This window comes from Paralichthys olivaceus, chromosome 3 (assembly GCF_024713975.1).
Source record: "Paralichthys olivaceus isolate ysfri-2021 chromosome 3, ASM2471397v2, whole genome shotgun sequence".
Classification (NCBI taxonomy): Eukaryota; Metazoa; Chordata; class Actinopteri; order Pleuronectiformes; family Paralichthyidae; genus Paralichthys; species Paralichthys olivaceus.
This window is the reverse complement of record NC_091095.1, coordinates 5,032,169-5,156,166: the sequence shown is the minus strand read 5'-3', so window position 1 is coordinate 5,156,166 and position 123,998 is coordinate 5,032,169. Positions and strand designations below refer to the sequence as shown.

Sequence of the window (123,998 nt, the reverse complement as noted above, 5' to 3'; positions counted from 1 at the left end):
TTTAAAAAACTTGCTAACCAATGACTTGCTCATATTGGAAGGTGATTTGGTGAGTTCAGGTCAAACAGGACAAAGCAGTTACACAATGTTGTATGACCACAAAGAGATAAGTTGCTCTAACAACTGATTCATCTCAATAACTCGCGGCTGATGATAAAAGAAGAACACAGACGACCGGCAGGCTTTGTTGCTTCGAACTGTCAACGTGAGACAAGACAGACAAACGGGAACAAGTGAATCACTTCCTGAAAACATCTTAAAGGGGATCAGTCTCCGAGGTGACAATGGTTACAACATTGCTGGTCTACTCGTGTTGAAGTGTAGCAGTGACGTTTGTTTATTCTAAACGAACACTGAGTTTAATCCACCAAAGGCATCTGGGGCATTCTGCCTTGATCCGTCCGAGAGGGTGATTTACAGTAAAGTTTTCTGGCACAACTTCTACTTCCAAGGTGCACGTAGAGGGGAAAGAGTCTGAAGAGGTCAAACTCCACTTGCATTATGATGAACAGAAACAATGATTTCTGCTTGAAGGCCTGATGAAAGTAAGACCCAACACTTTACACTTCCAGGGTTACAGGAGGTTTCATCCCTAAATGACAAATTCAAGCTTGCTCTACAAGTCACCTGCCCTTAGTGTGTCATTGAACCTGTGCATCCTGATAAGGCTCCATTATAGTTGACCAAGAAGAACTTGTAGTATAACAAAATAATTGTCAGGTTTTATAATGGCTTGATGAGCTCAACACTGAAAAGCTCATAGAACAGTGGAGTTTTCCTAGATGTCACATAACAGTATGAAAAACAGATGGCCTCATTTAGAAGCACTTCTCACAGCTTGGAACAGCGAGATAAGCGAAATATCAGCTGATCAAAATGCAAAATATGCCTGCAAAATTGTAGACATGGTTTCAGTTGAAAAGTGTTTGATTTGGGAAAATGTTTTCCATCCATTTTCAAGGTTCTGCTGTATAATTTATTCTCAGTGTGCTTTATGTCAAACGGTCTGAAAATGGATGACATCAGGCTCTGGAAACATGATTTTGTGCTTCAGTACCTGCCTCTCCTGATGAAGAGTTCTGCCGACATGTGCCTGTTTCTGGATTAGGCTGCCACAGCAGAGCTGTGTTCTGAAAGTGGCCTCATAAAAACCAGCTCTGCACGCAGCACAATTGAGCCCTGCCCACAAAATCAAGACTAATTAAGTGCAAACTAACTAAAGACATTTCAAAGGGCAATTTAGTTAAATGGGAGGCATTATTTCCAATGGCTGTGTCTAAAAACAGCTGAGCAGTACTTTTAAGAGCAAACAGTAACACACACACAGCTTTTGTGTGGTCACATCAAGTTACTTTATTGAGATAGACAATTAAGAAAACTGCTCAAATTAAATGGGTGGTAATTAAACCCAGGGAACACTGTGACAAAACAGGGAGCAGATTTGAAGGCACCAGAAGTTACTACCTGGCACTTTCATCCACTTCATTCCAACAGTTTCTAAACAATGATTTAGTCTGCTTCAAATGATGTCACATAAAAAGGTCATTGGGTGTTGAACCCTTAACTCCAGATTCAGCAAGTGGTCAATATTACCACAATGGTCCCTGAAGGATGAAGTACACAACAACAATAGTGTGGATGACGAGAGTAACGGAGCCCAGTTGTGGCCTGGCTGGAAGACACTGCACACTGTTGCTTTTTATTTCAGGGAATAATATGACATTGTGAAGAAATAAAAGCTTTTTCACTTCTTGCACATCGCTGAGAAAATACCTTTGAGCAGAGCCAGACCAACCGCCTCCTGGCTGCACCTTCATATTCTCCGAAATATGAAATTAACATTCTAATCTTTACAAAAACAGATTTAGCATATTTCCCAGAGTGAATGGTGCGAGCAAAAATATAAGCTTTTAACCAGACTATGTTTATTCAGCAAACTGTTAGAACACCAAGCTCTTTATTATATGAGCATAGACCATAATGTATAGCAACATGACTTCAAACATTAAAATGAACTATACTCACAGGGGTAGTAAATGAGTTAGGGTCTCTGCGTCCTCCCGCTCTGAGGGGATGCACAGTCAGATGTGAGATCATGGCCCCTGACGGCAGAGGGGTGGAAAATGCGTCATCGCAGTCATCACAGTGCAGACATCAAAGCCGGCCTGTCCGTAGGGGTTAACATCCAAAAGAGGTTAGCAGAGGTTATAAAAACACATCTATAAACGCAGGCCCCACCAACGGGCCTTACTGTCAGTTAGTACTGGCACCTTGTTGTCGTAATGAACCAACGTCAAGTCAGAAGACGACACACAGAGGCACCACGTGCGTAAGAACATTCACACAGGGAGAAACGCCAGAGGTGTCAGAAAAACAAACGCGTCAACGTCAGCTTTCATTAGCTGATGGAAAAATTAGACTAATGCTCTCACTGAAGCTCGATGGAGAGGAGACATTTGCTGAGACTCAGAGGTGATTGTGAAACAGCGTGCGGCTGGTTTCCCTTAAATTAAAACAGTCAACAAAAGGACACGTTACCTCATTTGTGTTACATTCAAAGACATAGTTTAGAGTGTAATGTGCAGAGAGTCCTTTTTAAATTGTTCACAGTCTAGTGACAGACAAAACAATCTCAACTCAAGGCTTAGAGGCCTCGACAAACAAGGGAACGTTTTGACCAATTGTTGGTTTGTGAAGTTCACACACACAAAACAACAACTTGACTTGTGTGATGAAGATGGTCAACATCTGTTTGAGGTAAAGAACAAGCTTCGCAAAGATATTCCAAAAAAAAAAAAGTCTTTATTTAAGAAATGATGTTTCCAGACAAGGTTAAACCTGACTTATAAACAGCAACATAGAAATGATTCTCTTTATACACAACAATACACTTGGTAAAAATACTGAAACCACAGATGATTGACTTTCTGTCAGATACGTCTGTGTCCGCAATCATTTCATCGTGAACATCTGGGTATTAGAATTCCAGTCCACAGCTGTCGGGAGCTTTAACTGGGTATGAGCAGGCCCTGACTATTTCACTGTCTCCTCCGTGTTCTTGCTGCCCTCAGCGCTTCCTGTCTGTGGCCGTTGAAATATCATCAGTGGAACCAGTAATAGCCTCATTTAAGCACTGATCCCTGCTGCTATCACTGTATTTATCCACAAGCTCATCTGTAATAACCTGCATGTCACCAGTGGAGCTTTTGGCATCACCAACGCTATTATCACGCAAGTTGTTTTCTTCAGCATGATCTTCCACCTCTTCCTCGTCTTCGCTAGCGTCTGTAATCTCCCCCTCTTCTACCTCCTGCTCCCTTGATTCTCTCTTTGCCCTTTTCTCCTGTGGAGGTTCAGTTTCAGGGCTGGTCTCTCGGGCTCCCACACAGCCGTGGGTTCCTTGTGTTGTGCGAGACCCGAGCGGGGATGGTGAAACTGTGGTCACATCCTCCTTCTTGTGATCCACCTCTTCCCTCTTTGTTTCAAAACTACTCCGGGCTGACGCAGGCTCAGCTGAAACAATATGAACCCATTTTATGCATGATTAAACAAGACTATTGCAACAGTATAATTCTGACATGTTTAAACTAATACACAAGTGATCAGAGTGATCGTGAAAATGCTGAGGTGCAGTCGGGCGGGGGGTCATGCTTGAGCAGAAACGGTGAGAAAGCGAGGATCAGTGCAGTAAGTTTGGGAGTTATGACGCCATGTTTTGGCTTCCAGGATGAGGCAGCGTGCCAAGCAATTAGTTATGTAATAAAGTTGGGTGGACATGTGTGAAAGAAAGAGTGCAGAATAAATGACAATAAACAGTAATTGTGAATTATCGTCAATTACTTCCCCAAAAAGATGTCCCCACAGTCTGGTGAATCATAAAATGCATGAAATGATGTGCGTTAAAATTTACTTTGAACCTGAGAGACGTTGGCCAACACATTTCAGCCTGTGTCTAACTGAGGCAATGTTATGAAAGATTAATGCAATTCAACTTTTAATATATGTGCTGTAACATGAGAGAATTAAAAGGATGGCTGTTACTTACATAATGTAAAGGGCCCACGTTACGTTGACCATATAAATTTGAGGTACGTTCACACACAGTTTGAGTTACGGATTCTGCGTTCTCAACAGGCCGTAAATAAAAACGCACCTGCTTTAGTCAGAGAGAAATATTATTGGTGTGAACATTTGACAGCATGAGAATCAATTACAATCTGAGATTTAGTTGTGTAAAAACATTCTTCTGTCACAATATTAACAGTGAGCACCATGTTTTGATTTTCTATTTCTTTTTGAAAAGCAGTAAAAATCCTATTTAATAGAAAAACCGCGTGAAGCAATTTGTTTCGCTCAGCCACTTCTTGCTCCGGCGACGGAGCCATCTGTATTCAGACCGGCTAAAAACAACATAGTTTGGTCTCCGCTAACAAAAATTACATGTTTATCTGCATATGGAGTAGAAAAGTGAAATCCTATCACAAGACAAATGTGGGGATGTATTCTAATGCCAGATGTGAACTGAATAACTCACAGCTGTCCACTTGTGATCAGGTCACTTGAGATGTATGTTAATACCAAGTGTGAACAGGGCCTCTCAGTGAGATGTCTCAATTTGGGATACTCCTTATTGGTCACGCCAGTCGTCACACTTGTTGTTTCAACATGTGTTTCCTTGTTTCAGAAGCTGACACATTTTCATCTGAATAACAAGGTCAACAGACTCCAGTTTGTTGGAGTAGACTTTCTATAAAATAAATGCTGTGAAAGAAGCCTCAGAGTGATTGTTCTCATTTCTGTTGATGAGGATAACCTTCTAACTAAAACCCACCAAGGGCAGCTACATTTGAAAGTGTGTACATTAAAAGATCATTCAACAATCTGACCCAAACAACAGCAGGGTACAGATGTTAACACAAAGCTGCTGGATTCAACGGTGTCCAGCTTCATGTAGTTCAGACCAGAACGCTGACCGACTGCATGCTTCCTGTACGGAGCATGTAAGAACATCAACATGACTTTATCCTCACTGAAAGTGCTGCAGCCGCAGTGTGACTGCTTGTTATCACTTCCTGCCCGGCTTCCCAGGCTTTGGCATGTGCAACTATCAGGATGTGTCTATGGTTAACATTGTAGCAAAACAGTGCTGCACCAAGGCCTTATCACTGAAAACACACATACACTCAGACTAAAATTACCTTATTCGTCATGTAGCCCGTCTGGGCCTGACAGAGTAATGATACTGGGTTACTGTGGTCTATTCCGACCACACTAACCCGACTCAGAGAGACACTGTTTTGCCACACTGTGCAGATCTGAGTAGACAGAAATTGCTGAAATCTTCTTCATGATATAAACACTGGAAGAGACTGACAAACAGGTGAGGCAAAAGAAGGCTGACCTCCTGTTTTCTCCTTCCTCTGTCATCTGTCACAACTCATGAGGTCACTGTTCAACAGTAAGCCATGTTTAATCCTCCTTTTGGCCATGGTCACCGCTGAGGTTAACATGGTGTGCATGATGCTGTGCAGAGCACACTCATTTCCGTTGGGGTAGCGTGTTACCATAGTGAAAAATACGGGAACAAGGAGTCTTAAAGTCTCAGCTGGAAAACCCAGGACATGATACAATTCTGCTGGAATCGTGGGAGTGGAGATGGGTTGGTTTGAGGCTACGTAGAATTTTGACTCATGTCGTACATCCACACTTTTGTTTTGTGACAGAAAGATGGTATTAATATAGTGATGATAAATTATATTATGTAAGTAAAGAAAGAGCGGGTTAGTGGGGATGCAGGAAATGTGTATATTCTTTTGTATATTTATGATTAGATAATTGTTTTACCTGGTCCTTTTAGAGGATACTCCTTCCAATGTTCTCTGAGTACAACATGCAGCACAGGATATTCAATCAGTGTTTTGTAACTCAGGTTGTCCCTCAGGCTCTTCTGAATGTCCAACTCGTGGTACCTATTCCGGATAAAATTGAGGCACACACACAAGACAAAGAGGAGATTACAAGACAACGCAATTACATGATGCTGAAGGTAAATTATGTGACATTAGACCCCTTTGAGGTAATTTCAAGTTTTTAGGTGCTAGGCAGCAGCAAAGACAGAGCAAAACATGGCCCAAACTCTTTCTCCAGCAACGGCAGTTTTTCATTTCCAGCTGCCTATGGCGTGTTGATTGGGTGAACATCTTTTGAGGATTCATACTGATTTGAGTCACTGCTTGGCAAAGTGAAGACCCTGGTTGTTGTTCGTCTCAAAAGATGAAAATTGGCTTTACAGAGATTCAGAAGCGTCACTCTCAAGTAAATGAAGCCGCTGTCTCAGCTCATCCTTTAGCTCTTTGTGTGAGATGACATCAGTCTAGTCTTGTCTCTAAATAGCCCTGGCATGCATTAGCAATGGTCATAAATCACTGCATAGTTAACGAGATGTTTTTGGGAGACATAAATTGCCTCAACTGATTCATAACCATCCAGCTCAGACTGTCATCACCAAACAGCAGGGCACCATATATTTGGGGTGTATCTATTAACTGGCACCAACCTTCCCAGATGTCAAGCCTCTGCCAGACTGACGATTACTGAGCCATTGTTTCTACTGCTAAAAGCACAGGCAGACTGAAAACCACGCGGGTGGACACACACTCCCCGAGGGAATCAAAGCCCTCTGCTATAATGTGAAAGTTACAAGTCTTTACTGGATGGACAGTTTCCAAGAGAGCCCTTCCTCCTGGGAGAGTTTGTCTTAGGTGGGCTAAAGATTGATTTCATATGATCCCACAAATAAACGGCAGGATGTGTTTTGGCACTTCCTTCTGGACAGTATAAAGGAAAGAAGTAAGAGTCTCAAGCCACAGGAAATGTCTTGCCACAGTACAATGAATGGCTGCATGGTATTTCAGACAGATCTCCACATCAGAAAAGTATAAATAGCCTCTGTGAAGCTGGACGCAAAAATATGGTGGAAGGATAATCTGTGAAACCAGCCTGTGGAGCTGATAATGCAGCAGGAAGAAGCACGATATCTAGGACTGCATCTATCTGCATCCATTTGCAATGTGGTTGTAAATGAGGTTTCTATCAAATTAGTCTTTAAGAAATGGGATGTTGATGGATGTTTTTTATTTATTTCTGTGAGCGTGCAAGCTAAAACAAAACACAAAGATGAAGACCGTGGCTGTACGCGGTGTCGACGGGATCATTAGAGCTCGGATCATTTCTAGAAACACGACTGGATGGCTCAGCCACGAACACGCACACATCTGGTCTCTATATAGTGTCCTGGTGAATGAATAGAACAGAGACTGGTGTTCTCTTCAGGGAGGTTTTTTTTTCGCTCCATGGCTGTGTCAGAAGATGATGGACAGTAATGAACTAGTCCCCACTTGTGGCCATTGGATCCGTGGCATTATCCCCCATATTTGACAGCTTAGCAGATCTTGGCCACTCTATGACAGCGTGCTTTTCATTCTGCCTTCAAGGGAGGCAAATTCAGAACATATATATATATATAGACTCTTTTTTGCAAATAACCTGGCCCATGATTGCGACATAACATTTGCGGCTGACTGCAATGGAGAATAAGTATAACCACAAATTTATACAGCAGATATAGTACTGAACTGTAACCGTGACACTGACGAATTAGGCAATATTAACTGCTGCTATATATGCCCTGCTATTTTAGTAACAATACCCAGTACAAGTCCACCATGGCAGGAGACCGGGGGAAGCATCTGCTGTACAGAAACAAACTTGAACATGGCTCCAGGCAAAGCTGAGGGAGAGCGGATCGACGGGCTCAGGAGGACTAAGACGAGGGCTGGCCACAAATGTGGGAGAGAGAACAAACTGCTTGTGCAGGACAGAAACTTCACAGTAGTTAAAAGAGTAGACTGAGGTTTGCTTCTCTGGCTGCTAATGTAAAACCAGCATCTCTTCTTCAGGTCAACACTGCAGTGAGGGGGGGTTAAGGGACGGCGAGATGGCATCTTCTGGATCTCTGGGCTGGAGTGAAAAAAAATAAACATAGAAAATAACACAAACAAACATCCAGAAGGGTATGAATGCTTCTCTTCAGACACAGTCCGTCTTCTTTCCAGTAAGAGGATGTTGACCGGTCACCCGTCAATGTTTAATTTAGCACAAGAGCTCCTTTATTTGACTTGGTTGATATTCCTGTAGACCTTCGACAGGAAATAATGCAATCATAACCTTTGTGTTATACTTGGCAAATGGCAACCTAGTAGACACGACTGGTGCCATAATTAATTCTGTTAGGCTCGTTGTCAAAGCTAATAACTTGTTTTCATGTTGACATTACCCATGATCCCTGGCTTCCGGAACCACATAAGCTGCTGCTGTAACAAATACACCAAACTGTTGACAATTCTTCATATTTTAAATGTTTCCTGGCTGAAAACCGGAGATAAACACCAGATTTGAATGACTTCTAAGTCTTTTTAACTGAGCTACAGTCCTGGTATTAGTCTTTAGGGCCTGATTCTGGCCATCTAAGCTGCTACACAGGAGATCGTAGCTGCTCACCAGAGTTACATAAAGCAAGAGCAGCTGTTTTGGGTGAAGAGTGGTAATGGTGGCTCCATTCGTACCATATCAAGTCAGTGTATCATCAAACTAAGGCCCAATTTGTGGCTGCAATGCTTTGACCTGGTTTGGGACCTTCAAATTTGGATGTGACCTCAGTTTGGAGGGGTCTCTCTTCTTATGAGAGCTGCACTTTGGCAATGGCCGTATTATGAAACTCTACCAGTTCATGTAAGGTGATTCTCATTAGCACAAGCATCCTAATTTTGCCACTTCGATTCATCCACCGTCAGTACAGTGTTGACAATTAACACTCACTAATAACAGAATGGCAAACACGACAGTTCCTCATTGTGCAAATCCAGTTTCAAGGCTACGACAGGAAACTGAGGTCAGACAGAGAAAAGATAAAGAGCGAGATTTACACCAGTGAATTACTCACTACCACAGGCATGATAAGACACAGTCGAGACATTCTTTTATCATCTGAATTCATCATGACTGTGATTTTTCCAGGTAAGAAGCTGTTAGGAGGAACACATTAAATCTTTCTCTCATGACGGGTGACGCTGTTAAGTTAAGAGCGAGTGTTATGAATCACATCTTTCAAAATTCAAAGAAAGCGGCTCACCTGAAATGAACCGTTCCTGATACCAGCAACCTTACTTTCACTAAGTGAACACAAAACGGGTAAAGCTGCCGTAGCGTAGGGATTAAATAACAGTGCATTACACAAAGCCTGAAGTCATTGAAGACAACAAACTACTTTTGTAATCAACATATTTATGGTCCTATTTTAAAGCAACAAAATATTGAAAAATAAATGTTCTGATTGTCTACGAACAAATATGTGACAATATTTATATTTTGTTATTACCTCCAGTTGGATTATGCTTTCACCCATGTCCATTTGTTTGTCGTCACTAGGATTAAGCAGGAACTACTCAATGGATTTCCAGGAAACATTGGATAAAGGATTATTAATTTTTACTTTCCTTAACGTCACTCAACAATGTGCTGATGATGATGAGTGTGTGCGTGTTTAAGTCTTCATGTGGTTTTGTGCTCTACTCTGTGCCAACCTAGTTTTTTTAACAAACTGCGGACCTGATCTGTGAACAGAGCAAACGCCTGCATCACTTCATACTCTTTCTCTCTCTTTCTATCTGTTTATTCAGTTGATCTGCTGACAGTTTTTTTAGGTTTTCGCCGTGATGTACAGTTACAGCGTTTTCCCATTAAAGCTTTAAGGCAAATTCCAACTACTGCATGTTTGCCATTCTGAAGGGAGACCCAGACAATTTTCAGGTAGGATGACATCACTTGTGTTCACTGTATAGATGAGCTGATGTGGGTTTGCAAAAAAAAAAAAAAAAAAAAAAAAGATTTGTGAGTTAAATTCCTATTTAATATTATTATGAAATCCTTGGCTTCGTCCTATGAGGCATCTGCTAAAATCATCAAAAACATGTGCACAGTTGTGAGCTATTACACACACACAGGCATGCATATAGCATATACCTGTGGCTACGACCGGTGAGGGAAGGGAATCTATACATCGAAAAAAAGGCTTCTGGCTTTCACAGTCTCTTTCTTTGGCTCACGCTGATATAACACTGCAGAGGGGTACATCTGTGACTTGTTTGTGGTGTGTGAGTGCAATCAAGTCTTCATATATAATCATGGAGGAGAAACTAAGGAAAGATGGAAAAGGTTATTAATCACACATTTTAATTACACCTATATGGAGTAAGTATTCATTAAAGTGTCTACTGGACACTGTCAGCCAAGTAGATCTTTTCTTATTGTTTTGAACGAGAGTGGTCAAAGACCTAACTGTGAATGCTTCAAACCATCCAAGAGGCCAAACGTGGTACTGAATGAGACCTTTGAACATAAAACCAATTTACATTGAGTTGTATTATTATATTATTATTATATTATTTATTTGTGATATGCAGTGTTCAGTGTAATGTCATTACAGTAAAGCTGCCATTGTTAAGGTGTGTGGTATGAGTAATAATGAAAGATTTAAAAGCATTTAAACTTTCATTTAATTCATAAAAAGGTTAGAGGTGACAGTTCATACTTAATCTTGGCTCGCACTGGCCTGTCACATCTCTACTCATCTCTCAGTAATTCCTCTCTATATGCTGCCATACGGTATATCTCATCTTGATAGAAAGTGTGTGCGGCCGAGGCCACTGGGCAAATGAAGAAGGAGCATGTGTGTCCACGAGGATGAAGGATTGGAGGTTTCATGATGTTTCATTCTAGCCAGGGGGGTAATGATTATTAACACCGGGGATCATCATTCACTCCATAACTAAGTGGAAATGGAGAACAGCCAAAGCATTTGACAGTAGGCGAGGCAAATGGGTGCTACTAATACCATGTTCATGAAACCCTAATAAAACCCACGAGGGTGGGGAGAGAGGAAACACAGGACAGGGAGATGTAGATCCTATATAAAAAAATAAAAATAATAATAATAAAAAAAAGTTTGGAACAATGTTGAAAGCCCCTTCAGGCCTTGCTCCTGAAAGTCTGTGTAGCTTCACAGGGATTAAGTGAATTTCTTTATACATTGTGAAGAAACCAGTCAAGACTGGCAGGTCTGATCAAACAGTCCGAGCCAAACATGGACAAGATGCCTGAGGAATAACAAGAGTTGCAACACAAGGTTTTAAAAACATTGCATCATGCATTTGAGGACTACTCTGGAGCATATTTACTCTGTTTTCTTGAGTGAGCATATTTTTAAAAACATATTTATTGTAAAGTGTGTCGATTCCCATCCTCTGTATTAGACCCACTGCCTTAAGATGTGCAGAAACTCATGAGTGATTTCTTGCTTCTCTTTACTGCTGCACTAAATAAAGGCATATATACGATAAAAAGATGGTATTTGCAAACCACGGCCATTCTGCAAAAACCCTGATCAGTCATGATTGAGTTTTTCATATTGTAATATATTCCTTATTTCAATGCACATATACCATATGATGATAGATGATTGGTTAATCTAAATAAAAACATTGTGTCTCTAATGTTATTGGCTGAAAATGCGAAAGCATTACTACATTATATGACGTCATATATACATATGATGATTCACTCCTTCAATATGATCAGAAATTATTTTTCAATCTACACAAGTCGTGTCTATAGTCCTATAGGATGCAGAGATAACTTAAAAAATGGATTTCTGAGTTATGCCCAACGTTAGTTCCTGATTTCTTGATCGTGATTTCTATATGATTGGGAATAATTGATTTCTGATTAAAATAAGCTTCAGATTGTAGGAGGAGAAGGAGATATCTTGGAAATGACAATTGAAGAGGCCTTTCTTCCTTTAACTGGATTAAACCCTGAACAGCAAGGATTCACCTTCTTCAACCCTTTTAGCTCATGATATCAGTTTTAACTCATTCAACTCAGTTCATTTCAAGTCAACCAAGAATATTTCACATTTTTGAACATGTGAAATAACACAGGAAACAAATCTCACCTCACAGAGTTGGCCTTCCTCCCCTCTGCCTTCATGAAGACCTTCACGTCACTGGACGGGGCGTGCACGTACACCTTCAACCTGGATGAGAAATTCACATCAACACAGGACATTAGAGACTCACATCATCTGAAATAGACAAGAAAAAAAGATATGGGTACATTAACTGTGCAGTTTTTCTAATGGCCACGGTAAAGGTCAAAACACAAAGAGCCCATTGAGCATAACAGAGACCTAAATGTACACTTGTCTGGCACGTTGACTGAAACGCAGTATGCATGGGCTCTGAAGTATCTTGTGTAAGGGACACTCCCGCATTGCTACTGGCAGCCACAGCCCCCGAGCCTCGGAGATTTAACCTCCGCTCACGTGAGTCCAGGCTGTGTCTAAATGGCTGACTCAGGGCCGAGTCAGGTGTCTCTCCAGAGATCTAAACCCGTCTACAATATGCTTTACAGTAGTTTTACATTAGACCATTTACTGCACTGTTATCAGCACAAAGCTTAGGTCAGAAGAGTCAGATCGCTGCTCTGTGAGAGGGTCAGATTTTAAAATACTGAGCGTTTCCGAAAACCAAAGAGCCTGCCTTGTTTGAAGACTGAAGGTCATGTAGGAGAGAAACACGAGCCCGGGAAATGAAAAAGAAAATGAAGCACGAGCAAAATTAAAAAGATAAATGTGGGGAAAGAGGATCGCGGGAATCAGACGGAACACGAGGAGGAACCAAACTGATCCTGCGTGAGTGAAACTGGATGGAGGTGGTTGATATGAAAGTTCAGGATGTTAAACTGCATCAGAATAACTGATTCACTGACTGAGTTTTCTTCTCTGCTGCTCTGAAATAAAATAAACCTATTTTATTCAGTTTGGCTCAATGAGAACATTAACATTCGAGTGAGGTGGCACAGATCAGTGTTAAATGTTAAATTCATCATGTACCCTCACGTTGTCTGTTGTAAGAAGGAGAAAAGTCTTCAAAATAAAATAATCGTATCCGTTCCTTTGTTTACACCCAGACTGATTTGTACTGAGTCTGGAACTGACGCATGATCCCTGAACACACTGCTGCCAAACTCAATTACAGGGGTTCTGGTCTGGCGTGACTTGATTCAGGTCATCAAAACCAAGGCTGCAGTAAAACAGCTGATATTTTTAGATGAAGAATGGTGTGGCCAGAAAGTAAATCTCAAACTTTACAGCCACTGCAGTTCTGTGCTTTTTAACGAGTTCTCTTCCTAATTAATCTTTTACTCAACCAAATGTTGAAAAATAGAGAAAAATCATAAGTCACATTAACATTAAGACACTCAACCATGATAGATGATGACCTTATGATAAAGTAAGACGAACATTAGTCTCATTTGAAGCTGGGACTGGAGAAGAAGTCTAATTCTCACTGGGAGAACAACTGAAATGATCGATTGATTGATAAAATATCTGCCAATTAAAGCAACTATACAGCGTCAAAATAACCTTGATGGATCACTGACTTGGAATATGGAGAATGTTTCCTCTCTCATTCACCATCCTCACCCTGAAGGTCTGTACTGGCTCTTTGTGAGTTTTGAGTGGGTATGATCTCCTGTGAGAAGTGCGGAGCTGACGGATTGTCGCAACTCCAAATGTTAGAATCAGGCTAAGAAGAATTAGAAGTTAAAAACATATTTATTTATCTCCAATATTCAGCGAGAAAACTTTTAAAGCATCAAGGTTTCTAAACAGAGTTTTGTGTTTTTGTTGCAGCTGCGGCTTCTGGTTCAGGAAGCCGGGGATCATGGGTAAAATCCCATGATATCCGCTCAGTTGTGTGTCAGTTCAGTGAGGGGACTACGCAGTCAGAGCTGACTGTTTCTAAATGAAAACCACCTCATCGCTCAGACATGAACCCCAACAGAATGAATCACCACTGGGCATCAGAGGGCGCTGTTGCTCAGTAAAAGTTACATAATGTTGTTTTAACTTTCTAATAATCGACTTATTGATCGACTGTTTTTAACAGCTGCTTCATATCTACAGCAGCGATGCTCAGGCTGCATCTGGACAAATCCGTTTTAAGCAATACACAAAGCTCATAATCTGTGTGATGTAATTACACATGAATGTAACTGCGTCACACTGGTGCTGAAATCGCTGGTTGTGTTTATTATTACCGTTCGCTGCTAAAAGTGCAGATATCACTGAAGCTACGTTTCATCAGCAATTACCATGAGAAATTCAATTAGCTTGGTTTTCTCCACTTTTTTCCCAGTTGTTATGATCGAGAGAATCCACAAACTAAACACAGCTTCACAGCGGTTAACAACAGTGAAACTGCTCATTTGAACTTTTCAAGAGAAAAAAAAACAAGCTGTCATTATCCTTGAACTTAAAGGTCTTCCAAACCGCATATCAAACCAGTGTTGATTTCTGGGCCTGTTATTACATTGTTAAGTTTTCTGTTTCTATTCATGAGTCCAATGACTGAAGCAAAACAACCAAGTGGTTGAATTTCTACCACCGAAAGCAACTCATTGATCCTCAGGTTTCTGGCTCTCCTCCACGATTCAGGAGGAACTCTGGTCAGTGGCAATAAATCGAACGAAAAACCCACAGTAGCACGGCTAAATATATTTCAGTCAATACCTCTGGCATACTGCTAAGGATTCAGAGTTTTCAATTAAAGCTCAAGAGGGCAGAACGACCTGTAGCTGCTACTCCAGCAAACAACGAGAAGAAAAATAAGACATGGAACTTAACAGTGAAGGGGACAAAGCTCACTTTTGGCGTGTCACAGGGTCTGACTCTGTAGGATGGATATAAGGCGTCAAGATCTGCTTCAAGGTTTGACTGTCGGACACCCTACAACGAAAGAGATTGTTGAGAAAAAAGCAAATGTGAGAGAACATCAAGTTCAAACAATATCATGATTGTCACTTTAATGATATTGACCTCTTGATGTTTGAAAGGGCCGTTGATACTCACCATTCGTGCTTTAACAGGAATTCTGATGAATATCTTATTCACTATTATTATTACTTGACTCACCTCCTCTGACTGAACTCTGTGCTGCCCTGAGGAAAGATGAGCTTCAGATGCCACATGAACAGTTTCTCCCTGAATGAGACAAACACAAACTAACTTTCAGGTTCTGCTTTTTTTTAACATGTAAAAAAAAAAAAAAAAAAACAGTAGTGTTTGATGTGCGTTTTTCAACAGATGAGGTCACCAGTGCTCTCACAGTATCCCCAACACAAATGCCCTTGTTTAAATTCTAAGCATTAAATGGATTCAGTCTTAATCTCTCCAAGACAATACGCCTGGCTGCTTCCAAGATCTTGTCCATCTGTGTGACTCTGTGTGTGTGCAAGTGAATAAATGAGAGTTGCCATGGAGACCATGACACACACACACACACACACACACACACACACACACACACACACACACACACACACACACACACACACACACACACACACACACACACACACACACACACACACACACACAGGGACAGCAGCTGGTGGATATCACAGAATGATCTCTTCTTCTGGGGTAATGCTTTGGGGCAGTAACTATTAAACGTGGTTGGGTTTTCTGGGTTGCTGGGCGTGCTCTACAACCAAACATTTATTCCCCAAACAGCTGCTGCTGCTGCTGCGCTCATATTTACTACTGTCACCATGATTCAGAAATAGCCAGCAAAATCTAATATCTCAAACAGTGTGGAAGATATAAGACAACGTGATTCCAGCTTTTTTAATCTAAATAAATTACCAATAAATTGCTGATTACAGTAACTCGATGTGATTTAAACAGTTTTGAATGTTGCAGATGACAGATGTTCTTTTAACAGATATATATAAGACAAGACCGTCCAGACGAGAACACATGAATGACAAAGATGCCAGGCCAGTAGGAGGCCATTACGTCAACATCAACGATTGTGTCATATACCACAGAAAAACACTGTGAGCATGCTCAGTGAGCTTTTTATAACTGGTTGTTGTTGTTGCTTCTGGTGCATTACTCAACGCAATAGTGGGCATGCACAAAGTAAGCTGTAATGTCATTGTTTACGAAAGGCTTTGTTGTACTTGTACACATGGATACACAGAGAGCAGAGATTTAAAAAATCTGCAAATTGGAAGACAGTTTTCGTGACTTAGAATGTGGTTTGTGTGGATAAGAGGCGCAGAAGTATCTGAGTTTAAAGACAGGTATGACTTTGTAGATAAACACAGAAATGTACAATCGTTTCCCCAATGAAACAGAATATAAGCTACTGGCACGGCATCAAAAACTCGTCCAGAACATTATACCTCACATACGGAGCGCTGAACATAACTACAAGGACTTGTGTTGACAGAGACCACAGAATTTGCCACATATAGGGTGGAGCAGATTCATCAACCACTTCTCCATCAGAGAAGGAGGACTGAGGCCTTGATGGATCTGAGGAATGAAGATGAAACATACCCTCAGAAAAACGCAAAGTTTAATTGTAAAGTACATGCGAGGGACCTTGTTATTAGGGCTTTCGTACTCACCAAGAGAGATTTAGAGCAGTTGGAGGTTTCTTTTGATATGTTTAATATAAAACTTTTGTGTCCTTGGAATCAAACATTAAACAAGATTTCAAATAATTCTGGGGGGTAGAAAATACTTCCTTTTAAAGTAACACAGATACAGATTATTAGGTGCATGTAAAAATGTTGTAGTGGAGGACTGTGGATCTTCATAATAAGCAAGTAAATCAACAAAGTCATTAGGATTCATGCCCTGAGGACCATTGTTGTGCATACTGAATGTCCTGCCAATCTCCTGGTCTCTGTTTTACTCTGGGCCAAAGTGTTGATAAAGCAGGCTGACAAATCATGATGTAAAACTACATCCAGGCTCCGATGCAGCCATTTAAAAGCTGCATTTTAATGTGAGAATAAATGCATCCCTAATTTGGCCTAAGATAAAATATGTATTTTACATTGAATGGTATACCCATGTTCACAAATGGATGCAGGACAATAACCACAGAATTCTTTTCTAAAAGAGTTTTTCAATATTTATCACAAAATCCCCTTTTGTTTGGGCCAATTTTTGTGTTAAGGTAAAGCTACAGTGAAATAAGCAAATAATGAGCAAAACAAAGGAGAAGCATATTGTCAGAAACTCCATAATCAGCTACATGTGTATTTTGATAGTTCTGATGCTTGTTTTGTGGATCCAGGTGGCAGCAATATGTTGTTCTTTCTTGAAACAGAACCAGGATGGGTCAAAGAAGAAAGAAATATGTGCAGAACAGGCAGGAGACCCAATGAAAGGTAGTTATGAGTTATAAGAAGAAGACAAGAGGCTGGGAGGGGATTCCCTACGTAATTGTAGGAGGTACCCATCACCTCTAACCCCTTAGTCACAGGAATTTATGTGTTCGCTCAGTTCTGGCATTCATCGTTGGTTCACTTGTGCACGTGCACTTCTTAGGTGCATGTGTGTGTGTTTGCAGGTACAAATAAATGAGGGTGGAGCACCAGGTGTGATGCCATTATTCTGTCATTACAACGAATGGAAACTATGTCTTTCATGGAAAACAGGCTTGCCCAAATATGCATGCAATAATTTCAGGCAAGGCCACAGTGCATACCTGGGATAAGAGCCATCATTCATTGTCAGGAAAAACGAGGAGAAAGCAGGATAGAAAAGTCCAAACAGAAGCACTGAGGGTACAGGGGGTACAATTGCTATGAAAACCAGAACCTCCTTATAACTAACAGAATGCACTTCCTGGCCCCTCAGCAGTTATTGCTCAAGGGCCATGAGCAAAGCATTAAAACTCAAAGAGAGAAAAGTGGCAAACAGTAAAAAGGCGGTTGTGTGGTACAATTCTATCCTAAGTACAGGAAACAATTGGTCCAGAAAACATGCTCGTTTGAAAAAGATTATGCACTTGAATCACACAAAGATTATGCTGAAAGGTTGAAATTCCTGCCAAAAGAAATTTCCTGCCTTACATGTCCTGCATTTAAGGGCATTTTTCTTTCAAGAGGGATTATTCATCGAATAGCTTGTTGGGCCACATTAACTAAGCCTGACTGAATAAAATAGGATTTGTTAATGGACAGAATAGAGTGGGGAAAAATGGATGGTACAAATGATTAACTACTCTAGGGATTAAATCCTGATTCCTTCAAATCTCTAGGTTCATGATCTATTCAATGGGTGTCAATCACCAACTGTGTGTTTTGTGTTTGAATACACATGAGGAAGAATAGTCCCAGAGTCTAGATTATCTGAGGGGTGCCAGGACGATTTAATATCAGCCCTAGAAGCGAAATTGTGAGATCCGGATATAATATTCTGCCTATTTTGTCTCATTTGTAAATTACTACTAAAATTAACATAGGGGATGATTGCAGCAGTCATCCCTTGTTGCTTTCCAAGTGGCTGCCTATTTTTTTAAATGACAGAACAATAGCACTGTGTTTCCCTCAATGGGTTATGCAATAAAAATGGCTAAAAATCAATACACTAGACTTCTGAATACTTGAAACGTTAAAGGCAAGTTTACAGAGAACCAGAGGGACCTGGACCAAGAAGAAACCCATTACATTTGGTGAGGATGCAGACAGAAGGGGCAGGTCTTTAACAATGTGATAACATTTTTTGGGGGGGGCAATGTCTTGATGAATAATGCATGGATCTTGATGACTTCAGATATCAATGAGTGCATGAACGTCGGTGCGAGACTTTAAGTTGGGCCTTAGCGGAGGTGTGGCATACTAGTTATATTTGAACTGAGTCTTGGGACTGATTTCACAATGCAACCAAGCAACTGTGATGATCCCGAGCACACTTCTATCTTTCACATTAAAAAAAATTTTTAAATGCAGAGGATGTCGTCATTCCTGGCAACGACCAACTTGAAGAGCTTTATATATACACAAAGTCTGGTGTTTAGGCTGAAAGTGGACAAATTGTGACATTTTGTTTAAATACATCATACATATCTTACAAAAAGAACTAAGAATATATATGTGCATATATAACAAAGTGTAAGAATCAGATTTTGTCCCCAAAAACAATCAGTGGTTGAGTATTAATAATAAAAACGTGTTTACACTTTCCACTCCATTCTGGCCATATGCCAATCTCGTTTTCCACAGTTAAGCTTCTTGTGGTCCAACAAGCTGTTTGATGAATAATCCCTTTTGGAGGAAAACTGCCCATTAACAAAGGCCATTTTAGGTAGCAGACGGCTTATTGCATGGATTTAAGTTTAAATCTGTGAAATGTTTTGAACAGGCATGTTTTCAGGTTTGTTTTTCTGTTAGCCTACTTCATTGGCAATATGTGTAAGCAAGAAAGAAAAGTCAAGCTCTTTCATTTTCATCATCACAAAACGTAATTTTCCATGTGTCCAATAAAAGTGCATGACCATGAATGCCTTCGAGGCGAAACTGTTAAAATTGTATTTAATAGATTAATTGCTTTGAGTCAACAGAGGCATACAAAACACTCAAGATTATTGGGCGAGGGATTGGACAGCAGCTCTTTTGCTTTGCTTTACAACAGGTATAAAACTTTCCCTTTCAATGACATGGTCGGATGAACTAGTTTAAGCCCATTTGCTGCAGTGATCCATGTAGGAGACTAAGAAATAAAGCAGACTCTGAGCAGGATGGATGAATTTATTAACAAGAACACACTCTGTTGGTTAAGTGATTAGAGTTGCTTATGTCATCAACACTGAAGAGTAGAAAGCCTTATTGGTGGTTTGGCAGTGAGAGTAGAAATCCATCTGGCTGGATTAAAGGCTGGACAGATCCAGCACAAATGGCGCAATATATATGAAACCATGTGTCATCAGAGGCAGATGCCAGCATTGGAGTGGCAAATTGGTGTCAAATAACAGGACTTTGGGGCCTCATAACTGAGATACAACAAATAAACTAAATATCCAGAGCTGTGGTTGAATCCAAGGAAGGGAGGGGAGACAAGAATTACAGGCAGCTGTGTCCTTTACGCTCTGGCTTGAATCTTAATTTTCTTAGTCATGGCCTACTTTCGCTGAAGAGTAAAAAACACAATGGTGCCAACACATATTGGGTCAAAGTACTTGTGTGAATGTAAAAGAAAACTGAACGCAGCGATGATGGACCAGGTTTAACATGTTAGCTGTGATATTTTAAAAAGTTAAATGATAAACTTTTTTTATTTATTAGATATAATAGGTTTATTAGATTTAGTCCTCTGTTGACCATGAATGACTTTAACAAATTTCAAGGTAATTCAATAGCTGCTGATATTTTGTATCCAACCCTGGGGCTGAAGAATCAGTGTGGATTAAAAGCTGAGGGAATGTCATTCAATTTGAACTACAAATTAGAAAAAAACCTAATTATTAAAATTAAGTCAACCAAACGAGACACAGGGCAAATTCATTATTTCTCTAGCTCATGCAGCACATTCACATCTCTGGTTAATTTACAGTTTGGAATGTCACTTCCAGCCAGAGAGCGGCGTGTAGCCCACAGTTATGTGGCCAATTGTGATGACAGCGTTTGCAACGCTGATGAAACTGCTGCCTGCCATTCTGATGGGAGTTCTTCCTCCGATGGCAGCCGGCGTAGACTCTGTTCTGCATCAGCAGTGGTTAATCAAGCCAATGGCGGCCAGAAGGCTGTCTGTTGGAGTCTAAAACAACGTTTGACGAAAGCTGCTGCTGCTGATTGTTTCATTTGAACGGAATTTTAGAGCACTTGAGCATGCAAAGTGATGAATAGTCATCCTTCAGCCATGAAATCTGACGTGAAATATGGCTCTGTCTGATTTAATTCACTACTGCATTCATTTATCATGTGCAATATTGCATTCCACACTCAGGTTACGGCAAACTTGTGATGAATGTTGCTACGACATTACAGCATTTTCCAAATTGTATTAATTGAGGCTTAATGGAGGGACTGAGATTATGCCCATTATCTACTGTTCCAGTATTGCAACCTTTAGCTGAGGCATGTTGCTCCAGGTCATTTCTTTTTTTGAATGTTTTCCTTCCCTGTATTTTTGCTTTAGGTTGTAGAGAAATGCAGCGAAGGGCTTGAACCCAGACTGCTGCTGTAACCACACACTCGACCAGGTGAGTACCAGGGTGCCTCAAATGCATTTCCACTGATTATAGCTTTACATCATCTGCAAACAGTATTATCAACGAACAGCAGTTGAGAGTTCAGTCTTATCCAGTGCCTGTGAATATCTGGAAACAAATAACTTCAACTGAGAGAACTGAGTTGATTGAGTTTGATTCCAGATATTGCGACATACTCACATACATGGCACAGATCCCCACCAGCTCGTACTACAATTTATTCGAGGTTATTTTAGACGAACGTTTAGTTATTGTGCACAGTAACAACCTCTGTAATATATTGTCCAGGCCACTCAAGTCCTCTATGGGAAAAATATCCTGCCATGCCAGGCTGAGGCTGTAGAAAACATAGTTCCACCCTAGCACAACTTCTTCCCCATGTTCTGCCAAATGCCAGCTGTTATATACTTACCCTCCAAGGGCTGGACCGAGAGGCAACCTGTAATTTTTCGTCAAACTCTTTACTGTTCGTACCTTGTTTTTGAAATTAGTCACCGGCAAGAGGTGGAAAGAAAGTCGCAGCATGGCCGTTATTTTGCGTACAAACATTTAATCAACGAGACGCACGCTAACTAAGTCACGCTCCGTGCCCGTACGCTCACACTCAACATACACATGCACACACACACACACACACACACACACACACCACCGCCAGGCATGAAAGTGTTCACGTCAGCTGTCTGCCAGTAACGATCCTTCTCTGGCATTGCGAGTGCGTAGCATGAATATGTCGCTAACCAGCTGCAGTCACACTGCTCACACATCTGCTTCTTATATTATGTACTCGTTACATTCTGAAGCACATTCTCTTTCGGTTCCTCACATTTTATTGTATACCTTTCATCCCATCCCTTGTGTCCATTTGCTGATCTGGTACACAGTTGCGGTTAGTTGAATAATCCTCTCTCACACTGAGACATGGTGAGACTAACCAGACTAAACAAAGACATAAGACTGCGCAGCTGGAGCATAATTCCTCCTAGGATACTGTCATGGCAGAAAAAGCATAAAGACTCTTCTTGTGTCTTTTGCTGGAGCAGTTTAGCTCATTTCCCAGAGGCTCAACCTTTATGAAATATCTTCAACCTTAAGAGACATTCTGGTCTCTTCCTACAAAAACTATCTGTCACCATCTGACAAGTGTTAAGTCGGGAATGAGGGGCGTGTGTGCTTGGAGGGTGGGCAGAGTCTGCTACTATAACCTGACATAATGTTCCCTCATCCTGAGATGTGACGTGCACGTTTAAGTCACTGCCTGTACACACCAGAGAGAGACGTGACAAAGTGGTGGACTCTAAGGATGGAAAAGAGGGTGGTGAAAGGGAAAGTAATGACATGAAATGAGCCTGAGGGAATAACAAAGAATTAGTTTAGTGGCAATCCTGATTGGCACCCAATGTTGTCCCCATGGCATTTTAAACTTGTAAAATTTTAATATGCAGTTCAATAACCATTTTCCTCCCCCTTCTTCTCCTTCTCTATTCTTCCACAGGGGGATTAGAGTGGCACGGCTCGGGCCTCAAAAGAAATGGGAAAATGAGTGGCAGGAGTTTGTCCAAGGAGGAAGAAAAGGTGCCAAACATGAAGAGACCACCAGTGGAATTCAGCAACATTGGGAAAAACGCCCATGTGAAAGAATTACTCACTACTTCAGAGTCTCAAGGAAGCAATGAGCCTTATCCTTTAAATTACTGCAAGACGCCAGTGTTGACTAAACTGAAATCAACTCCCATACATCATTAAAGCAACAATAGGGACGAGTTAAATAACAACAGCATCTCCATGGTTTGTTCATTTGTGACTGACATTTTAATCTAGATGATAATTTAGTGATGAAAATGTCTTCTTTCATTACTTGGTGTCTTTTTTCTCCCATTTCTGATTACTTATCATCCTGATTATCTGTGGAGATAAGACTAATCAGTTACACGTTCACCATCTAATAGATTAATCAGAAACTGGTTTTTCACATGGACTCTTGGTCTGCTGAAATGAAAGGATAGTGAGTGTTATGATGTTTAAATACGTTTTAAGGTTATTAAAATGTAATAAGTGATGATCCCCATTTAAAAAAATCTATCATATAATGACAAAAAGGCCAAAGGCATTATTAAAATATGCCAATTACTGATAAAATACTATGTGGGCAGCTGAGGAGGCGGAGCAGGTCGTGCTCTGACTAGGTTGAAGCCCAAATTGCTGGCAGCCTGTGAAAGGTGTGTTAGGATCACATTTACAGTTCAGCACGTAGTAAATACTCAGACACTGATGATATCTGACAAGCTGGCTACAGCTCAGCAGCTGGAGACGACCCCCTCCTGTGCCCAGCTCAGTCAGTTATAGACTGGTGAGACCTCCACTGCCTCAGGTAACTTTATTTTACACTGACATGAGTAGAAGTCCGTGTTTCATCATCATGCCTGGAGATAACCTGAGGAGAGGCAGCACTGATGCTGTGAGGCTTAACAAGAGTGCCATCCTGTGGTTAAGTTAAACATCACTAATGAAGCTCGCTCTGCTGCAGACGACACAGGACTTAACCTCATCAGAAAACCATGAAATGTTGCCTTGGTGACCGAGCACATCAGCACTCTGACATTGTTTGAGTCAAACACTGACTTTGTTCTTGACGGAGAGTTACTTGGTGGAAAGTTTGGGGCCTGGAAAGAACCTGCTTTGGAGCAGTTGTGGACGAACAGACAGATCCAGGTTTTTTATCACTTTCTAGAAAAGCGTGTGTTGGATTTGTTTGACCTTGGCAGAGGTATGAACTCTACTAAACGCCATCCCAGTTATTACCTCCACCAAGGAGATTGTGTTTTTATGATAGTTAGCAGCATTGCAAAAACACTACAGGACAGACGAACCATGAAACTTGGTGGATGGATGCAGCTTTGTCAAACACTTCCACTATCCAATTTGAAGTAGACATACAGTCTTTGTAATGTGCATCTGAGCTACTTACTTTGAAAGGAAGACGGTGGAGTTCTCTCTGCTCTTGGTGAAGGTGATGGGGAGGAACCTCAGAGTGATGTTCATCTTTCGGCCACAGGCTGCCAGCCTCTTTGCCTGGATGACAGAAATTAAAGACAGTGTTCATTAGCACATCTTTAATTTGGGCTGACAAACAACAAACAGTTTGAATGTGTATATTAGAGCTTTAGAAAACGAATAGCCACTATTCTATAGCAAACACAGATCATTTATTAAATACATTCATGTTGTAGAAAGATGCGCTGATATGGCCTGAAAACAGCAGATTCACAAACACAACAGCCACTTGATCGTTAATTAAGATTTCACAGCAGCACCAGACAATAATGTGCTTTATTAAAGATGCTGCTGATGAGATCAGCCTTATCCAGTGACACAGGTCGTAGAACAAAGGGCCTGTTCTCATCCTTGGAACCGAGTTTTTTGGGACCACAGACTGTGTGACATTTCAGTTCAATGGAAAAGTCAGTGGGGGAGACATCTTGTCTGAGAACAAATTGATCTAAATACCACACATCTGTTCTGCATCCATTAATCCAGCTGGGCAAGTTTCATTAACAATCAAACTGAGGATGACCTGAACTTCTCTTTACCGCTCTCATCTAAATCTGAAAGGACAAGTCTTTCCTGTCTGGCACTCCTGCTGCTTCTTCATGACTTCAGATTGACGGGTAGACAGAGACAGTAAAACAGATTTATTAAAAGTCAGGGCCGTACGAAGGGCCAATAACAGATTGCTGTGCTTGGAGTGATCTGGAATAAAATCAAATCTCTCGTCCTCCTGTGCCAAGCCTTTACTTTGCTGCAAATAAGCCTCATTATTTTGATTGATTTGTGACCCAAGGAACAGTCGCTGCCTCGAAGTGGATTTACCGACTCACAGTCGCTCGCCTCCGCCAACCAGTCGAGCAGCAGTTTACATCCACGTCGGCCCATAAACTACATATAGTAAAGACTCTGAAGGAGATGAATACAAAAGTATTGAGTGTATTTTGCCATAATGAGTGTATGAATCTTTTCGTGAGTTTTGGCTAAACGTATGTTTTGATGATGTCACAATGACCTTCGCCTGTGACAATCAAGTTTGAAGAAGCTTCCTAAAGACATCCCAGAGGTGAAAAACATTTTATACATTCAGTGACCTTGAGCTTTGACTGAAGGCCGAACACTAGAGGGAGAAGAGCAACGTAGATACCAATATTAGGTAGTAAAAACTTTCCGATACCGATTTATCAGTTGCTATAAATAAGACGATTAAAGATAAAAATAAGAAGAATTTCCCTCGAAGCGTCAATGAAATATCACATCACATGAACCCAGGAAAAAACACTTAGAGAAATCACCAAACAGGTTCAACTTGACCTTTTAAAACCAGAAGGTTGATTCTTGACTCCAAGTCACTCGAGGTGTTGAGATTTCACATTATGACAGAAACATGTTCCTAATGGACACAGCAGCTTTGACCTTCAACCACCAAAATCGAATCAGTTCCTCTTTGAGTTCAAGTGAATGTTTGAGCCAAAGTTGAAGGAAATTCCTCAAAGCAACCTTGAAATATCCCATTCCACACAAGGCTAGAAGGAGCTGTTCAGTGAGATCACAAAACATATTGACATTGACCTTTTAAAACCAAACGTTCATCTTGGGTCCAAGTGAAAGTTCCTGAGGGAAAATTTGAAGGGATTCCCTTGAGGTGTTCCAAAGATTTTGCGTATTCAAGGTTTCTGAGGTTCTAATCTAATCTAATCATTCCACCTCTGAGGCCAAGTGGATGTTTGTACCAAATTTGGAGAAATTCCCTCACAGCGATCCTGAGACATCGCTCTAATATGAGTGGAACGGACAGACTGGCAGAGACGCTGAATGTTACATAAAAGTGTCTGTGGTTTGGCGTAAGAGCAGCAGGAATGACATAACTACAGACACACAAACTGCAGAGGACTTTAGAAGAAATGTTAAATATCATAGTTGTGTTTCTGTCCAATTACTTTTGAAGGATTCAACATCTCATGCACACATCTTTTTCGAGTCAACAATGGCGTGAATCCCTGAGGTCGGCTTCCAAAATAATTTCCACATTCACTCACTCAGTAAAAACTTTGTGCGGGCGGAAAAATAATTTTATTTCTATCAGGAATATCTTTCACTGGCAAGATCCTGAACTCAGAAACAGACATTGGCTGCAAGTGCATCACCTCTATTGCATCAAAATAAAATCCAATACTAATACTTATACAATCAAATAAACAAATTAAATGCAGCTAAACAATGTTTGTTTGTATCAAATGTCACGTGGTAAACTGACAAAGCCCTTAATCTACCGTGCACCGTTTAATTTGAGCATCTAGATTCTGCATGTGTACATTTCTTTTCAAGGCAGCGTCCGGCGCTTTGTACGATGACGCTAATGACTAAATGTCAGAAATATTCAGAAATGTGATGAACACAGACAGTGATCTTTAGATCTTTGAAGAGTGCGTTTAGAGTTGGATCAGTCTGTTCTGGCTCCAGGGGAAAACTGTTCAATTTGTCAAATCCTCAACATCGTGTTTTACACTTTAAATCTCTTAAGTTTGACCCTGCATTAACTTTTTACCTTAAGCTGCTGACATTCACTCAGGAGATCAGTCTCGGCTGAAGTGAGTAGATATGAAAATTGTATAAAGTTTACATGAGAACAACAGTGACAGGAAAGCAGAGAGGAAATCTGTTATTAACAACACAATTCACTCTGCTTTTCACATTTAAATCTAATAAAACTAAGAAAAACATACCGCATGATGTCTGAATACATCTGTTTTATATTTGATTAAGTTTCTGTTCTGTTGTTCGAGGACGTACTTTAAAAGTGGTGCGAGGAGCCCGGATGAGCCGGTCCCTGGTGGTACCATCAGCAAATCTCCCTGTGTCCTCCAGAAACCTGTAGTCTGCAGTAAAGGACAAACGGTAAAAATACAAAAGTAAGAGAAAAAATATATTTCTTATAGCAACACTCATGAAAATACCCTAAAATTAACTGTGTATGTTCAAAATCTCCCAACTTGTAATTAAAAATCGAAATTCAACAGTGTCTGCCCAAAGGGGTTTAGATAAATACTGCTAACATTATTCTAAGTATTTTCAGTTTTTCATTATGTGAAGGAGTGAGGGAGGTGCTGACCACTCAGAAGAGCCATTTCATCAAACTGTGACAGGGACACGAAGGCCGCTTTGTCTCTGACTCCGCTGCATCCAGACTTTTCCTTGTGTTTCTTCACACACAACAAGCTGGAAAATAAACAGAAACAAAATCAGAGTCAGACACCACTCCCTATTTACTATCTAGTGTTCTACTTTTATTCGAGGATCCATTAATTCTTTCTAACTTACTGTTACATCGTGAGACAGAATAATTCATGGGTATGATGATAAAAGCAGATTGAGTGGACTTATATCTATTTGGTGCAGCTTGACTGACTCTAAGTGGGCCTTGGCAGAGGAGGTATGTGTACTGAGTGACATTCTGGTTGAAATTGTAGCTGAATAATCTCCTGTCTATCAACTGTCTCAGTCCTGCATATCATACTTCACACATTTCCCCATGGTGTGACGAATAAAGGAATATCTTATCTAATCTTATAAAAATAAAAGGAGCCATTACGCTGCATGAGTAAATTTACTTTTGAGACTTTAATAACATACATTTAGCTAATACCTGTATTTACGTATATTTTGAAAGCAAGACATTTACTTGTAATATAGTATTATCAGAGTTGTATTACTACTTTTGATTAGATAAAGAACCTGAATACTTCATCCAAGACTGCTCACACACATTTTTGACTGAAACTGTTTTAAATTAAATCATCATCATTAGAAAAAAAAAACAATGTAACACAAGCATGGAAAGACACTTGGATGGAGACAGGTATTTGGCCGGGGTCTGACAGAGACTGTATCCAGAGACCGTGTGGAAGGAGCGAGGAGCACTCCTCACCTTTTCTGCTTATTCTACTGACACTGTCCATCGCATACGGTCAAGTACACACACAAAAGATTCCTTGAAAGACTTCATGCACCCAGCACCGTCTTTGTCTTGTCTTACATTACATAACTTTAAATCTTACGGGGAGATTTCGGGTGAACAGCCAAGGGAGAACATTTTTAGCCGAATCAAAGCTTGGGCTTTCAACAAGACGGATGGCAAAGTCTTTCCTTGTTTTTCTTCGGTATCAAGTTTTTTCTTTTCCTTTCCAACAGTGTCGTCCTGCGATGCACCACACTGAGCTCTCTGATAACAGTGCAAGGGTTCATAGAACATTTAGGTTTTCATGCACATTTCAGAAAGGACAGGACTCGTGGAATTGAAGCATTAATCTTTAGTCTCCAAACTAAAGGATCAAATCATACAACTCTTTAATTTTGCCGCTTCCTCGTAGCAATATAAAATATACACATTATGTGGGTACATGTGCCAGATAGACAGTGATTATTAAACAGTTTGCAGTTAAATACTTGTAGTATAACTTGTATAAACGAGAAATATTCTCACCTGCAGGAATGTGTAAGACAGGCAGGACATCTGTACTTTGCCTCCTCAGATCGACAAACCACACAACTGTTGGAAACACAACATGTCAATGTTACAGACACACACAGAGCCGCTTTACAGTCAAACAGAGAAGAACTGCAGAAACGTAAACTGTTAGAAGGCTGCCCGACTTCTCTGGAAGCTCAGGAAATGCTTCCTCTCTTGTCTTTAGGTAGAGTTTGTTTGTTAGCATAGTTATGCAGAAACTACAGGACATATCACCGGTAAACTTGGTGGACGGATGTGGCTCAGAGAAGAACCCTTTAAATGTCGGTGCTGATCCAGGAATCAAACTATTTTCTACATTTTGATCTTGATGAAGAAAGAGAGCTCTCCTTCATTTTATAAATGCCTCACAATAATAGTTTTGAGGTTTTAATTTACTTTGTTTTAATCTCTATGAATAATTGATGAATATAATCTATGTTTAAATGAACAGCCTCCTTCCTGAGGAGCTGTGGTTCCTCCAACACTATGGGCCACTTGTTCTCTGTGTAATAAATGAGACTCTCAGTAACGAATAAAATGTCTTCTCTTAATTCTTCTTCATTTCTTACTTTAGAGCTTTTCCATTCAAGACAAGTGAAAAGGGTCAGGAGAGGACTTTTTTATTTACCTCTGTTGACATTTGATTGAACCAAACAATGTATTTGGATTATAGTCCATCATGTTAGAGGTTGAGGATTATAACACGAGTTATTTATAGCATGCTAACATTCAGTGTGAAAACTACATGTGGAAGTGAGCCTGTGATGAACCAGCTGTGGAGCACATGCAGCTGTGGGTTAGCTCTGTTAGCCGTTAGCTCCTGACTCTGTCAAACCACTCACTCAGACAGAGACATCTTCCTCTTCGTCCCTCTCTGCTCTTCCTCCTCCCCGCTGTGTTCCGCTCGGGGCTCGGCCGGTGACACGGCTCCTGTGGTCGGTGAAGGTAGAGAGCACATCCCGCTGGAGCCGCAGAACCACGTTGGACTCGGAAACATCAAAACAAACCCAACACTTCCGCACCGGCTGCATGTGGAAACCACTTCCGGTTTGGGAACCGGATCGGTGGCGACTCCTAGTGTGTGAGCGGAGGAACTGCAACAAGTTGTAGTTCCAGTGATGAAGATGCAGATGTTCTCATCTTTTCAATCTTTTATAATTGTTGCAAAGATTCATTCAGACTCAATACATCAACAATTTATTCATTCATTTATTATTATTTATCCTTGTTTTTTGTTTTTTTTGATGATTTATTCAATTCAGGTTTATTTGTATAACGCCAAATCATAATGGACATTATCTCAGGGCACTTTACATAGAACGTCAAGACTTTGAATATTATGTTGGAACCTGACAGTTCCCGCCTGACTCAATGTGGGGGGGGGGGGCGGCCATCTGCCTCGACCGGTTGGGGTGAGTGGAGAAAAATGGGGAAGAGAGAAAAGGTGGGTGGAAAAGAGGAGAGAGAGAAGAGAGCAAGATAGGGGGGAGGGGGAGGAGAGGGGCAAGCGGAGAGAGGAGAGAGAGACAGGAACAGTTGTGTAACCATCAGGTTTTAGCTCTGACAGACTAGTTATTATCATGAAAACAATAAGAGTGAAACTTGTGGATGTAAAGATGATGTTAACGATAGCAGCAACAACTCATATAATAATAATAGTTGTTGTTTTTATCTTTATATTCATCATAATTTACACATACATATATATTTGCGTTGTCATATTCTCTTTGCTGTGATGAAGTTTCTATTATTGTCCATGTTTTTTTAAAACAAAAAGAGGAGGACGGATAAGATGTCTGTTTGAAAAGTAAGAGACTCACTTTGTGCACTGATGCATCAGTAATGTCACATATAACATGTCGATCACAGGAGACATTTTGTGTGTACTTTTACTGCTGATAGGGTGAGAGTACTCTGATTACTTCTTCCACCACTGAACTTTGTATTTGTGAGTAAGTGTAGAAATGGTCACATTCCATGAGTGTTCACATACTGGGCCAATAAAGCTTATTCTCATTCTGTGAGTGGAAATGAGAAACCCTCTAGATCTTGATCAAGGTCTCCTGAATGATGACAGTGAAGAAGCAGCTCAATGTTTATTTTTCCTCCTCCCAGATTCATGTTGAGGACACCACTAGTCTGAAGGTTTCTCAGGAGGAAATAGTAATATGTCACAATACAAACTCTGTTTCTATTAAAGCTGACATTCAAGTGTTATCTCATTTCAAGTTAACTGCACAGACCAGTTTGTGGATAAAATGTTTCATTTAATTGTTTGACAACTTATTTATTATTTACACATCAGCAACCGACGGAATCCGCCACAGACTTTATATAATTACACTTTGTTCAAGGTAATATAAGTTAAGGATATGAAATCTTGTTCTTGTTCTTGTTGTTCTTCTCAAATGTATGTGTGTGTGTACGTGTGTGTGTGTGTGTGTTTTCTGACTCTGGCTTATTGTAGCTGCCAGTCCACTGAGCTGACACTGAACCAACTGTAAATAACAGGCTGATGAACATAAAGTCACAGGTGCTAACACACAAACACACCTTAAGAACATAAATACTTCTTCAGACTGAGTTGTGGTTGACCAAGTATTTCTCTGAGTATAATTTACTGTGATACAGTGATGTGAGCAAAAAAAAAGGATATAAATAAACATACAGTATGCTGTCAATATATACACAGGAAATGCAAAAACTCTCTGATGACGAATTGTTTGTTGCAGCACCAATGGTAAGTTTCCCCTGAACAACCTGCCACATAGAAGGAAAAGCTACAAAAATATGTAGTGTATAAAAAAAAAAAAAAACTGGTTCATAAATTAGAAATGACCAAATCAACATAGGTTCTTATACAATTCAACACATCTTGATGTAACCGGTACATACAACACAAAAGGCAAAAATGACTAACTTGACATTAGCGACTATTCTAGAAAAACAAATGAGCAGGTAGAGGTAGAGCGCCATCCGTCAAGATGAGCAGGTGCGACTGAAAAAAATATATCATGAAAACAACAAGCCTTTGATTGGAAAAATGAACTATTTAAAAGTCACACGTCATCATCCACATGCTATTGCACTCATATAAACCTTTAGTTAGACAGTGCTCCTATGTCGAGGCCTGGCACGCTCCTTCGGGTTCGGCCCCTGTGTATGATGGTCTGTGAGTTTTGGGGTTCGGAGGCCCTGCCCTGTGATCAGGGACTAATGTGGGTCCATGTAAAGCCAACCTAATCACCATCTGACTGCAAATCAAAACAAACAAAACCTATGTTACACATGTATTTGATAAATATTGTTATACACGGTTCTCCTCTGTCCTTCTTGGCCTGGATGTTCCACAGAGATCGAGTTCCTGCAGTTCTGCCTTCAACTGGACGCACAGAGCGTTTGTTACTCTCACAAAGTCCCATCAACGCTCTCAGAGGAAGGTGACCGACTCCCGTGGACGCTCGCTCAGGCTTGGTGTTCAAGCTTCAGCCCTTTTCAAACAGCCTTGTACTGAAGTAGTTTGATGTGAGTAGGTTAGAGGACGGGGATGCTGGTGTCAGAGGAAGCAGACTGGACCGATTTCTAGATGCTGCTGACTGTCGGGCGTTGATGTGGGTGTGAGTTCCTGTACGTCTACGATCGGGAGCTGACGACTGTCCTGAGTGTGGAAGAAAAAACGTGACTGGTGCCAGCTCCCGTCTTGGATCTGAAAGAGAAAAGAATGGAAGCCGAGTCACGTGTTTTATAGTCCAATTTTCCAATAATGCAACTGTGTTAAACAATAACACTATCACTTACTACTACTTCAAGTACTCGAGGGATAAAAGTGTTAATATTGTTGTAAACTGCCATAAGGACACAAGGACCTGCTTCGGTAAAAGCCTTGTACCTGCAGCCACAGCAGCTCTCCATCTTTACTGTCCGTCAATTTGTCCTGCAGTGTTTTAATTTATTGTCTCTGTCTCTGGATGTGAATGTAAATGAACAGTGTTTTGAAACTGAGGGAAAAAACCTTTGCAGCAATGTTCTTCACAAGCAGGTTTGCAACTTCCTATAAAGACAATCGCACCAGTCGATATAAGACAGCACGTACTTGCCGAAACCACTATATCTTTGATAGATCAACGTAGGCCGATAACATATTGTTTGAATCAGGCTCTAAATAAATGAACTTTTACTTCCTTCAACATAAAAACAGCTGTACAGTGAAACTGTCTGCAAACCACCTCAGTCCAAATCTCTTTACAGCCTGATTTCCATAAACATAATCAAAACAAAGGGGACATTCCGGGATTTGAGAGCACACACTTGAATCCTGTGGGCCAAAGGAACACTCCCTTGTCCTTCCTGTTACCTTGCACTCGTCTTGTAGCACATGTGGTTGAAGTAGTGTGTCTTTCTCGAACGTCTGTTTGTTCCAGCCACGGAACCGAAGTGTGGTGTTTTCTTTGTGATCGGGGCCGGTGGAGGTGAAGCCGTCCGCGGGGACGTTGGGTGGATCGTTCAGGCAGTGGAGCGTGATGCTGTGTCTGGCCTCGGTGCTTAACAGGTGAAGAAACTTCATTTGGACTTTGCCTACACCAAACGCCATCTGTGGAGGAAAGAGCATTCGTTTTATCAGTCCGTCATTTAAGTTGTCATGTGTTAAAGACTTGGAGAAATGACACAACACAGAGGATTAAAACCTTTGGGATCCAACTGAGGGTTGGATTTCAAATTCATACACCAATGCTTTACTTCAAGAAGGTCAGAGCTCAGTCCAGTTGTTACCTTATTAGAGGCCAGTGGATGGACACAGGTCTGTCCTCCTGCAGTGAAGTTACAGAAGACCTTGAAGGCATCAGTGGTGCAGCCCAGATTGGGATCAACCCAGAACCAACCTGAAAGTCCCCATTCAGACAGAAAGATAAGAACAAGGAGAAAAAGATGAGTGATTTAATACACGTCTAAATCATGCACTGAAAATCCAGCCGTCCCAATCGTCAGTTCAGTGAAGAACTACTTAGTCGAGTCTCTCACCATCTTTGACTTTGTGTTGACAGTCCAGCAGATCTTTGCAGACGCGAGCCGGGTTCTCCCTCGTGCCCAGAGGCTTTTTGATGCTCTCGATCACACTGCTCAGATAATGAAGGGTCTTCAGGATCTCCGTGTTCTGGTCGAGCAGGTTCACCTCCGTGTTCTGGAAACTCTGGTTCAACATGGTGAAAATGGTAAATGCTCTGTATTTATAGAGAGCGTTTCTATTCCCGATGACCCATTCACACAGCAGCTTCTTTCACTTTTTATGAGAAAGGGCAATTTGGGGCTCTGACTCTTGCCCAAGGACAATTCAGCATGTGCACTAGGGAAGACTGGGATGGAACCACCGACCTTCTGGTTAAAGGACGACTGCTCTAACCCGTGTCATGAGAGAGACACAACTGTCTAGATTCTTGAGTTCCTTCATGACAGATACACCAGCAAAGGGGTGTTTAATTGAATTCAAGGGAGACTCAAGCATCAATCTGCCAATTTAATAACCATCCATCCAACAATCCACCCATGCAGCCGATACAGTTCAGTGCCGACAGAGTGTCTCACCTCTGTCCTGAGGGCAGCATGAGAGTCGGATCGACCGTAGAACACCGAGTCGTCATATATCTGCCTCTGTGGAGTGAAAGTCAGCACATCAAGTTGATGTTCAGTTTCCTGTTCATTATTAAACTGAGAGATTTTAATCCACGAGCTTGTTGATAGTTTACAGAAATGGCGGCAGTTTCAACACACGTCTAGTTTGGAGAGAAAACTTGAGCCGAATCAGGATACCCTTTAATAACAGAGGGACACAGTAAAATAAGTCTTCCGTCAATAAACTGTCACATTCCTGACTCCAGCGGGGGGGAAGGATAAGACATTCCACTCAACATAAACACTGAAGTTATCACATAATGTGTGTAAACAAGACGAGGCATCTGATATACAGAGGAGTCCATAAGTCTGAGACCGATGTCCCGTCGGGTCCTGGACTTCTGGACCCCTTCATGGATTTTCTTCTGGGTTCTTGGAATTGTTTGAACAGGAAAACGTCATTCGGACAGAAAAAAATAGACTTTATCCAGAAGTTATGACGGATTAGAGATGTGAGGATGATGGCTGGATGATTTGTTGGCTCGCGCATAGTTTAGCAAATAAGCAGCAAAGATTCTCGCACTGGCTCTCGCACATGATCCTGGTTTTGCTCTGCGGTCGGAGAAACCGATCTTGACAGGGGAAGATCTTGGGTTACAGGAAGAGATGGAACAGAAACTCTACATGAAGACAGTCTTCTCTTCTGTGAGATATGGTGTTAAATAATCATCAGAAACACGTTTTAACGAGATATTATGTCATAGTGAAGTTGACCTTTGACTGGTTGGGTTCAAATATCATGACTTCATTTCATCAAATTAGAAATTCGTCTAAAAATTGATTGTAATTGGCTCATTCACTCTCTTCCTGAGATATTGCATTCATGAGAAAGGGACGGACAAACGAAGGACAGAAAAACGTACAACCCCGAAAAACAGCTGTAATTGGGCAATTTTCACTGAAACTTTATATCCCAATATTTTGTCTTTTACGTCGGAACCTCAAAGCAAAACTCCTGCTCCTTCTTCCAGGTCATCTTGACTGTGTCTGTGTCTGAAGCACTTACTGTTGGACCGGGAGCTCCAGGGGGTCCCTGAGGAGGGGAAAAAGAAAAAGACCCAGTGAAAAATGATCCCATTGTGGTTGAGTTCCCTGTCTAGTGTATAGAGTCTGTGTCGGTGGCTCTGTGAAGCTACAGTATTGGGAGATGTATGAGGACCCAAGTCAAGTTAGACAGAAAGAAAGCCTTAGTATTTTGTTACATCAGATATATACATTATATATATATATATATATATATATATATACCAGTAATCCACAATTGTCCCTGAAAATCTATCTGGATTGAACTAAAGTGAAATCAAGCTCATCCATGAAACTTCACAAATAGAAATATCACATAACTTTATCATTGCAGCTTATAATCATAGTATTAAACTGAACTGTGATGCTGGCGTTAACACTTACTCTGGGTCCTGGACTTCCTTGGGGTCCCTGAGGCCCCTGAAAGTGTGAGACGGAAAGAAAATATTCATTAAAATGGCTAAAAGTAAGCAGAAACTACATTTCCTGTGAGTAAGCTAATATTCCATTCTTTATTAAATAATTCATTAACATTATGTTTACATCGTTACCTTTCTCTTTACGTGTGGAACATTAGTGGGACTGTGTGTCGTACTGTATGTGGTCGTCTGCTGCCCCCTCTGGCTGACTGAGGACCTTATACTGCTCTGTAGCAGCTACTGTACGAGGGGCAGCTGGACTTTATTAAGTCTGTTTGTGGGGTTTCAGGTAGCTCATGTCAATACACACATATTTGACATCAGTGTTGGAGGAAGAGGCTCGAAGAAGGGCTCATTGTGTTTGTGTGGTTGTGTTAATTACAGAGGGATTCAGGCTGAACTCCGAGTGAGTCCACTGTTTATATTACAGAATGGATATAGACGTGAATCAGTGGATTTCACTGTGGTTTGCCACGCTAACATTTTGACAAGGCATTTCCTTTGCAGCGTTTACATAAGAGTGTCTGCAGCGAACTGTGGGAGACACCGAGTAACAACCACAACTCAGCGATGAGCTGCCACCTCAAAACTACCACTGTACATAAAGTACAAGTATCTCTAAACACAGGCTTGTTGTGTCAAGGCTGTGACAGTGAGGAAGTATTGTCACCATGATACTATCACATATCAGCAAATATGAGCATGTATTCATATGTACTGTAAATCATTATAGTTTGAATCAGGCTTTACCATTTCACCGTAGTTTCCTTTTGGACCCCGTGGCCCCTGTGGAAAAGACGAATGACAAAAAGAAGTAATATAAAGTATATTATAATACCAGTGAGAATTTTCTGAGTGTTATCTCATAAAAACACACACACAGACACACACACAGACACACACACACACACACACACAGGGAAACGTACAGGTTTCCCCATTGGGCCGATCATTCCTTCAGGGCCAACAGGTCCAGAGAAGCCCTGAAAGAAACAGTAAGATTGAGACTGACTAGTTTTTCATTTATATTTTTTGTGATACGATATATTTGCATATTATATTTGTCATGTACCCACATGTTCTATCTTTATTTAACTTACCAGAGTTCCCATTGGGCCTTTAGGTCCAGGGAATCCTCGAAATCCCAAATCACCGTTCGGTCCCTGTTTGAATTAAAATATGTTCATTAAATAAAACAAAACACTCTCATCTTTAATTGTGTTATAAATGTTCTGCACATGTTTCCTGAGGTTCTTCAACGGTTGTTTTGCTCTTCAGTGCCTCACCTTTGGTCCTGGAAATCCCTGTAAACCAACCATCCCCAGGTCTCCAGATTCTCCCTGCAGGCAGAGGAAAAACACATTCACGTCACAGCAACAGAGGAGCCTCATCTCCTGTTTTTTTACAGCAACACTGGGACATCATGCATTTGACAAACACCACAAAGAACATACAAGTGTTTTTATGTGTGATTTTCGCATCATATCTGGTACAGTGACGATCTACACACAGAAGAGAGGCAGTGAAATTTCCATGTCTATTTCAAAAGAACTGGGACACACACAAACATCTTTACGTCTGGATCTAAAGTATCCTCAAACCACATTCACACATCCTCTTGGACACACACACTGAGGGGTTGGGTGTCTGCACCCTGCTCCGTGTCTGTCTGCCGTCCAGGGTGGCAGACGCTGTGTTTGTACAGCCAGTCAATCACATCCTCTAGACAGCTCCACTTTCAGCCCCGAGACTTTGGCCGAGAAACTCTATTCATTGAATAGCGTAAGAGGATCTGACCAGAGGGCCTGAGTGTGCTCTCTGCTTCGTGAGCATCAGTGGCGATAGCTGGAGGAGGGCGGGGAGAGCTGGGGGTCTGTTGTTTCTTTTCTCCTCTTCTGAGGAGTTACATAAGTGAAGTGGAGCACCTCTCTTTCAGGTCTCTGGAGGGAGAGGACTTTATATAACTTACCAGGCACAATGTTTCCATTCCTGGTCTCGCCCACATAATTTGTTACTGCACTCAGGGTGGAAAAGTGTCAGACACACACATTTTCAAACCCACCACAGATTGGCAACCGAATCTCCTGATGCTATATTTAGGGGGGTATTACAGCAAAAAGAACAAAACCCCCTCATGATTAGAAATTTCTAGGGGATGGTGTCAATTTAAAGCCACATTATGCAACAATTTCACCTTGAAATAAAAATATTTTAGATGATACACTGACTTAACAGAGAGAACGGAGCTCGTTGTTTCTCAGTCTGTTGTTTCTACACACGCATGTTCTTGCAGTACGCAGCGTGATGAGCGGGAACAACCTCTCCTGTGAAATGTTGAACTTGATGATAGTCAGCTTTTTTTAAATTAAACTTTAAATTAAATGAAGGTGAAACATTTCTGAGTATTAACAATAACAAGTTTTCAAATTTGATCAAAAATGTCCACAGGACTGAATCTTACTTTAAGATATTTTATTTGATGGAGTTTGCTTTAAATCCCAAATGTATTTATACACTTACTTGTTGTCCTTTGGGTCCAAGGTCACCTTTCCTGCCCTGGTCCCCAGTACTCCCCTCCATGCCTTTGAGTCCTGATGCCCCCCTGTCCCCCGGCAGACCAAGCTCCCCCTGAACCAACAAAGGTCATTCAAGGTCATTCAAAACAGTAGCCTGATTTTTTATAATTCAAATACATTAGATCAACATTTACCTTCTGACCAGGTGGTCCTCTTTCTCCAGGAAGTCCAGGAAGTCCGACATCTCCTCTGGGACCTGGACGAGCAGCAGGTCCCTCGAGTCCCAACAAACCTCTCTGACCCTGCATGTACACCAGAGTGGGTGTCAATAAAGGTTTGTCAATGTCGAAAGTCTAATCAAGTGTATGGATGCGTTTTAAATATCAAGGGCAACCATCGGCAGACATTTAAGGACATTTTATCCTTGAGTCTTCATGTATCTACAGCCACTAGGTTGAACTTTATCTTTGGGTAACCAGGACCTGGACGACTGAAAATCAATCCTGTAACATTAAAATATACTTTAGAATGAAAAGTATAAAAACATTTCAGAGATAATAAACTCCAACATGGACGTAGCTTCTCTAACAGTGATCGAACAGGTTGAAGCAAACTGTTCTTAGTGAAAACTGTTGGTCAAACAGACTGTGAGTAGTTAATATGGGACAACATGCTAAATCAGTGGTTATGTCCCTTAATGTAAGAAAAACAAAACATTGATCTTAAAGTGTTTTTGGAAAGCTGAACTTTTATTAGAAAACTAAACTTCTTGAAGATGAATGTGTGTATATACATTATATATATATATATATATATATATATATATATATATATTATATGCAGGGTCTTGCGATGTAAAACTTGCTGTAGAGTCATGGCTGCAAACCACAGTGTTCACATCTGCTGGCCTCTCCCTGTAATAACATTTCTTGACAGCATGCCCCTGAAGTGTACCCATAAAACTGACTGCCTGTCACCGAGTTGCTCTCGAACACCGCAGACCACAGCGGTTTCCTGCTCCATCAGCGGTGTGGTGAGGCGGAGGCGAGCGACTGATATTAGAATAACAGATTGAGCGGGTCGTCGCCTCGCATACGGCTTCTGTTCCTCCATCGCCGCGAGGAGAGCCGGTAAGTCAGGAGGATTATACTGCTGGAGGTTTACTGGGGAGATCCCCCAAACCTGCAGGTGCTGAAAAGCTCTTGAGGAGAAAGTAAATGCCACTGTGACTTTAATAAGAGACCTGATATTGATCCATCAAAACCTCCACGTGCACAGAAAGCAGCACAGAAGCCCCCAAAATATTCCAAGATTATAAATATTCATTGTTTCAGATTGTTTCCTGTGTTTTGTGGCTTTGTGCATGAAATTATCAAATGTAGATGAGTCTTCTTGTAAATGAATACTGCCTCCAACAATTGTTTGAATTTCAATCCTGGTGAATCTTTGTTTTCAGGACCTCTGCTGCATGTCCTCCCAGTTCTTTAGTTTTGCAAACAAGTCCACTTTCACTGTCTGAATGCATCCAGCAGGCAATGTGAGCAGGAATAAATAAAAGAATATCGGACACTTACGGGAATAATGACTAACAAGGACAATGAGAAGTTTGATGGGAATTGGTTTGACTCTGCAGGAAGCCTTATTCCGGTATCTTTGCCAAAGTGGAGGTACGACTGAAAATGTAGTTTCCAGTTGAGCCAGGCTTTATTAACATATCACAAAAAACACAGAGGCAGACTGTTGGCTCAAGAAAACTCCATCTCCACAAACATTTCACAAATAATATGGATAAAATGTAATGTAATAATTTTTGAATTTACCGTCCGTCTATTTTTCAAATTATACGTATTTTGTGTGATTTAAGAGCCACAGAGTTTTGCTTGAAAGAAAATCTCTCCACTTCAGTCCAAGTGAAAAACACCATTGGCCAAAATTAGACTCACTTGACCTTTACACAGTCATATTATGTAAATGAAAGCCAGACAGAAGGGACTTGGCTTTCGGGCATGAAATCTCAATCCTCTCTGGCTGCACATTTATTTGAATAAACCGACTGTGTCACAACCAGAGGAAGCCAATCAAATCAAACAAGACATCTAATGATTAGTCTATCACAGCCACATGTCTCTGTCTTCTCTTAAAGATATTTCTGGTATTTATCTTTTGCCCAGAGAGAGAGAGAGAGAGAGAGAAAGAGAAGATGACAAGCTACAGACTTGGCCAGATTCAAACCTCGGCCGCTGTGGTGAGGTCTCATCCTCGGCGATGAAGCGCTTTTCACCGCTGCTGTTTATACAACTGATCGTCTTCAGCTGATAAAGCTGAACTCACTCCACCATTACACTTGATGATAAATGATAAATTAGGCGCCACAGTTATTGATTGTAGAATGAATCTAGTCCGTCCATCACAGGTCTCTGATCGAGACTTAATCACGGAGCAAAGCGAATGTCGTCTAAAAGGTTCAGTTATAAAATCATCTGGCTGTGACGTTACATTTATGGTGCAAGGGACTTGTGACGTGGTATAAAACTGGGCTCAGATGAACCCCTGCATCCCAACATCTTCAGATATGAATTTCTGTCTGTGTGGTTATGTTGTCCATTACCTGGCGTCCTCGATTTCCTGGCAGTCCTGGGAAACCGCTCAGTCCTGGGGGACCGTCGGGCCCCGGGTATCCGATCATTCCCACGAGTCCAGGGGAACCACTCGGCCCCTGGAAAAGGACAATGCCACTCGGAGTCAGTGTCAGGCTGAAGGACGTGTACAGATGAAGAGCATACAACTGTTCTTACTAGATATCAACACCTCATGACATTTCCATACCTAGACACCAACTGAACAGTAAGAGTGGCTGATGTTTGGCTTATTCTTGTACCTGTTACCTTCAACATTGTTTGCGTGAAGATGTCCTGGGATGGAGCCAAATTCTGGGCCTGAGTTATAGTTTTAAGTGCGGCGCCCTGCTGAGGTTTCTCTTTGAGCGTTTAGCGTTAGATGATGTGATACTCACTTCAATGCCAGGAGCTCCAGTCAGCCCTCTTGCTCCTTTTTTCCCCGCTGCGCCCTGGATAAACACAGAAGAGCGAAACATACGCGGGCATTTACACAAACACACAAGGTAACGTATCTCAGTCGAGGAGCAGAGAGTTTAAAGCTCGTTACACATGAGCCTTATGAAGACGTTTTTTTTATAGTTTCTACGGTCCAGACACTCAAGAAAATATACACAGGTTAAAGTGAAATATGTGGAATAACAGTAACATAATCTACTGTGTTCAGTATATGCCACATCAGGAGATTCTAAAAATACATAGATAACTCAGTTTATCCGTTGTATACTTTTACATTTAATGTTTTCTCCCCAGGCCCTGACACAATAAGCTACAGTTCTGCAGATATCCTTCATACAATGCTTCACTAAAGCCGTTAATTTGAAACAGGACGAGTGAAGATCCATAAGATTCCAGTGTTTCTTGGCAGACTGTTCGGTTGCTGACATTTCTCGACTGTTCGGTTTGTATGTTGCATGTGAAGGTTTTGCTCAAACTGACTTTAAGCTCACGCCAGGATGAATAAATTAACAGAAATATTCCCATATCGTCTGAAACCCTTCTATAGCATTCTTGTTATATAATCACAGTTGCATATACAAGCTGTTTCACATGTGGTGGAAAGTCTGTGGTATCTGGAAACCTGTGAACACTTTTTAAAAAAAAGTTACAACGTGCAACTTGATGAAGGAGGCTCAACGCTGTTTCACAGGGGAAATGGAAGTTATGCAATCAGACGGCCTCCGACAAGGCTTGAGCACTCAAAACAACACGACTGCTATAAAAGCAAAAGCTGTCAGGAAAGTTTGTTTTGCCAAAAGACGTCTGCTTTGACGCCAGCAGCTCAAATTTTAGGATCCAGGCCATAAAAGAACAAAAGCAAAGACTCTTTAATAAACATCAATGGGAAAATGGATAAACGTAGAGGAGTGGAATCATGGCCACGAAGACATCAAACCTGTATTTCTGCAGTTGCTTTCTAGACTTCACGCTATTTCCTTCAAAGCCTGTTTCCTGGAGCTGTCTTCAAGAAAGTTACAGAGTTGTTCCAAGTGACAGGATTTTTAATTTCTCTTCACCGTTTAGATGAAATCCTGGTCCAAGTTTAAGTTTTTAAACAAGGCATCTAATGAGAGCTCCTGGAAACAGTGAAACACTTTTAGGAACAGGGAAAACTTTGAAGAGGCTCAAGAGTTTAAGCAGAAAAGAATGTTTCTTAAGTTAACGAAGAATAACTATCTCCACTATCATTTTTTGAAATCAACCAACCACACCTTTTAAGAGAATGTGTCTTACAAAGCAATGAGGTCAACCACATCCAATCAGTAAGATAAAAGTTCTCCCAGCTACAAGATTCCAGTCAGGATCATTCTGACGTTATCGTTTGTGAAAATGTCTGCTGATGTCTGATGCAACTAAAAGTATTTGTAATAAAATCTGGTGAGAATTGTCTGTGGTTAGAGTATTTAACAGAAGGATTTATCTTTATCCACAGTGTCAGAGCTCAACCATCCCAACCTTGTGGCTGAACGACGCAGCAGTAATATATAAAAGAACTTATTTTCTTAATAAGTAAAATCCTTAATTGGAACAAAAAGAGCAGCCTGGTGGTGGAGGCTGTTTTTATTTGCGGCGATGACACAACGTTTCTTAAACTCAGTACACGAGTGACAGGATCTACCCTTTACCCTCTAGTTTCCCTTTTAAGGTGATTTCCAGGGACTTACCTCATGTCCTGTCTCTCCCTTTGGACCGGGTTCTCCAGGAACGCCTGGTGATCCCTTAAAGCAAGAGGAGAAAATACAAACACACACAAAGTCACACAGAAAACAATAACCCAGAGATGCTACCTGAATCAGACTCTGTTTTAATCGTACATTTTTTTAAATACATCACAGCTATTATAACAGTTACTGGCTTACCGGTGGCCCCGGTGGTCCAACTGCCCCACGAGATCCAATCGTACCAATATGGCCCTGAAACATAATTTAAATATATAGTCAAGGACATTAGGAGCATTTCACTCGTATTGCAACTTAAAAATAGATGTGTGCAAATTGTAAAATGTATTCAGGAACATACGGTGCCAATAACACACATTATGAAATTCCAGATCAACAAAAAGTTGATAAATATTTTCCCAACGCTGTCAAAAATCACTCGATATCAAGTGAACCTCTGGCTGAACCTGTGTCTGGATGGACGGATCAGTGAGTTTTGGAACTACTTCACATCATGAAGGTGTTCATACCCTTCATTCATTTCAGTGGAAATCAGCGAATGAGACGGTGAAACCTAATTTGGCTTCAGCGGGAGGTGACTGAGTTCAGACTCTGAGATTGGACGGATACGCAGGTTCACTTTGCTCCAATGACAATAATCATTAGGTAATAAATGTAGAAAAGCTTCAGCTGCAGCTTCTCGCTTCATCCTGTTCTCTGAGTCGCTGTTGTTAAAATAACACACGCTGCCGGCGGTTCGTCACATCACCTGTCGCAGATTAAATTTAGCCGCTGTCAGTTTGTGTGACTGTGCACGAAGCTGTCAGTGCACGTCAAAGTTAGTTTATGGGAGAAAAACCAACACTCTTGCAAATCCACTGTTAACCATGAGTGAACTGTTTCGTCGATCCCAAAGCAATCCAACAGAGTGAGATATCTTTTTTACTGTCGGCGGTGGCCTCTCCCCACTTTCACTCATATCGTGTTCATAAGTAATTCTTATAAACTTTATACTTTTGAACCACAATCTTCAGTTTTCAGATCAAGAAGTTAATATAAAAAAGGTGTGTGAGATTATTTCTGTTATTTTAAGATGTCAGATACACAGGCTGTTCAATTAATATTCAAATATCAGATATGACTCAGTATTAAAGGACTCTGACCACGATCAGGGCTAAAAACTTTATCAGTACACACCTAAACAGAGTTAGAAGTGTGTGTGTGTGTGTGTGTGTGTGTGTGTGTGTGTGTGTGTGTGTGTGTGTGTGTGTGGGTGGATGAGAGTGATTTTAAGTAAAGAATCTCGAGCCCGTCAGGCATGAAGTGACAAAACCAGCAGATTTCAGCTGCCTCATTGCTGGGAATGTTTCTAGCCCTCTCCACCGTGTGTGGTCTGTCCTTATCTGAACAGAGCCGCGTTTCAGTCGAGCACGAGAAGAGTGCGAACAACAATCAAACAGACAAAGCGCCCTGAGTCGTGACTGTGTGGTGTGTCATGATGTTAATCAAATGGTTTTTGTCTACCTGATACCCTTCATCGCCAGGCTCTCCGCGCTCTCCTCGTTCTCCCGGGGCGCCCTGCGTAGACACAAATGCACACATATGAACGCACTCACTGTACACGCATGCCGTAACGTACACCCACAGAGTTTGGATTGAGCCGGGAAGCTACTTAGGAGTTAGAGTCACGTCTCGGGCGAACACACATGAAACATATAGACGTGACCTATGAGTCTGGATCTCTCCTGGGATAAAGTGAAAAGGCGTAATTTCACCTTGAACTTTACTTTTCAGCCAATCTTGGTCAGCGGCCGCGATAAGACACAGACGGCCATTGTGTTGCTCCTGCTGGGTACTGTGCCAACTTGATAATCCAATACTGTGCATATGGAAGGTTGCTTTCTAGACCTGTGTGGACATGCAGCAACTGTGATTGTTCCTGCTGCGTAGGCCTGTGTCAGTGTCCGGTGCTGGGAAATGAGTCAACGTGGATAAAAGTCATGGTATTGTTGTGAGCTCTCCAAAGCTGTTAAGCCTCTTTGATATGTCCTGATCCTCTTTTGATATTAGTCAAGGAATCAATTTGTTTTCTCAGGCGCTCTTGAACGGGCAGAATCCTGGAGGTAACGTGAGGTGAATAAAAGGCCTCGGTGGCACCGCAGAAATGTTTTGTATAAATTGCTATAAATCGCTTTCAGACGTGCAGTGAAGTCCAAGACATTTTTCCTGAATCAGTCACTCCTGTCATTTGCTGGAACTTTTCCTGCCAGCCTTCTTGTAAAATGTCTGGAAAACTTCAAGTGAGACCATGTGAGATTACAGCAGAACAACGTCAGGAAAATTCACAGTGAGCGAGCGAGCGGGCGCGTTGATGACGTTCCTAAAACGTGAAGGGTGAAAAACTGGAGGGACATCTCGGGATGAATAAGAGGAGATGACAGTTTCAAGAGTTCATATCTGAAATCAGCTCAATAGAGCCTGTTCTAGTCACAAAACATTCACGACGGTGTTATGAGGACACATCTATTTCAGGTCAGTTTAAAAAGTAAAGTTTTACCAAAACATGTTAAATATTTTCTCGGCCTGCAATGACCAGAAAGCATAAAAGCCACACAGTTTGATAATAAGTTTCTATATGGATTACTGCGCCGATCAAAAAGACTGAACCTGGCAAATTTGTCAGGATTAACTTTTGCTACAAATGTCAACCCGGTATTTACAGCTTGGATTTAAACAGAGCAGAACTTGTTAGGGAGCAGAAAGGAGAGTTTGAAGGAAAGCAAGACCTACTGGTTCACCTAAGGGCCCTGGCGGTCCTGGAATCGTATTGTCCTCGCCTGGGTAACCCTGGAATGTAGCAAACAAACACACCATCACACGCGCACACATGCAGACAAGATTTTGCAACCAGGTGGCACAAAGACGCCCTTAGCGTTAACACACCAAATCAAAGCACTGATAGTAATTACATTTTAAACGGTTGATCAGGTATCGTTTTACCTTTTCACCTTTAGGCCCTGGTGGTCCACTGGGCCCGGGCTTGCCAGGGTGACCCTACAAAGAGAAAGCTTATAATTGAACCTGAAGAAGCCACCATACTTCAACTGGCTGCAGCATGTTTCTCAGAGAAGCACCGAGAGTTCCAGCGTGACGTCTGTCAGCGTATTAATCAGAGCTGCTGGTATAAACACAATTCCTTTTAGAGACGCTCTCGCTTTCTGTCACTTCAGGATTTAGGCTTTGGCACAGACTCAGAAATCACTCAGCCACCAGAGTCAAGTTTGAAGAAGCCTTTGTACACAAGCACAGACACAAACACTGGCAAACTGAACTTGAGGTGCCCTGTTTAAGTTATGTAATCTAAACCCGGCATTGCTGGCACTGACCAGAAAGTGGAGCTGCCTGGAAAAATGAGCCTGTAAACTTGAGCGTGCATAATTCCATCTCTTGTATTTGTATGCTAGATTCAAAAGAGGTTCCCCCCCCTGTTATTTTGTTGTCTTTGAATTAACAGTGACATGTAATGGGAAACAGAGGAATGGCGAGGATGATATTCGTTGCCCTCCGCCAGACTCAAACTCAGGATGTCTGCGGTACATGTTGGACTAACGGCATAAAGCTAGACTGAAATTACCACAGTTATGTGGAGATGAGATCTGTAATAATTCAGATAATTGAAGAACAGCTCATTTTCTTTCAAGCCATGTTCTTGATCTAGAATAGTTAGTAATTCTACTTTCTACAACAGTGAATGTAAGCAGAGCAGGATGAGCCGGAACTCTCCTGTGCGAACACGTCTTCTGATCAGAAACAGGCGAATATGTCTTTACTCGTATACATGCATGTGTACAGTTATCATAAAACAAACAGGTTCTGTGTACTCACTGTGTATCCTGACAGTCCTGGTTGTCCCTCTATCCCCATGACTCCAGGCTGACCCTGGAAGTAAAGCAGAAAGTAAAGATAAACTAAAACTGAATCTGTGATGTTTGGTTTTCACAACATGGGCGTAATGGTTCTGCAGAGACGGGAACTTTTTCTTCTCCATAAAGAAGAAAAACAATAAAGGCCTTTTCCTGTCTTTTCTTGTTCTCTGTCTCAGGCCTGGAGCAAAGACGAGCTCTTAAAACTCTTCTCATAACGACATGTGTAAATGTGCTGTGGAATTACATTTAGTGTTGAGTATTAAATTTTAAGTTTATTACGTCAACTTTATTTCCTGAAGCGCTAAAGAAAAATTAAACGCAACCACTTTTCTCTGTATTAAAGTTTCAGACTGGGTTGGAGGAAGAAAGGGAACTAACTGGTGTTCCTCGGGTTCCTCTGGCACCTTTCAGCCCCGCCTCGCCCGGCTGTCCGATGTCTCCTCGAGTGCCAGTCTCACCAACAAGACCCAGGGGGCCTTTCTCTCCCTGCAAAGATACAGCACGTCAAACATCAACATCAATCTTTTCTGAAGAAACTCAACACTTAGCACCTTTCTACACACAGAAAACTAAACCCACACCAGGCTATTTTTCTTTAATGCTGGTTCCATTTACTTTTTTTTGTCCCAACTTGAGTCAACCATAAGAAATGTGACCTAAGTCAGGCAGCTGAAACAAGGTGACTCAGTAGTTCTTGGACCAGTGATTCCAATGTTTTCTGCTGTTTCACCATAAAGAAACGTAGCGTGGTGAAAAGAGGTGGTGAATAGGTTCCTTACCTTCTTTCCATGTCGTCCTCTGTTCCCTGGTGACCCCAGTTTTCCTTCAGGCCCCTGTAACAGGAGATAAACTTAATATTTACCACACATCAAACATCTATCTTGAGTCCAGGGGCATTGATAACTGCATCTGTAAACACGTCCAATCAGTTCCTCAGCTTTGTGAGCATGAATGGACATTACCTATTTTAAGGTAGTTTAAAAGCTTATAGTCGCCAATTTAGTTTAAAAGTTTTACCACATTTGTTTGTACTTTTATAAACTGAGAAATGCTGATTTCCTTCCCACAGAGCTTTGTGTCCCTTCCCCGACACCAGAGAGCTTCCTGCCTCTCAACACCCAGGACTAGATCTGGATCTGCATCTCAAAACAAACAAGCACTTAGAGGAGACTTTTACACCCGGTGCTAAAAAATCCACTGTCTTCAACAGTAACTTTTACTGTGGTGAAGTCTTTGTTGAAGAGAAGACTGACCCCTACTGGGAGACAAGGGCATTAACTGGGTAAGAGTTATTATTTCACTAATCTGCTCCGTCCGTTGCAGGTATGTTAGATTCTGCGAGTTATGATAATTAATCAGCTCTAGTGGCAATTTAAACTGTGCATGTGATTCTTTTTTGAATCAGTGATAATATCAATCAGTCATTTCTCTTAACACAAACGTGAGTCATTCTGGAAACGTACACGAAAGCCTTGTTTTCCAGGCTCTCCAGGTGGTCCCGGGGGCCCAGGGTCTCCTTCTATCCCTTTATCACCTGGCTCTCCAATTGGCCCACGCTCACCAGGCTCACCCTGACCGACAGAGACAGAAAGTGAGACAGCGGGGAAAACAGAGTGAGAGACAGTTACGCTAAGATACAGAACTAACAGAGACAGGTCCATGATAATTCAGACAACCTGGGGCGTGCAGACGCCGAAACATGGGACAACTTTAATTTTCTTTCCTTTATTAGATTAAATTATACATACTATTTATTATGATTATATGCAGTGTATGCTCGGTTAACTTTTTTTAATACTGAACTATTTCCTTTGAGGCCCTGATAAAGACGATGTACTGAAAAGTCAGTGTTATTCTTGTCATATGGAGACCCCCATTAAAACAAGCACGTAGATCCTTTCGGCTACATGCTGGATTTAAGGAGACAGAACTAAAGTTACGTCAACAAGGGCTTGTTACATTTACCTTGTGTCCATCTTTCCCTTGAGGCCCGTCTTCACCAGGGGGACCAGGGGGACCCTACACACACATTCATACGAGAAAAAGACACAACAACAACACACCCTTCATCAAAGTCGGCTTAAGGAGAATTTGGGAAAATTGTATTTTCTGTGTGAAAATAATTAGTGTTGGTTTTATTGGCAACATTCTGGTTTTAATTTTCCAGCTCATCAGTTTCTTGATCTTTCAGAATGATGGCTCATGTAATTTAACACCAGGCTGAGTTGTGTTTAACTGTCCTTCAGTCAGGTGTGTTAAGACGTATGTTCTGTTACATCTGCAACCATCAAGGGAAAAACTCTGATTTTAAGAAGGGAGCGTTAAGTTACTCTTTGGGTTCAGTGAAAGAAAATAAAACACATTCATTAAATAATTTTCTAGAAATTATTAGAAGGGGTAGAACAAGAAGTTATAATTCTTGGAAAGAAAACAGGAACAGATACAGAGTGGAGCAGCATCATGGAGGAGGTCATGAATGTTGAATTATTGGCAAAATGTAATGTGAATAATAAACAGAAGAGAAATGATGATTGAAAACTATCAAACAGGATCTCAGCTTCCTTTGGTGTGTGTTTCTGTTTGTGTGTCTTGAAAACACACTGAGTTTCTGGTGAGATTCTCTGGACAGGACAGGAAAATGGGACTCCAGCAGTTTTGGTGCTGTTCATACAGTTCACCAGACAAAAACAATTCCTTGCTTCTGCTTTCTGCAGGCCAGGGGATTACACGTCCTCGTCAGAATGAGAGGGAGTTCATATACAATCGGGTCAGATTCACCCAAACACACGGAAGGAAGGGATTAGTGGTTTGTTTGCAGACACTCACTCTTATCCCCTCCTGTCCCTGCTCCCCTTCTGCTCCTGGAGGCCCAGCATCACCCTGCAGGGAGACAACACACAAACCAACCTGGAGGTCAAACACACCAATATGAGCCTGCACAAACTTATTGATTAGAATTCACACAAAGCTGCTGATTTACTCAAGTTTACAGATGTGTCAAGTACAAATCGAGTGAGCACGATAGACGTTCTCTAAGATTCAGGGGTGCAAGGTTGAGGTTGTGCTGACCTGTGAACCCGGCTCTCCGATGGCACCTGGTTCCCCCTCTGCACCTGGCCCACCCTACAAAGGTGTAACAGAGAAAAAAAAAACATATATAAAATATAATATGTGTAAACCATTTAATAATGAATCAATGAAGAGTTGTAAACGTCTAATTAAAAAAAAACCTCAGGGCCTTGTTCTCCTTCAGGTCCAGCTTCTCCAGCAGGTCCTTTGGGTCCCTGCGAGAAACTCACAATTATTTATACAGTAATATAATTATGGAATTAAGTGTGTACAGTAAGTCAGGAAATAAAACACCAGAACAGACAAAATACACAACTTTGGCTTATGATGGTAAAACAAACACACGGAAGGTTTAAAAGTCTGAAAACTGAAAGCTGAGAATGACTGGAGTCAAACTGAAATCCAGCCAAAAGCAAGATGAGACCCGTAACATAAACAACGCCTCGAGCGGTACTGAAACATCTTACCCTAATAAATATTTGCATCTGATTGTTTGACATTCTTGAAGTCTTAGAGGGGTCGGAAAATGTAGAGCTTGAACACTGATCCAAGAAGGGAGGCGCAAGGTGTGGAGCTTTAAGGTGTGATGAGTTCGAACAAAGTGCTGGTGATGAGCAGCTTTATTCTGTTTCAGGAATAATTCTGACCATGAATCATTTCAAAGAAATGTCTGTGGAGATGATGTCACTGTCATCATAGGTCATTTGGGTTTCCACAGAGAGTGTGGTTCGATTCCTCCACATCAATGCAACAGTGAGGAGACGGAGCACTTACTGGTTCACCGTGTGGTCCCCTCTCTCCGCTGCTGCCTGGAATACCTGGTTTACCCTGGAATCAAACACATCCCCTCGTCGTCATCATCATCATCATCGTCATCATCATTGTCATCATCATCATCACAGACGTAACCGCAAACATGACGAGCACAACACGGAAAAGTCTTTGATGCAACACAAAGGGATTCTCCTCCCTGCGATGTAAGATCTCTTTGTTGTAGTTCAAACACGGTGAAGACACACGACTTTGAAAAAGTGTTAATCCGACAATGACGGAGGAAGAAAGGAAGCAATTCTTTTCTCTGTAAGCTTTTGTGAACAAGGTCGTTAAAGCTGGTTTTTACATCCGGCCTCAGTGACCCAATCACCCAAGCACGTGTCTGAACACACAGCCTCTAATGCGTCTTGATACCCGATCACTCAGACCACATTTAGATGAAGTCTGGGACACATGTGGCCACATTCTTCTCGCTGTGTGAGCCCAAATGCATCCTGGGCCACGAACGAAGCTGACGTCTTGTGACCTGCTCCAGTTTCATAATGAATCGGGCTCATTTTTTTTCCCAAATGTTAACGGGGTTCTTTTGGTAGTTTTACTCTGTTTGAGAGTTAAGAACAGAGAATGTCACACCTTGTGATTTATGAACATGGGCTTTACGAGTACAATGTGATTGATTGATTGATTGATTACGAACATGCCTTCAGCACTGAGCTGACTGAGCTCTGACATCACACATACCAACGTGATTCCGACACAACCGCCGAACGATGTTAAGTCGTGGAAAAAATAAAGCGTAGACGATCAAGCAGGACAGATTTTAAAAGAGAGATTGTTTGGAACAAATGACGGCACTATCACTCCGTCAGCAGCCAAACATGAATTCTTTCTCGGAGAGACACTTTTTCTTGTCACAGCAGTGAGAAGAGGTTGATCTTATGTTTTACATCACAACCAGTGAAGAACATCATTCTGGAACATTCTTATAGACGCTGCCAAGTAATCACAATCGTTTGTGTGATTAAATGTGGCTAAAGGTTTATGAGAACATATGATTTTAAAATTTAGGACAATCAAACTATTAATAATGGATAAGTGCACAGTTACAGAACATGTTTAATGTTCCAGCTCATCATTTTAACATTTGAATGAAGGATCACACAAGAGTTTGTGTTTAATTTAACACCAGAATTAGTGTTTCACTGCTGTTTCTGTATCAAGGCTGTTTTACTTGGTCGGAAAGAAAACTGCTATTATTTCTGTTTACTTCTTAAATCTGTTCTTTTAAATGAATTACATTTTATAATGATTTTATTTTTTATCTATATTGTATGTAAAGCACTTTGAGCTGCATGTCTTGTGTGAACCGTGCTATACAAATTAAGTTTATTATTATTATTGTTATTACAACTAGTGAGGCACAAAAGTGAGTCCACGAGGGTCCGGTACATGTGTGGGTGTAACAAACGGCTGCACAGGAGAGTGAAAGCACAGATCTGCACGTGTCTGCCTTGAAAGATCACATGTTCAGCCGATACATGATTAGACAATGAGAGATTTTATCAGAGGAAAATAACACAAGCCAAACAACTGCTCCAACATGCAGGTGATGCAGCTTTTCCTCAACTCGTGATCATTTTCTCCAAGTCTCACCATAAATTAATCAAACAAACAGCACAATAAAAAACAAACTGTTGATAATAAAACTGTTTGGATCATCTCTTGACTATAAAACAGCCCATCTGCTTTTCAGTCTGTTTATGATCGGCTGTTTGCATGTTTCTACCATCTGTGGAAATTATGATATCCTTTAACAGGCCATCAAAACCTCCATCTGTCATTTTCTTGATGGTTAAAACAAAGTGTGTTTTCTGACAATTGTACATGTATTCTGTGCTGCTAAAACAAGACAGTGTCAATGTAGTTGTTAATAAAAGATGATTTCGCCTCGGGGGGTTGTGCAAGTCACGTCCAAGTGTGAGCCTGACAAAAATAGACCAGCCGGCAGATAGGATCGATTGTTAATAGTTAGTTACGTATATCGATACTGGAACACACATCGGTGGAGACGAGAACAAGAAATTATAAAACAGAAATTTGTGTATGTTTGAGATAAAGAGGAAATTGTTGCACCTTTACATCATTTGTCCACCAGAGAGCAGTGACAAGTGAATTTTTAAAACCCACAACATCCTGCTCTGTACAAAACGTCATCTCAAGTATAAAGTGTAGGACTAAAATATATTGTGTATATGTAAAGAATTACTCGTAAATATTTCTAAAGTCCAGAAATGTTGGTAAGTTGTGTTCATCTTAACAAACACACATCGGATGCGTTGGGCTGAAAACACATGTTTTGATAAGCAACAGCGTCTCACTGCGTCTTTTCTATTCCACAACTTCCTCCTGAGTGTCTTCAAGTCATAATTACATAAATCCCAGGTAGAAGGAGGATGTGGAGGTGTTTTACAAGCCTGTGTTGTCTGCTGCGGTCAGACTGATGTTTCTTGTTAAAGGGAGTCTGATGATTAAAGCCTTTACTCACAGGTTTTCCGGGTGGGCCCCTCTCTCCTGGACTGCCAGCTTTTCCCTTTGAAAAGAGAAATCAATATATTAACGTGACGTTCCTCCATTTCTGATGATATGTATTCTGGGTTTAATAATGACCTCACACACGAAGCCAAATAGCATCATCAGGTTCGACATAAATTAAATGATGGTTTAATTAGATGTTTTTTTTAAGTTTCTGAGAATTTCCGTCAGATTAAAACATATTGAATGTATTGTTAATTTGCCAAAAGCTTTAGAATGATGAGTCATTGCAAATGGTTTTGATATAAATTGTGTTTTTGGAGAAACATTTGTTATTAATTGCTTTGCTATTTGCAGCTATGTGTCATGTTTATAATCAACATGCTGTGAGTGCCACAAAGCCATAAAACTTTTCATTTTGCTGTGTCTAGCACCGTCACCTCACAGTAACACGTTTGAATCCGTGTTGTCCCCACCTCTTGCCCAATATCAACTCCGTAGCTCTGCTCAGTTTAAAAATGTCTTCATTACTACACTAATTCAAAACAAGGCATCTTGGTTAAATCTGAGGCTGAAGTTTCACTCGGCTTAAACACAAAGTTTCCATTCATCCTGTTCATCCTCAGCAGACTCAGCAGCCGGTCGTACATAGTATTTACAATTAGGTGAAACCTGATAGAGGCAAGAAGACAAGGGCCCTCTCTGCAAATAAAAACTGATTAAAGGGCCAAACAGGTTTTTTACAGAGGCCGCAGGGATTTACTGGAAGCTGTGGTCGTGTTTAAAAATACATGTGGTCATGTCTTTTCCACTGAGTTTCAAGGAGGATGAGCTTGTTAACCAAGATGCTGTGGGATGATTTTTTACGAGGTTGATTATTCTTGGTTTTGAATAAATGAGGGTCCCGAAGCCTTTCTCCAGATATGAGAGAGACGAACAGCATTTTGACCACTCAGCCATTAAAGTACCGCAAAATTATTTAGATTATATTTACACCGAAAAGTGTCTCAGGCTCAAAACTAACATTTTTCAGCCATTTCACCTTTATTGACAGGACAGTGAGCATGAAATGGGGAGTATGTGATGGAAGAGACAGAGTTTCACAGAAGAGAGTTGAAATGCATTAAATTGGAAATGACTTGCAATGAATCCTGGTTCTCCTTTCTGTCCAATGTCACCCCGTTCACCCTGTGAAGAAGAAATGGAGAGGCGTTCGTTTCCTTTTTGTTTTTAGAGGGAGATGAAGTAAGTTGTTCATTAGTTACGACAAATTATTCATTAAACACAGTGTTCCGGCAATGAGTAAATAATTACAGCTCTAATATCAAGGTTCAGTGTGAAAGGGACGTTTTCACTGCTTCATCTAAACTGAATGAATTGTCTTTACCCTAGAATGAGTCCTGTATATTTAAATACTTTATATTTACATCAGGAGCGGGTCCTCTCTACGGAGACCGACATGTTTTTTACAGTAGTCCAGACTGGACAAACTAAACATTTGAGTTTTTAAGACAACTGAAGGTTTCCACAGGTTCTCCTTCATGTTTGGAAGGGGAGGGGGAGGTGAGGGGTGTTCAGCTGCAATATGCAACTTCACCACTTGATGTCACTAAATCATACACACTGAACCTTTAACACAGAGACAGAAGATGACATTTTGTGCAAAAGTATAATATTCTTTCATAGGGTTATAGATGCACATGGTGTAGTTTTCAGGGGTGGCATGTTTACCTTGGTGCCCTCAGCGCCTGGTTCTCCCAGCGGGCCGTCAGGACCCAGGGGCCCCTGAGCAACAACAACACAAGAGACATCTTTGAACATCACTCAACAAAGACTGACACAAGAGGACATGTTGTATGTGCACTTCACTTTGGAATAACATCAACATCGTGGTAATAACTCTGTATTCTTTGCCTAAATGGGGGGTTTCCACACTGACTCCCTGCATTGTAGCAGCAGCTCACAGGTGAAGGTGCAGATAAAGATCTGTAAACACAACCCAGAGCTCTTCCCTTCTTTATCCTGTCTGCTCATTCAGGACTTTTCCACTTTCAACCAATCTGTGGTTAGCATCTCGTCTCTCCTCTTTTATATCTCCACCCTTGATGACCTTATCAGCTCCTGGTCTGTCTGAGCCTCTGGCTTCAGTCAGACTCCCATTAATCTCAGATCACTCTTCAGGTCGCTCTCTTTAAGTGTCCATGCAGACAAACCCCAGCGTTATCTTTCTCTGTCTCTGTTCATTCTTCTCCGTCTGCAATCTGTTGACTTGACCAATGCTGCTGCAGCTTGTCAACCCTGTCTCTTTAAAATGACTTGATTCTACGTGATTAAAATGAAACATCTTCTGTACATAGATTATGATTAATTAATTCGAGTGATAAACAAGTACTGCCCAGTTAGTTTGACAAGAAGATTTCAACAATAAGTTTTGTGTGCACATAGAATAACTATTTACAGAAGTTACAAAACTTCTTATAATGGACTTGTTTAAATATCGTTCCCTCCTTTACAGCAGCAGGTGTATTATGTAAATAGAGTGTGAAGTTTTCAACCTGACCGTTCAGACTTGTAAGAGATTATATTATTTTTATCTTTAAAGCAGTAAGTAGAAAATAATTGTATATTAATAAATATATAAATGTAAATTACATTCAAATCAGCATGAGAGGTAAGAAAAAAGAGAAAAATGTGGTTGTAATAATCATCTGATTATAGTGTTTGATTAGACCAGACAGAATGACTGCGAGCGGTTTCCACTTCAACAAAAGCTGTGGCATGTTGATTGCTACCACATGTTTCCCTTGGAAAAATGTTCATCAATAAGAAAACGTGAACAGGGGATAAAAAAAGTATAGTGTGATGAAGAGTGATGAAGTGTGAGAGTGGTTGTATGGCTCTGACTCAGCTTGTTAGTGCTGCAATAACTGAAACTTAAGAGCTTTGGCCAAAGCGCTGTCCGGTTGTCTGAAGTGAAGCACGAGTAAAACCACGAGTTTTAGGGATAAATTAACAGTAAAAAAAAAAAGTGTTGAAAAAAGGACTGATGGGGAGAAACTGTTCCAAAACTGCAAACAACCTTTAACTGTAATGGACGAAACCTGGGAAACATGTAGTCATCAGTCGTAGTCACAGTCCATGCTATTTGTTATATATTGGAAGACAATATTAATGTTAATGCACCAAAAGTAAATATTCATAGCATGTTTTGGCCGATAGCAAATACAAACTGGACAGTGGGTAGTGCTTCAAACTAAAGGCCAGAAAAATGAACATCAAAATGATGAAAAAAACTCAGTCGAGATTCAAGGAGCTTTTCAACAACTAAAATCTATAAATCTATCTCCACCTCCTCACCTGAAGGTGTCGTTCTCCCTGCAGCCACACGGTGTCTCACCAGTATCACAGCACCTCGTCCGTTTCACCATAATGTCTTTCAACACGGGGCTTATGAAACAGTTGTAAAAGCACCAATAAAGAAGCTCGGGCCAAGTGGGAGGACAAGCGCGTGTGTTTTAATGACTTTCACTTTTCTCTTGTTTTGGGAACGAAGCTGTAATGTTTAACAGACAACCACAGGTCTGATGGGAGCCGCTCTCGTGGTCACTAGTGAGTTGAAATCAGGTTTATATTCAGATCACGTATTGGACCCACACAGCTAATGTTCACAGATGTAAATGCAATGACAGCTCTTACCCTCCTGCCCTTCAGCCCAGCGATGCCCGGAGCGCCCCTCTGCCCCTGTGGACCCTGCGAGAAAGAAGACCGAAGATTGGGAAACCGTAGATTGGAAATAAGCAGCATTTATAGCGTAGTAAGATTTATATATCCTGTCTGTCATCAAGTGTAAATACAGAGCGTACCTAGGCCAAAACCTCTCATTAACACAAGTCACATGAATCTCATAGAAACACTAAAGAGGCTTCACTGGAGACACATCACCCTCTTAAATTTCATGTTTAGAAACCAAAGAATCTGTTGGAGTATCAGAGTAAATCCTATAAACATTTACAGCATCCAGCCGAGACACTGACAAATAATCCATTTACTACTAATGAGCGTGACTCGATCCCAAACCTGAGAAAATGTCAATACAAAGAATCTGTGTTGGATGACATGGTGACGGGGATGTGATACTTACAGTTGCCCCTTGCAGGCCGATGTCTCCTGGACTTCCTGGCAATCCTGAATAGCCCTGTTTTTTTCCAAAACGAAAAAGAGAGAAACAGAATAGAAAGATTGACATGAAACCACATGTACATCTTTTTATATCAACTGAAGTCTATCACAGGTTCTCTGTCATGTTTGGATGGGGAGGGTGAGATGAGCTGCAACATGCAACTTCACCACTAGATGTCACTAAATTCTACACACTGAACCTTTAACACTGAATGTGGGTAAATGTATTCAAGACCTAAACTGATTTAAGGCCTAGAAATTCAGATTTTTTGACTTTCTCAGACTTTCTAAGACCCAGCAGAAACCCCTGTACTACCGTATAACTTATTCAAACTATTTTCAATCATGCAGCAGCAGTGTGAGACTGTGCAGGAAAGACTGTTCTGTAGAACTGTGTTTCATATTAAGTTGTGTTGCAATGTGTTCCAACAGCCTCTGGAAAAAAAGAAACAGCTGGAAGCTACAGAAATCATCACAGCTCTCTCCACCACCCCCTCCTCTCTTTCTGTAATAATCTATTAGCTGGTAAAACCACGATAACTGTGAAAATCTTTGAAGGGAAAAGTGGCTGAGATTTGCCAGAAAAACACTGATTCCTGCGAATCGTCTTTAAACAGAAACAGAACGTCGTGGGATGATTGTTATGATGTGGAATGGAGCAAAGTCTTTACATTGAGTGTGTTACTTACACGAGTCATTAAACTCTCTCAAACACTGAAAACAATGAATCAGCCATCAGTCATTAAAATTAGTCATCGTCTATTGCAACCTTTAGTCAGTCTGCCACCCAGCGAGGTCAGGACCAGGGCCCGGAGCCACTGACATGGAGTTAATCCAGGGCCCCAGGACGGAGAGACCAGCCTCAGTCTATGGAGTCATATTTACAGCAGACAGCGAAAACACTGGACAGCAGCAATGACGCTTTTTCTCTACGTGTCCAACAAAGTCAAAACTTTTTTTTTTATATGTTATGACATTGCTCAACAAACAGAAACAGGGATTTAAGGGGTTTCTGGCCTTTGTTGTCACATCGTTTTTTTAAAGCTAAGGTTGTTAATAATGCTTCAGTGGTGTACGTCTCTCCGGCTTAAGACTGAGGTGACGCACAGTGAGAGCACGAGCAGGGTGAGCGCAGGCACACCAGTCGCTAAGTGTCAGACAGGTACTCCGGCCAATAATTTAATTTGAACCGAAAATAAAGGCTGTGTTGATTACAGTCCTGTTAGAGCCGCAGAAACAGCATTTATCTTTAGACGACGATTTCATGGCATGATTGGAAAATTTAAAAGGTCAAGCGAAGTACTAGATTTGGTGAATTGCGATTATTTTTCATTCCTATCCTCAAAGTAACTGTGGAAAAACTAATTTGACAAAGATTGGTCTGAACATGACTGAGCCGTCTGGAACCCTTTAGGTCCTTGAGGGACTCTGCTTGAATTCTCATGAAATAAACCTTGTAGCTAAGTAGCATCAGCCAAATGTACTCGGTGTTTTATATTCATCATCCTCAGACATTCGTTTACTGAACGATGTATCCAAAGCCCCTCGTAAGCGGTTGAAGTTTTGCTGACTTCTTGGAAAAGCTGTCCTCACTATATACACTACGGTTGTAGGGTCGACCGACTCCCAGACAAGAGGCAGAACTCTGAAGTACATCCCCGAGTGACTGAGCTTCTTACCCGTGGGCCCTTCTCCCCGACCGGACCCGTCGGCCCACCTGGTCCACGGTCGCCCTGGGGAAAAACAGCACAACAGAAGAAGAGCAAGCGGATCATTAAACTATGACCTGAAACCTTGACGCAGCTTCATGTACACTTTGCCTAATAAAGAGCCATGAAATTGGAGAGCGGCTTCTTGAACGCAGTAGGAAAGAGTGACAGCTGGTTGAGTGGAGTCTAAAGCCAGCAGGTATTGTTGGTTTCTCTGCACGTGGGTTTAAAAGCAGAGGTAACCCCGGGTGAGCTGTAAACCTGCCTCTCTAACCCCGGGAACACTCAGTGATGCTTTAATCCTCCATGATTTGTGTAACTTTCATGACTGTACAAGTACCTCTTCACTTCTTGGTGCTCTTATAATAGACGCGAGCGGAATAGTTTTCAGGCACTGTATTGGAAACTCGTCTGAATTAGGGGGTGGTTTTGAAAATTAAATATATATATAATGTGAAAGGAATTTGTGAGCTGTCAGGGTATGGCTGGTGCTGACAGACTGAATCAGGACTGTGTAAGAGAAGGCGGAGAACAAGCGACGGCTTCCCATTACAAGAACATGTTCTGACACACAGGGGGCTTCTGGTTAGGAAGGGGGAGAGTTTAAGATGGAGGGAGGGAACGGTGTTTTCGGAGTTCTGTCAATAACAAATTAATAAACTTTATTTATATTTCACCATTCAAACAAAAAGGAGCTTTAAATCCTTCATTCGTCATAAAAAAAAACTGGTTTAAAACCGGAAAACAAAGGAGAGTTTGTGTATAAGATAAGATAAGATAGATTTTATTCATCCCACACTGGGGAAATTTGGACATTGGATGTATGTGCATGGTAACATTTTAAAAATAACACCGCTGTTAATAAAACAAGCACAAGCACAATAAATATCCTTTGTAAAAATGATAGCGTTGTTAGATGAAGATACGTATTGATTTTTCTTTTAACCTGTCTGCTGCCTCAGGGTTTGAATAGAAAATTATATTTTCTAGTAAAATGTGATCGTAGGACCAACAACATGTTTTTACTTTGTGGATATACACGTCACATAAACAGTCACATATATTTCATCATAACATTTGTTGTATGTAGCATTTCATCCATCACTTGTCTCTTCTTCAACAGATGTGACGGAAACTGGGTGTGTTCACTTTACAGCACAAGATGTCACCAGTGAGTAGAACTGCTCAACTGCATCTTGAGTTTTAATGAGACGGGTCGTGTCCACTTGCCCAAATCAATATTGCACTTGGCAGCTTTGGGTTAATATCTGTCTCACTTTGTTCCCAACCAGAACCTGGAGATTCATAATGGAAAATTCTCAAAGAGTTATGGCCAATATTAATTTAGATCCTCATCTTTGAGAAGATATTTTAGCTGATGGCTGCCATGTTGTTAAGAAATTAATCTGACTCCTATCAAGGCTTCATCTCAAAATGCCTACATTTATTTTATAAATTATTTTTTCACTTGGTGCAGGTGATTTAGAAAAAGCAAAACATTTAAGAAACTAAAATGACACTAAGGTTTCTGACTTCTCCCCCCCCAGTTCAGCTTGATCATCTTCTGAGGATCTCCGTCTTAATTTAACTCCATGACAAACACGAATATTTGTGTCACACACTCATTCAACATCCAGATTGCTCGTTAATTCATTTCCCTGAAGCAGGAAGGCTGCAGAGCTGCTTGTCAAACTTTCTGTGGAGCTGAGACGCAGTGAACGCTGAACACGGAGACGGGGGGGGAGTAACGATGACACGGCTTAGACAATATTCTAATTGATGTGGATGTGAGAGTGTTGAGTGTTTATCTAAGCATGTGTTCTGGGTTCTCAGGGGCCTCGAGCCAGGGCTGCGTAGCACGGCCCTAATTACAGGGGTCTGCCACCGACGAGTAAACAGCTGATGCTGACTGACGGCCTAATGATAGAGAAACACACTCGTTACCTTTTCACCAAGAACTCCCATCACACCAGCTATTCCAATCAGGCCTGCCGGACCCTGGAGAGAGAAAGAGAGGATGGGAAGAAATAGTATTCAACACAAACACATGAAGAGAAAGTATGTCAGCGTGAGGAGCTGATCTTCATTCATCTGAGGATTATTCTCAAACCGGCTACGACACTTGGAATGCAAGAGGTCATAGATTACAACGAAGCGCTTGCGTAGGAAAGACGGAGGAACTGAGGAGAAACCTGAACGTTGATTTCTGGATTCCAAGCGGTTCTTAGTTTGATTTAATTTAATTAATTTTGGTTAACTTACTACAATTTGAATAGCTCTACCTAAAACAGAGGAGACCTGTTTGTGTTTCAAAGGATTTGTATTTATTTAAAAGTCAATTCATGCACAAGTAAATGCAGATGCATGCTGTTACTGATTACAAACCTGTTTTCATAATCCATATGGAATTGATATTCAAGGACCGCTCAACAAAAAACTACAAGAACTAAAAGAACAAAACTTTCTAAAGCTTTTACGAGCTGAGGAATAAAACTATATTGTCTGACTAGGAGCTATAACAAACATTTCTCGGGCACAACAGCAATGATGGGGAATGATTATGGGCACACTGATTTCACAGCCACGCTGGCGCCAAAAAAGATACACGCCACTTAGACATGGAGTCATCAAGGGCAAAACACAAGCTAATGTAAATATGGGAGATATCAGGGGAGTTTAACCACTTCCAGATCAGTTGTCTGGGACGGGAGCTGTGGTGTGGACGTGTGCCAACGTCTCCACTGGACTCCAGACCGGCAGACTTCTGAGTCGCTGGGTAGACACTGCACCAGAGAGGGCAACTGTACATTTTCAAACCCCTTCACTCTGGTTGTGTTTGTTAAACAAGTAAAATTAAGAAGATCAGTCATCCTGGTCAAGTTATCTTTGTGCATGTGTAACTGGAAACATCGTCCTGTAGTCCACACGTACACAACTCCTGACAATAGAAGTGAACCTGCTGTGATGAGTGAGCTTTAAAATACAAGAACATGCTTTACTTGTCAGAATCTCAGGGGTTCATGTGTCAAAATAATCTAGAAAATAAAGAGATTTTGTTCCATTTGCTTTTCCTCAGCTCAGCTAAAAAGGCTGAGAGCCTCAGATGTGTTTTTCATGCATCATCACCTAAAGGGCATTATCCTGTTGGATGCGAGTAAAGCAGCGGATTAGTCGTCTGTGTGTGTGTGTGTGAGGGAACGCAGCCTGCTGCCATGGGACCAGGAGCTCTAAACGGACCTCAAATCCCTTAATTGGGACGTGGAGTGGGACACTGTGGTACCCTGCATGGTTTAAGTGGAGGAAATGGTTTTAAACAGGGTTTTCATGTGACAGGGCCTTGACATCAGAGTTTTTACAGGGCGGCTGTGAAGGTGATCCGGTTTCTCGGGCACAGCTTGGGTTACAGATGTTCGGCTACAACCATTAACTGAACAGTTCAGGAAGAAATATAGCCCGAGTCACACACCGTCTGGAGAATTAAGGTTCACCCTCCTCATACATGTCTCTTTCTCCTGCACATGTTGAAGTTCAAATGAGTCACTGACATGAGAATCAAAGCACAGCGTTCATCATGTGAACTGTATTTCAAAGAACACCTGTGGCTGCCCTCGGTAATTGACGACCGATAGATATTTTATTACTCGTGGAGCGAGAGGTGACTTAAAAATGGAACACAGCAGCTCGTCTAAATTGGCTGAAATACATCACTCTGTAAAACCCTCCAGTAAAATGTCTCTTTAAACTGTTTATGAGAGGCCTCACAGTCACAGTCAGCCTAAGGCCTCCTCACATCGAACCCAGCAGACTTTCTCTCAAGCGTCTAATCTATCAGAAAAGTGATGTAATGGCATTCATTAGAGCCTCCATATGTTGTAGAGTAGTTTTCTCTGCGCAGAGTCGCGGCTTCAAAGCACCATCTTGTCAGTAACTTCCTAATCCTTCTCATATGTGCTCTGCAGCAACACTTGGATGCCTCGACTATGCACAGAATGCAAATATTAACATTACGAGGCCTCCGGGAAAGACGGACATACTTTGGATGCTCTGAGCAGTTTTGTCCATTTGAGGATTTTAAAAAGAGGAGACATGTCCGGACATTTCTCTCCAGGATTCATGATGCTTATTAGACATCGACTAAAGCAAATTAATGAAAGAAAAACATGTTAAACTGATTTTGTTGTTAGTCTGAGATGTTGTTGGACACTTGCAGCGCCTCTTAATGTGCAAACAGCAACATCTTTTTTGGATCACCGTTTCCTGCTCAAGTTTGATAACACGAAAAGTAAGATTCTTGGACAGCAGCATATGTGCAACCCAAATGAGGTCACTTCCATAGAGGATCTCTGATTGTGCTGTTCTGCCAATTTCATGATTAAAACCCTGTTTGTTGATGATGGAGCATCTAAGTCTCTCTGAACAGTAAAAAGTGGGTCAGGAAAAGGAGGATTTCACAGCAGGAGCACTGCACGATTATCACAATGTAATGTTAATGGCAAACCATTAAAACAATTTAAGGACAATTGAAGGTAATAAAGACTTAAACTGAGGCACCACACTAACATCTACAGAGGGATTTATTGAAGGATTACTAATCACCAGCCGTCCTGCTGATTAAATTTCATTCAAAATTAAAGTGCTTTAAACTTACTTGTGGTCCGATTTTTCCAACGTTTCCCATGTCTCCTTTTTCTCCCTGAAAGCCAAACATCAAACAGTGGGTTAGTTTCCTGTGATTACAGAAATCTCTGTTGGCAATCCTGCCATACTACTGGCATTACATAATGACCCCCCACACACACACACACACACACACACACACACACACACAGTAAGGGACATTGGAAAGCTTTGTGTTGATTCTCATCGTGGTTTTTGATGATGGTCCTGGAAGAAACACTTTTTTCTCTCCTAATTAAAAGCATGTTCACAACGAAGCGCGTCTAAGAGGGTCCCAAACATGGAGGCAGTGGCACTCAGTGGTAAGAACCAGACCACAGACCATAATTTAGAGTCGTTACATCTTGAAAAGACATTGATAACATGATCACGGCACTCTACAAATGCTAAATACGACCAATGAAACAGAGAGAGGAACAGATACAACATATTGTGGTTTGTTGACGCAAAAAAAAAACCAAAGAACAATGTGACAGTTCAATAATTAAACAGACAGTAAAAGCCATAAAGCTGTCAGTGTGGTCTAAACATAAGACTCAGCGACAATAAGGGACAAACAGCAGATCATCGTTTGAATTCACTGACACTGTTCCTCTGCAACAGACACGTGAAAACTCTGTAAGTTACTCACCTCTAAACCATCAGGTCCAGGTTCACCTATGTAGCCTTTCCTCCCGGGTCTCCCCTGAAAAGATACACACACACACACACACACACACACACACACACACACACACAGTACCGATCAACATTCAGTAAACCTCATGATGGGTTTATCTGCTGCTCATCACATCCAGCTGCTTCCTTTCACAACCAGGTGAACTGTATCTCTCACACCACATGCAATAAGGTGAAGTGTATATATGTGCATGTGTGTTTGCGTGTATACAGTGTGTTAGTCTTACAGTTGGGCCAACGCTGCCAGGTGGGCCGAGTGGTCCTTCATCACCCTGCAGGACACAGTACAGTTATACGTACTAATACTCACAGTACATACGGCTCACTACGACTACCGGACAATTTACGAATTAAAAAAACTAAAATCTATTTACATTAAATAGCATTATTGATTTTAAAAGCGTTAAAGATGTAGTTTTAGTTGTAGTTTTTACACAAGTAATTGGCTGTGGTGTATTTGTGAAAGCATAAATATAGTAATATAAGTACAGTTAGTCCGTTATTTGCCACAGGAAGTTAAGTGTAAAGTTATCTTTTCCTCCAAAGTCTAGTTCTCGACACCTCTGAGTGTTTGAGAGGTCAATGCTGTAACGTTCAGCATGATATGAATGTGAGTGTGTTTTACACCTTCCTAAGAATCCTTTTTTCTTTTCTAGATCGTTGGAAAAGTTTCAGCTTTGTTTTTATGAGCACTCAAAGGTGAATCACCCAGTGGAACATGCCCCGAGAGATATCGCAGTGGAAAAAAAAGCTCCTGTTCGAGATATAAATAGATGCTAGTTGAGATGTGGTAGTTAACAGACTAATGGTCCAATGGAAATCTCTGGATGAGCCATATTTTCCACTTTCTGTTTAAGTGAGGTAAGAACGGAGCTGATGAGTAGAATCCAGGTGAGTGTTGAATCGTCTCACCTCTGTTCCTTTTGGCCCTGGCGGACCTTGTGGCCCTTTGGCTCCCTGCAAACCCTGAAACAGAACCGAATGTAGGAATTGATTTGGATGAAGAGAACGAATGAACGGATGGTGAAAGAGTGAGATTCTGTTTGAAGGATACCTTGGGTCCAGGTGGACCGTTGGGCCCCGGTACTCCGATGTCCCCAGGAAACCCCTTTCGAGAAGAGGAGGAGAGACATCGGTAAGGATTATGAAATTATTTCACCTGTCATGAGTCATCTGACTAATTTGTTGAGCTTGATCCCACATACAATCAACTCATTGCACCTCTGTGTGCATTAGAGGAGGGGAAGGATTACACTGCATTCAAATCAGAGAAAGCCTGTTTGTGTGTTGGTGTACTACAATAGTCCCTCTGTGGAAACCACTGGAGGCAGCGTACATTAATCTGTATCAGACACCCAGAGTGAGTGTAGAAAAGTGATGCGGAGATGGTGATGAATTGCTACTGAGCTGATAAAAGCTGAATACCTTCAGGCTCGCTTGTCATGAAACGATCGCTCACTTTAGAAGACAATGTCTGCTGGGTGTGGCCTGTGTGACCTGTGGTCATGTTGCTCTCCTGAGAGCAGTGAGCCTTTGACACTTTTCATACTGAGCAGCATCAACAATGACCTCACTGACAAAAGGTGAGTGATTCTACATCCAGAGTTCAGACACGCTGCAGGGAGAGGGAAGGACCATTGTTTTTTGAGGCAACACATGGACACGATAAAGATTCAGAGAAAGAGACACAACTTGATTGGTGCCTCTGTTGCCCACAATAAAATTCAGTCAGCGAAGTTGAACTAAACGTCAGAGTCCCTGAAGACAATTTCCATTCACTTCTCTTTCTTACATGCGTTGTGGTACAATACAAATACTGTAAAATTCAAATGTCAACATTTCAACAAGGCTTCAACTCTTAAGTTGCACTAGAATACCATTGGTACACATAGTACAAATACAGAACATACATACTGAAATAATTTCATGTTCTGAGAACTGTCTTGTTACAACAAAAGATAAAACCCCAGAAACATTTGAAGTAAAAGGGTACGTTCAACAGATGTGATATCAAAAGGTCTTGTAAATCACCTTTTGTATTATAAATAATATGCAGGGACTTTTTTTTTTTTCTCAGAGTGAAAAGAAACGACATCACAGTCACTAAATGTCAGTGTTGTTCGCCCATTAGAGTTTGAAATGTGAAAGAGGAGATTCTGGTCTGGACCTGATAAAAGGAAGAAAGCTCATGGAGTCTAACAGAAATACTTTCTTATTACAATTTCATCTTTTTGGCAATAATGCACCTTTTTCCATTTTAGTATTTATCCACAATAATCCCCCAAAAAAGGAAACATAAATCAAGTTTACTGGCCTGGGAATACGGAATGATTCCTGTCCTGTATCATTTCAAATTGATTTTGAGTGAAGTGATTTTATCTACAATGCTGTCTGAACTGTAGGTAACTGGAATACGTTGTTATCATCACAAACCTTATGTAATAACCAAGTGTTTCTCTGCATTAGACCTTTAAACACCAACCACTGGTCCCTGCTTACATTATGTGATCATGTCCTAATCCTGAGACAACTTGGTGAAGGACATATAGAGTATAAATACTCTGATGTCCTCTTACCTCTGGTCCTGGAGGCCCGGGTGGTCCTTGTGCCCCCATCTCACCAATTTTACCCTGTTCACAAAAGAGCAAGTGAAGAAAACATAAATAAGATAAGATTTTCCAGCTCATGTTTCTCTTCTCTCCATCTCCTACTCTGCCTTTAAGTGTGAGTATATATTGTGTTATTTGCAAATCTTTGGATGCGATCTACTTTGCAATTGAATATTTCATGCACACAACCACAGTACATCTTTTTCTTCTTCTTCTTAACATGACACATGGTAAATATTAACAACATGGGTATTCTGCTGACTTGAGAACTGTGGTAACTTGTATAGAAACGTCTGGAAAAGAAAAGCATCTGGACTCGTTTTATGATGCATTCAGACGGGGAATTTTTCCGTTTTTCGTATTTGTTTTGTTTCTGCTGACAAATAGCTGTTTAAATGTTTTACTCCACTTCTTTCTTCCTCTGTCGGAGCTCACTACCCAACAAGTGCACGATAAAGCCGATCTGCTGAGACTGAACTGACTTTTGACAGTTTACAAGCTGACACAAATAGAGTCCAGATTTCATTGTGGTGCAGTGTTTGTCTATAAAAGCTGCACAGACACATACACACTCACACGAACATACCGATGGTCCAGGTTTCCCTTTTGGCCCGGCAGGACCAGGTAAACCAGCAGCTCCCTGAAAATACAAACATACCACTCTCAGGATCTTTGTGCTTGTGTTTGTTAACATCTATTAACGCGTAATTGAATCCATATCTGACATGTCATGTACCCATATTCACATGGGATAAGTACTTTGTGACCTCAAGTGATTAAGGAATCAACATCTGCATTTAGTCAGACACACAGAGAATCCAGATTTGTGGAAAGGCTCATATTTTCCTGATTTAGTGAAAAGATTACAAAATCTCCAAAAGACAGATTATTTTTCGAAGCAGCATGGAAACGTTTTACGTGTTGAATCAAGACAGAAACATTTTTAAGTGAGTATTGTTGTATTATCATTATCGTATATTATCGAGTATGCAAGACACATTTCCGTGCAGATCATAAAATAGTGTTTGTGTGACAGGGTACTCACCTTGTCACCTTGGTAACCCATCTCTCCTGGTTCGCCCCTTTGTCCCACTTCACCCTGAATTTCACAGTATTATTCAGAGATATAACATAACTCCACGCTGCTACAGTGATCATACAACAACTACACACAAATCACTGATATGTGTTATAACAAGCTGCTGTCTTTAGTCAGTCTGTGATTAATGTCACGAAAAAACAACAACAAACAACGATAATCACGATGCTAAATTTGAATTTGTATTAAAATGTCATATTCCAGAAATACGTCCAATTAAACGACTTGGGCTAGTGACAGATTACATAAAAATACACTGCGATAATATAAATATTTAGATCACCTTATCACCTTTCAATCCAGGCAGGCCGGTTCGTCCTGCTGGGCCCTGCCACCGATATAGAGGAGGGAGGAGAAGCAGAGGAATGAGTGAAAGAGAAAGAATAAAGAGGGAAACCCTAAGAGCAGTAAATGTATTAGGTTTTAGTCATTAAAGAAGATGTTTGTGCTCCTATATAGGAGGTCTAGATTTTGGGTCATTGACAAGGTTTTAACATCCTTACTGAGGTAGTGACCATTGAGGAGGTTCTACAAATCCTCTATTAGGTCTTTATGTCCTTTAAGTGCTCCTGGTGTCTTTTAGGGAGGTTCCTCATCAGCCTGCAGGTGACTGTGGGGGGGTCCTCTAGGTAGTTTCACATCTTTGGAAGATGTTGTTGTGATGTTTTAGAATGTTTCCTACCAGCATCAGTAAAACGTCAAATTTCCTTTGGGAGAAAGTTCTGTATTCCTCCAATAGAGTTCAATACACTAATATCTTCTGCAGGTCACTGACACAGTTTTCTTTCCCTGTACTTTGTCCCCCTATACTTAATAGTCCACTTTATACTCAACAGATTCCAAGAGTACTGTGGTAAATGTTTTAAACATTAGAGCTTTTGCAGTAGCCGCTGTCTGTCCTACCTGAGGTCCCACCAGACCAGACAGCCCTCGTGGTCCCTCAGGTCCTGGGTCCCCCTGTGGAGAGAAGGAGGCACACAATGGAATTCATGAATCACAAAGACGCACACACACACACCCACAACTGATACTGGTGATACCGGCATAGGGGTTACTGCCTGACACTGAATGGCGTTTCTCACTCTCAAAATTTCCGATTCTCTTCCTGGCAATATCTGCCGTTTCCATCACAGAGCATTCCTTCTTGTCAGAGCCGTGCAGACAGAGTCTCCTCTTGTTTTGTATGGGTCTGGACTTGGCCCTGCTCACCACATCCACTCTAATTGATAGAGGCAAGGTGGGAACAGCCAGAACGTGTGGCTGAATGGAAAAACTACCGTTTACAAGCAGACAGGCAGTTTGCTGGCAACTGACTGGGTGGTTGTCACTGTGACTGTCATGACAATGTCACGCAAAGATTTACAAATACAAACAGTGGGGTCCAAAACTTTTAAGACTTTTTATCTTTTAGGATCAAATAAAATAACTGGGTACAAATGTTTTTTTTTGGGGGGGGGGGGTATTAATCAGGCAGTCTGCGATCATGCAATCAACATGCAGCCAAAGTCTAATGTCCTTTTACCTTCAATAAAACTGGGGATTTCTCTGGGTTTAACTGTTGTTAGAAACATTTTGGATAATGTAAGTACACAAGTCAACAAAACACAACATTGATCACGTTCAGACATTTTAATGAAGAATTGTTATATGCTATATTTTTCAGAAGTAAGGAAGAAACCTCTTGCTCCAAGACGAGCAGGAGCAGCGCCTGATGTCCAATGTGCCAAAATAGTGAACACAAAGGCAACGCGAATTAAGAACCTTTAAACTTCCTGAGTCACTTTTTTCTATCCACAGTCAAACTCTTGAAGCATGAGTGGGAGGAAAGTGAGAGAACATGGCTTCATGTCACGTCATCAAGGACATGTGGTCTGAGCTCAGAGTCCATCTGGAACCTGTGAGGACGGTGTTTGATGTTGCAGTTCCTCTGTAGAAATGCAGAAGGATGGACACAATGGCGTAGCGCTGTTTGTTTAAGTACCAGAACGCACTTGTGATGCGCACACCCACATGAACGAGCAGGGTTAAACTGCGGCTTGTTCCAAAGCGCAGATGATAACTGCTCCTATGGTGGAAATACATTTATCAACTATGGCTAATTTTACTGGCGCATTAGACAGAGCAGGTTGTGTTTAGGCATGAAGCAATGAATGAATCAGTGAATATACACAGGTTTGTGTTTCGAATTATTTCACTTACTCACTTCTGCCGAGCCAAAGAATCTGCATTGGAAACATCGATTCTGAAGAAAAGCTGCAGTGCTGGCAGAGGTCAAGCTTCCACAACAGGCTATAAAAACTTTAGCTTCAGTCATTGTTGATGAAGCACAAGCTGTCCAAGTTTAATAGGCTGGCTTTGTAGTGTTTCTTTGCAAATGCATCATAAATTAAATGCACACTGAGCTGCTGATAACAGAAACATGAGTCAGACCTTTGCAAATTTGCAGATGCAGAAAATAACACAACCTACATAACTCAATGCAAAGTCTGACGTTGTGAATCAATCACATTAAATAACAAAATGACAACTTAGACCATTCCACGTGTTATTGTTGGCTCTCTTACACGAGATACAGTTTAGTGATGATTGGATCTTAAACGTACAAGAATTTAAACTGGGTTTCCCAAAGTTCAAACACTGCGCTTTCTCACGTGGGGAAAAGTTTCGTGCTCTCCGGATGTAAAACATGAGCAGAAATAACATGTGCTCCATCAAAACAAGCTTTCAGCAGAGGACACAGTCAAGAGCGACATACTGGAGGAGAAAAAAACATTTGTCTGAGAGACTCGATACATCAACATCCTCCACAGAGCATTTCACCTCGGAACACGGGATGTGATTAAAGACTTGACAAAAACCAGATCGTGGCATTGTTTCAACATGTCCACTGTAGCTTCTGACAAACATCTAGTGACTCATATAAGATATCATGTACTTTTTTGTAACATGCAGTAAAAGTATATTATTTACTGTTTTGAATTTGACTTCTATTTACTATTAATTACTACATTATATATATATCACAATCATAATTACTGGAAAAACCAGTAACACACAGAAACCTTTTTCATCACCTTTTTGTTTTTCATTCAGTCACACACTGGCAAAGACATCAAGTGCATACCACAGCGAACACTTGCTGCTCTCTGGCTGATTACTGAAGTAAAGTTAAACTAACTTTGTGTAATGTGCCTTTCAACTAAAGCCATGGGGGGGGGGGGGGGGGGGGGGGGATTGACACTGGGAAGTGAAAATGAGATTTAGATGTCAAATTAAAGGTCTTAGTGAGAACTTCTGTCAAAATCAATCAGCTGGAAAACAAACTGCCTACGATCTACATCAAAGACTGGATTAAGGAGTAATTTGGCTCTGTGGTACCACTACTCAACTTCAATAAATGTTGATACCACTACCAAAAGTAAATACAAGGTCAGATTTTCTTCAAATCTCAATCAGTTAACCTCGCAGGCTTTTCCACGGCACAACGTCCTTTCTCACTACAAGTCATGAAGGGGCCACCCACTGCAGAGGGACTGGGTTTCATGCTCCAGGTACCAACATGGAGCAGGATTTGAACCAGACTTTGTGCCACTGGCGCAAATCCACAACACTGGGAGCTTCATTCTGAGCACTGTTCAGTATTTACTATGGATGGTAGCACTTAAAAATGTATTGGGACAAATCACATTGTCCAATCAGTCCTCTACCACTGAAAGCTATTTGGTCAGTCTTGCGTATGACATCATAGTTTCCAAAATCCCAGTTCGTCCATCCCAACTAAAATGCTACCCTGGAGATTCTTAAACTAAAACAGGACCAGCAGCGTTTCCAGATAAACACACGTTAACGTTTTAAAACTATAAATCATTAGAATAGACGAAAACCACAAATCACTCCTTAACAAAATGAAATAAAAAAGCAGTTAGTAAAAAAATTCAACCGAATGGAAAACGTTAACTATTGTGCTTATTTTTTCCAACCATATCCAGTTTCCAAGGCAAAGGCAATAATTTACAATAAAACCCAGAGGCTTAAGCTTACAAATGGTTTTCATTTCATGTTTCTACCTGATTCACAAATAAAGGTTTGAGTTTGCGTCACCAGTGGCGCAAAGTCTGGTTCGAATCTCGCTCATTGTCAATATGTGTGAAAATCATTTGTGTCTGAACATCTGTGTCACATCCCCACATATCTTTTTAAGCTTTCAGTGGAGTGACAATGTCCCTTTGAAAATGCTGCCAGCAACTTTTACAGCGATGCATCATATCATGATCAACAATGTAAAATAATGAAGTCATGTTAGTCTGCAACTCTGAAATGAAAATGTTTAATTGGTACACGGTCGATGTAGCGACTGACTGTGTCACCTTCTCTGTGATAACGACCATGTTTAGGTAAAACCTTCAATAACAAAAGCTCAAACACAGTGTCAGCATGTTTCACGTCTGACTGTGTCAGTAGTTAATCTGACTTACAGCCAGTAGCTGAGGTGAGGTTAAAGAAACTCACATCCATCCAGATGTGTGTGGTGCCACCCAGTGACCCCTCCAACACCTCAACAAACCCCCCCGTGCTGTGAGGACGGTAAACCGGTGGAAACGAAGCTTGAATTGATGACACAGGAAAGGTGTCGTGGACGGTTGTAGGTTTTTAGGTTCGAAAACAGCCTCTTTGAACTTTAACAGCTCCAGATTTAAGCAGCAAAAAGACGTCATGGTCTCTATTAGGCCGGTGACAGATTTATTTACTCACTGAAGTAACAAGAGAGATCCCTCCTGCTGGTTCTGTTTAATTTAAAGTCTGCAAGTTTCAAACCACACAAACTGAATGTTTTGAAAAATGACTAAACACAGCTGTTATTTTTTTATTTAAAACTGATGCATACCTCTCATACTGCAAGTTGAATTTGTATCATCTATGGTACCTTCATATATATATATTTCTTTTATTTTTTTATTATTTATTTATTTCAACCTAGACTATCTGATCTGCTGACAACTATTGGATATCTTTATCTTTATCCAAATCCATTTTTGTACACAGGGAGTCAACAGTTGTCAGACACTGAGGCAGTTCAGAAAAAACATAATTTGTTAGGTTTGCTGTTAGTAATTACAATTAAAGGAAAATAAGGGATATATGGTGTAATGGAGCTGCACCCATGTGATCTTTTGCTGTTACGTCCGAGCTCTACTCTCTGAACATCTGCCTTACAATGCATGTGGGACATCTGCCCAACTTGTGATTGGACTCTTCCTCTTCCTTTAAATCTCTCAGCGGATCCAAGAATATTTTATCACTTTCTTTAACCTTGGCGGAAATATAAATTATGCTTTGTGCCATTCTACTTCGACACTGTCATTCCCCCCTTTATGAATCACATCCTAGTTTTATTCTATTCAATTAAGTCCCAGTGGATTACTAGAGGCCTCAATGACAGCCAGACTTTACGAGTGCAGGAACTTCTTACAATACGCCCTTGGTAGTCAAGGGATTTCAGCAGTGACAATATCTAACGATGAAAATGACAATACAGCCAATCACAAACACAAAACTCCGGCTCAACTCTCAGCTAAAACAGCTGGCATGGAAATTCACACTCATCCTCCATCTAAAAACAAAGCACATCCTGCTATCAATCGTCCAAACCGCGATCGAATAACTACGGACTAGCAGAACAAAAGATGGACGGGGAAGCGAACTTGAAATCAAGAACAAGGACGGACAGAACACAACACATCAATAAAAATGATAACTGATACTCACCCTTAGACCAGGGAAGCCGCTAATGCCAATCCCACCAACAGGCCCCTGTGAAACATCACAGCAACATCCTAAGTACACAGGACAGGACACTTACAGTATCAGGCATTTCTCTTTCCCAAGGCTACTTTGGAAATAATGTACGTGTGACTATGTTTTTGTGGCTGTAGCTTCCTGGATGCAAACTGCATTTCATCATATTTACGTCTTAGACCCTGAAACTCAACGAAGCGAGGAAGCTCAGAGATATCATGTGAACACTGTATAACTGGATATCATGAGATGTATCAATACAGCTGTATGTTTGATGAGAGAGGATATGGGACATGCAGGGAGACCCAGGCTTTTGAGATGGAGGAGAGAAAAGTGAAAGAGCAGAGGCAGAAGAATAAAATATGATAAGACCAAAATAAAAACCTGAAAACATCTCACCTCATTGCCATCAGGACCAGGAGGCCCCCTCTCCCCTACATCGCCCACCACACCCTGCAATGGAAGGACACCAACATTCAATTTAAGAGTCAAGGCAACAATGGTTCCGTTTGTTTTGTCCTTTTTCCTATTTTCTTGTAACTTTATCTACATTTCCTGCGAACACATGTCATCCAGTCTTTAATCATGCATTAGAACGTAAGATGCAGTTTCCCCGAGCTGTTGATCGAGATCAAATTTTCACTGAAAACAAGGCTAATTTAATAAAGCTAAATTAGCCAGTGTGTGGTGAGCTTGTGGAATACAACAGCCCCTGAGTCACAGACTTTGATCCACTTAGCCAGACATTGCTCAGTGGTCCAGAAAAAAACCCTTCAGATAAAACAGACACTGGGCCGTCTGCCCATTTGGCAACTTTAACACAGAGAAGCTAAGATTTGTTTTTAGAACATTAACTTTTCACAGTGTGAGATCCCAACCTAGACATTCCGTGCGTTTTTTTTTTTCTTAGTTTCACCAGTGCAGGAATTGAGCCAAAATACAGTACATGCCATGAAACACTTGAAAAGTGATTTGTCACATCTTGAACAGTGTTAAACCCTCTGAGAGTTCTTCCTCTTGTCTTTTCTCTCTCTGCAGCATTTAACCATTGGCTCTCAGTGTTATGCTGCATCAGCACATTTAAAACAGATGTAGAATACAAATTAATCTAAATTTGATGTTCTTGGGAATCACTCACAGCTATTTTAAAAGGACCGGATGGATAGATTTTCATAGGCTTTTACAATCCTGAGTTCACGATGAAATAACGCAGATAATTATGCCTGCAGATGATCCCCATAGTTTTTTACAGATGGCAAAGATCTATAAATATATTTGTCTTAAGAAGCATTTATGAACTATTCCATTAATCACAATTGACTCATTATTACGTGTCTTCCTTTGGGACCAGGTTTTCCAACAGGACCAGGAATTCCCTAGAGGCAAAAAAAAAACAGGATGACTGACTTTGGTTGCTTTCTTCAGTCTGGAATCAGAAGAATGGAGGAAACACTGACGTGTCTATGTGTGAAAATGATAAATTTTCCCTGTTACCTAAAACTTTTAAAGCTGTAAACGAAATGTTTACATAAAAACATAAATATTACTTCTGCCTTTAAAAAGATGAAACATAAAACAAACAATTCACTGGTGAATAAGTAATAACATATCTGTAAGTAGTCGTCATAACTCGAGATATAGATCTGACAATGAAATGTTGATTACTGCGAAGCCAAAAGAATTTGGCAACAAACCTCAGTCAGTGATGTAATAAATATAAAACAAAAGGATGGGGGCGGGGTTAAGAGTAGTGAATTTATGAGAGATAAACGAGAACAGGAGTAAAAACAGCATTAAGAAAAGGTGTGTGCTTAATAATCATTACTCACTTTCTCCCCCTCCGGTCCGAATGGCCCAGCAACACCAGGAAGCCCAATGAAACCCTGCAAATGAACAACACCTTTTGTTTTACATTGGAGTTGTTGTGTAGGATCAGTGTTCAAACCTCCCATTGTTCTATGGTATTCACTGACTGCTTAAGGACGAGGACACAATGTTGTTGTGTATGCACCATAATTAAAAATAAAGCTACTACACTCACGAGAACATCACATACAACAGAGAAAGGTTTGAACCTTTTTTTAAAGACAACACACAATTTCCTGGAGCTGTCATTTTGGACATGATTGGTTTTTATCAGACAGCATGGATGAGTCATCTGTGCAGCCCCGTCTCACCCTTGTTCTTGAGTCTCTGTGGCTCTTCACAATGCCTCCTTCAGTCTGACATAGTAATCCCAGCTCTCTTCTTTCTATGCACTGCACCGCTCCACTTAAGTCCCTTCTCTCACTAGCGCATTTGACCTCATTCCCTGTGCTTTCATACTTTCATACTCTCCCATCTGTTTGTCTTCCATCCACTTCTCTTCCCTCCATTCTCCTGTTGTGGGGGCATTCCTACTTGATGAGGACTGAGCCATAGTAAGAAGAAACAGTCGGCCTTCACAGAGGCAACCCAGAACCAGGACAAGACCCCCATAAACATTCTCCCATCAGGCAGCATGTCCCTGTCAGATAGTATGACAGAAATTCTACTCAGATCCTGAGCAGAGTCTCTGGAGCAAGGTTAGAGGCCTGTCACTGTCCTAATCCTTTCAGGAAATGAAGTGTTCAATCCAATGCTGGCGATTAAAAGAGTGAGGAAAGTGAGCAGAGAGCTACTTGTACTTACACGGACACCTTTAGGACCTGGGTTACCTTGTGGCCCAGCTGAGCCCTGCAACAAAGCAAAGACTCTGGTGAGAAGTTCTCATTGTCACAGCGCACACAAGCTCAAGCACATGTGAGGCAAACCTAAACACAACAGACACGACAGTCCGACAGCGACCTGATAATAGATACAGAAAGCCTGACTGACAGCTAAAAGAAAGCAGGTTTTACACGTCATACTTCAAGATACACTTGCAGGAAACAAATTTGATTGATTTATATATTTCATAGCAAACTGCATTTCTAATTCACTTAAAGTGTTAAAGGTTTGTTTACAGGTTTGTTATTTTACCTTGCTGGTTTACTAGAACAGGTTTGCATCCTGTAATGTACAAAATTTGGATTATTTGTATAAAGGAGCACTGCAGCTTCTAAAATGCTCCATTGTGGCTCATTCAGTTTCCCAAAAAACTTTGTCTGATCAGATTTTTCAGCTGAATCACTCTTTTGCACTCAGAACACATGTCGGACATTTCATGCAACTTCTTGATCAGCTGTAAACACAACAAAAGCCATGATAACAAAGGCTGAAATCAATTCAGATGTTAAATCAGAATGAACCAGCCGACAGACTCGAATCACCAGATAAGATTAAATCAGGATGCTGAGCTTTTATTTTCTGGCTCTCTTATAGTTCATGCGGAACTTTATAAACGTGTAATCTCTCAGTAAAACTGTATGAAGGCGGACATGCTATGACTTAGATGCTTTAAGAAATGTAAAAATACAAATGCCAAGACTGTAAAAAAGGCTTTTCAGGAGAAGCATTTTCTGCAGGAAAAGACAACTCGTTGGACATTGGCAGAGCTTTAAAAGAACATGCACAGTTATTGAAGTAAAGGTAAAACCCTGAGAGCATAATATGGGCACTTTAACTCAAAACGCAGTGTGAATCATGCAGCTATCATTAATGCATTCTCTGTGGAGTTCTCAGTAGAGCAATGAAGATTCTCAGGGGATCGATGGAGGAACTGGAAGCATATTTTTGTATTTTTCACTGCACCTGCCTGCCAGGGTAACCTGCAGCTCCAGCTTCCCCAGGAGGTCCTGGTATGCCCTGCAACAGAGAGAGTGAGTGAACTGTGAATGGGGAGATTAGATGGATGGATAAAGTGAAAGAGGAGAAACACAGACCCTCTTCCAGCGTTGCCAACTGAGGAATAAAACAAGCACTGTTCATTCTGGACAGCCTGGACGAAGACAACCCTGTCTGTTAACTTTACCTTTCTGCAACCTTCTCTAACCCCCCCCCACACCGGCTCACTCTACTGTTCATTCAGCATACTACTTACACTTTAAACATTTAGCTGATGCGCTTTCCCACAATTTAAATTGATCATGGGTTGCAATAATAATTAGCTACTTTTCCTAATTACACACGAAGTACGTAAACTGCTGTTATCACTGATTTGTAACAGGGCACAATTACAAAAAACCCACAGTAACAGATAAGTCACTGAGGACCGGCACAAAAGAATATTCAGCTTTAACAGAAGTTTTCCTTCTTCTGCAAACCTGCGTGTGTGTGTAGTCTTCTGGTGTGAATAGAGAGTGTAATGTGTGATGGGGTTCATTAACTGATGGGAGGAAGAGTTTGGCCATCACAGCGGGGGATAACATGGAGGATAAAAGGAAGATTTGATGAGAGGGGACAGACAAAATTACCGATCTAACTCCCTGACGCACAAAGTCACAGCGTTTAATTTAGAAGACAGACTGGAGTTGAAATATTAGTCTTATGCACAATTAAAGGCTTTTGGTCCTAATGGATCGATCCTGTTTGTGTATGACTGTAAACAGAGTCTGGGACATAAAACAGTCACAGGTTTAATTTATTGACGCACATGTCCCATTGAAGCTGATGTGAATTGCTGGTGTGATAGAAAACTTGTTTACACGCCGATAGAGACCACTTACTTGTTCTCCTGGCAATCCAAGGGGGCCTGGATAACCTTTAGGACCCTTGAAAATAAAATTAAACAAAGTATATTTAAACAAAACCATCACATGAATAAATAACACACAGAGACCGAAGCCATGACAGCGTTAGTGTTTGTGCAAGAAAGAAAAACGCCCCCACAGATGATCACTAAGGTTACCTCATCATCCTCTGTATATCCGTATCAAACTTTACGCAAATCCATCCACAAAACATCTGCTGGTGGAGATCACCAAAGTCAAACAGGATTCAACCTCTGGGTAAAACGAACATCTGTACAGTTACATCCATGTAATAGTCTTGAATTTCCTTTGGGATCAATAAAGTATCTATCCATCTATCTAGTCTGGACCACAGTAGTGGAACCAATGCCTAACAATCCAAATGAAACTGCTTTCCCTAGAGCGGCGCTACTTCCGTGGTTTAAAATGAACAATTAAATTATCAAAAATTTGGGAGGGTGGAGATTCAGTTGATTGAGGAAACGATAAGATGGGTGTGGGGTGTTACGGAATCTTACGTTATCTTTTACCCAAAGGCAACAGTTTGGAACGACTCAAGAGTTCAGAGGAGGTTGGGAGTGGCAGCAAGCATGGTTTGTACTTCTGGTATACTGTGGTATAATGTGTCTATTAGATGGGATTGTGCAAAGGAAGTAAATAATAACCATAATGAAGTGTGTCTGTGTTGTTCCAGATTTCACATTGAATGCACATTATCCAATTTGTGCAGTGCAGTTCGTACAAGTAATTTGGTCCTGATCTTTTGCAGAGCTCAGTGGGGGTGATGTTTATTCTAAAACTAGTCAAATCGAATACAATTCTTTGACGATAAAGGCTCATTGTAATCCAGAGTCAGTTTTGTACGAGAGCCAAATCCCATATTGAGTTTAACAAGCACTTCTCTGGAAACTAAACAAGATTTATTGTTCGGTGAATCTGAGCTTTTCCACTCTTCAGGCCTTTATTCTTCCTCTTACACAATTATCAACAACAAATGTTTATGGCTATAAAACACAAGGTCAGGGCCGGGTCAGGATGCCTTCGGGGCAGCCAAAGACCTTGAACAGTACCACTGACTGTGTCGTGTGCTTCCGAGGTTGTGACACCCGAACCCTCACGCTCAATAAAAAAGGGCCACTTGGGGGTAAAGAGCACGGGCCCAGAGTCAGTCATTTCCTCTGAAAATACCTGACGGGGCATAGTTCACGTGCTGAGTATATTCGGTTCAGCTACTGCAAATACTGGGATGGCCTCCTGAGAGCCAAGCTGGTGTCAAGATAGAGTGGAATCCAAAAGTCTGAGACCACTTAAAATGGTCTCTTCGGACGAATCCCACCATATGTGGAGACCAGACTCAGACCTTCAACATGGGGCTACCTCCACAGCTATGTAGACATAGCCACGGGGCGACGAGGAGGCCTACAACAGCAGATGTCTGTTCTGCATCAAAAGGCTGAAAGTTCAGTTCCAGTGACGGAAACGTGGCCTCACAAGCAAGCACCAGAAAGTCAAAAAGAATCTGAGTTAACAGATGCACGATGTGAGCATGTGTGACACAAGATGAACGCCAGCAACTGTCATTTCACTGATAGAAGCGCCCATGAAACTCTTCTTAACGCATGACGTCCGCTGACCTCTGGAGGTATGCTATATTGTGCATGTCGTTCAGTTCCCTGACCCAGGGTGCTCTTTCAGATGTCTTTTGACCTTGACCTCAAAGCCTATCAGGTTTAAGCGAGAAGGCAAAACAACCCAGCAGCAAGCTGACAGGGGCAGCTCGATTTAGAGACAGGTATATATTTCTTTCTAGTGAGATAGAGACAGACAGAGTGAAGACAAGCAGAGAGCAGGGTGGGCTGTCTCTGACCAGGTAACCAAACACTGACAACATGAAGAGGCGGCTGAGGCCTGAGCGGACATCTCGCTAATACTTTGGGGAGAGCAAAGTGTACATGTGTCTGTGCGTACAAATATTTCTATGATTGTGTGGACATAGGTTTTAAACCTTAATTGTGAGGACATTTTCTTCAGTTCTCACAAATTCAAACGTTTTTTTGAAAGTTACAACATTTTCAAGGGTCAAGCTAAGGTTTACTTCAGGATTCAGGTTAGACGTTTATTTTGAATTATTAAGATTAGGGAGACCTCTTCTATTTTCTGCAGAAGCCGCAGGTTCAAACACAGTTCAAAACTGTTTAACACCATAAATCTCACCGGTAGACCTTGAAATCCATCTGGTCCGGGCAAACCTGGAGGACCTCTGTCACCCTGAATGAAAGAGAGAGAGATGTAACACTTAAGAATCAAATAAAACATTTCAAAATATTGAGGATCACTGAAAAAGTTCAGGGTGAGTGGGACGGAAGGTTACATTTTTAAGATACACGATTCAAACTGCATTAGAGAAGTACTTGATATCTGAGGAGATGCCACCGTCTGATGTTGTTTGGAAGATAGTTTGAAGAACCACTTCACGTAAAATATCACACAAATAAGTTAAAGCTTTTTGATGAACAGAATACAGAGCGTAGCAGAGACACACAGGGAGTCAGACATGTGGTCCAGTGGCAGTTTTCTTACCTTGTCTCCCGGTAGAGCCTGACCTGGGGACAGCCCGGGGTCTCCCTTCGAACCCTAGAATAGAAATTATTCATTGGTCAGTTTGTTTCTCGTGTCCTGTGGTTGTAAATAACATTAACAGCTGTTTGTTCCCCGCTGGGAGAGAAGTTCCTCTAACACTTGTGCATAGTCGGGATGCCAGTGAGGATATTCTCCCACCAGATCATTCAGGACAACATTGTTGAAAGCAAATTATATTATCATATTATTTCACCAGAAAAGATGTGTCAGCTCTGTATTGATGTTCAAGTTAAATCTGAAATATTACCAACTGGGAGCTTTTGCTTTTTAGAAGATGAGAATTAGAAGAACTGGGAGGCTGTCGCTGATATGCAAATTGGTTTTATGTCTATCATTATAAGGAAATAAAAAGGGTCAGTTAGGGGCGATTGTGGGTTTTTGGGAAGTCACTGTTAGTGATGAATAAAAATATCTAATTTCCAAACATATAAACACTGTTTATAAAGATGGACGACGCAACTCCACTTCCTCCAGCTATCAAGACAAGGATCCAAAATATCGGAGAGAGTAGAGTAGTGAACGAAGGATGGAGCCACGGCAGCGAGGTCCCAGTGATACATGCGCTTGCTTGACCAATCATGAGTCAGCCTGAGCCGTCAATCATGATGTCTCAAACCGCTTCAAATAACTAATTAAAACCAAACTGAAACATGAAGACGTGAACATGTGTGATAGAGTTGTACGACAGAAACCATCTCTGAGAATAAATGTATTTTGTTTCAGTGGGGTTCATGACCTGCACTGCAACCGGCCACCAGGTGGCGATAGAGATACTTTGGCTTCACTTTTAGGCTGCAGCTATGTCGTCCATCTTTATCTATAGTCAATGGTTCCATAGCATAAAAACAATATACTGACATAAACAGTTTAAAGGGACATTTAAAAAGCTTAAGAAATCCCAGAATAAACTTTTGATGTGTCTTTTCTTTAGTTTATATAGTATATTATTATAGTTTATATACTAATTTCAGTTTCTTTCTCCATGAAAGCCTCTGACATGCTAAAGCTGTCAGTATCTGCTCCAAATAGTTATTATCTCTTTGGATTTTCAGTATCATATTTCCACAGTTTTGACTGACAGCCAGTGAGCCATACAAGATTCAGGGGTGAGAAAGAAAATGTTCTACAACTGCCTAAAGCCAGGAGTTCTTTCTGTTTGAAAGAGAAAGTCAACAGTGCATGAAGCACATTGAAAAGCTCTTTTAAGTCCTGCGAGCACATTGTCACAACATTTCTTCCTGTGCTTAGAACACATGTCAGCTAAGCTCAGCATGTGGGACTGAAGCATGTTCCTCTGTATTTGTCCTGGTAACCAAACACATTTTAACTGAAGATATTTTCCAAATCGAGACAAAGAGTCTCTCGATCCCTTCTCCACCTCCACAAAGGGGTTTGGGGCATTTGAATGAGTCACTCAATTCACTACGGCATTACATGCATGTGTATGTGTACACACAAATGTGGGTGTCCAGGCTAAAGGAACAGCGAGCGAACAGACGACTCCGTATTTCATAACAACAGGTCACAGGCCCGTGGCCAAATGTGCACAGCACGGCAAGGTCAGAGGTAACAGGGAACAAACTCATCCATCTCCCTGTGCAGTTAGGTGATTAATGAAGCAGGAAAGCAGAACATTCTTTGGTTTATGTGTGTGGGGTGAGGGAAGTGAAGAGAACATAATTCACGACAAGTACCTTCATAACTTTGTCTCATCTTTCGCTACGTACAAGCAAAAAGGGAACAACTTCCAGGTCCACATTCACATCAAAAGACAAACGAAAGAAGTCAGGATTTGTTCGGTGTTCCTGTTCCTTCACTGACTGCACATTAAATGCAGCCACTCTGTAGTAACCAGTCGATACCACAGTCACCACAAACATCTGCATGCAGCTGCCCACATCCTCGCCTGGTTGTACCCACGTATCCGTCACATCTGGTCCAACGAGGGCTCAAACTTATCACACAGTTATAAATCCTCTCTTTCCTCTGATTTGAGTTAGTGTCATGGCTAATGATGCTCTGTGATAAATATGATCCAGGCTCAGGGATTGGTCATATGCCATCAACCCCTCATGTGTCCTCCGGTCTCTGACACTGTGACAAGACAGTGGTTCATTATCATGCTTCCAACATTTGACTGTGTCAGACCTAATCCCACTTGTTCAAGCTCAAGTTCTTTAGAGAACAACACGTCAGTCTCATTAAATTAATTGACATTCAATAGGAAATTCACTTCCATTAACAAAAGGTGCAAGGTTGAATGAGTGTAATGAAAGAGCGTGGGAGCAGATTATGGTGCTGACATGATTGATTGGTGTTGGTTCTGGTTCAGATGAAACTCAACTGTCGGAAAGTTTCTAACAGCTGTTCATGTCTATTACGCTGAGAGGAGGCCACTCACCTTGGGCCCAGGGGGTCCGGGCTCTCCTGCATTTCCATGTGGACCGACAGGACCCTGAATAGAGGGAGAACACAACATTTCATTAATGTGAATTGTTGACGGCAAAAGATCAGCATTCAGGATGAGTTTCTGGCAGCCATGTGAACCTTGTCTTGTCTATGTGCTATGTAAATAAATCTGACTTAAAAAGCATATTTACACGTCTTCCTATACACACATGTGCACATTTATATGTTTGTATACATTCATACTATAAACACGCCACATTCCTACACATTCATACGTGAAAAGTCAAAACCGGCACAGCAGCTTTCTCCAAGTATCAAGTATTAGTCAAAGACACAATAAAGAAAACTACAGTCTGTTTCCATAACAACTGCCCACACAGGATGGCATATCCTTAAAGTCTGATAACGTTAACAATCAGAGGCAGCTCGTACGTCTGCTGCTCTGTGCTGAGACAGCAGAGACGTAACCACAGTATCACACACTGTCCTCAGCTTCCCACCACATAATGACTCCAGGCCTCCCTCTGGCTCCACTTTATGAGTTATCCTATGGGCTTAAGAATATGTTCTGTATCAGTCGTGTTCTTTCTAAACCTTTTACTAGGAGACATTTTTTACTGTCTGCCACCTCTCTGTCTACTAGCCCTTCTTCAATTGTCTCTGTCTTCCAGTCTGCCCATCGCATGTTCTCTGTTAAAAAACACAGCAGAAGATAGTTCGAACACATTGGGGGCTCCAGGCTAAAGGGAACTAGGGGGCCTCCCCTGCAAATGAAGCAATACCAAACTCCATCATTCCACTCTTCAGCCAGAGTGTACACAAACATACTTGTGCATACACATAAATATACAAGTGCAAACCCAACATCTGAGACACATCAAAACAAAAATTTGGGGGGGCTCTCACAAAATGGTCATTGCAGTGGATGAACATAATAAGCCATTCTTAGGGGCCCCCTTTCAGCTCGGGGCCACATGCAATTGCCTTCTTTGTCTGTGCCTCTTGCAACACCCAAGATGCAACAATACAAGGATGCTAACACAACGCAGGGGGATCCATCATAATATTGAGGGGTCGTCTGTCAAAAAAGTTGAACTTGTCTCCAGTTGTGCAGCAAGATAACACAAGTTTTTGTCAAGATGTTGCTGCCACCAAATAGTAAAAAACATATCTCTGGTAGAATCCTCTGAAGTTAGTCCCTTATTCCTTCAGTTTACCTCGTGATCCTCATCTGAAAACACAAGATAATTGCTGCCATTATAGCATTTTTTCAGACTTGTAAAGTCTTGTGCAGTGATTCATCATTAATTGTCTCATGATAGATTAAAACAACATGCCAGCTACACAGCGCCCTGCATTGTTGTACCCAAGAACATATAGTATAGAATTAAAAAACAATGAACCATCTCCAACATTAATGAGTAATGATTTGTCTATACATAATAAAGCTTTAAGCTAATTTCATTGGGTGTTGCCCTCCATAAACACTGACGATGTTGCTGTGCATGGCAGAGCTGCTACATAGACCAGGAGTGAACTATTTATACATGTTTCATCTAACACATACCACATTCATTTAGTAAAATGTGCCTTGTTCCGTTTAAATGTGCCTCCAGGGCCTGTGGTATGATCGCAGCATTGCATCATGACAGCCTTGGCAGTTGCGTTGAGCGCAGTCTGGAGATCAGAGCGGAAACTCGGCTCGTGCTGCCAATGCTTCAGCCATTTGCAGCTGGTTGCACCTGGAGCTGTTTGGAAACGGCCTAGATGCTCTGAAGGTGTTGACAACCAAACAAGGTTCCCTGCATCCTCAAAGAGAATTATCTCAGTATCAAGCACTTTTACAAAGCTCAGCTTTTTTCCTGAGTTTGATTGTGCTAACCACAAACCATCAGCATCTTTTAACCAGACACTTGAAACCAGATTATAATAATAAATACTGACAAAACCTGCTCATTGCCAAAACAAATGATGAAAATGCAACATTAAAATCTTCTAATCACAACACTTGTGTGCTCTGTTGGCCAATGTAGACTGGCTACTATTTGAAAAGTTATATCTGAACAACTGTCTTCTCTTTTCCTTTCATGACTTTCCATTAAGGATGTGCAATCATATGTTTTCATAATGAAGATGTCCACGATCTCATTTTCAAGATCGTGACATTAACCAACAACACAAATCCAGACTACATTCACAGACCAGCCTAACTCCTGCCTGTACCACTGTCACTATCAAAGTGTCACATGACAATTCGACGAGAGCTCGAAGCATGGATGAAGAGCTGCTGCTGCAAAAAAGGAAGTCAGCGTCTGTAGGGCTGAATGAGTCAGACCCTCATTCAAATGAGATTTCTCAAGTGGATCCTTTCACCTTTAAACACAAGTTGAAGATTTACTTGTGTGGGCGGTTGACATTGTATGTGACCAGTGTGTATTTGCAAAACTTATATAACTCATATTTTCTAAAGCTACAGTTAACACATGTCCTCAAACGCCTCACATCCAAGGATCCAAAGAACTCACAGTATCTCACCAGGTCCCAAAACATACACAGCACTGATTGATGCATTACAGCAGAAATACAATAAAAGCAAAATATGATCTAAACAGGTGGTGGCCACATTCTTTCTAGCTAACGATGTGGTGCTGTTCAAACTTGTGGACAGTGTAGGTACCCTCATACACATCTGATGCTTGACGTATCAGTGTCTTACATGAAAAACTATTCTTTAAATCTTTAAATTAAAGAGATTAATGCATGTGCTGGCTAAAGTTTAGATACTCTATGGTACATTTCAAAATGGAGAAGATTACAGTTCTAACTGTAGATCGTGATCGTGTGCAGAAATGATAATGATTAGATTATTTGGGAATATCGCTCTGTTATCTGGGATCAGACTACCAATTACAATTCTTGGTACATGTACTGTACGTAGAACTCTACAGTGGGCTGCCCATTACCTTAGCACAGGTTACTCACCCGAGAACCTCTTTGTCCCGGAGGACCAGGTAAACCAGGGGGACCAGCAGGACCCTAAATCAGAGACAGATGGACAGAGACAGAAAAAAGGGATAAACAATAAAACAATAATAACACTTTCCAGAACCCCTTTATTGATCAGTGATTTATTGATGTCAGTTCTGTGAAGTTCAGAGAAAACAAACCAAGGGTTTTCTATGATGATTGATTAGATAAACACCACTCGCATGGAGACAGAATTCATGAGCGGAAACTAATTCTGGTTTTGACAGGTTTTAACTGCATGTCTCGATATTACCACATATTTAGTTTGAACTAAGCTTATTTTAAATGCAACAGCATGTTGGATAAATAAACCTGTTTCTCACTTGTGCAGTGACTGGCTGATTAGTAAATAGAAGAGTTTATCATACAGGCATTTGAACATCTCTCTGAATATGCTGTTGATTCTTTCTTGCAGCTTTTCTACAATTCACTGCCATTTAACATCATAAATTTAGATAAAAACTGACAATAAAATGTTCACTATTCTATAGCGTGATTCTATAATGAGGTGCTGCGGAGCATCTTTGTCCCTGACGGAGCCAAGGATGGGCACAGTGGGACACATGAATCAAGACACAGCTGTTTGTTCCTCTGGACTCCCACACACAGACACATGGAAACTGTGAGCACAACACCGCCTTCGCCACAACAACAGGGCCCATAGACACCGAGGACCTTTAGGAGCAAAATGATAATATCCTCAAACTTCAACTGTGCTACTGAGACAAGGGTCACATATTTCCCCGAGGAGTAAATTCAAGAAGCCAATTTTTTTCTGGACACTCGAAGGGAGGAATGAATCATCCTCCGAACTTGTTGTGTGTCATCAACTTGAGCTGAATCTTAACACCCTCATTATTGTTATCTACATGTCGTCAATAAATTGGCTCAATAACAAACTGTGTAACTGAGGGAACACTATGGACGTGATAACGCTGATGAAAGTAATTACCTTCCTTCTTAAAACACGTCCAGCCGGCTGCTCTCTAATGTTTAGAGTCACATCACTATCACCTTTTAAAACCTTATAACGTCATAACTATAACCTTTGACTTGATGATGGATTTTAGTAATAAGACTTACGGATCTTAACTCAACCATTAACTCAGCCCTCCTGACATCCCGCGTTCACCAGAGAGTACTGGAGAAATACTTATTTTCGATATGAAAAATCTTGCTCAGTGTTTTCACCAGTTTTAATCACAATGTCAGTTTAGTTTGGAGAGTACAAGACCTCTGTGGATAATTTGCCTCTGAGTAAACCCCCCAGAATACTGAAGGAATCCTTTCTGGACCGGATCATAACGGGCAAACAGCCTGCAAAACTCTCCTGAGGCCCCATATCCACAAAAGTCTGAGAAACACTTTATTCAGTATTTTAATCACCCGGTTTGTTTTAGAGAGGTGAAGCTCTCTGAGGATAATGTGGCTCTCGGTAGAACCCACCTGAACAATGAACACTGAGGGACTCACAACATTAAAAGCAACTAGCACCTAAAAAATAAGTTGAGATAACTTAAGCAACAGCTTGGCTACCAGCCCACAGTCCCTCTGACTGTCTTTGTCTGCAAAACAGTGTCAGAGGAACTGATTGTTAACTAAACTGCTTTATTCAGTGCTTCTGCCTAATTTATTCGCCAGGTCCATTTGTTTTGGAGAGGAGGAGACCTCTGTGGATAATCTGGCTCTTGGAAAAAACCTCCTGGACAATGGACACCCCCAACACACACACAGAGCTGGCTACTGTTTTCACCCAGCTGGCCATTTCATGCGCTAGTGGAAAAGCCAGAATGAGGCACTGACCTTCAGCTAACCCAGAATTCAAAAAATGCAAGCATACTGTTTTATTCATATTTTTACCAAATTGAGAGCCACTGGAAAAGTTATCATGCTCATAACATTGTACTCTGAGATGTGAAGGTAAATTGCAACCTCTCAGTCCCACCTACAGGCCTGCAGGCATTTTATTGCTCAGGTAGCTGTACTATGGAAACAGGGAGGTTAGTAAAAACATATTACATCATTGCATGCACTCCGAATTGAAACAGATAAGATAGAGAGCCCTGGCGCATCTCACTCGTGGAAACTTAAGCAATACTTGAAAATCTGATTGTTCGGGGGAAAGTTTTCCTGACAGCCAGCACTATATAATACTTCTTTCTCCAGGATATACCTTCAACCTTCAGGTGAGTTATCCCTCGCTATCATGAGAGTGAAAACTGAATGACATGTTATGATAGCAACTTGTAGATACAGGAAAAAAGAACAGTGCTTGGACATGATAACACCAATAAATCACTGCCCTGCCAAAACTTTTTTTCCATATACTGTACCCATGTAAGAAAGTCACACTCACATATCATTTAACTGGTGTGGCCATAAAACAGCTCTGATGTTATTTTTGATCCTCTCTGACTGACTTGTGTTGGACCACTTGTGAAAAATATTCCATGAACATTCACAGCTCTGTTCGTCATTCAAACATTCAGTCACTTACCGGAGGACCTGGCTCTCCTTTGGGGCCGGGGAAACCATCCTCATAGTCGTAGAAGAAATCTGGTTCCTCATATCCATAATCGTACCCTTCCATGTCTACGTCATCATAGCTGCCATCCAGATCATGCTGTTCTGAGGTGTCCACCTGATTCTCCCTGTACAACGTTGTACCGTTGACTCTCACATGAGTCTCTTGGGGCTGATGAGTGTGTTGGGAGCCAAAGAAAGAGTCCCTGGTGCTGATGATGGAGTTGTTCCTGAGTCCTTCCTTCACTCGACTTTGCCTGACTGGAGAGATCGGGCCTGGGTTGGCATCTGGAGTCTGCAGGCTCTCTCCCTCTGTGCTGTTTTCAGAGGAATCGTCGTCCCCTTGGGTCGTACTCCCTTGTATCAAAACATTTTTGGTACCGGTGAAAGTTGTGCTGTAGACAAGATCCAAAGCTGCTTGTGCCCTCAGGGTTTCTAAGGTAGGACTTTCCAGCTGAAGCGAGGATGTGGTGGAGTGAGCAAGAGGAACCAATGCAGAAATGTGGCTCTGGTCCCCCAGACTAGGTTGTGCTGATGGGCTCAGAGCTGAATTCTGTGTGACCAAAGTACCTGGGGACAGTTTGACAGCTGCTGTGATTTTAGTGGGGGTCTGATGTGTAGCTGCTACTCCAACAAGGGAGTTTGTCAAAGCATGAGAAGGGGGTTCATTTGCCTCAGTAGCCAAACCAGGATGTGGCAAAGGCAATCGGTAAGTGTCGGCCAGTCGGCACTGTTTTTTAAGGTAGCTGCAGTAGTGCGCAGCAGCCTGGGCTGAGGGATAGATGTCTAGTTGGCAGACTCGACCGTTGAACGTCGATGATTTAGAGTTCATCCTCCCCAGAGTGAACAGACCCCCGGAGTCCCCGAGCGTCTGAGATCTCCCCAGGGTGTGCTCCTGCTGATGCACCGCTCCACAATCTGCATAGAAGGACACCGAGTGAGGACGAACGCCAACTGCGAAAGGATGCTGGCGCCCATCCTGCCAGTTGTAGTTGAAGTAGATGGAGGCCTTCTCTGCAGTGTAGACCACCACTCTGCGCGGCAGCAGCTGGATGCCAAAACGCAGCCTGTCCCTGCCATCTTTAACACTAAAAAGAAAAGCATTGTTTGCTCGCCAGGAGCTTAGACTAACCACAACAGAAAACTCCTCACCAATCTCTGGTGGGAACAGACCTCCTGCTGGAGCTTCATAGAGGGAGTTTGAGTCGAGCAATACCCCATATCCAGAAACAGGAAGAGTTAAGTGTGAGGGAACAGTGGTGTAAGAAGTCGAAGGTGAGCTTTCCCTCTCGTAGGGATCGTCTGTGGTTTGAGCTGTAAGCCCCAATCGATAGAGGATATCCACTCCTGAGGAACAGAGGAGACACTGGTAAGGTTAACATGCAGAAACTGGATCACAAAGCAGGCAGACTATAAATAATGTATTGACTTATCGTGAAATTGAAAATTTGGCAAGATAAAGACACCTAACAATTTTAACTATATTTAACTTTACTTGAATAAAATATAAGAAAGTCTTTATGTATTTCATGTTAACTTGAGGTGGGTAGTTTGGAGAGGACAACAATTCCACTGATTTTATTTGAAGAAGAACGAAGATGCATTAAGCCAGCTAGACCATTCAAGTTTTTATATAACTGGAGGAACCTGTCTGTAGTATTTTCAATTTTCTTGTGCACCACTCATCAAATCAACTTCAAACTTGGCAGGTGTATTGCTGAGGACAAAAGGAAGTGCGGTGTCATCATAGGTTTTTTGGATGAGTGGCTCTTGAGTAAGCTTCAGACTTTTCACTCTGTGAAAGGGGTGAAAACATTTTAAACCGATCTTAAACCAGAAGTGGATTCTGTATATTTCTGTAAAGAATAATTTTGCCAATAATTACACAACACAGGCCAAGCAGTTGAAACAAAACAGAACAATCTGCAAAACCACTAGAAAACTGAATCAAAAGTCTGTGACCGCTGTTCTCAGAGTTCACTGGTGGTTTGAAAAAACCTCAAGATGGCTGCTAAACTTAATTAAAATAGATTTCAGCTGTCACCTGATGACACCTCCCTGTTTTTTCACTTGGAGTAAGTACCAGTAGGGCACCTGGGGCCCAGATGGGTAGACAGGACGGGAGAAGGATGGGGCTGGACTTGGATACAGGAAACCTGTCCACACAGCGTTTTTGCATTAATCTGCCACCAAAGATTCATGAGAGCAGCTTTCCAACAAACGGTCCCGTCATTCTTTACCCGATGCCCAGAGGGAATTCTTTAAAGAATTTATGCTGTGTGTTTGAGAGTGTGTGCGAGAAGGAGAGGGACAACCTGTGAGTGAGTGTGGGTGTGTGCACCTCTACATATTTTCATGACTAATCCAGAAACATTGCTTTGAAGCAACTGCTCTCTGTATTCAAGGTTTACTGAAGGTGGAATTAAGACTCCAGTGAGAGCACCAGTGCCTTCTGTTATTTAGTTTAGCTTCTATTTTATTTTAAAACACCTAGATTTACCCTGTTTTTCTCAATTTCTCTCTTTTTAAAAACCTTTAGGAATGCAGAAAAGTTAAACTACCAGACATCAACGCTTACTTCTGATGAGTTGCACGTGTACAACCTTTTGACCTTTCAGCTTGATCTGGAATCGAATCAAACTGCCAGTAAATAGTTAAATGTCAACAGCAGAGAAGTCTCAATAAACTACAATGTGGAGACTTTGTATGAGGAAGGTGTGTATAAATACTGCAGAAGCAAGTAGTAAAGAATCCTAGTAGTCACATAAAAGTCATATCTTAGTTTTGGGCATACTAATAACCTTCCTGTTGTAACATGTGATGTGATCAAATCAGCTGCTTCTGTAATAGATGTATTTTTATTTTTTCCTACTTTGCAGGAAGGAAGGGATAAAGGGAGAAGTAGAGCCACAGACAGACAGATGTCATAAACAGAAAGAACGTGATCAGAATCCTCTTGGATGTGGTTTCACAGGGATTTTAGACGTTCAACCCAAGTCGGAAGACTCATCTCTCTGCAGCTGATTCAAGCACACACTATGTCTTTGACATTCTTTGCCCGAAGGTAATGTCAGCCCAGATTCCAATTAACCTGTCTCATATGTGAAGACAAGCAGCTCTGGCACTCTGTGTGCATCCCTCCTCCTCTCGTTATGATGGATTGATCCCGCCTAGAATGACCTCATCAGCTACAGATACACGTGGAAAGGACAATAAAAAAAAAAAAGGATAAGACCCTCAAGGCAGCTTACTTGCTCTGTCCAAGGAGCAACAGACAATGCACATACATGTGGAGATGTGAACAGGTATGTAAGAATTCATCGTGAGGTCAACCTCACACTAGTGTGCCAGCATGATGTGGCATTTCTGGCAGTAGACTATTAATGTGCCAATCAAAAAACAATGCACCCTCTCAGCAAATCCTCAAGGTGCGATACGTTGAACTAAACATAATGAAGTTTTCTACAGATTGTTTTGACAGCATTCTCTCTTTTTGAATACAGGCAAGTTCTTTCCAGGAGGTTACATCCGGAGGGATATATGGAATTATCACCCATCAGATGGCTACAAAGAAACTAAAGTGTACCGACCCTTTCGGGTGTTTGGAGTTTGTACTTCTCTGTTTCTCAGGTAGCTGATTGGTGGGATCTGTACCTGACATCTGTGGCACACAATGTGTTTTAGCTCACATGAATCTTGGCAGCGGTCGAGCTTATCTCTGTGCTCCTCTCCCCGGGCACCCCACATCCTGGTTTGGTTATGTTACCTTAATTTAAATTTTATGTTTTGACTTGCACCTTACACCTGCACCCACATCCTTCATGGATAGACACCAGACACAACTGATGCTACTGATTATCACATCCCATGCAGAGGGTGGCTGCAGCTCTGGAGGTATAGCCTGGGTTGCCTACTGTACCGGGAATGTCGGTGGTTTGATCCCCTGGCTCCTTGAGTATACGTGTGTGGGAACTGGTAAGTGGGAATCGTAGTGAAAAGCACTTGAGCACTTGACCTTATATAAATGTGGTCCATTTGGCTTGTTGTAAATATTGTAATTATTTTAATTTGGTTTATTAAAATATTCTCTTTAAGTCATTATGTTTGCAGTGTCGTGCACACCTCAGTCAGAGCATAATAAACAAGAGTTCATCCATTTATGCAGGTGGTTGGTTTTGATTGTGGATGCAGATATGGTGATGTGGTCTTTTGGATGCATGCTCATCAGAGGAGCGCTTGTTTTGAGAGATACACGGGATGTTTTCTCCCTCTTTTCTCTGATAGTTTTGTTTTTGAACTATTGTCAAGCGCCACATCAGTGTCTGTTTCCGTAGTGAGGGCGTCTTTGTAGCTGTTTCGTATCACACCTTCTCACACCTACACTCAAACTGAGTGATACCAAAGTATGTGAGGGGCTACAGAGTCTCTGCTTTCTATTATCAACCCTATTGCTGTCTCTCACTCTCAACTCTTCACGTCCCTCTTGCAGAATCACCTCATGACTTATACCAAACAAGCCAAGAATTCATCTGGTATTTCCACTTCTTCTTTGTCCAACTAATTGGTGTACTTTCCCAGAGTGACCTTCCTAACATGTTCTTCAAATTATATTTACATGTGGCATATTTCTGGTGAATCAGAGATGAGAGGTGAGATAAGAGAAAAGCGGCCGAGGTTGAGAGGCTATTTTGGCTGTTTCTACATGCAGGCTGATGCAAGAGCTCGAGAGCAAGAGCAGACATGTTGAGGTAGAAGGTTTGAAATGAGAATAAAAGCAAAGAAAATTAGCTGTTTAAAACCCTCAAAATATAAAAGCAATACAAATTCATCTTTGAGTTGTTTTCTACATGTTTTTAATATTTAGATCTTATCCAGCAGAATATTTTCTCCAAAAGGTAAATGGTTCATTGTGAAGAAATGCACTAATTAGACTTTTTTTGTCATGAACCATTATTCATTCAAGTGGAGTCACAAAAGTCAGAAGTCACTAGAATTTCAACTATTTCCTGGCTGAAGTTAAAACCAAACAAATAAGGGATCAATTGGTCCATTACACTGTAGAGATGACTAAACATATCAATAGTCAGAGAGTTAAGCTTTATATTAAAGGTACAGGTAGTACTAGTAGTATAATGTTAAAGGTACAGTGTGTAGAATTTTGTGATATCTAGTGTTGAAGTGTCATGTTGCAGCTGAACACCCCTCACCTCACCCTCTCCTTCCAAACTTGAAAAATAACCTGTGGCAGCTTCAGTTGTCATAAAAACTCAAAAGGTGTTTAGTTTGTTCAGTCTGGACTAATGTAAAAAAAAACATGGCAGCCTCCGTAGAGAGGACCCCCTCCATGTAAATATAAAGTATTTAAATATAAAGGGACTTTTCCGGGGTTAAGAAAACTACAATTCATACAATTTAGATGAAACGAACTAGTGAAAACATCATGAGAATTATTTTATACTATAGTTCTGCCACTAGTTCCCTTTCACCTAAATCTCACACACTGGACCTTTAACTTGTGCTTGTTCTGTTGCGTACCTTGAGATAGATAGTCTTCGTCTCCAGAGAGCACTGCTGAGCATACTGACAGGAGCAGGAGAAAGTTCCACCTGGAGGAGCAGAGATCAACAACAGATTACTGACTTTTAAAAGCAACCTATTGAAATATAAAAATGTAGGCAGGCATTGATCAAGATGAATAATTCTCACAGGGACAGAACAAACATATAGTTATACACTTAGATATCGACACATGAGACAGTCACAGGAAAGTAAGCCAACACTGGAGTCGAACACTAAAACCGTTCGTTTGAAAACACTTGCTGAGGTTTTGTATCAGTCACAAGTGAAATATGGTGGAGTAAGTGGTTAGTCTAAGGAAACCACTGATGACGACAACTTGGCTCTTTCCATTGTGCAGTCGGGCAGATCCTGCTGACAGAAGAAGAAGGAGTCTCCCTGAAATCCTTGATTTACAGCAGAGGGCACAGATCTATTTGAAACAGAGCCTCCAGGTGATGACACATAGATAGTGTGAGACAGAGGTTAGCTGAAAGTTAAAAATATAACTTATAGGAGAGATATGTTTAAATACATTGATGAAAGACCACTTGAGAGATAAATGAAAGCCTTTTTTCTAAAATCTAAATAGCACAAGGTACATACATTATTTTGGTTTTGTTTCTTTCAAAATAAAAGCACATGGAGCTGCATTACAGTAAGTTCAACTCAGGTGTATCTCAGTAAAATAGCTGCTACACTGCTGTATATATGTTGTGCCATGCAAATAGTTTTTAAGTGAAAGTGATGTACTTGAATTGATTATCATTATCACCTCATTACTTATTAATGATCTGTACAATATTCAATGACCGTCATCCACACAAGCAAATATAAACAAATACGTTTCCATAGGGTTACAACTACAAGTTAACTGAAGAGATAAAGAGATTGCAAAAAGAAAAGGAGAGGAAGAAGCAGAGAGATGGAATTATTCAGTCAAAACACTAATAAAGTATTAATAGTGACATGGATTCAGACTTCAAATGGAACTAGTGACATGGGAAATTCACAGGAAACCTGCGGCGAGGCAACAGCAACATGAATGCTAATATATTAAAATAAGTGTCTGGCAACAATTTATCATGCTAGCAGGCATGTGACATAATGCAGCATGTGCAGAGACATGCGGGGGACAGCGGGGAAACGTTAATTGGAAAAGCCTGGTTAACGACTCATTTTAAGGGTTTGAAAATTAATTGTTCCTAACAACTTGAAAGGAATTGAATCTTAAAGCCAGACGTGACAATTCTAACTCTACATCTCAACTGAGGCTTTTCCCTTGTTGCTGCCATAACTCTGAACAACATCAAATTGCAATTAACCAACTGTGACTTTTAAAGAGAGAATCCATAATTGTCTGGGAACAATCAAACACCACACCATGTTCTCTGCATGAGAGGGACGAGTGGGTAAAACTTCTCAGAAATGTAAAAAATGAGGCCAAACGGCTCAATTTTGGTTTCATCAGACCAAAGAGTCTGGTTTCTCACAGTCTGGGAGTCCTTTGGGTGCTTTTCAAAAACATTCACTGTGAGAAGCCACAGTCTGGTCACTAAAGCCATGAGCGGAGGAGAGCTGCAGCGATGGTTGTTGTCGTTTTTGTAGTGTCTCTCATTTCCATACGAGATCTCAGCCAGACTCTCTGCTACCGAGGTCTTTCTCCTCTTTAACCTAAATGCAGCAGTTACCATCCCCAGATCTGAGCCTCGACACAATCCTGGTTTTGAGCTCTGCAGACTCTTCATTCAACCCCACCGCTTGGTTTTTGATCTGATACGCAATGTCAGCCGTGAGACCACGAGTAGAAACCAATAAGGACTGAACCTGAACTAAATTTCAAGTGTCATAGCAACATCTGTTTCTCCTTTTTAATATTCATTTCCATTCATCATGTATAGAGATTCTCCTTTGAGGGTCACAGGGTCAGCTGGAATCAATCCCAGCTGACGAACTGTTGGGTACACCCTAAAGTCTCCAGCATATCAACAACATCCAGAGTCTCAAAATAACCTAAACTCAATCTGCATGACTCTGCAGGGAGGAGTCTGAACACTGTAAATACACTGTAGCTGATAAAGTCTTCACTAAAATTGAAAATAACAATCCCTCGCTTGTACATTCAGCACTTTGACTCTTACCTGCCTTGCCTCGTCCATACTGAGCTTCAAGTCAGTAGTCGCAGCTTGTAAATCCGAAACCTTGGAGCCGCTTTAAAGACAACCTGATTCCTGTGTTTACGAAGTCATTCAGCTTTGACATTTTTATATCTGAAAATGCCATAAACCGTCATGCAGAACTCATTTTTGTGTCATGTTTCATTGTTACCAGATGACGGATTTAGTCTCAGAGGCATAGTTAGTTAATAACAATTTAATGTTGTCGAGCAAAGCTTTGACCACAGAGAAGGAAAATGAGCCCCAGCGATGATTAAAAGAGAGAAACTGTCTCGTCTGCTTTTTAAGATGAAAGATTAAGTTGAAAAGCGCAATTAATTCTCACAGAGTTGAGCTCATTTAATCAAGAGAATATAATGACGAGCTTACGTGTTCTGAAAAACCTCAATACTCTGTGCTGTGGAAATGATGACAGTGATCCAGACACAAAATACTGCATCTCTAATGCAGTGATGCAAAATCCATGCCTTACACTAATGATTTTGAAAATGTCATCGGGCCAAAAACTTATAAATCTTGTGAAACATATAATTTTAATTATATTCCACTACAGAGTAAGTTTGTTTATTTCAAACTCTCTCACTAATTGACCTGTGTGGTGAACTTTGACCCTAACTGACCCCACCTCTAGGTGGCACTGCCCACCACGTAGCTGCAGCAGAAGGACAGCATGTGCTGCATCGAAGCCCAGAGGAGAAATTAAACATTACACTGACGTTATTCAGGTTTTCATATTTTATTATTATTTATGCTCTGTGTCCACCCACCCCCCTTTTTTTTTTATCAGTAGAATGAATCAAATATGCCACTACTTCACTGTGTTTCATCATTTTCAGTTGGGTCATAAATTCACAAATGACTTGAGGTATTCACGTCTGCTTCACAGACTCGATGTAAAACCGCCCCTGCATGTTTAAAGTCTTTATAACTAAAATTGATCAGTGTTCAGTACATGTTGTGTCATCCATGTTAATGACTTTAAAGTCCCATCATTCATGTCAATGACCAACTTCTTAATTTGGATCTATCAACACTGAGTAGTAATTGTAGAAAAAAATAAAACTGACAGTAAGTAATATAATAAAACAGAAGTAGGTGAAGTTTTTATATACGATGAAGATCATATATTGAATATATATACAGTATGCAAATATATTCTGTACAATGAAATCAAATCGATAACATTGGCCGCTTTGTTACAAGCAATCGCTGCTAATAAAACAATATCAATTATGATCACAATTTAACTTTCATCAATAGCAACAAAACAAAAGTCTGCTGACACAAACTAAACTGGATTCTGTGATGATTTCAAACGGTGACACTGTCGGCGAACAAAACACACACAGAGACAGAAGTTTAACTACGCAGTTACTTAACACAACCGAGAGGAGTGACGCCGATCACAGGCTCCTGTCTCACCTTAAACCTTCAGGTGCCACACACAGGCAGAGACAAACCTGGCAGACTTGAGCAAAAGAAAGAGAAAAGACAGAGAAGAAGAAAAACAGAGAAGTAAAAAGAATAACTAATGAAAGCTGCAGAAAAAGGAAACTGCAGAGTGTAAGTAGAAACATGATGAGCTGTGTCTGTCACCTGTTCCCCATCGAGAAACTGGTGCGACATTCCACAGCCGGGAACTCAGACAAATCCCGAGAGCAGGAAAAAGCAAAAAAACGAGGGGTGGGGGCGGGGGTGTTATATACATGAATACAATCATTCATCTTTGGAAGGAAGGATAAAAATGACCTTTATAAAACCAGTGAGTAGCTGGTTACGCTTAAGAGTTGGCTGGGTTTGAAAGTAGACCAAAGAAAAAAAGATAAAACTAAATATAACACTGAACATTTGCTATTGCAGAGTCAAGTGGGGCCATCTGATGCTGATTCAAACAGCTCCTTTTTTTCCTTTTGCCCGTCTGTCACGCATTCTCCCTGTTCGGGCTATTTAAGGCGTCCACGAGGCTCAGACTCAGGTCTTTGCTGCTGCACATACACGGTGATGCAAGAGCAAGTGGTGGGAATTTTCCAGCACCTTAACGCTACCCTTCGCCATCCATCTGTCTAAATGATGGTCTTTGAATACATCTTCCCTTTTTGACATGTTTTCAGCTTTTTGTCTAGAATCAAGGGAAGGAAGGAAGTGAAGGAAATGAGGAAGGCTGCGTGGTGTCCACCACGGCCTGCAGATGATTAAATTCGGAGGTGAATCCCTGTCTAAGTGACAGCACACTATGCTTCCCAGTCCTGGCAGTTAATGGAAAAGACTGCTGAATGCGAGACAAAGATTCCCAAACACTGCTGTGTTGACTAAGGGAAATACCACTATGTGGGGAGGGGGTGTCATGTCAGGACTATAAATAATCACAACTTAAAAACTGTCCCTTCTGCAATGAATCATTCCAGCACTAACAGGTCTTGCATTTCTATCCCCTGAAAATTAGCTTGGATCCGCAACAATGGCTCATTCAACGGAGGCTAAGGGTTTGATTTGGTTTGGCAAATAGGAGCAAACCCACTTAAGCTCTATTTACAGTGCTCATGAGGACCGGGAAACAATTTCCTTACGTTCATCGCTGACGTCTGCCTCAATTTTGCGAGCAGCAACATTTCACGTGTCTATGGAAGCAATTATCAAAACCAAAGGAAGCAGACACAGCTGTTAATCTGCTCAAATGTTTCATTTATTGAAGGAGGAAGGAATAAATTCACTGTGAATCTGTGTTTGGGAGTGAAAATCACATAGAAAACCGGAGGCAGCTTCTCTTTACTTTGCTAAAAAAGGTTCAAGGACATTTCTTAAACCATCCTGATGGCAGTGTGGAGGAAGTACTCCAACTTTTTACTAAAGTAAAAGTACTTGTAGAGAGAATTCTATTCCCTAAAACAACAGTGTGTCAATTAAAAGCAGAGGTGGAATGAAGTACATTTACTTGATGACTTTTTGGATTTATTTTTGGGTACTTTTCACTTTTACTCCACTACATGTATCTGCAAATCTGCCTGTATCTTCTACTAGATTGTTTTACAATGCACTGCATTACATGTTGCAACTGTATTTTACATCTTTACAAGTAATCAATAACAAGAGGGGAACTGGCCCATTGATCCAATCAGAGCATGCAGGTCTCACTTCCTGTGGCAGCCGCATCAGAAGAAACTAAAATGGATTTGAAAGAGACCAGTTGCATTGGGGAGCAGACTACACTCAAATTAATGTGGTACTTTTACTTAAGTACATTTTTGTCTATTTATTCGTTCTTTAATATAAGTAAAATGTTACTTCCTTCACCACTGAGTAAAAGTGAAAATTACCCAAAAGTAAATGCAATGAACTGCTTGTTACATCCCACTGCTGCCTAAAGGGATTCACTTTTACTAAACCTGTCTTCAGAACATCACCACGGTGCAGCAGTCGTCTGCAGAGCTGCTCCACAGTTATCTTTCAGAAAATGGAGGTTTGTAGAGCTTGATCTTGGAGCATGTACCTCACCTCCACTGTTTTATGCCCCTGTGGCAAAAATGTGGCTCAGCTGAGCTCAAGTTTTAAATAGGGTGGAATTCAAAACAGAGGGGAGGCGATGACTCCAACGCAGGAGCTGACACAGCGCTCAAAGGAGCTGAAATACAAATCACTTTGTTTCAGAGTCAGAGATCAAATCTGCACAATTAGATCCATCATATAGAGTAGCTATGTCATCCTTACCCTGCATCACACACACACACACTGTTCACAAGCTATAAACAAATGGATTTCTGTGAAAACGTCTGAGTGAGTGGATGATCAGGTGTTCTTTCCCTACATGCTTCGCTTCTCATTCTCAAACACAACATTCCTGGACAAGAACAAGTAACTGATCCTCCGCCAATATCTGCTCCCACTGGCTGCGTTTCAGCTTTAGCACCTGTATCCTGATGGTAATGACTACATTTGTGAAAGTGGGCTTGTATTCTTCTCATGTCTAAATGGCTGGCAGCAAAATATCAGTGCGTCGACCATTTCCAAGATTCAAATGGTTGCTCTTGGCTCGGCATTGGTCAGGACTTGTGGCATGTGATTTCAACGCTACCCTGAGCAACAGTTGAATGAAACCTGTTTTAATATTTAATATTTCTAGAGTCTGAATGTGTGTCAGTGTGTCATGTCCGAGTGCTTCATCTCTGACAAAGATTCGAGCGTGGCTGGTGTTTGTCCGCTCTCACAGATCACCGATCTGGAGTCAAGAGGTCACGGCAGAGCAGAGCAAAGATTGACTCAGTCTACAGGACAGCGAGCAGACAAAGGGCTGTGAGTAAACTTCCACCGGGCTTTATTAGTTTGCCCTTTTCCTGTCACGGGTGGACCTGCAGATGTTAGGAGGGTTAAATACACTCACTCAGACAGACAGGCCCAAAAGACCCTGCAGCCACTGGTGTGGAGCAAGGTGGACAGGCTGTGATCCCAGCATGCAACATTTTTCAGGGGGGGAAACTGTGCGTCCCTATATGTCACCTGAAACCATCAAAACATTTTTCTGACAATTTTTTTTAACCAGGTTGTTGCTAATGTCGCCACTATGATCATTAAAGGGCCAGTTCACACAAATAACAACGTCTCATAAGTGGAGCTTAGTCGGACAAAGGACAGTTTTATTATGTTTTGCCATTTGTAGAAGAATGTGTCTCGTGAAAAGTTCACAATGAGATCTGTGGAGAATTATTCTGATTAACTATATTTGTAGAAAGACACTCTAATGTAGGCTTATGAGTTTTTTCCATTCACATCCCTAATCCCTTAATAAAGAGATGGCACATCCATTAGCTAAAAGAGATGACCATAACTGGCTGCATGTGGTAATTTTTAATTTGGTTGAACTTAAGTCTTATAATATATCAACCAAATAAGTTCTAATAAGACTAGACCATTACAGGGTCTAGTCTGACTTTTACGGGAATTCTTTCAAAGTCTGAAGAATTAGAAATAGAGTTTCTTAAAGCAGATTTTCAACGAGAATGAAAACAAGGAGGAAGACAAAAGCTGAGGGCCATGTTTAAGTAATCACGGTAATTAAATGTGGTGGTGGTGTCATCGTGAGCCACAGTATCTGTACTGCATCTGTTTACAAGAGTTACAGAGTACTGACATGTTACATGGAAAAAAAAAATACCCTTTGTGTATTTACAGATTGTTTCGGTGGTCTAGTCGAATGGGAAGTGTGTGTTTTGATATCCTCATATTCAGTTCAGTCAGTCTCAGTGGCAAGTGTGCAGTGAGTGTTACACATTGACCATGAGTGTTCTCAAGGGTCATCACAGTTACACTTCTCAATAGCTCTCAGCAGCAGCCTTAGGATAACGAATGCGTCAAAGTGGCGCGACGAGACAGTCACATTTCCAAATCTGACGAAGGCATCCTTACATCACTCAGCAAGGAAGGCTCAAACATATCCCAGGATTCATTGTGCTTCAGTTTTTCAAATGTAAGCATCACGCTTCAACTCAACGTACAGTGCACATGTTTAAAAAGCAAAGGGGCGTTTAAGCTTTCTCAGTGTATCCAACTGCAGCTCTGTTGCTAGGCGATAAGGGCGGGACTAATGTCTATAAACAGATTCTGTTCACGTGAATGTGCAAAATCTGTAGGTGAGGGACAAGATTTTGGGGCAGGAAGCATTCTGGTTTCTGTTTCTAGTTAAACCAATCACGTTTGAGAAGGTTTTGGTTGTCCAGAGGTAAACAGTCTATGCATCGGCTATCGGCTCATTGATTTCTATGCAGTCAAATGCCGTAAACTGTCAATGCAGATCAGCCAAAACTTCATCTGGACCTGAAGCACCAACAAGTTTAGCTGTTTGTGTTTTGAGTGAAGAAAGAAACAAGTCAGACTGTAAACTGTGTACGACAAACAGAAGACGACGTCTCAGACCCAGATAAGTGCTGTCTACACCAGAAGCCACAAAATACTGGAGGATAGCTGATGGGCTCCGAGATGACGTGACGACAAACTGGTGACGCAAATCAGGGAAACCCTCCGTGGACTGTCTCACAAAGGCCGCCTACTTTGAAGGACGCAGTCTGCGCAGCCCCTGAAGTAGGAAATGAGACATTCTCATTTTTCTCAGGATTCCCCTGATTTGCATTTACATGATTTTCCAATTTCAGTTTGGCTTCCTCGTTTTCAGTTCAGGGGCCATTACCTACGAAGGACGCTTCATGGACTTCAACCCGGCAGGGGGGCATACTTCATGGACTGTGTAGACCATGAAGCTTCCTTCTAAGGAGACGGCCCCTGAGCTACTGGGACTGTTCAGAATAACAGGGAACCCACATATTCCAAACTTCAGCGTCATCGTACCCACAACAATCAATCAAGCAAAGCTCCCAACCTGCACCACTGCAAAGGGAATCAATCAGGCATGTACAAAAACTGCTGGTGTACGACAGATGTGAGGCAGCTGCAGACCTTCCTTGAACTTTCTTTTGATGCTCACTGTTGTTCTGAGATATGAATCATTTCATTAGTGGTTTTATGAGTAATTCTCCTTTTAATAGACCCACGGTCCCAGTCAACAGTGATTTTCCCAAATCTACTTCCTCACTGTATTCTGCAGAATTGAGAATACAGTCAAAAGTACAGTGTACAGTTCAACCACCGCCAGCCATGGAGCAGCAATGCCTGCAACAGTGGGTGATTGTCTGCAGCTCAGGAGCCAGTCAACCACTGATGCATACACACTGACTCAATGAATTCAGGGGAGGCCACACTTGTTCTCTGTCAACTCACTTCCACCATAAGGCTCTCATTTTCACTCTCAAGGACAAAAAAAAAAACGGAGCCCTCAGGATTTTAGGTCCACTTTGTTTTCTGCGCTGAGCAAACACTGTCAGCGAGAGAACAACAGGACGCTTTGTGAGATCAGCTCATTTTTCAGGTCGTGTCTGGAGGGGATTTATAATGGAGCACAGACGACTTGAACTCAGCTCTGATAGCATAAAATAAATTTCCCCCTGTTAAGTGGCCTCCGGAGGCGTGCACGTATCTCTGCAGCTCCAAAGTCTCAGCTGAATGTAGCAGGACAACAAAACCTGCATGTTGGACGTCAACAATACACACTTCCATGAGGAATGTTTAGCTTTAAAGGCTCTAAATAGATTTTCTTTTGTCAATTAAAAGTCAAAACACTGTGATCCTGAGTGACTGAGCACTTCTTCATGATACTTTACAAGAATGATTAATCACTGACATGCTGAATAAGCATTATTGCTCAGAAGACATCCTCATTCACCCTCTTCCTCCATGCTCCGGTGTTTATTCTCCGGCTTATCACGGCTATGCGAGTGAAGAACAAATGAAGGGAAAGGGGTTCAGCGGTCGGCCATATGGTTTTCAGATTATAATGTCAGAGATCCCAGGCTGCATGTTCACAAGGCGAGTTCAAAGCCAAGGAGCCTGGATACATGAGGAACAAGCAAGTATACAAGAGAAGTTCAATTACATCCAGCCAATCAGATGAAAAGCACAGTTATCAAAGGGGGATGGGGAAGTTAGGAGGACAGGCACAGTTGCACATTAAGCAGGAATTAAAAACTTAATAAAAACAAACTGGAAACATGGTTAAAAAGAAAAATAATAAAAGTAGTGTTCAATGATTCCAATGCTAAATTCTATGCAAGTCAAGTTTTAGTGGCAAGAGCTTGTTTCTGCAGGGTCTATGTTTAGTCAAGTGGCGCCCCTGTCAGGGAAACAGCCAAAGAGCCGGAGCAGAAATAAACCCACCAGTTGCCATGTTCATGAAACTGTCCTGTTGCGCACAGATATCTCCAAAACATGCGTGTACCATTAAACCACACTTACGTTGCAGCCGCGGAAACGTGTCCACTCCTTGTCCGTTGAGCTCCTAAATGCATTTGTATGCATTTGTCCAGGCAGCAGAGATCTGGGTGAAAACAGAATCACACGCACGAGGATGCCTGTTCATGGGCTAACCCTGTTGGTGGTGGAAGCCAGAGGAGGCGTAAAGTGGACGGAGGAGAAGTGCCACCTCAGAATTTCCTCATCGTACAGCAGCAGTCCTGGGGAGAGCTTTCTGTCTTTCACTCTCTCTCTCTCTCTCTCTCTCTCTCTCACTCCTCCAAAACCTCTCAGATCATTTGCGCACCAAGACGCGCGGTGATCCAAAAGTGGAGACGCGCAACGGTTACGCACGGTGGAAAAAAGAACAGTTTGTTTTTATGTCTGCTGAGTTAACTCGACTGCTGTGTGAGATACAGGAGAGGACCAGAGCTGCTCTCAGAGTGCGGTCTCCAACACGACTGCACATCCAGCTCTGCGCGTCTTTACCTCCAGGCGGTGGTTCCTGCTATGTGCCTAAACTTGCACTGATGCAAAGGGAACCGTCTTCACCCCAACACAACTCCAGCTGGCGGTGTTAGATTTCACCAGCCACTTGTGACATCACGGATAGAGTTTAGGCTTGTGTTCATCAGTGCCCTTTGTCTGCTTTGACTACTGGAATTAAACCAAAGCTGGTATAAAGCCTGTGTTTGCTCAGCATGTTGCATTTACTGCACACATGCACTGCACAGTAAGACTGAAATAATATCAGAGAGGGATAGAGGAGATCAGCTGGCTCAGCCTCATGGTGTTTGCTGACAAGAAAATGTGCCAGGTGCTGCAGCTGTTGCTCTGGCGTCCTGGCAGGAGAATCTGTTATTCATCATATGGAGACTTGTATCAGGACATTTTATTTTGGTCCTAAAAATGTTCTAAATATTCTGCTGGATGGTCTTTGCACAAATATCCCTAAAATTCACCCGTATCCAAGACAGGATTATCACATCAGGGGCTGAAGAACCCACTGAGGATTTGATCCTTGTAAAAGTCTGACTCTCTGACATCTTCTCCTCCTGGAAGGTTTTTATGAACATTTGATTTGCCTTTATTTATACTGTTTTTATTTGTTATGTCATTTTTACTGCTTTATATCTCATGTGGCTAATGTCCTTTTAGTCACTCTGTGATTTTAAATCATTGAGAAAAGTGATTCTTCATGTTTCCAGTTGTTAAAAATAATGTTACTAATCGTATAATACTGTTTAATTTGTGTGCTTTGATTTTGTAGTTCGTCTCCATTAACATGGAGGAGGCAGGATTCATGACCTATCCTGCAGCCAGCCACCAGGTGGCGATCAACAGGTTTTGACTTTACTTTACAGGGAACGTCATGTCCATATGTATACAATCGGATTTTGTTATTTGCATGAAGATTTTCTTGGTCTGAGTCACTTCATCGCAACACAACGTACAAAAAGCTGAACTCCACACGAAGCATGTGGTGGTGCTGTATATAAAACGGCTAATTGCACACTGCTCTTTAATTTCTTTGTCCAGTATCCAGAATGATTACGTTTTACACAGGGGCCTCTTACTGACTGCTTTTGTTCGCACATAAAAGACAAACGACAATGACTCAGACCACTATTTGTGGTGGTTTAACTTACTGGGTGGCATTCAGTGTAGTGTGAGGGGTTTGGATTTTGAATCAGATTAACACAAATACACATTTATCAACGGTAAAGTCATGTTTATTATTTAAAACTAATTGTCCTTGCCTTGATTCCTTTGAAAATTACACTTCGCTATCCCGTCGTCAATATGTCTGAACACAGCACGGCCATTTTAACCCCCTGACCATGTTGCAGTTTCTTTCTCTTTATCTCTCTCATCTATTTTTCCAAACAAGCAGCCTCTAACCTCTCGTGGACTCTAACCCACATCCTCCACTTCCCAATCAGGTTAAACCATTAACCTAGAGTAAACAGGGCTTGGTTGGGTCGCTGGGCCTCCTGCCCCACGCACCCCAGCATCCTCCCCCAGACATCCGCACACGCTCCCTCAGATCAGCCCGGACGGAGAGGGAGCCCATATGGTTTGCAGTTTAAGGAGCTGGTGGGACGCTACGAGGAGACGGAGCAGTTCCTGCCTCTAATCCCAGGGGGAGCTCACCGGGTTCCTTCACTCGGAAAGAGAAGCGGAGACAGTGAACAGTTACGATGCCCAAACATGGAGCAGGACAGGGGAGGTCAAAGTGACATGGAAACTCCAGCCTGCCAGCCACAATAAACAGTGAGGTTAATAAAGAGTATTCATTTCGTGATGCCTGCAAACAAGATATTTGAGGTCTGTCTGTGTGTGTGTGTATGTGTATGTGTGTGTGTGTGTGTGTATGTGTGTGTGTGTGTGTGTGTGTGTGTGTGTGTGCGTGTGCGTCAGTCAGTCAAACTCTCCTCTTGCTCTTCATCAAAGAAAGTTGCCTCTGAAGAAGAAGCCTGTGCATGGGATGCTCCCCCCTCTCTCTCTCTCTCTCTCCCTCTCTCTCTCTCTCTGGTTTTGCCATCAGCTTTTCGGGAATCGACCAGATGTTTTCTTCAACTTCCAGAGAAAAGGAAAAAATCTTTGAGGTGCTTGTTCTCTGACAAGGCCGTGAATCAACATTATGAACAAATTAATTACATGATCGGTTTGTTGCAAAACCTCGAAGCAGGTGAGATGAGGCCCTAACAGCATCTCCCTTAGAGGAGCAGAGCAACCGCCAGTCGCTGATCGGCAACATTTGGGAACGCTTTAATCCAGGAATACGTCACATTGATAAAACCTCGATGAGATTATTGACATGGGCCTCTCTAGCGGCAAAGAGGTCGTACAAAGCTGTTTCACTATATTATACCATAAAATGACATCAGCCAAGAATGCACACAGATTTACAGCAAACTTTTCAAGATGATTTTTTTCCTCCTCACATGTCCAGATGTGTACTAATCAGTCCATTGTGCACGGAGCACCAGAGCTAAAAGATCACCTCTCCCTTTTTCTCTCTTGAGGAATGGGCAGATCCAGATGAGCCCCCTCTTCCTGAAACATGTGGTGTTCCCCTCCTCATAACTTATTTGGCAAAATGGCCAATGAATGTGTTGTAGTCAAGCCAGGATCACAATGGCAGTCAATGGAGCTGTGTTCTCGGACAATGACTGCAGAGTTTCAGAAGTATACGTGAAGGCCAAGCTGGATTGCGATTAGAGCAGCATGTGGTCCGGGACAAAGTCCTTCCATATGACCAAATATTACATAATGCAGAAAGTGCACATGTACAATTGTAGTTGGATTTCTCACTATAGCAAACAGCTTTACATTAGCTGCAGGGTTAAAACAACTGTTTCTTGTTAAATTCATTATTTCCAACAAATAAAAAAGAAACCCAAACTTTGCATTTGCTGCTGGAGTCTGTAGTTAATTTGGTCTCCTTTGAGATGTGGCTGGCCCGCTCCCAGGAGCTGCATGTATTCCTACCTGCACGCTGCTGTCTCTTCAGTGATTTAATCTCCAGAAGTTTCCCACCGCAAGGCCTGAATCCAATCACCGCGTGCTGGTCGGAGAGCATATTGTCTTTGTTCCGGGTTTAATATTTCATCGTACAGTAACAGCTTGTAAATGCGGGGTTTGTGGAAACTTTTTAGCCTCACGGCACCAGAACGAAGCCAAAGTCAATCAGGCTGTTTAAAGAGAAAGAGAAACGTGAAGGTTCTGTGATTGGTAATAAAATGTGTATTCAGGTGCCTACTGTAAGGGCATTCTTAAATTCATAAAATGCTGCAGACACGGTTGGATACTTGTGAGCGTGTTCCGTGAAGGTGGCTGAGGGAGAGCAGAGGGTTGGCATGCGTCTGTGCGACCAGGTTGACAGCTGACTCTACCTGCAGACCGGCTAGACTCTGAACATGTCTCTAATTAGAGGACACGGCGCTGTGTAATTTCTGCCTTGTGTGCGTGTCACCGGCTCGTAGGGCTGTTATTTTGCCGAGTGGAGAGAGTGTGGGCAACAGCTGGGAGAGTGCTCAACAGATGGTGGAGCACGGAGCCGTCGATAGCTGAGACAATGCTCCATGTAAGAGCCTGCGAGTGTGTGTGTGTGTAGTGAGGTGGTTCGCAGAGCGTAAGGGACCATGGGAAAACAGCGAGAGAGGGGCCAGGGGAGTCCAGGGTGAAGGGGGTGTTTGGGCTGGGAGGAAGTTTGGGAGTGTGTAAGGAAAGTGAAAGTCCCTGTGGGGGTCATGTGTGGTGGAGAGGGGGCGCAGGGGAGGAACACACACGCGGCACAGGGAGGTGTTGCCTCATGTTTGGCTTTTAATTGTAGTCGTGTGTGAACCCTCTAATCACAGCGAGTGGATTTTACAGCTATGACGACATGTATCTTTACTTTTCATTACTTTTACTGTATCTATTTTCATCAAGACCTGTAACACGCCAAATGTTCCCATAGTGAAAGATAATCTAATATTGTATGATATCGTTACATGTCTTCTTGTCTGGTTGTGTCTCATCGTATCTTATCGCACTTTGGCTTTTCATGGGTCATTTTATATTCTATCTTCGTCTTGTCTTATCTTGTGTCTTTACGTATCTTGTCTTTTCTTTTCGTACGGTATCGCATTGTCTTGTCTTCATATCGCATCATTTATATATTATATATAACAGAAAATATACTATAAACATTGTCTTTTATTGTTTGTCAAGTCGTGTTGTAGCGTATCGTATTAAATCCTATCGTTCCATTTCGTAACACACCATACTGTATCCTTCTTTATCTTATCTTGGCTCATTAGACCAATATTCCAAAAAATCATTGTCTTTTCACTAAAAACTCTTTCATCATTAATTTTGTGTAACCGTATTCTATTAACATAAAGAAATCAAGTGTTGTCTCTTGCCGCTCCATCAGCAGATTAGTTTGTGCCTCATGCTGAGCAGAAGTCAAACAAACCAGACTGTCAACTTTTAAAAACCTCTGCCACTCAGCTGCAGCCATAATCACATGCTGCAGCATCTTAAAACTTATGATGGATGTAAGGTAATTTTCGGGTTTTCCGAACATCATCAATTAGCAGTTCTTGTGAAACCAGTGCAGTGTCTGTACTTAAATTTAAATACACCCAAGAAAAAGAACAGCTTCCTGGCAGGAAAAGAGGAACAGGAAGAGAAGAAATGTGCTGAGTAAGATAAAGACCTTTCTGCTCTTTTATTCTGTGGATGTAATTATTATCCCACACTTGCTTGTCTGCTGTGGTCTTTCCCTTGTGCCTCTAAAATCAACTGCCATTAAATCAGGTCTCGCTCCCAAAGACTTACAAAAGTTCTCTTGTGTTTCTCACTGAAGGGGAAACGGTTTTATCCCAATCCATCCATCCCAATAAAGTTGGTACTGGGTACTTTGGTGTCTTCAGATGACCTGGCCCACCCTGGTGTATACAAACTCCCATATCTGAATCATCCCTCATTTTGCACAACTCTGTTTGTCCTCAGTTTGGGATGAGAGGACGAGAGGAGGAGGGAGCGAGAGGAGAAGCTTGCTTGAGGGAGGAGGAGGAGGAGGAGGAAAAAAAGCCACCTTGACCTCTCTTTCATCTCTGGAGCTGATCCTCTGTCTGGCGGGAATTCTCCGAGGAGCTGGCCGTGGAACAGAGAGTGGCTTTATGCTTGCTTACTACAATGTTCCTCATACAAAATCCCATTTCATTTCTCGAGAGGGTTGAGAGAATGGCTTGAAAGGCATGTTCTCTCTTATCTGCAGTGATACCATTAGGCCGCGGGTAATTTAGGCCTGATCCCATATATTTTCCGTGTGAAGCGAAGCCAGTGCTGATGATGATAATCTTTATGCGAAGATAAAGCGTTGAACAATTGTGATAGAGACTGAGAAAGTACACAAAGAAAATCATTATATTTCGCAGCCTGTTGAATCCTCATGTCCAAATCCTGGGCTTCCTTCAGGCATCTCCCCAATAATTCCTGCCTTCACTTTAACCATCGAAGAAAAGACAGAAAATAAAGAAGCAGAAAGTTGTAGTTTGAATTTTTGGGGGTTGAAATATGCTTATTCACCTTTTAGCCCATGAAGCTACAGTGAATCTCTGGCTAACTCAACTTAGCATGAAGACTGATTGTATCTTTGTATATAAAGATGGAAGACGCATCTCCACTTCCTCCCATTGTCAATGGATGCGGATGCCGCCATCTTGGACTTTTGACGTCATTCGGGGCCAGAGTTTGCAAAGAAGTGATCGTGGTGTGGAGCCGCGGCCATTTTGAGTCAGTCTAAACTGACAATCCTGACATTTCGTTCTGGTTTTATATCAAATAAATAATTAAAACCAAACTTACTGGAGAAGTAAACATTTGAACATTAGTGTGATAAGAACAAGGTAACTCTGACAAAAAAGTATTCTTTGACTCATTAGGTTGGGAGTTTTGTGCTCATTGTGAGAACTGTTGTGTTTGTCTATAATATTGCAAGGTCTCCATCTAACCATGTACAGTGTATTGAGAGCATGTATGTTGTTACCATATAAGTAAAAGTTTATAGAATTACTGAGAGTGTGACCATAAAAACATTTTCACAAAGCTGTAGTCACTACAAATGGAGGTTGCATGATGATTTCTTGACAGAGAACAAACACATGTTGAGTTCAGTGTATTTGCTTCAAGCCAAAGTTAGAAATCAACAACACATTCTCATTACGTAAGAAAAGTTTCCATCATGTTTAGTTTAGTTGTAAAGAAACATGTTTTAGAAGTAAGTGTTGTTTTATCTAAAGCTCGGAGAGAAACTTTCTCCCATGACTACATTTTTGTGAGGAGATGACCTTAACAGGGAAAGTCTTAATCAGCACAAACTGAAAAGGAGTTTATTTCCTTGACAATGTGTGGAAAACACACATTTTAAAATATTTGGAAGTATTTGAAGTGTGATTTACAAACACCAAACCAAACTCAGTTGCACTCAGATACTTGGAGAACAGCGTGAGACTCGGCTGGGTCTGGTTTCAGACATAGAGTAGCTGTCAGAAGAGATCACACAGGTGCGGGAGCGACAACAGGACACCGTCACTGCTGCACGAGAGCGACCTTCGTGGCATTTTTAGCCATTTAGGGTTCAGGGATACGTGTCCCTCTTTCATGGCCGGAAGCATTCGACCCGAGAGAGACTTCACACCAGCTCGCTGCCACAGCTCCCGCACTTTAAGAGGAACAGAAATATTTCACATGTCTGCTTTGACCGCAGGCTGGCTCTACCTCTCAAGTCGACTTCCTCGCAGCCCTCGCTGTTCATCTGTCTATCAACATCCATCATGTAGTGACATTTTTTTTTAAAGGAGACTGCCACAGGGGGAGGGTACTTGATCATTCAAAGTTAATTTTCTCTGAAAAACTAAGTTCAGAAGACAAATGGATTTCACATATTTTATGTTCCCAGTCCTCATATCAGCTCAGAGATCCAAACGGAGATTAGGATGTTTTTAAACAGGCTTGAGGCCAACCGCAGGGAGGATCTTTTCATTTCTGAAAGCTTTGACACGTGTCACAACATCTGACACATGCATGGTGGCTCTGTGAAGGTGGACCGTCAGGTTTCTCCCATATGACACTTCTGCAGGGATTGGAAAATGGCGTCTTCAGCTCGCCCTGCTCTTCTTCGGTTTTCCAAATTCGCTGTCACTGTGACTCAGCCTGCTTTGCCATCAAGTCCGTGTGAGAGCCAAAAAAAGCTCGGATAATATAAATTACCAACTATTTTTAGGCCGAATCTATACAGTCTACATCTGCTACTTCAAATGGATTTCAACAAACACTCTGAATGTTTGAAACTCTGTCTGGCACAGGTTTCAAAGGTGGAGAGCTCGAGGAAAACAGAGAAAGAGGACACAAGCAGGAAACATCCTGTTTATGACTTTTACACGTGTCCTGAAAATGAATGTCTCTCCATCTATAGCTGTGAACGACCCCTGTGAGGCCAGCGGACGGAAAAAACTCAGCCACTCTTCCTCTCGTAAGACTCACCTTCCCACCTGTGCATGAAACTGCCATCGTGCAGAGTCAGCAGTGAGGCCCGAGTGCATCCACTCAAAACTTCAAACAAAGACGATGAGAAGCAGACTCACTATTTATTTCGTGGGAGAGCAAACACACAAAAACAATGTGTTCTGTGGAAGATTAGAAACAACTGCACAGAAAATTGTTCCCAGTTTCGGTAAAGGGGGTGGGTGGGTGGGGGGGGGCACACGCTTATTGCTGCAGGAGAAGAAGACCTGCTGTGATCCCTGGTTTCCACAATCACACCCTGAAGGAGGAGGGAAGTGAAGAAGACATGAAGAAGAAACAGAGTGGATCAAATTCAGATTGGGAACATTAACCTTGGATCCAAAACTGTTGGAAATCTTTGCAGTTGGACATATACATGTCTTTCTAGAGCGGTGAACTAACCTGCAACAGCTGACCATGACTATTGCCACTTGAGGACAGTGGAAACAAGCTATAAATAAACCACAGACATATTATTGTCTTTTGGATTGATATGAGCCACCTTGCCTCTTGCCCAATGGCAGCTGGGATTGCCCCCATCCTTGAAAGAATAAGCAGTATAGCTGATGGATGGATTGTTGGTGTCCATCTGTGTAAATGTGAGCTTGAATAGTTGTTTGTCTCTGTGATAGACTGGCGACCTTTCCAGCGTGTACACTGCCTCTTGCCCGACGTCAGCGGGGACTGGCTCTAGCAACCCTTTCAACCCTCAAAGGATAAGTGCTACAGATAAGGAAGGATTTCCTGTAATGTCACGTAGGAAATAGCAGCTTCATTCTACCGCTGCAAGCAGGAAACATTTAAAAACCAGACAAAACATTATCCAAGGCGAACAAAAGCAGAAATGTCCACACTAAAAAAGGAAACGGCACATCATTGGAGACAGATGAACTATGGCTGCTTGTCATAGCTAGCTAGCTGGATGCTAGTCACAACATCATCATTTATGTAACTTTAGCCACTAGGGGTCTCTCAATCAAAACAATTACAAAATACCTCGTCTGATGATGTCGTGAAGCAGCACTGGATCATGGGAGTTGCTGTCTTGATGAAAAATTACGCTGCATCTCAGACACAAATCGTGTTCATCGATGAGGTCATGTATTAAAGTTTTATTGATGTCACGCAGTAAACAGCAATAAATAATCCTGATCCATTAAGATGGACCAATACAAACAGTGGCTTGAAACAACTGCCGACTGGCTAATTGGCTAGCAGAGTGTTTTATAGCAGAGACGGACAAAACTACGGGTAAAGTGGATATGATGCAATTAAAAGGCAACAAAATGAAACATCATTGAATGAAATTGGTGATTTCTTTTGGTCTGAACATTGTTGGAAACATTTTGGATCACAACATAGGTCCAGATGTTTTTAGACATTTTAATGAAGAATTGTTAGATGTATCTAAAAAAAAGCCAAAGCAATGTGTAGGAAGATGTGAGCAAAGTCAATAATGACTGTGAATGGCCTGTTTCGTATATGTTTCATATACATTACATTGTTATTATATAAAATATTGCTTATAGCAGCTTTTAAAGCTAAATTCCCTTTACAAGATTTCTATGAATTCAATGGGATTCACGTCTCACACAAAATTTCCACTTCCAGAAAGCACACCACGTCCTCTGTCCCTTTTACCGGCAACTCATGGGTGGCAGGGACCTTTTGTTCCTTACATGTGCGGCACTACTTTAAGCTCAGGCTCTCTATCCATCAGCTGCCCCGTGTCACCAGGGCAAAAAATAGCCCTGCCCTACAGTCTGTGTGTCCGCTGGGGCAAAGCGGTACCACCTGTCAGCCCGGACACAGGTTAAAAATCCAGACTGCAGACACACATGGAGAATCAACACTACCTCATGTGTTTGCTATCAGTGTTGCAGCCAGGTTTAGTGTGGCTGGCTCGCGGCAAAATACATCATCATTACGGCATATGTGTGTGTGTGTGCGCGCTATGGAGGCAGCCAGCAGCAGAATTACATAGACATAAAAGAGTAAAGGCTTAGGTAACTTCTTGGATAAAAGAGACAAGAGATTAAGAATTTCCTACAGTGTGAGTTAACGGGGTGAAAGGCCTCCATTCATAAATCAGAGACATCCGGCGGAGAACCCTGATGGAGACCGAGGTTAAAGGAGGTGATCGGTGAAGTCTGGTCAGTGTCACTCAGATTAAAGACTTCAATTATTTAACCTAAAATCTCCTTAAGTGGATCTGAGATGACGGCAGGATTAGCAAGACCTCCCGTCATCTATAGCAGTTGTCATATTAGTCATCAAGTCTTGTTGCTGACAGACAGTGTTATTATTAATATAAATCGAAGGCCTCCTTTTAAACCATTGCAAAGATATGAAAAGTACATGTTCACCTGTGATTTTCAGATGATTACGGAAAAGAATAAGGAAATATTTGTATTTCTGTGTGTTTTGCCAAATTTGTGGTAATATTAGTGATATAACTATAGATATCGAACACACTTCATTCTGCCTGGCTCATATCTAAACACAAGTTTTCACAAGTTACCGGTTTTTTTAATGTAACACGTCTTTATTCATTTCACGGAAACACAAATGGATCATTTGAACATGTGTGGCTCATCTTCCTGCTGGATTTGGACAAAACAACATGGACATTTTTTTTCTGGGAACACGTCCTGCTGCCACCCTGAAAAGAAATAATAGATTCACTCCACAAGTCTAGACTGAGTCACCCCTGCAGTCAACGCTGTCATGACTTCCAGACTGTTTTGAGCTGACGGGCTCTGCTGGACACAGGACATGATGGAAACCCAAACATTAAACTGGCCAAGACAGAGGTTATGTCAGCTGTGGTCACTGTATATCATGTAACACGCTCTATCAAGAGGCAGATTCTAATCTAAAAAAAGATTTACACACACTTTGAAACTTTGCACTTTTTAAAATCTAGTGGTTAAGTGAGTATTAAGTGTGAAAAACTTGCTAAATATATTTTAGGATAAGATGAGATGAATCAATATTGATCCCATGAAATTGATTTGTTCCAACAGTGAATAGTCACAAATGAGGCAAACAAGTGAGCAAGTGAAAATAGAATAAAAATAGTCTCATAGCGTCAAAACCAACAGATGTGTGCCAACTGTTAAAACTTCAATCAATCCATCAATCAAAACTACCAGATCTGATAATTCAGTCACTTTCCACAACCACAGATGCAATAGACAAATGCATCCATCACTTCTGTCGATATTAGTTAAAGACATGACAACATAAAACAGAGCTAATCTTCAATAAAAAGAAAGAACACACATGGAAAAGTAAAAAAAACCACCATGAGGCCAGTGACAAGGTCCAAAAATGAATTCAATGAAAAGAAACCTCTTTGCTGATCGAGACAATGATCAAGTGAAGATCTGTGAACAATTTCCTCTAAATGAGTAGCCTGTGGCATGAGTTAAGACACACACACACACAATACAAAGGAAGCTGATGCTAAATTATAGGGGATGTACCTAAATGAAACAAGATGAACGTCTGAGAGTTTGTTGTGTGATGCACTTAAAATAAAATCCCACATTCTTTATTCAGGCTACCCTGTGTGTGTCGTCAGGTGTTTCAGGGATAAACAACCGTGTTGTCGTTCCAGAGACTCCGGCTGCTGGTCCACTCTAATTCTTCAGCATTTATTTACAGCACAGAGACAAGGACACTTGATCTTCTCATGTCACAGAGCTATATCTGTTAAGCCCCATTATTCCCCCCCATTTTCCCCCCTCTCAAACAGAAACAGTGCCAAGAAAAATACGGTGCACATTTGTGAACAGCGTTGGAGGGAAGAGTCCAGAAATGGGTAAAACAAAACAGGAAGCTGGTAATATTCCCTTTAGGAGGAAGAGATTAAATCTTCTCAGCACCTTGGTCTGTTTCTCTTCACAGTCCTGTTATTTACTCTGTTTGAATGCAGCTCTGTTGTGAGTGAATGACTCCCAGAAATAGAAGAAGGAAGATCTCTGTAGCTACAGGTTTATTGAATTAAAAAAATCCCACAGCACATCACAAACCTGCTGTACAGCAGCTTCAGCGACCTATGAGGGGCTGTAATAGATTGTTAATTCAGATGGATGACGCATCACTTCCTCCCACTATCCAAAATATTGCGATTACAGACAGGAGCTCTAACTTCTCTTTTTGTCGTAGACTCCAGACAAAGATGGACAATGCATAACTTCTTCCTCCCAGAAAATGAAGCCTTAATAGCCTGTTGCCAACATCTTGCGCTCTTGACATGATTTGGAGCCAGAGTCTGCCCAGTAACGTAAATCAGTCTGAGCTGTCAATCATGACGTTTCACCCTGTTTTTATAGCATCAAATAACTTAATTATAACAAACAAGAGAACATAACATTTGGAAATACAACAGTGTGATGTTGGTCAACTCGACAGTGGATTAATGTGACCAGGTGGGGAGAGACTGAGTAAAACCTCAAACCTCTCCTGTCCTCATCACACACACACAGCCACTGGATCTGTTGATTGTTTAGAAGTTTTAAAAAACTTCCCCTCAAAGGATAAGTGGTATAGTTAAATGATGGATTATCATAACACAGCAAATCAGAACACACTCACCGGACATGAAAATCCCAGAGAGGAGCAACTGACCGCTGTAAATCTATCATGTTTATGTTTGTTTGTTTGTTTGATTGCTGAGTTTCATAAAATGGAAGGGGCGGTGCATGACCAAATTAAGACTCCATTACGTTTTGGTGTGGATCCAGGAATGTGTTTCCTCTTTCTGGAGCTTTGCAAGATTAATTTCTCAGAGAATATTTCATGGATCTTAATGAAAAAAAACTGTTTTGTTTATTGGACTGATATTTGTGGAGCAGATCCAAATGAAAAGGAGGTAGTCAATTTAAATGTGTTTTAAAAAGGGGACTGTTAGGCCTTGGCAGAGGTTTGCACTCAACTTAGTGCCAGTCTTCTTCATCCTTTGCTTTTCTTTCTATAACAAGTCCAAAATAAAGACCAGCAGTGAAAAAAGGCTCATATAGGCTCCATTGAGAAGGTAGTGACAACCTGTTCTGGTAACTTGGCTGCCCAACTTATTGCTTCTGGAGCATAATCAATGCCTCCTTTATGTGATAAATCCGTATGTTTCTGTATCTGTGACTCTGGTTTGCTTTGGATGAACTTGTCATTCAAAGCTAACGTCAGCTGTCGCCTCCTAAAACGGAGCAAACTCTTTGACCTCTGCCGCCGACAAGCACGATTTCATACCGTGAGGATGAAGTCTGGCTGGAGTATTCCAGCCTGGAAGGAAATTTCAAAAGTCACGAAGACAAAGCTTTCACACATCCATGTCTTTTTTGAACTAATGACCTTTAAACTTTGTTTTGGTCAGATTCCTCCAAAAATACAATGTTCAAATGTCAGAGAACGTGTGATGAGAGCAACCCTCATCTTTTTAAACAGTTCAGGTCAATGCTAAACCTTTCGGGAATGTTGGTGTGAAAAGGTGCTCCCCTCCTTTCCACGTAGCTCCGTGCTCGTCGTACTCCTTCAAACAGTCCAGGTCAACAGGACAGCGTCTACACATTAGACCCAGGGTCAAACAGACACCTGCTGCCAAGACAAGCAACGGTTTAACTGACAGGCGTTAACACTCGTGTAACTATGCTGCTAAGCTGCGTTAAATACGCTGCACTGCGTTAGGGTGCTGCCCAAAGCCTGCTGCATCAAAATTGCAAAGGCCTTGATTGCCACCACCGTGTTGCTGCTCCTCCTCGTCCTCGCCTCCTCCTCCTCGTCTCATTTCACACTAAACAAAGTCGCGACGGGGTCCAATGGCTGGACCCCCTCTCTCCTATCACCTCACAGTCGGGGCCGCTGGCTGGGTTGGTGAACTTGGCTGGAAGGAATCCGCAGGGCAGCTCCACTTGACTGAGCAGAGCTAATGAGTCAGAAAATCCCACAGCCGGGGCTTCAGGGTTCACCGTGAGCGTCGGGGGAAACAGGTACTTCACATATATGTATATGGAAGGGACGAGGGGTGGGTTTTAATAGAGTTTACGCCTCAGAATGTCGAAGAAGCAGAACAAACACGGAGACGGAAACATGAAGCGCTCTGAGGACTCTGAGGAGGAGAGGGTGTAGGAGGACAACGACAGTGTGGGACAGGGTGGAACAGGGATTACTGCTTTGATCTACAAACCATGTCTGAGGCTGGGGGGGGGGGGACATCTCCTTTTTTTCTTTTCAGCCAGGTGCACACTCTGTTCATAAGTCCCCCAACATGCTGCCCCCAAGGTGTGAAATGTGCCCCCCCCCAATCCCTTTCATGCATCACATAGCAGACCTACAGCAGGAGGACGACTGGCACAGGAACAGAGGGTATAAGGAGAAGCTCAGGCCAAAGCTTCCAGTCGTTCCTCTAATGCCAGTAGCATGGCAGACGAATTATAAGTTATTGTTTGAAGGAATATTTTGAAAGTTTGGGAAAAAGCCCAAACATTGGTTATATATTTACTGGACAGATGCTACTGTATTAATCTTCTCACCTCAGCCAGAAATCCAAAAAAGCAAAGCCTCACTTAACCTCTCTTCTATAGGCTTCATTCTTATGGATTATAGCTCCAGACATGATGACGTGTCTTCAGGTATTTTGTAGATAACATTTGTCTTCTGTCTGTAACGCATAGCTCAGAACCATTTATTCTTAAGGGCCTAAGGAAGTGCAGTGTTGAATTTGGTCATTTTGACAGGGGACCAGCGGTCCGTGTCATCGACTATGTTTCCATCGACACCAACATTCTGACATTGATATGATAAAGAAAAAAAGAAATCTTAGTTTTGCTACGTGTTTTAAGGGAAAGTTATATAATGAAGTTTTTAGAAGGGCACAAACTTCCCGATGGTGATATTTTCAAAGAGGTTGCAGGAACATTGGACATATGAGGTAATGGACATGACAAGGATGTGAGTCATAATCAGATCACACCATGAACATGTTAACAGGGATATGAATGGAATATTAGAAACTCATGTTAACATTATTATCGAAATAACGTCTTTTTCAGAAGAAGGTCAATAGTTGGCCAACAGACAGCTTTGGAACGGGCTGATTGGTTTGAAAGCTTCAAGTGCAGGATTTGAATTACTGACTTAACCTGTGCTTTACATCCTCCTCCTGGTATGGAGCAGAGGATTCCCTGTCTTCTGTGTCCTCTCCGGTTTGCTAGAGATGATTGTCAGATGGAATTGAATGGGAGCCATTTGAATTATGCCTTCGAAAAGTAGATGTTGCTGGCCCCAGCTCAAAGCATTCCTCTGTGACATGTGCAGAACATACAGATGGGGAGGCCTGTCCATGCAGTGACCAATCTGTTTTGCAGACAGCCTTGAATCTCATCGGCAAACATAGAAAAGAATTCTCCTCCAGCTTGTTTTTGTGCACCATCAGGTCCGGTGTAATTCTCTTTCTATAAAAGTCAATATTGGATTGTGGACTTGTTTTTAATGTGAGCATCTGAGTGAGATTGTTTTCAGGGTTAAATTCTCCCCAAAACATCTCGACTCTACTTTAAAAGAGCATCTACATCTGGAAAAGAAAAAGAAACATCATTGTCACATGTTTTCCGGACATTAGACCACACAACCGGACAACAGCTAAGAGCATTACCAGAAAAAAAGAATAGCCAAGAGCCAAAAGATGCAAATGTGCAACACCACAGCCTGCAAACCTACAGATCGTCTGATGAATCCTATTTAAAATTTGAACTGATGGCACCACTATAACTTAAAAGAAAAGATTCTTCAGAGAACTTCCCTGCAGACATTTATTTACATGTTAACAAGCTGCATATGAAATGTTCTGGACAGTGAGGTTTCATTGGACTCTCCCCCCCCTGTAGTTTTTCCTCGGCGTGTTTTAACGCAGTGAAACATGTACACAATTAGAAGCCATAATCAAAAGCTGACAGTGCGGTTACCTCATGCAGTAATCATTTATCATTCTAACATCCATCCCGTGCAGGAGAGCAGCGCTGAAATAAAGTAAAAAGGTGACCTGCCTTTCGAACCCACTGACTAACCCTATCAAACGTGTCCTTCTGTATGAATGAGCCCGGGTGTTGGTGCCTCTGCACAGACATGTTGTGGAGGCTGCGGCGGAGGGAGAGAGCGGCGAGAATCAAAGCATGAGGAAGGGCACAGGGTTGAGTGTACTGTGTGTGCTTAGCCCGCAGCCATCACACCGCAGGACACCTTGGAACATGTGATGGGGATGATCGCTCCCCAACACCCACCCCTGCTTGCATCACACCTCACCCGCAAAATGTTCTTTTCACCTTCATCGCACACACCTCCCTGCAGCACCCCACTTTTTTCTTTTCTTACTTTCTCTTGCCACACCAGTCGGTTGGATCCCTTTCTGGCCTCCAGCCACGAGCCCAGACAGGCCGCACTGCAAACAGAGCCCGGAGTTAATGTAATGAGCCAAAGAATGCCATCTCTCAGGTTTGAAATCGTAGTGTTAGATGACCAGAGGAAACATGGTGGTGGAGGATACGAGTGCACGTGCCAGAAAGAAGCTGTGGATCCAAAAACAGGAGGAAGAAAAGCAGAACCGAGGAAGAGAAGAGAGGGCAACACAGTTTTTAAGAACAGAGATAGAAACATTTTACATGTGCACTCAGCGTGTATATTTATAAAGCACATGTTTTGACATGAATGTCGCCTCTTCACTTCCAACAGCTCTTTTTTTCTCTTTCAGGAAAAAGAGCGGTCATGATACTACATGTTATTTCCACCTCTTTTACACTTCGTCATATTAGTGTTGAATTCAAATGGAAAGACAAATGGAAAAACTGAGAAATTAAAGATACTGATTAATGCAGGGAGAGGACGTGAGGATGAATGCATTATTTCCACAGGTGCTGCTTTGAGTTTGATCTTTTAATTGTTACCATTATATTTTATTGCTGAATGCTGTGGAAGAATAAAACACTACGCTGTATTTAACATGAGTTTTTAATTCTTACAGCTCCAGCTGCATCACATTATACAGTCAGAAACTATGGCTTTATTTCAATTTAGTTAATTATAATTTTATTCATAAATTGTAACATTGTATGAAAGGTGCTAAATAAATAAGGTGAGTTTGATTAATTGGCTGGTTGTTTGGTTGGTTGTAGGTCGTTTAATCGGTTGTTTGGTTGGTTGGGAGGTGAGTTGGTTGTTTGGTCGTTTAAATGGTTGTTTCATTGGTTGGTTGGTTGGTTGATCGGTTGATTGATTGAAAGCGGAGCTCTCATAGCTGAGGCATTACAAGTGCAGGAGAGGGTGGATGCAGTCTCTGAGCGGTAATGTAACTCTATCCATGCAAACTTCACTCTCCACAATCTGCAGAGTTTGAGACGTGGGTTTATATTCGATGAGGAGGTGGTTGGTGACGTAAGCTGCTTCCAGATCAACCAGTGGCAAAATTCACTTGCAATAGGAGGGTTTCAACCAGTAGAGGGCAGTCTGTATGCATATTTACGCTTTTCTCTAAAATGTCCAGATTGAAAACACTGAATCCCTGTATATAATGGTTTTGCAAAGCATCAGCCAGAGTTTGACTCAGTTATAACAGCTTCAACATTAAGTTTAAACTCATATTATTTGACAAACACTAAAGCAGACAGTGTAGACTGAGTAAAAATATTAAACTTCCAGTCTTCATTTTCTCTTATTGAGCGTTTAACCAATCACAGATAAAAAGAGGCAGAAATGAAAGAAGATGTCTGTGACAACAGCTGGATTTTACCAGAAGAGGCTGAAACACAGAGTCAGGAAGATGCCTCAGCCACATCGTTGTCTGTTGGTTAAAAAAAAACATGACATCCATCTGTGTTTTATGAGTACATAACCAAACCACTTCTTTTTTCATCCTGCAGGTGTTCTTTGGCAACTTCACGATCATGAACATGTGTTTAATTATGTCAATTGTAAACAGGATTTGTACAATTAGGATCCAAAACGCTAAGAAACACTACATTTATCTTCATGAGGTAGGAAAACAAGAACAACAAAAAGAGAGAGAGGCAAACATCCACCATCGCTTCTAAAACATGAGTGAAACACCCGCTGCTACATGCATTGTCACAGATGTGCTCTTATCTGAGCTGAGGCCCGAGCATAAAATAAAGACTTCTGAGATATCATGAGCAGCTACAGAAGATTAAACAGAGACGTGGAGAGGTGTGGCTTTTTGTCTCCATGGGGAATTTCTCACACCAGCGTCGAACTCTGCGGAGATCGAAGAAACCGAAGTGAAGTCGAGGGAAGAGTCAACTTCTGTTTCATTTATGAAGCGGCCCAGAACCCAGGAGATGATTAGAAAAACAACATGCATCAGTCAGAAACTCCTCAGCTCCTAAGGGAGGAAAAGGAGCCTTGAGCTATCCATGCAGATTATTAGTCAATAGTATATCTGTCAGTGTAAGGCTGTGTACATAAAGAAAAATATACAAGAGGAAACTCGCCTGCAGTCCAACAAAAGAGCTGACTAAAGCAAAAAAAAAAAATCACTTGTTTAAATTTTTGCACACATCCTGGTTCATTTGGATGAAACGATAGAAATTGAGGAGAAATTGAGTTACTTTACTTTGACTTGTTTTAAGAAGTATAAATATTAAATATGAGAAGATAATGCTTTTATTTAACAATTTATTTGATTTCTTTTCATATATTTGTTTAAACAGATACGAATTGCTGATTGAAGCTGACTCAACTATTTAATTGTATCTGGATTTCATGGCCTCATTTTTCCAACTTAATATAATTGTTATTATTGTATCTGAAATGTTCATACAATATGGAGTTCATGGAGTTTGTGTTTTCACCCCTGTCTGTCTGTTGGTTGGTTCTTTTGTGAGCAAGATTACACAAAATATACAAAACGGATTTCCAAAAA

General features: G+C 41.5%; 2 protein-coding genes across 2 annotated transcripts; both read right to left on the bottom strand.

Moving 5' to 3' along the window:
* Positions 1-2,788: 2,788 nt before the first annotated feature.
* Positions 2,789-29,807, bottom strand: znhit6 (zinc finger HIT-type containing 6). The gene is made up of 10 exons (XM_020098307.2): positions 29,592-29,807; positions 28,723-28,788; positions 27,352-27,458; positions 27,033-27,118; positions 24,163-24,266; positions 15,095-15,163; positions 14,828-14,908; positions 12,071-12,151; positions 5,845-5,969; positions 2,789-3,513 (listed from the first exon to the last, which is right to left on the bottom strand). Exons 1-10 carry the CDS (start codon positions 29,744-29,746, stop codon positions 3,068-3,070), a joined length of 1,320 nt encoding a protein of 439 aa, XP_019953866.1. The 5' UTR covers positions 29,747-29,807; the 3' UTR covers positions 2,789-3,067.
* Positions 29,808-30,995: 1,188 nt separating this feature from the next.
* On the bottom strand, positions 30,996-105,722 carry LOC109636515 (collagen alpha-1(XXIV) chain). The gene is made up of 60 exons (XM_020098260.2): positions 105,011-105,722; positions 94,980-95,050; positions 89,419-90,791; positions 86,877-86,930; positions 83,887-83,940; positions 81,426-81,479; positions 81,060-81,113; positions 78,822-78,866; positions 77,908-77,961; positions 76,867-76,911; positions 76,026-76,079; positions 75,528-75,572; positions 74,596-74,649; positions 74,167-74,211; positions 69,304-69,357; positions 68,684-68,728; positions 68,347-68,400; positions 67,888-67,941; positions 67,269-67,322; positions 65,747-65,800; positions 65,605-65,658; positions 64,920-64,964; positions 64,646-64,699; positions 63,986-64,030; positions 61,282-61,335; positions 59,308-59,361; positions 57,591-57,644; positions 57,146-57,199; positions 55,181-55,234; positions 54,593-54,637; positions 53,463-53,507; positions 50,918-50,971; positions 50,305-50,358; positions 50,144-50,197; positions 49,901-49,954; positions 49,040-49,093; positions 48,538-48,645; positions 47,854-47,907; positions 47,453-47,560; positions 47,034-47,087; positions 46,149-46,202; positions 45,939-45,995; positions 44,673-44,726; positions 43,350-43,403; positions 43,155-43,208; positions 41,388-41,441; positions 40,983-41,090; positions 38,569-38,676; positions 38,379-38,486; positions 37,145-37,198; positions 36,959-37,021; positions 36,788-36,841; positions 36,609-36,644; positions 35,824-35,859; positions 35,423-35,449; positions 34,330-34,395; positions 33,769-33,937; positions 33,520-33,629; positions 33,104-33,340; positions 30,996-32,455 (listed from the first exon to the last, which is right to left on the bottom strand). The coding sequence occupies exons 1-60, from the start codon at positions 105,061-105,063 to the stop codon at positions 32,306-32,308; spliced, it is 5,175 nt and encodes a 1,724-aa protein (XP_019953819.2). The 5' UTR covers positions 105,064-105,722; the 3' UTR covers positions 30,996-32,305.
* Positions 105,723-123,998: the final 18,276 nt, after the last annotated feature.

Coding starts and splice junctions, on each gene's coding strand:
- znhit6 (XM_020098307.2), bottom strand. CDS start 29,746: ATGTTTCCGAGTCCAACGTGGTTCTGCGGCTCCAGCGGGATGTGCTCT. Junction 24,267..27,032: donor CTCCTCGCACCACTTTTAAA/GTACGTCCTCGA, acceptor TCTGTCATCCAG/GCAAAGAGGCTGGCAGCCTG. Junction 14,909..15,094: donor ACAGAGTTCAGTCAGAGGAG/GTGAGTCAAGTA, acceptor CTTTCGTTGTAG/GGTGTCCGACAGTCAAACCT.
- LOC109636515 (XM_020098260.2), bottom strand. CDS start 105,063: ATGCATTTAGGAGCTCAACGGACAAGGAGTGGACACGTTTCCGCGGCT. Junction 75,573..76,025: donor TCGGACCGGAGGGGGAGAAA/GTGAGTAATGAT, acceptor TTTTGCCTCTAG/GGAATTCCTGGTCCTGTTGG. Junction 54,638..55,180: donor CAGGCGCTGAGGGCACCAAG/GTAAACATGCCA, acceptor TCTTCTTCACAG/GGTGAACGGGGTGACATTGG.